At 36.1% G+C, this 144,179-nt stretch overlaps 3 protein-coding genes across 10 annotated transcripts; 1 reads left to right on the plus strand and 2 right to left on the minus strand.

The window, feature by feature from the left end:
* Window positions 1-1,230: 1,230 nt before the first annotated feature.
* Window positions 1,231-53,185, minus strand: PRXL2A (peroxiredoxin like 2A). 2 transcript variants are annotated; one of them, XM_031956366.1, is made up of 7 exons: window positions 53,095-53,185; window positions 34,528-34,587; window positions 24,424-24,600; window positions 24,120-24,214; window positions 14,813-14,953; window positions 13,133-13,297; window positions 1,231-3,651 (listed from the first exon to the last, which is right to left on the minus strand). In XM_031956366.1, the coding sequence occupies exons 3-7, from the start codon at window positions 24,596-24,598 to the stop codon at window positions 3,538-3,540; spliced, it is 690 nt and encodes a 229-aa protein (XP_031812226.1). In that variant the 5' UTR covers window positions 24,599-24,600; window positions 34,528-34,587; window positions 53,095-53,185; the 3' UTR covers window positions 1,231-3,537. The 2 variants fall into 2 exon arrangements, with proteins under 2 accessions (XP_031812226.1, XP_031812227.1); XM_031956367.1 differs by lacking the exons at window positions 34,528-34,587; window positions 53,095-53,185 and adding an exon at window positions 30,494-30,594.
* Window positions 53,186-86,517: 33,332 nt separating this feature from the next.
* DYDC1 (DPY30 domain containing 1) lies at window positions 86,518-132,210 on the plus strand. 7 transcript variants are annotated; one of them, XM_012540737.2, is made up of 8 exons: window positions 86,518-86,672; window positions 120,855-121,020; window positions 121,108-121,209; window positions 123,844-123,903; window positions 126,375-126,434; window positions 130,341-130,400; window positions 131,225-131,320; window positions 132,114-132,210. In XM_012540737.2, the coding sequence occupies exons 2-8, from the start codon at window positions 120,874-120,876 to the stop codon at window positions 132,144-132,146; spliced, it is 558 nt and encodes a 185-aa protein (XP_012396191.1). In that variant the 5' UTR covers window positions 86,518-86,672; window positions 120,855-120,873; the 3' UTR covers window positions 132,147-132,210. The 7 variants fall into 7 exon arrangements, with proteins under 7 accessions (XP_012396191.1, XP_003758935.1, XP_012396194.1 ...); XM_003758887.3 differs by having other exon boundaries at window positions 130,347-130,400; XM_023495448.2 differs by having other exon boundaries at window positions 86,524-86,672; window positions 120,858-121,020.
* On the minus strand, window positions 94,321-108,603 carry DYDC2 (DPY30 domain containing 2). Its single transcript, XM_031956369.1, has 6 exons — window positions 108,533-108,603; window positions 107,909-108,064; window positions 107,316-107,438; window positions 101,999-102,112; window positions 99,499-99,605; window positions 94,321-94,520 (listed from the first exon to the last, which is right to left on the minus strand). Exons 2-5 carry the CDS (start codon window positions 108,053-108,055, stop codon window positions 99,531-99,533), a joined length of 459 nt encoding a protein of 152 aa, XP_031812229.1. The 5' UTR covers window positions 108,056-108,064; window positions 108,533-108,603; the 3' UTR covers window positions 94,321-94,520; window positions 99,499-99,530.
* Window positions 132,211-144,179: the final 11,969 nt, after the last annotated feature.

The raw sequence follows: 144,179 nt of genomic DNA on the forward strand, positions 1-144,179 counted from the left end.
AAACCATGGATCCATTTGGTCCCAATAAATCTCTCCCTTTCAAATAAAATATTAAAACCTCTCTAATCTCTATCTTGCCTCAGTTTCTCTGGCATTACACTTTTAAGCATTACTAACTGCATTCAGTCTTGAATACTATATTTTAGTTGAGCAGTCAGGCAGCACAATTCCTGGAGTCAAGAAAACTTAAATTTGCCCTAAAATATTTACAGGCTGTGTGATACTGGACAAGTCATTCATTACCATTTACCTCAGTTTCCTTATATGTAAAATGAGCTGGAGAAGGAAATGACAAACCATTCCAGCATCTCTACCAAGAAAACCCCAAATGGGATCACAAAAAGTAACCACATTTTAGATGGGGAATCGTCAAACTGGATCATGGCTTAAAGAAGGGTAGTCAGAATGGAGAAGGGACTTACAATCATTCCATATGAAGAACTGAGATGATTATCCTGGGGAAGAAAAAATTGAGTGAAGCTATTATCACTGTCTTCAAACAACAGATCATACTTAAGAAGAGGGCCTAACTTTGTTTTAAGAAGTTCCAGAATGAAAAACTAGACCTAATAGGTGGACATTATAGGGAAAGAGTTTTTAGTTTTATGTAGGTCTTTCTAACCATTAGAAAGGTCCAAAAATGGAATGGGATGCTTTAGGAAGTAAGGAATTCCCTGTCATTAGGAATCTCGAAGTAAAAGCTGGACAATGACTTGTTGGGGAAGGTATAGAAATGCTCCATTCATTAGGCATTGATTAGGTCACACAAAGTCCCTTCCCATTCTGAGGCTTCTTAATTCTAGACATGCCTTCTCTTCCATTAAGCCTTTTCAGAACCCAGCAGCCTGGGACAGTAGAATGAGAATTGCACTTAAGAGGACCTACATTAATTCTTGTCTTTTTCATTAATTACCTGCGGTCCTCTGACTCTCAATTTCTTTATCAGACAAATGACAGGGATGTACTTGATTGCCTCTGAGGTCCCTTGCAGCTCTCAATCTATAATCCTAAAATTTCTTTCCTCTTAACCACTGGGAGATTTTGTAATTCTTATCACACATCCTTATTTCATAGTTAGCTGAATACTTCTCTTAATCTCTGCCCAAATGATAACCACCTTGAGGATAAAGGCTATTTTAATCACCTTGACACAAGCCTACTGCAGGCAACATAGAACTGATGCTTAACAAGTATTTGTTCAGTTATATAGAATTAAGAATAAAGGGAAGGTCAAATCAAGAAGCATTTATTAAATACCACCTATATGCTAGGCATTGTGTCAAGCAGTGCTCTTATTTACCACCCTATTTGGCAGATAAGGTATAAGCGCAAGGAGTTTAACAAATTACCACACACAAGATGACCCAAGTGAAGACTTCCAATTTCTCCAGTGGAGTACTGGAGAATCCGATTAACACATTATTATTTTCATTTTTAATCTTTTTGATAGTTACTTCTTAGAGAGATAACACACTATTTTTTCCTATTGTTAATGTGTTATGAGGAAGTTTCTTACTTTTCCAATTTTATACACAAAAATCTACTGTTTTCCTAAGCATGATTTTATTATAGTCAGATGATAAAACAATTTCCAGTAGGACAAGCTTCTAATGACATATTAAAAATCAATGAGGTTGGAAAATTTAGTTGGAAAATACAGCTTTGCTGGTACACATCTGTTCCATAAAACAAGGGCTATCTATTTGTATAGTCATAACAACGCACTCATACACAAAGATTCATTATTTCATCAGTGCAACTGCGTCTTCTCTATAACTTCTCTGCAACTCAGCAGGCTTTTTCATGAGCTGCCTTAGCTAGGAAAAGAAAATGGCCAACACTCAGGTGGTAAGCCCCTCCAAACCTGATTAGGCTGGTCTTTGTATGGATAAATGATACAGAATCCATCCCTGGGGAGCCCATAATACTCTACACACAAGTAAAAACCCAGGCTCTCCAACCTTATGGTGAAATGCTCCCAACTCTCAGCTCATAGGAAACAGTTAAAACAAAAACAAAAAACCAGAAGAAGTCTTCTACATGAATTATATTAAAGAATATCATTCCAAAACTTATATGTCACAGAGGCAACATGGCATAGTGGAAAGAGCCCTGGATTTGGTATCAAAGGCCCTGGGTTCAAGCCCCAGTTCCAATGAACAGTAATTCACATTTATATAGAGCTTGAAGGTTTACAAGGCAACAAATCTGTGGAATGCATAATGAGAACAGCTGATGTTCATACAGTGCTTTATAGTTTCCAGAACACCTCATATGTATTTTCTCCTTTGAAGTTGTTATTAGAGGGTTTGGGTGTTTTTTTAAAGTCAGATTCCTGATTTTATCAGAATATGGAGCTCCAGATGAGGAGCCATCTCCCAAATGAACATTTACCTATTCTCAACAATATAATAATTACTATTTAAATAGTTGCTTTAGGGCACCAAAAAGTTGTGACTTGCTTAGGACCTTGTAGCATACTAGGAGCAGTTCTGGAACCCATATGTTTCTGATGCTACTCCCCACAGACCCCCAAAACGGTCATCCGACCTACTGTTATAACCAGGGAACTCCCCAATCTTGCCATCCAACCCTCAGCTTCAATCTTAAGCCCTCTAGGCCCACTTTCTTAGGTATGTTTATCTCCTGAAGAGCTAGGACTGTCTTACTTTTGCTCTTTGTATTTCCTCTACTTAGAATAGTGCCACATAGTAAGCTCTAAATAAATTCATTTATTCAACTATCCATTTCTCCATTCCTGACACTGAGGTCATTTCTCTATCCATAATGTTATGCTGTCTGTCACTAGAGGTGCTATTACCTCTTCTTAATAGATGTAGAAACTGAGACTCAGAGGGGCTGTAACCTACACACTGTCACACAGATAGTCTAAGAGACAAGATTTGAACACTGCTCTTTGTTAACAATACTTTACTCTCTATTTATTATGCCATATTGATTATTAAGCTCACTAAACATCACAAACAAATGAGGAAACTAAGTTTTATAGAGATTAAGGAACTTGCCAAAGACTCCTAAGGCTGAATTCAGGGCTCTTTTAATTCTATCCTGATTTGGGGGAGAGGTTATTGGGTCAGGGCAAATCATTTAATCTCCCCATCTGTCTCCTCCTATGATTTATACTGCTTGCTTCATAGGGACCTGAAAAGGAAGCACTTTGCAAATCTCCAAGGTAAGTGAGGTGAGCTCTGAAGGAGAGAACACTTTTCTCTCACTCTTTAGTGAAAAAGCACTGAATAACATGCTTGGGGTGGGGAGAAAGAAAGAAAGGAAGGAAAGAAGGAAAGAAAGAGAAAAGAAATGAAAAAGAAAAAAAATTGATCTTGTTTTCAATTCTAATTGTTTAACTAAAAGAAAAATCCCAGAATGCAAAAAATGAGACCAGAAGGGGTTTAACTTCTAGGAGAAATATGTAATGCATGTGTAGATAGGGAAGCCTTCGATGGGACTTGTAAAGCCAATGTCAATCACAGTCTCATCTTCCTAGTTTTTCCCGAGGTCAGTTGTTAAATTTGATCATTTTCCCTCTGAGGTTGAAGAGTGTGGCTTTATCTTTTTGGCAGCTTCCAGAACAGAGGCAGGGTCGACTTTATCTCCAAACTCTTTTTCTCGGTGCTCTAGGAGAATGCCCTGAAAAAAAAATAGGAGAGTGTGAATTCATCTTTCTTATAGATGAATTGGGGAAAGGGAAGTGGAAGAGCAGAGGCAAGAAGGGGCTAGACTCTTTGACTCAGATGTGGCACTACTAAGCATATATCCCAAAGGAGGTCAAAGGCAGAAAGAAAGGCCTCAGACACAACAAAAATATTCATAGCAGCACTTTTCATGGTAGTAAAAACTGACAACAAAGCGTAAGTCTATTGAACAAATTTTGAAATATGAATGGAATGGGGAAGGAAAAAAACTTGATTTTGTTTTGAGTTCTAACTGTTAAGTCAAAATAAAAATCCAGAATCCAAGAAAGAGGCCAGAAGGGACTTAATCCTTAGAAGAAATATGTAATATAGACCCATAGAAGGAAATTCTCAATAGAATTTCTGTTCTAAGAAATGATGGCTATGGGTCATTCAGAGAAATAGGGGAAACCTTGTATGAACAGATTTAAAGTCAAACAGAATAAATATAATATATACAATCACTACAATAGAGGAAAGCAATCCTTAAATGAAACCAAACTAATATGATGTCAAATCTTAATCTCAGGTACTATGCAGAGTGTTAAGGATATGATTACAATAAAACAAAAAAGAAATAATCCCTTTTTATTTTTAAAAATTCAATTCAATTTTAATTTCCATTCCAAATTCCTTTCCCCTTCCTTTTTCTACTCATCAAAAAGGAAAAAAAAAAAAAAAACAACTTATTACAAGTAAGTATCGAGATGCAAAGCAAATTTCCACTCAGGGTATGTTCTGAGAAAAAAAAAGGCAGCAAATAGGAGAAAATATGCTTCAATTTGTATTGAGTCCATCAGCTTTCTTTCTATGAGTAGAAAGCATATTTTATCATGAGTCGTTTGGAATTGTGGAACTCTAAAGGAGTTTATAGTCTATAAGGGGAGAGACATATGTACTTATATGTATATATACATATGTGCATATATATATGTTCACATAGAATGAATGCACAATACAAGGCAGTTAAAGGGAGGGAGGCACCAGAGATTAAGAGCATCATGAAGGCCTTTGTGAAGAAGACAGTACTTGAGTTTTATCTAGAAGGAAGAGAGGTATTTTATCAGACAGAGGTGAGAAGGAAATGTGCATTTAGTATGAGGAACAACCAACGCAAGGGCATGAAGTCAGGGAGTTTATTTCTCTCTATGAAGAAGAGATAGAAAACCAATTTGAATGTAATTGGGGAAAAATAAATATTTACCATGAAGGAAAGAAAGAAAGAAGAAAAGAAAGAAAGGAAGAGAGAAAGAAACAGAACAAGAAAGGAAGAAAAGAAGAAAAGAAGGAAGGAAAAAAAGAAGGAAGGAAGGAAAGAAGGAAGAAAGGAAAGAAGGAAGGAAGGAAAGAAGGAAGGAAGGAAAGAAAAAGGGAGAGAGGAAGGAGAATAGAAAGAAAAAAACAATTCCTCTGGACTGTAGAATATGGGGACCAGACTAACATTTAATAATGTTGAAGACACAGTTAAGGCCAGTTGTGAAAGGCTATAAAAGTCAAACAGAAGAGTTTATAGTTGATCCTAGAAATGAAAGAGAGTTTATTGAGTAGAGGAGTATATACAAGGTCAGATCTGCCTTTAAAAAAAAGTCACTCAAGCAACCCCAGGGGGTGGATGGATTGGAATGGAAGAGATTTGAAGCAGGAAGACTAAGTATTATATATTTTAATGGTCTAGATAAAAGGTGATGAAAGGCTAGGAGTAATATGAGTAGAGAGATGGGGTCAGACATAAGCAATCACAGGGCTTTAGAAATGGCAAGATTGGCAACTATCCAAATAGGTGGAATGAAGGAGAATGAAGGATTGAGGTTAAAACCCTAAGAAATTGCAAGAAAGGTGCTACTTTTGACAAAAATAGGGACCTTTAAAAGAGAGGGGATTTTGGGGGGAAGTCAACAAATTCTGTTTTAGACAGGCTAAGTTTCAGGTGTTTTCGGCCATCCAGCCTGAAATGTCCAACAGGAGTAGGTGATACGGAACTGGAAAATCAGGAAAGAAACTGGGCCTGGATACATAGGAATCATCTTCACAGAGTTGATAATTAAACTTAAGGTGGTTGAGGAGTTGACTGATAGATATATTATATATCTATATACATACACACACATATATATGGACAGGGTTTTGGGCAATATCAATATTTAGGAGTCATGATAAGGATGATACAACAAAAGAAAAAGAGGGAAAAAATAGGCAGGGGGGTAGGAGGAGCACTGAGAATGAGGGTCGTCCTGAAAACCCAGAGAAAAAGAGTTTCTAGGAGAGAGTGATCAACTGTCAAAAGCAGCAGACAGGTCAAGGAGGAGGAAGACTGAGAAAAAGCCACCAAATTTGGTTTCTGGACAATGACACATTCTTCCCTTTTTTATAGCACTGACTATCTAGTAGGCAAGTAATACATTCTTGTTGAATGACTATCTAAATAGCAATAAAACTTAATATCAAAAATTAAGTCACAATTGTACATACTGATTTTGTTAATTTTTCTTCGTTACAATGGAGGATATCGGAAAATTACTTTAATGTAAAACCCCAAAGTGTCACTAAAACTTAAAAAAAAAAAAAAAAAAAGAAGGGGGCATCTAGGTGGCTGAGTATAGATAGAGTACCAGCCCTGAAGTCAGGAGGACCTGAGTTCAGATCTGGTCTCAGACACTTAACACTTCCTAGCTATGTGACCCTGGGCAAGTTACTTAACCTCAAGGCTTCAGGGAAAAAAAAAAAGAAGGAAGAAGGGGAAAGAGTATAGACTTTGGGCCTGTTGTTGGGTCCCAAGGCAAAATGATTTTTTAAAATTAAAAAAAAACTCCTTTTATTTATTGAAAGACATTTGATTAAAATATGTTATTAAGTTGTCCAGGATACTGAAAGAAAGGAAAATTAATAAGCAAATAAGACACGAAAAGCAGGCTATAAAAAAACCACAAAATGTTTGCTGTATAAGAAGAAGATTGAGGAGATATATTTAGATTCCAAAATCATCCTAGAAACTGAATTTTGAATTTTTTTTTTTTACCTTGGCAGCAACTGAAAAACTTTCCATTTTCTCAAATTAAAATACTTTAAAGGAAGAGACACAAAAACAAAACAAGATGGAGCTACCTTTGCCTTAATTTTCTTAAGAGACAACTGCCTGTCTGATCATGACTTTGATGATTAAGAAACTAACTTTCTCAATGAAAGCCACCTCCTCTCCTGAAAGGACCTCTTGAAAAAGAGAACAAAAGCCAGAGCAGAAAGCACACTCAATTTCTTTGTCCTTCAAGAAAGTGAGTTGCTCAAAGGACATTAAAAAAGAGTGATAAAATACATTCATATATCAAAGTCAAGGGAAAGGACAGAAAATGGATTGTCAATAAACACTTATTGAATGGGTGTAAGACTTTCTAAATACCATTAGCAGCAAAACTGAAACAATTAGGGGTTTCATAGTATGTGGGGTGCTGGATTTAGAGTACAGAAGACCTGAGTTCAAATCCAGTTTCAGATATTTACTTAGCTTGCCTCAGTTTCCCTATGTGTAAAAATGAGTAAAAAAAAAAAAGGTAAAAAAATTACTTCCTAGGATATTATAAGGGTAAAATGACATTTTTGTAGAGTATATTGTAAACCTTAAATTCTATATAAATACTAGAAGTAGCAGTTGTGATAGTGTTAGCAGTAAAAGTAATAGTATAATAATAGGTGATAGTGGTAGAAGTAGCAATAGTAGTAATAGTGGTGGTAGAAGTAGTGATAGTGACGATTGAAAAAAGCGTAGTGAAAGGAATTACTATTTGTGTGATGGTAGAAGTTCGACCATTTCCCCAAGCTTGTTTCTTCATCTTTAGGATGGGGACAATAATGACAATATCATGGTTATTGGAAAGAAAGTACTTTGTAAATTTAAAGGGCTTTAAAAAGACCATAATTATTGCTAAGGAATTTGAAGGCAGCTTTTGGTTTTCTGCCAGCAGAGCCACTCCATATCAAACCTCCATCTCTAAGGATACAGGGTGGGGATCTCTATAACTACAGAATCAAACAAATTCTTAGCAATATGACTTGTGGGAGAGGGAGAGAAAACAGCAGCTTCTGCTGTGAATAACACATCCTCCAGGGATGAAGGCGGGTGTGCCAGCCAGGCTTTTTGGGAGCCAAACCTTCTGTATAGGAATGAGTATCCAGGGAGTCATCAGGAGACAAAATCTAGCATGTTGGCCAAACCTTGGCCCAAGGGGCTGCCACTAAGGGGTGAGGAAAATTGCATCTTAGAACGTTTGAATAGTAAGGAACCTTAGAAATCTCCTTAGGCCATCATTCGCAGGCAGAGTTAATTAAGAGAGCAAGTTAGTAAACAGAATGAATACACAGATCAGCCTCCTTGCTAGATTTTGAAGCAGGTAGGGGGGTACAGTAAGAGTATTACACCTGTAGTGAGGAAAACTTTGATATCTAGACAAGTCTCTGAACTTCTCCCAGTCACAGTTTCCTCATCTGTAAAAGGGGAATAATAGTTCCTTCCTCCCACAGTTGTTCTGAATATAAAATGAGATAATAGATTAAAATGCTATATAAATCTTGGCTATTATTATTATCAATAACTCTTCTCAAGAGGGATGCCTCATTTATTTTTTATTATCAATGAAAAAAATTAGCAAGTGATTTTCTCTTCAGTCTCATCTATTTAAAACATTGGAGAGGACAATTAAAAGTAAGAATGTGTACAGGATGTTGTTTTCAGAGCAATTATTTCAGATTATTTTCACAAAAACCAAGTAAAGTAATGAAGATAGTATTATCTCACTAGACAAATTAGAGAAATTACCTATACAGAGGCTCAGTGATTTGTACAAAAGTTTATAATTAATTAGTTGGGAAGACTAGGATTGAAATCAAATTCTCCAAAGGTCTAACAGGCTATATGGCCAAAGACTTACTAGTGCTCAGTGAGATCAATTAACTGGAGAATGAAGCTGCCAAATTGATATTTCTAGAATACAGATATGGTCAGCACTCCCATTCAGAAGCTTCCAATAGTTCCCTATTGCCTTCAGGATGATGCATTGGGAAAAAAAGTTACCAGTCTGGCTTTCAAATGTCCCTACTCTTGGTCCCCCACCCACTTTTCTAGTCTTATTTCAAGATATTCCTCTTCACACACTCATCATTCCAGACAAATAGGACTGTTTCCTCTCAGAGCTTTTGAACAGGTGGTTCTCCTGTGCCTGGAATGGCCTCCCTCTTCACCTGTGCCTTAGAAAATCTCTAGCTTCCTTTATTTATTTATTGCTTGTTTTTTTTTTCCTTTTTTAAAAATTTTAATAGCTTTTTACTTACAAGTTATATGCATGGGTAATTTTAGAGTATTGACAATTGCCAAACCATTTGTTCCAATTTTTCCCCTCCTTCTCCCCACCCCCTCCCCTAGATGGCAGGATGACCAATACATGTTGAATATATTAGAGTATAAATTAAATACAAAACAAGTATACATAATCCAAACCATTATTTTGTCTAGTTTCCTTTAAAACCATGTTCAAGTACTACGGCCTACACAAAGCCTTTCCTGTTCCCCTGTGATTAGGGCTCTCTCCTTAAGATCACTTTGTCTAAATTTTCTATTTACTTGTCAGAGTACACTTTATGTCCCCTGGTGGAATTAAGTCCCTTCAAAGGTAGGGATAATTTCATTCTAGCTCTTTGCATTTTCATCTCCTAGCAAAGCACCTTCCACATAATAAGTGTTTAATGAAGCTTTGCCATGCTGGATTGAAGACTAAGGAGACTCTGAGGGAGTCAAGTAAGAAAAACAACAACAGTAAAGGTTAAAATTAAGTTAGCACCTTCAGCGGGAAGGCTTTGGGTTCCTATTTAATTATCAATCGTGGAATTTCTGATTGAGAGTGATACTAATTTAGAGGAAGGATGGCTACTCCTTGGGCAAAAAACTGCACTAGCTATGGAAATAAAAGTCAAAACTGAATTTGAAAGATCTGAGAAAAGCAAGATAATCAGGAAGAGAAGGTTTAATTCATGGAATCTTAAGTCTTGATTTCGACAGGGGACTTTAGGGAAAGATAATGCCAGAAATTGGAGTGTGGGGGACAGAATATAAATGAACATGAGAAGGTCCATCAAGTATGGACTTTGGGGATCTTAGATGTTTAATATAGCTTTAAAATAAGTCACAAAATAACTGACAAGCAGCATAGTGTAATGCTAATAAATTTATAAATGCTTTATCATTTATTCATCAATTTGTTTGCTACCATTGTGACTGGTCTACAGGCTTTTCTTCTAAAAAATAAGGGAGGGGGCAGAGAAACCAGACTTGCATGCCTATGATCTCTGTTCCTAGGGAGACAGATGCTGGTAGAATCTAGAATTTAGTAGTTCTGAATTGCAATAGGGTTAAAGCCAATGGGATGTCTGAGCCCCCAGGAGTGGGGGAACATAGCGGGGTGGGAAATGCCAAGCTGTCTAAAGAGAGGCGAATTAGCACAGATTGGAAATGAAGTTCCAAGCTTTCCTACCAGTCTATTGGTACTTCCAGCCTAGGTGAGACAGGGAAACAGCCTCCAACCAACCAACCAACCAAATAAACAGGTTGGATTAGACTGTTTTCTCAGCCTGTAAAATCCATACATATCTCTGTTTCCTTTTTGTAAAATGGAGATGATATTTTTAATACCTATCAGAAAAGACAATTATGAGAAAATCACTTTGTAAATTTTAAAACATGTACATTATTACTACTAGTGTTTCCTCTTCTTCCTCCTCCTCTTCCTCTTCTTCTTCTTCTTCTACTACAATTTACAATTACTCCTGCTGTTGCAGCTACTACTACTACCACCACCACTACTATTTTTGCTCTTGTTTTTCAGTCCTGTTTGTCTCTTTGTGGCCCCATATGGGGTTTTCTTGGCAAAGACACTGCAGTGTTTTGCAATCATTTTACAGAGAAAACTGGGACAGAGTAAAATGACTTGCCCAGGGTCATAAAACTACTAAGCATCTGAAGATCAGGAAGATGAGCCTTCCTGCCTCCAGGGCAAGTACTCCAACCACCAAGCCTATAAGCAAACAAGTCTTGAAAACATGTACATTCAAGTAATTGCTACTGCTGGTGTTACAACTACTAACTACTGCCACTGCTACTACTACTGACTACTGCTGCTATTAACTACTGGTACTGCTACTAGTGACTGCCACTGCTACTACTAATTACTGCTGCTAGTGCTGCAACTACTAACTAATACTACTACTGCTATTACTACTATAAACTATTGCTGGTGCTATTAACTACTATTACTACCACTGTTACTACTACTACTAACTACTGCTGCTACTACTACTAATTAGTGACACAATTATGTCACTGCTACTACTAACTATTGTTGCTACGACTAATTATTGTCACTACTACTAATTACTGCTGCTGCTACTACTAACTACTGCTGCTGCTACTAATTATTGTCACTACTACTAATTACTGCTGCTGCTACTACTAACTACTGCTGCTACTACTACTAATTACTGTCACTGCTACTACTAACTACTGTCACTACTGCTAACTACTGCTGCTGCTACTACTATCACTATAATTAATGTAGAGATAATCAGACCTTAAAACTACCTCAGAAGAAATAAAAGAAAGTTAGGAACAAACTTGATCTTTTCTAAGACCACTCTTTAAGGGAGATAAAGGCATCATCTAGCCCAAGAGAAATTTATTGCTTTGTTTCTAGAGTTCAAGACTTTCAGTGGCTGAAGAAGCTTCTTTCACAGGGGATATGGAGTGGGTGAAATAGAATGTAAAGTCCTGGGTTCAAGTTTCATGTTTGCTGCTTCTGTTCTCTGTGATCATATTAGTCACATTTCCTCACCTGTAAGGGGGGACAGCTAGGTGGCACAGGGAATAGAGCACTAGGCTTGAAATCAAGATTCTTTTCCTGAATTCAAATTCAGCCTTAGACATTGTCTAGTTGTGTGACCCGAGGCAAGTCACTTAATCCCGTTTTGCCTCAGTTTCCCTGTCTGTAAAATGAGCTGGAGAAGGAAATGGTAAACCACCCCAGTGTCTTGGACAAGAAAATCCCAAATAGGGTCACAAAGAATTGGACACAACAGAAATGACTGAATATATACATGTTAATATTTATCCTACCAATCTCTCAGCATTGTTGGGAAGCTTAAAAAAGGATGCATTTAGAGCAAGTGCCCCTGTGGGGTCTTCCTCTCCCCCCACAACATAAGCAGTTGCCATTCTGGTTAGGGGACCAACTCATCCATATATCATTTATTACTGGGTTGAGTCCCCTTATTGGCTATTGAGTTAGAACTATATGATTATACTAAATGAGTCTCTGCCCTTCACTTTCTCTCTTCCTTCCGCCTTCAGAACATAATATCTAGGCTGTCTGCAGAATCCCTTCCTCCACCTCCCAACCTAGACATAAGCCAGAAGTGAGCTGGTGCTTCAAATGGGGAATATTTCCCTTTTTGTGTCTTAATTTTGGTTCAGGGCCTTATAAGAACCCAAAAAGGTCTGTGATGGCAGGGAAAGTGCCTCCTCCCAACAAGATGACAGCCCTGGCATCCCCTGGAACTGCCGTGGCTGATGACAGGGGGAGATGCTTGCTCTGGGCAGACTGACCGCTGCTAGGAGTGACAGAAGTAGGCAGGTGCCAGGAGAAGAGCTGGCACTTGAGAGAAGCCAAAAGAAAGATCAAGGCTGGCTATCTGAATGGACAATGCCCGGGGCAGAAATGAAATGTGAAATGGCAAATTAGCAGAACTGCCAAACTGTATTAAGTCTTATTGAGACTTATTATCAGTCTCCAACCTGGCTGTAAGTTGAACTTGAAAATCCTGTGTTATTGCTGAATTGATGTATTCATGCTGTGATCCTCTTAAGCTTAGAATTCATTGCTCTGTGGAGGAAGGAGCTAACCTGTCCTCTACTTGATTCATATTTGTTCAACGCATACCTCTTAAAATGATTCATCTTTTGAAGAAAATCCTAGATTAAACTAGGACCCAAAATAGAATTGCTCCTGCAGTAACTGGGGAGGGGATGATGAGCTAATTAACATGAGACTGGGGAGCCCACTCTCCTTCAGAGAAGTCTGGTTCTCCATTAGAACCTAAACAGAGATGGCAGGTGAAGGACAGGGTCTCTATCCTGTGGCCTTTATCCTAATAGTACCTTTATTCTCTATGGAAGATATGTCAAGCTCTTTGTGAACCTTTGAGTATTCTGTGAATAATGAGGAGGCTGGATAGAAGAAGAGCATTCCTGGCTTGTTTCTCCCAAATAATGAGGTGGTAGATGTGACTTCTAAACTTAGGGGAAATGGGGAAATAGGACAAAAGGGAGCAGTCAGGGGCGTTCTCAAGGAAAATGAACACAACAACATGTAAACACAGATACACACAAACACATAATATTATACCTGCTTTCCTGGCCCAATCACATAAACACCTCCGAGGATGAACCCTTCTCCTTCCAGGTTACCAGAGAAGCCCTTATTCCTGGCCCGAAAAAAGTTTTGCCAAACACCCAGACGAACGAATCCCATAAACATCATCTTCCGCTTCTGGGGACCATAAAATTTTTTCTGCAGAAAAGAGACAGATGCCAAATTATTGATGTTTATATCTTTGTTCCTTTCACTCTAGTCTGCCCTCACCTCCTTAGAGGATGAAAGCTGTCGGAAGAAGTATTTAGTTCCTACAGGGGAAAACATCATATTTATTTGCTGGCACATGGGAAAGTTCTGTGTGTAATAACACCCCAAACTAATACAAAATCCCAAGAATTAAGCTGAGTTCTCTCATTAAAATAATTGGGTCTATAAATAAAGGCCTAATGAGAATGTTTCACATATCTCTGAGCCCACATCCTAACTAAATTTGTATATTTGGAAGTTTTAAATTTGTGTGATACTGTGTGTTTGAGAGAGAGAATAAGTTGGGATACCTCCATGGACTGGACTCACAACCTCTCTACAACTTGATAAACTATTTTTGAGAGATTCTATGGTTGAAAAAGTACAATAGAAAGATCACTGGTTTGCAGAGTTAAAACTACACTTACACTTATTAGCTGTGGGGCTCTGGAAAAAATCACTCACCCTCTGTCTGCCTTAGTTTCCTCAAAATGGGGATAATAATGGTACCTACCCTCAAGAGTTACTATGATGATCAAATGGGATAATAATTATAATGCATTTAGCACAGTGCCTGGCATCTGGTAACCATTATATAAATGTTATTTTTTATGATTATGAATATTATTATGTCTATACAATGAATAACTACAGGAATTTAGTGAAGGGAAAAACATCAATAGCCTAAAATATTCTTGTTCCTAACTGGGTAGTAGCAACCTTCTAGTTTTTGCTGTAATCATTTGGGTATAATAAGAGGTGGGGAAAAATTGCTTCATCTGTAAATTGGGGATAATAGCAGCACCTACCTCCCAGGGTGTTGAGAGAATCAATGAGATAATATTTATAAAGCACTGAGCACAATGTCTGATACCTCGAAAATGCTATATGAATGTTAGGTACCATCATCATCACCATTCTCCTTATCATTTATCATCATTAACGTGGCCATGAACAGGTTATCATATGTGATTAAAAAAAATAAGGAGAATGGGCCACTTCCACATTATCCCTAAGTCCACTTCCTTGTGAACATTTGTTGAATTCCAGCATAGCATGAATTAGCCCTACTTGGCTTTAGCAATACATCAGACTCACAGAGCTCCACTTCAAGAAGCATTTAAACAATAAGCAAAAAGAAAGCTCCTATAATCCCTTAATTATGTTATACAAGGTGCATGAAAAAGATAATTGTGTAAGAATAAAGCAAGCAGGAAGCCAATAGGGCTTTCAAAGGAACTCAATACAAAATAGAGAGAAATCCAGAGTTGACTTTAACTAACTGAAGTATATTGTTGTTCAAGTAATTTATTTCCATAAGGCCGACTTCAGGCCAAGTCCGTCAAACCTTGGCAGTTCAGTGTTCAAATTACCCCCAGAAATTCAACCAAGCAAAAAGCCAACTCTAATTTGGCACTGTGAAAAAAACCCTAGCATTGGAATTAAGTTTTGCAACAGATGTACCCTTTCATCCAGAAAGATCTTTCCTTTGAAATATGGCTGGAAATCCTCCACTTCTGACCCGACCTTCTCTTTCACCACAGCATAGAGGGGGATGCCCAACTGATCTAGCTGTGGTTTAAGAGTAGAGAGTTCGGCTGCCTCCTAAAAGAAAGAGACAGATTAATAGTCACACATGCACATACACAATCTTCTTCCTCATGGAGAAAAGGGTTCACTATATCATCTTAATTTTTCAAAGAAAGCATAAAAAACACCCTGCTCCATCCCAACATCTGTCATCTCCTGAGGGAGACCAGGGCTGAAAGTGCCAAATGTCACTGGGACTGAAAGAAGGACAAAAACAGTTTGTCTTTTTTTTTTAATTGCCAAACAACAGCTCATTTATATTTTATAACATTATTCAGTTAACAATGACCAACAAACAAAAAACTTGTTTTTGCCTGGTGACCCTGTCTGATTTAGATGCTTCAAGACAGCACATAGAATCTTGTGTTACACTAACAGGCAAAGGCCTTTGTGGTACAAAGGGGAAAGGGATACTTACAGTATTGCAGGAGATTTCACCATTGACAAAGGTATTTCATTATAAACAAAGACCCTATAACCAAAGGCCTTCCCTAATAATTGGGCTCCAATTTATGTCTTCACCTAACTAGGAAGGCAACGTTGTGTTTTGGATAGAGTCTTGATTTTGGAGTAAGGATTTAAACTTAGTTTAAATCCAATCCAGGATGCTTATTAACTATGTGTTCTTGGATAAGTCACTTAACCTTTGAGAGAATGATTCATTCATTCATTCATCAGGCATCAAGCACTCATGAAGTACCAGGCACTATGCTAAGTTCTTGAGAAACAAACACAAAAATGAAAGATGTTCTATTAGGAGAAGCTTCCATTATCTTGTCTGAAAAATATTCTCTGATGAGAATTGTGAAGTTCAAATAAGATAGAGCAAACTTTGACATCCCATATAAAAGTGAGTTGCTATAATTTTCATTCCCATGTTATATTCAATGAAATTCCAATAGAAACAGTCCAGGTTCACATCCTACTGCCATTCTTTTGTCTTTTAAAATTTGGTAGATTATTGGACAGGTGGAAGTAATAATTGCTTTTTATAACTTTTATATTATTTTATACAGAGCCAATGTCTCACTTTAAAGGCAATTCTACCGCCACCAGGTCACACTACCTTTGATATATACTGGCTGTGAGGTCCTGACCAAGTCACTTAACTAACTCTTCAGTATCAGAGGCAACTCTTTAAATTTTAAGTTCTAGTGAGAATCCTGAGTTGCATTGGTAGAAGAAACCTTCTCATCTTGTAAGTTTCCCAAATCATTGAAATGACACATCCATACTTCCATTGTCATTATCATCCTCATCCTTTTTTCTTCTTCTTCATCATCTCTAGTAAGAACACACTCCAGCCAGATCAGTCCCTAACTGTTTTTTAAATGTCCCTTGCAAAAAGTCCCACCACGTTGCTTCTTCCCCTCACATGGAATGCCTTTCCCCTCTTCCTTTTTTTTCAACCTTAACCCTTGCTATTTTTCAGCACCCAGCAAAACTTCCTACTTCTACACTCAGTCTTCTCTGATAATTCTGTCCACAGGGGTTGAATTCAATACAACAAACATTTACCAGGTCCAGATCTCTCTGACCTTTGAGATCATTGTGGAAAACACTCATTTGACAATTTATGCCTTGTGATATCTCCAATTTTATAATGTTATTTATTATGCTATTTTAAAACTTTATACAAGTATATGTCTTATCTTCTTAGCTAGCTGTTGAGCAATGTAAGAGCAGTAAGGTAGCACTGGGCTCATTTTCCTGAATTCAAATCTAATCTCAGACACTAGTTGTGTGGCCCAAGCTAGCTCACCCTGCTTGCCTCAGTCTCCTTATCTGTAAAAGGAGTTGGAGAAGTAAATAAATAGCAAACCACTCTAGTATCTTTGCAAAGAAACTTGGAAAGGGCCATGAAGAGTTGGATACAACTGAAACAACGAAATAAAGGCAGGGACCTGTGTCAGCTGCTTATCAATCAATCAGTCTACACAAAGGTAAGAGGGGATAGTAAATATAGATGATAGTCAGGATCCAAAAACATCTAGATAGCCTAGAACTTTGAAATGAGTTAAATAGATGGACTGCCTTTGTAGGTAATGAGTTCCCCATTATTGGAAGTCTTCAAGGAAAGGCTGGATGATCACTTAATAGAGGGAATTCTTGTGGGACTAATCAATCAGAGAAGATTAGAATACCTCTAGATCCTTTCTAATTCAGGCTTGGTGACTCTCTAGATATCTTTTTTACAGCCTTCTAGTATATTGCAGAACTATGTACACAGTAAGAATTCAGTAATTATTTGCTGAATGAATGAATTTCTATTAAAATAGGAGAGAAGAAGTTTCATACTTGGAAAGAGGGGGGCTCATCTATTATAAGTCATGACATATGCAAATACATGTCATGCAAATACAAATCTGTTAGGCAAGTGCAATGCTAAATCTTCTCCTCTAGAAAGAAAAATTGCCAAGTATTGGTCCACCGGCCAGTTTATGATCAAGGCTTGTGCCACAAAGCTTGGACAGCTCAGCAGGAACATCCTTTTCTCTTGATAGAGAAGCAATGAATGAGGTGTGAAATAAGGCATATGCTATCAATATGCCCATTTGTTGTGCTTAACTGTATTTCCTTGTTTACAGGGAGAATTCTGTTGCTGTGGGGGCAGGATTGGGGAAATGATAACAATATGCATAAAGTTACTATAATGAAGACAGAGTGAGTTTGACAGGAGTGTTTTAATGTATCTACTCTACTTCAGTAGGAGTTATGTTTGTTCATTTTTTTTTAACTTACTTTCTAAATCAAATACAAAAAGAAAACTTAAATGGGAATACCATTTCCTTGAACACATTTATCAATAACTTGATTAAACACCAGATAAAAAGGACACACACATAGCTACAAAGGTCTCACAGTGCTTGGTACATAATGGCCTTTATCAATTCATTATTTCCTCCCTTCCTAGAAAGTAAGCTCAAAGATTTCTCTCATTTAAAGAAATCTCTCTTACTATATACTATATGAAGTAATATTACATAAATTTTTCCTATGATTTGAGGGTGAAGAGCTTCCCCAGAATCTCCATTTATGGAAGGTTCCCTGGGCAGCCATCTCTTCATTTTTCACAGAATTCCATCATGTCCTCCTTTTTTTTCCAACTTATTTTTATATAGTCTTCCCTATTAGACTGTAAGCACCTCAAGGACAGGAACTGCTTTTCTTCTTGAGTACATTTATAGTTATCCTTTTCACATGTGGGATAGGAAGAGATTAGGGTTACTATCCCACTCCCAGCCCCTTCTTGTGATCTTGAAAATCCACATACAATTTTTTGGCCATCTCTTCAAACCACAGAAGAAGTCTGAATTTCTTTTTTCTTTTATAGGGTAAAGTATCTTACAGTATCTTATTGCAAAATCTGGGTTAAGTATTGGTCATAGGTTCTGTGTTGTTTGCTGCTCTTTGCAGGACATCTGTGGCTTCCACAAAGCTCCCCCCAAATTTTCATTTAATTTTTTTCTGCTGACCCATAATACATCAAAACTATAATGAAGAAACTTGTGATGTGGAAAGGATAATTATATATTCCTATTGCTTAGCACCATTCCTGACACATAGTAAATGCTTAACAAATGTTTGTTGACTTGCTTATTACTCTGGGTTCCTTTATTAATTAATTTAACTAAATAAAACTTTTATCTATACAAACACATATCCTCTTCACTCAAACTTCTGGAAAACAAAAGTTTACATAACATATCACCATTTAATTACTGTTGGAAGCTCTTTTCCTACTTTTTAGGTCACTGTACTTAGACAATGGAAGAAATTAAGTCAGCAAAAGCTTCCAAAATGCCATTGCTATTGAAAGGCAACACCCAACAAATGTAAATGAAAGTTCCTCCCCTGGTATAATCAGAGGTTCCCTGTGTCTTGCCAAGAGAGCCCAGCCCAGCCTACTTAGGATGGGTAGGGAGGGGACTCAAGCAAGACTGAAAAAGCCATGAAGGCAATCCCTTTAGGTTAGGGAGTGGGCAAACAAAAATATGAATGCTTTTTTTACTATTACTAATTAGGACAAAAAATGTGCCAAACTGGAAATGACTCAAGATTGCTAATAATTAGAGCTACCCAAAGGGGTATGGGCTGCCTTGTATGATAGTGAGTTCCCAATCACTAGATACTCAAATAAAGTCTTGTTTGAGTATGCTTTAGAGGAGATGTTTGGAGCATATGGCCTTTGACTTCCTTTCCAACTCTTATATAAATTAATCAATAAGCATACACATACATACACAAACACACACATATACATATATATGTATATATATTTATATATTTTTACTATGTGTATAGTATACACATAGGTGTATAGTATACACAGGTGTATACATATGTATACACATGTATAGTATACAGATATGTGTATAGTATACACAGGTATGGGCTCTGTATTAAGTGCTATGGATCCAAATTCAATAAGTGAAACAATCCTTGCTCATAAGGAATTTGAGTTCTAATAGGAAAATGTTAAAACCATGTAGAATTAAACACAAAATAAATGTAGAGAATAAATACAAAGTAGTCAAATATAAGATAGTTTGGGAGGAAGGACATTAAGCAGCTGAGGGGATGAGAAAGAGAATTCATATGTAATGTGAATTGAACTTAGTCCTGAAGGAACAAAAGCATTCTGTAAGGTAGAAATGAGAAGAAAAAATGCATTTCAGGCTCAAGAGCAGTCAGTATAAAGCACAAAGACTAAAAACAGAGTGTGAGGGAAAAGAAAGAAGACTAGTTTGATTGGATACAAAGCACTGGACAGGCAGTAATACACATTGAGGTTAGATAGGTGGGAAGATGGGGGCAGAATCAAGATGGCAAAATGAGAACTAATTTTGCTTACCTCCATAATTACCTACAATTTTGATAGACCAAATTTTAAGGAAGCCAAGAAGTCACAATGAATTATTTTTTCTATCTGAGACAGCTCAGGAAGACAGACCTAGAAAGGTTTATAATGGAGCAGGGACTGACCAGGGATGGGTGCAATTCCAGAAAAGGGAACATTTTAGTATCCAAGGATGGAATAACCGGAGCAGAAGAACAAAACCAAAGGAGAGCCAGTAGTTCAGTGGTCCTGAATCTGTAAAATTTCCCAGAGGATTGTGCCTGACTCCAGTAACAGTCTACTGAAACTTAACCACACACAAATCCACAAATCCACACCAGGGCCAGATGCTTGCAGAACTCAGGCCAGGAAGGCAGTGAAACACCTTTCCCTGTATCACACTTCTTGGGGAGCACTGAAAACTTCCAGGCCCTCAGACTGAGATGGAATAGCAACAGAAGGACACAAGAGTATAGAAATTAGGTCATAATCACTCCCAGAAGTGTGTGGAGCACAGCACTAACATAAAATCTAAAGCAAGAAGTAGGCTGGACAAATGAAGAATGAAGAACCTAATGACAGGTAGTTACTCTGGTGACAGGGAAGCTCAAGATGCAAACACAGAAGAAAATAAAGTTTTAAAAATATTTACAAGTAAAGTTTCAAGTTAAAATGAAGAATGGAAACAAGCTCAATAAAAATTTCTACAGTTTAAAAAAAAGAGTTTACAATCCAAATAAGAGTGATAGTGGGAAAATGAGAAAAGAAATAAGAGCTATACAAGAAACTGATGAAAAAAAGATTTAACAGCTTGGTTTAAAAAAAAAAAAAAAAAAAAGCACAAAATCTCCTGAAGAAAGTAACTCCTTGAAAATAAGAACTGGCCAAAAGAGAAGCAAATGACTTCATAAGGTATAAAGAAATAAGAAAAACAAATCATAAGATGGAAAAATAGAAAGAAATGTGAAATATCTCATAAAAAGATAGGTTGGAGCTAGGTTAAGAAATGACTTTAAAAGCTAAAGATAGCTATTTGTATTTGATTCTAAAGTATTTGTATTGATTCTAGAGACCAGTGGAGTTTATTAAGAAGAGGATGATGTGGTTAGATGTCTGCTTAAGGAAAATTACTTTGGTAACACTGTGGAGGATAGACTAAATTAGAGAGAGACTTGAGGAGAGTTTAACTGGATTTTGTGACAGGGATTGGGAGACAATTGAGTTTAAGGTATTTATCCAGGATCACACAGCTAGTAAGGTTCTGAGGATATATTTGAGCTTGGGTTCTCCTGAATTCAGGACCAGTGCTTCTATCCATTGTACTCTGAATTTTGTGCTTTTGATTCAGGATGACTCAGGTGTGAGACTTCCCCGGTAGACTCTATAAGAATAGTAGTACTTCTCTCCTCCCCGCTCCCCAAATCAGTCTCCACTTCACAGGTTACAGATTTAAGAACCCAAGAGGCCATCAAGCCCCACCCTCTCATTTTAGAGTTGAGCAAAGCCTCAGTGATTTAAATCTCCAAGGAACTTCCTGCTCTTCCCTTAATGACTGGGCTCATTTCAGATGGCACCTTGTACCTCATGGATATTTAGCCAGTATTTGCTGAATCTGGCCAGGCTTACAGTGTTAGGAGAGTGGACCTGTGAGAACCCTGGAGAAAACGAGTATATTTTTGCACAGAAAATTTCCCTCATAGTTCAAATCAGAGAGATGGCTAAAAGGGGAGGAGATGACCATGGCTCTAGGGACATCAACACAGTAAGAAATGCTCACATATGCAGCAAGGTGGGGTGGCTGTGCAGCCCGCCCAGTCCAGAGGTCAGCTGAGTAGAAGAATCAGTGGTTGGGGCAAGTTGTGCACATCAGTGAACGCATATATTTTGCATTTATTCATATGCATACAGGTTGATTCTGTTAGCTAAGTGATACAGTGCATTCCATGTCAGCCCTAGAGTCCGAAAGACTCATCCTCCTGGGTTCAAATCTGGCCTCAGACACTTCCTAGCTGTGTGACAGGGCAAATCACTTAATCCTGTATGACTCAGTTAACTCATTTGTAAAATGAGTTTTTTTTAATTGCCATGAAAACCCCAAATGGGGTCACAGAAAGTTAAACATAACTAAAAGGACATAACAAGTTGTCTTTGTACTTTTAACATAGCCTATCCATTCAATAGTTTAGAAGCTCATAGGATCATAAATTTAGATCTGGAAGGAAATTTAGAGACCATTGAGTCTAACCCCTTTTACATAGATAAGGAAACTAAGTCATATAAAATTTAAATGACATACCCAACGTCACAAAGTTAGTAAATTTCTGAGATAGAATTTGAACTAGGTCTTTGAGGATCCAGATTCTCTATCCTTATTCATTATATTGAACTTTTCTTATAAAGTTTAGAGTTGAATTGATTAATGGAATGGCAATTAAGGAGGGAATTGTGATTAGTTTTCATTTTTTTTTATAAATAGTATTTTTTTTACAATTATGTCTATTTTTTATAAAATTCAGAGTTCCAAAATTTTTTTCCTCCTCCCTCCCCAAAATGGCAAGCAATCTGATAGCCCTGTTAAGTCAAGGAATTCCAAAGGGCTGTTCCTTTCATGTTCTTATAAAGCACTGCAGAGATAGATTCCTATTTGCAAAAATAAAATGAACAGTAATCTATTGACCCTGACTATCTTGTTCAGGATTACGCTCTTTTATGACATAGGGTTCTGAACATCAACTCCTCCTTGTTCCTAAGAAACTGCACTGACCACTTACTAAATTCCAGTTCTCAACAAATGTGGGGAAAATATTATAGGAACATCATTGATGATGATGCTGTGAGGAAGGAATTCAGAGTCACCACACTCATAAAACCAATTAACAAGTATTGATCATTGCTCGTCACTGCACTGATAGTCAGTCTGTAGAAGAGAAATAAAGCAGATTAATTGTCCAAGAATGTGAAGACCGCGTATTTTAAAATCAGCCAGAGTCAGGAACTCAGGTTAGGGGAAAATCGTCAGTCTTTATTCTCAGTGAAGAAAGATCGGAGGTGCAATAGCAATGTATGTAGCTGAGTCAAGAAGCTAGCTAGACCAGCAGCCACACGACCAGCAGCTAGGAGTATGGAACCCAGGCTCAATCTCTCCCAGCTTCTCTTCCTGTCTCTCTCTCTGCCTCCACCCACCAAAATCGTCATTTCTTATACAACACATCAGGACTTGCACAGAGAGTGGGCGGGGGCCATTCTTTATCCAATCATGTATATTAATAGAGTATAGTCCAATTACCATTTAGCCTCATGTACTTGGGACCTTAGTGCATCAACTCAAACCTTAGCCCATTACACAAGAAGATTATGAGAATCCTGAGAGCCATGACCACAATTACTAACTGTGCAACTCTGGACAAATCACTTAATTCCTGTATGCCTCAGTTTCCTCAGTAATAAAATAGACATAATGGCACGTCTATGTCACAGGGTTATTGTGAAGATCAAATATCCCAAGGCATACAAAGTGTTTTACAAATCATGTAGTATTCTATACCTGTGATTATTATCAAAGGTATTCAAATATATAAATGAGTCTAGTTTGGAAAGATAAGACATTTGCTTTAAATAACTAATGAATAGTGTGAAAATAGGATAAAATGCAAAAATCCAGTGCTATAATATTATAGCTAGGTGGCTCGGGGCATAGAGAGCCAGGTCTGGAGCCATAAAGACCTGAGTTCAAATCTAAATTTAGACATTTACTAGATGTGTGATCTTGGGCAGCCACTTACCCCTGTTTGTCTCAGTTTCCTCTCCTATATCTTTGCCAAAAAATCCCAAATGAGGCCATGAAGAGTCAGACATGACTGAAATGATTTAATAACAACAATACAACTATAATGATGATCAAGTGAAAGACTTGGCTATTCTGATCAATACAATAATCTGAGATAATTCCAAAGGACTAGTGATGAAAAAATGCCATTCACTTCCAGACAGAGCTGATGAACTTTCAGTGCAAACTGAAGTATAATTTTCTATTTCCTTAACTTTTTTTGTTTTTTTTTTTTAAATATGGGTAACACGAAAATATTTTTGCATAATTTCATATTTACAATTGATGATATATTGCTTGCCTTGTCACTGGGTGGAGGAAAAGTGAGAGAGCGGGAGAAAATCTGGAACTTAAAATATAAAAAAGTGCCACAAACAAACAAATAAATAAATGGAGGGGAAAAATGAAACAAAACAAACCACCACAGTGCTACAAACAACAGTTGAGGTGTAAACGTCTCTCACATATCATGACTTTTCCCCCTAAATAAAAGCCCCAAATGCAAAACTACATACCTCTCGACACAAAAAACAGCCTGGTCTTCGTACTGCCATGATCACTGCCCCATTGTCTGCCCATAGTTCTCGGGCTTTGAAAGTCTTTGGGGATTCTGGAAGGGAAAGAAAGGTTTTCAGTGTTTTTCAACTAATATTTCGCCCCTCAGTTTTGAGGCTTCAAAAGGTACCCCTCACCAAAAAAAAAAAAAAAAGGCCCTAAAGCTATCAGAGAAGCACACAAAACCAAGAACAGTAGGTTCCTGGCCAGAATGTTCTGAATTATCAGGAATAGTTAGTTCTGAGCTCCAAGCTCAGTACTCACCATTATCCAGCGTTTTCAGCTCTATCTCTTCCAGAAATTCTAGGGTAGCTGCTATTGATTTGGTGAGAAACAGGTCAGTGTTGGCCAGGATCAAGCTTAAAGCAGCTGCGCCCAGGGCTCCGGCTCCGAGAGACCACATCCCCAAGGAGAAGAAATTCAGGTCCAAGAAAGACATTTCTGAAAATCAAAAGCAAGTTTGTTACTCTGCCACTCTAACTGGAGCCAGAGGCTCTGGCAAATATCCATAAGGAAGCTAATGTCAAGAGTCCTCAGGTGTTTACTAAATGCTTATCTTGGGAATTACTCTGAGGGAACCAACAGTGATAAAAGCCAATCTAAGGCAGCTCAGCAGATCCTAGGTCTCAGGTCAGCTCACAAAATAGGCCTGAATCACCAAGGAAGCTCATGTCAGTATTTGGGCTTAGTTCTTACCATCCTCTAGAGCTTGCAGCTCTCTCTCTTTTTTTAATTAAAACTTTTTATTTTCAAAATGTGTACATAAGAAAAATAAAAAACAAAAAATACACTGAATAATTTTCAACATTCACTCTTAAAAAACCTTGTTTAGGTTTTTTTTCCTCCTTTCCCCCATTTCCTCCCTTATATGGCAAGTGATCCAATATATGTTAAACATATGCAATTCTTCTATTCTTATTTCCACAATCATCATGCTGCACAAGAAAAATCAGATCAAAAAGAAAAAAAATGAGAAATAAAACAAAATATAACAGCTTTCTTTTCAAATAATAGCAAACTTTGTTTCAAATCTGCAAAAGACTGTTTCTAAAATAATCCTTTGGGCAGCTAGTTGCACCCTGAAGTCAGGAGGACCTGAGTTCAAATCTGGCTCAGACACTTAACACTTCCTGGCTGTGTGACCCTGGGCAAGTCACTTAACCCCAATTGTCTCAGCAAAAATAATAATCCTTCGAGATAGGTAAGGTAACCTTTATTAGATCATACAGCCTCACAACAACTTAGAAGGGTGGGCTTCAGACTTGACACACAGTAGGTGCTTAATAAATGTGTATTGATTTGTGTTATCATTGGTATGGAAAACTCTCCGTTTCACCCTTTTCCTCCAAATTCAGCATTCTAACATGCCTTCTTGAGGCATCTAAGTGGGTGGGGAGTCAGGAAGGCCTGATTTCAATTCTGTCCTTGAATATTTAATAGTTGTACAGCCATGGACAGGTCATTTAACTTCTGTCTGCCTCAGTTTTTTCAACTGTAAAAAAGTTTTTAAAATACCACCCAGGTTTGTTATGAGGAGGAAATGAAAAAATAAATATAAAGTGGTTAGAATAGTGCTCTGCAAATAGTTAGAGCTTAATATATGTTTATTTCCTACTTTTCTTCCCTCCAGGTTCACATAGCTAATAAATATCATAGGTAGGATTCAGGTCCACATTTCTTCAAGTCTAGCACTCTTTTTATTATATACTACATTGATCCAGGGTGGCGAAAAGGGGAAAAACTCAAGGGTTACTTAGAGGGCAGAACCAAGAGGATTTAATGATTGGCTGGATGTGATGTTGTGAAGGAGCTGAAGATTGCCAAACTATAGTTTCTGAGTCAATACTGGATAATATTCAGCTGAGGCTGTTCCAGTCAGCAACACTACAACAATGGTCCAAGGGCTTGCACTACTACCTTAAAAATCAAACTCCAGCCAAAATCACAATGGTAGTTCTGGCTAAATTGGCCATGCCATCCTTGATTGCCCATACCACAAGGCCCGGAGTTTTCTTCCTTACACTTAGACAATTCCTCTAATTTCCTGATATGAATGTATGGCTCAGATGAAAATACTGTTTAATTGTTGGGTTAAATTCCAACCTTAATGTTTTCCTCAAATCCTCCCCAGAGAGATTTGAGGCATGATAGTTTCCAAGTCTGTCTGCGAAGGTTAATTTAGTCTGACCCTGCAAGAGATTCTTATAAAAATAAAAGAAAAATTAACCTCTATAGTAGACCTTAGTTTCCTCATCTATAGAACAAAGAACATAGAGATTAGACTAGCTAAGTGGCATCCAACTTAATCAGAAACAGAGGCCATTAAAATGCACAGAAGGGTCCCAGTGGGCTGCCTGCTGACAATTTTAAAGTATGTTTATTTATTTGGTCAAATGTCTTTCAATTACATTTTAATCGGGTTTGGGCCACACTTGGGGGTGTTGTAGGCCACAAGTGGCTCATGACACTTTATGTTGCCTTGGAAAAGGTCTCCAAACTTAGTGTTCCCATGATTCTTTTTTGATTCACCTTTCACCTCTCACTCACTCCTTTCCAGTCTAGTCTTTCTTCATTGGATCTTATGGCTATTAACTATGGAAGGCCCCTAGAGCTCTGTTCTGGACCTTTTTCTTTTTCTTTTTTTTTCCTTCTATATTCAGTAACTCGGAGAACTCAACTCAAAAAGTTCAATTAGCATCTCTATGATATGATTCTCAGTTACATATATATATATATATATATATATATATATATATGTATGTATACATTCACAGAGAGAGAGAGAGAGAGAGAGAGAGAGCAAGAGAGAGAGAGAGTCACCCCTCATTCTTCTACTAGTCCCACATTACTGTCTATTGGACATTCTGTTCTGCATATTTTGTAGCCATTTCAAATTCAGTATATCCCAAGTGACACTCATTATTTTCCCTCACTCTCAGCCCAACCCTACTCAAAAAAAATTCTCTACTTTACCATTTTGCTGTTAAGGACACAATCAATTACTTGGTTTATCAAGTCCAGTGTCATCCACCATTCCTCACTCTCACTGACAGCACAGATCCAATCAGTTACCAAATTTCTTAATTTCTTTGTTTTCAAATGTTTCTCAAATATGTCTCCTCTCCATTTAAACAATCACCGCTTTTGTTCAGGCCTTGATCACTTCTCATCTGAATTATTGCACTGGCCTTCTAATTTGTTTCCCTGCCTCAACTTGTTCCTCACTCCAATCTTTCTTCCAAAAAACTGTCACAAAGATAATTTCCTAAAACATGGGTCTGTCCATACCACTCCTCTACTTAATAAGCTACATAAACTCCTTTGCTTGGCATTTAAAGCTCATTACACTCTGATCCTGGCTTATTTTTCTGCCCGTTTAACATAGATTTACATCCATGTGGTCTAGAGTTCAGTCCATACTGGCCTATTTGTCAGCCTCCCACACAGCCCTTCATCTCCATTGAACTGGCTAGCTCCCACATTCTCTCCTCAGTTCTACCTTTCAGATCTATGGCTTCCTTCAAAATTCAACTCAAGACATTTTCTACAGACAACTTTCAATGGCTCTACCTGCTGCTAGTCTTTCACCCTCAAGTCAGCTTCTGCTTAATTTTTATGTAACTCATACATACCTATTTGTGTTTTTATAATCTCTCCAATTAGAATGTAAGCTCCCCTCCATTGGAGAATGGCTGAATAATTATGGTATATGAAGATACTGAAGTATTTTTGTTCTATAAGAAATGATAAGCAGGCTGATTTCAGAAAAGTCTGAAAAGACTTACATGAATTGATGCTGAGTGAAATGAGCAGAACCAAGAGAATCTTGTGCAAAATAAGATTATGTGATGGACTTGGCTCTTTCCAACAATTAGGTGATTCAAGGCAATTCTTAGGATGGAAAGTACCATCCACATCCAAAGAGAGAATTATGGGGACTGAATGTGGATCAAAGCATTAGTATTTTCACTTCTGTATTATTGTTTGTTTGTTTACTTGGTTTTTTCCTCCTTTTAATCTGATTTTTCTTGCACAGCATGATGAACATGGAAATATCTTTAGAAGAACTGCACATAATTAACCACCATCAAATTGCTTGCTATCTGAAGTGAGTGGGGGAAGAAGGGAAAAATTTGGAACACAGAGTTTTGTAGTGGTGAATGCTGAAAACTATCTGCACATATTTGGAAAAATAAAAAAAACTATTTTAAAAAAAGAATGTAAATTTTTTGTAGGCAAGGACTGTGTTTTTTTCTTTGTATTTCCAGACTTTAGCATAGTGTCTGGTACATTGTAAATATATGATAAATGCTTCTTATATTAATTGATTGCTTGTCCAGGGAAAGGGGACAAAGATATTTTCATGATTCTGATAACAATAACAACAATAAGAATTTATATAGTGCCTACTATGTATCAGGCATTGTACTAAATGCTTTAAAAATACTATCTCATTTGATTAACAATTTGAAGTGCTATTATTATCCCGCTTTGACAGTTGCAGTAACTGAATTAAACAGAGATTATGTGATGTTTCCAGGATCATTTAGGTAGTGGATTTGAGCCTGGATTTGACCCCAGATCTTCCTTATTCCAGGTCCAGCACTCTATCCACTAAATGATTGTCAACAAACATTTCTTCATCCTTCACCACATTTCTAGGCACTGTACTAAGTTCTAGAAGAAAATATTTCTAAAGATATTCATTTATATTTTGTAAATACCTTAAAATTGTTTTTATGACTTATCAGAACTCCACTGTCCCTGACTCTCCTCACCCTATTCCCTACCAGCCAGCTTTTTAAGTGATGATGATGGTTTTTGTTCCATTTCATTGATCAAGAATTAGAAAACAGGATAGTCTATTCCCTTAGCCCCCCAAGTCTTAACAATTCTCATCTTTGAAACATCTGTGATAGCCACACGTTTATAATGAATAAGAATAATTATGAAGTTGAGTCCAATCCTGGGATGAATCTGAAGTAGGGTTTGGGAAATATAGTTAGACTAAATAGAATTATGCATTTTGGGTTTTTATGTATTAATATTTATGATATACTACATACATATCTACTTATAATGAATAATACACAAACCACACAGACATACTCATTTGCAATGAGAGCTGATATTCACATATATTCTTTTATTTAAGGCTCACAAAAGTCTTGGAAGGTTAGTCTAGAAGCACTTTTAAATGAGGAAACAGATTCAGAGAGATTAAGTTATTTGTCCACAGTCACATAAGTATTAGAGGTAATATATCTGAGTCCAGTTCTTCCTGCCTCTAATTGTAGCATTCTATCCATTCTGCCAGGTTTCCTGCTACATTTAAGGATATAAGAATACATGTGTTCATCACTTCTATGCAATCATTAGACTGTGCAGTTCTCCATTAAATTATAAGCTTCTCGAGATCAGGAACTGTCTTTTACTTTTCTTATAATCTTGATCACTTAGCACCGTGCCTAGCAAGTAGTATATGCTTAATAAATACTTCTTGACTCACTTTATTGATTTGATTAGCAGGGTCCCGGGTCCAGAAATCAAACTAGCATGTATAACCAGTGTGTGTTTTCCCAGAAGAATACAATGTCCCTGAATGGGTCAAGTAGCAAATCCCCTAGTTCCTGCTTTTGGTTGGTCAGATATGGAGATGTTCTTTAGAAACACAGCTGTGGATATCAAACACTTGCTATTTCAAATCCATCTCATGATCCAAACAAGCCAATGCACTTCACATGCAATTTGAACCATAGCAGTGACTCTTTAACCAGTGGGAAACACCACAAAACCAAACCAAAACAAAGAGGATGATAGACCTTATCTGTTTTTACAGTGAGATAATTGCCAAGATAATTGTTGGTTACTAAACTATAACTAAAACAAAAACAGCAAGTGGCAAACATCCAAATCTAAACAAAGGATAATTTCTCAGACGGCTAGGCAGATTACAAGTTAGATTAAAAAAAATCAATCGACAGATCTTTAGAAGCAGGGAAGACACTGTTCCTCGTGCCGGCAATTTATGAGACACAGCCTAATTTTTGATGGAAAGACTAGATTTAACATCAAAGCCATGAGACAAGTTGGTTCATCAAGAAAAATGAGATCCATCATGGGAATATGCTAAATATAAAAACTGTGTGATGAAAGAACAATCTGCTTTGTCTGCCCACTCCCACTGAAAGACTGATTCCCTTGCCATTTTGCTCTGTATCAGCCACATGCTCCTGGGTAGCATCTCTTTCTAGGCCAGTTAGGAAAATTTCAGAGCACCTGACTGTAATTATCCTGGTTGGACTCTGAGAGAATTCTGAGTAAGGGGACTCACCTCCAAGATTCAGGTCCCGAGCCCACTTCCTCTATCCTAGGTCTCTTGCTCTTGCTTTCAGCCTGAACCCCAGGGAGAGGCAAGGGGTGAGTGCTGAATGTGCATTTTCCAATGGAGCTGGTCCTTATAAACCCTTCTGATCTATCCCCGAAGCTGCACGCTCTGGGCGGGACTGGGCACAAGACCAGCAAAAGCCTACAGCAGACGGCCAATCACACTGGAGCATCCATCCTGGGAGGCCAGGTGCCAGATTCCCCAGGGGCCCATCCAAGGGTTGAGAGAAACATTTTGAGTCATTAGCCATCCTGCAGGTTATGACATTTGGCAAGTGCCAACTGTTCCTACTCCTTCCCCACTGCCCCTGGGCCCAACTACCCACATGGTGTTTCCACAGGAAGGCCTCCGAATCCAAGCTGCCTCCACCACTTAAAGGAAGACCACTTTCTATCACACATTTTTGTTTTCTCTGCCTTTTCATAGAACCTTGTTGTGTAAAGTGCTTTAAGAATATTCTTTTCCCCACCCAAATTCCTCACTGCACACCCAGGAAGTATGACTGGCATTGTGGCCCTTGTCCTGATGTTAAGAAATCTGTGGAACACTTGGCCTTACAATGTAGAATAAGATGTGGATTTAATCCCCCTGCCCCTCTAAATATAATAGTATTTTATTTTTTTTCCAATTACATGTAAAGATAGTTTTCAACATTTACTTTTATAAGACTTTGAGTTCTAATTCTTTTTCTCCCTCTCACCCTTTCCTCTCTTCTCCCCAAAATAGCAAGCAATATAATAATATAGGTTATACATATACAGTTATATTAAAAAAAACTGGCTTTAAATCCTTCCTAAGACATCTAATGGGTGTATAATTGTATTTAACTTCTCTGGGCCTCAATTATCTCAATCTGTAAAATGTAAGATTTGGGCTCCACAATCTCTAACATTCCTTCCAGTTCTAAATTTATCATCTAGGAGAATACAAGATCCCACAGCGATTAGCTGGTTAATTATTAAGAAAAAATCAAAGCACTTGATTTGCTAGAACCTTAAAAACTCACTTCTAACAAGGTATCCTTCATGTATATTCTGGAAAGATCAATAATAACTCAGGTAACCTTGTTCAAAGATCATTTGAGAGGGGAAAGTTTTCACTACCATCATGAAGACCTAGCAGAGTCTAATTGAAGAGGTAATCTCTCTCCATCCTGATGCTCCTATCTGTGAATGATATTCTGCATATTGAGTCAAGTGTAGGAGGTAGCAAGGCCCAAGGAAGAGAGGATTAACTTTGGGTCAGAGTACTTGGATTCAAATTCCACCTTCGGTGTTTATTAACCATGTAACCTTCTTCAGTTTGAGGTTTCCTCATTTTCCTCATCAGTAAAATCAAAAGACTGGACAGATGTTTCTCCCAGTTCTAGGTCTATAGTTCTATGAACACTACAAAGCTCCTAAATAAAATCCATGATCCCTCAAACAATATGGGCTTAATCATCCACACAGAAAAAACTAAGTGGATGAAAAATCCTTATTGTTCCAGTTATGTTATTAGGCAGGCTGAACAACTCATAAAGCTCATTTATCAGTGTTTGTGTGCACGTGCATGTGTGTGTGCAAAAGTATGTATAGACACATGTACTTTTTTATATCATGGAAGATATTTTAAATGGACAATGAGCTGGGCTTAGAATTGAATGGGAGGAGAGTGAGATGGAATATTTTAGAGAAATTGCAAAATCCTTTTAATGATCTCCCTTCTCCTTAAACTTCCCCCGGAACAAAAGCCTATCTTTTCAACACTAATATTCTTCTGGTGATATTACATGTCTGTGAGTCATGGAACACTATAGCTTTTGAATAAGTGAGACTTTTAGGATCACGGCTACACTATTTACAAATGAGAAATTACATTGGAGTCATGATATCAATGATGTTATCAAAAAACGTATGATCAAAAAAGATGGGCCAGTCACACAGGGCAAAAATGAGGTAAAAATTGAAAAATAAGTCACATGCTTCCCTGATACTCTTAGAATGTCTAAAGAATGTCAGGAAGGCCACATCCTGGATGGATCCCCCTTCTTCCCTTTGGTGAGCTCATGAGAGGACAAAAATAAGAACTACATATAATGGACAGGCAAGGATGGAGTGAAATTCACATTATTCAAGGTAAACCCAAACCAAACACATACATCTGTTAGAGTAGTATGGTTTTCTTAAAGTACCTTTCTTACTAAGTCAAAAGGCAAATATATGTGCAACTAGTTTGTTTGTTTTTTTAAACCAGTAGGTAAAAAAAAAATCAGTTCCAGGTCACACCTTTGTATGAATGGCTGCCTACAATGTCTACAATGAAGGAGCCCTGGTCAGCCCATATGTAGAATATGACTCAGAAATGGTCACATTTCTGAGTATCGTGCTTTAAGGAATACACTGATAAACTGGAAAGCTTCCAAAAAGAGGGCAACCAAGATGATGAAAGCTTTGAGATCTTGTTCCATGAGGATGGATGTTCAAGGAAAGGGTAACCATTTATTAGAGAAGGCATTCTTCATCAGTTATTTGATGGATTAGTTAGTCTCTGGTGACTCTTCCAATGATGTGATTCTATTATTAAGTGCTAGATACAGAGGGAGTACAAGGATAAATAAAAATATTTATGGTCCCTGTCCTAGAAAAAGTCTAAAAAGGACTCACTCGTGCAAAAATGTTTGTGGCAGCCCTGTTTGTAGTGGCTAGAAACTGGAAAATGAATGGATGCCCATTGGTTGGAGAATGATTGAATAAGTAAGTTATGGTATATGGATGTTATGGAATATTATTGTTTGTAAGAAACGATGAGCAGGATGATTTTAGAGAGATTTATATGAACCGATGCTGAATTAAGTGAGCAGAACCAGGAGATCAATATACACGACAACAGCAAGATTATACAATGATTAATTCTGATGGACGTGGCTCTTTCCAACAATTAGATGATTCAAAGCAGTTCCACTTGTTCAGTGATGAAGAGAGCCATCTATACCCAGAGAGAGGACTATGGGAACTGAGTATGGACCACAACATAGCATTTTCACTCTTTCTGTTATTGTTTGCTCGCATTTTTTTTTCCCTTTTCAGGTTTTTTTTTTTCTTTCTAGATCCGATTTTTCTTGTGCAGCAAGATAACTGTATAAAAATGTATACATATGTTGGATTTAACATATATTTTAACATATTTAACATGTATTGGATTACATGGCATCTAGGGGAGAGGGTGGGAGGAAGGAGGGGAAAATTTGGAACAGAAGGTTTTGCAAGGGTAAATGTTGAAAAATTGCCCATGCATATGTTTTGTAAATAAAAAAAAACTATAATAATAATAAAAAGAAATTAATTTAAAAAAAAAAAAAGAAAAAGTCCAAGACTTTAGACTAAGTGATAGCCATGAATACTACTAGCTGGACCAAAACACCTAACTGTGCTAACTTCTCCCATATTTGTATTTTATTTAAAGAAAAAAGGGAGATTAATGCTATTTTTGTCAATTCACTAAAGAAATTACTTCAGGAATTCAAGGATCTATGATTTCATCAGTATTGGTACTCCCTTGTAAGCTTGAGGGCAGTCAGTGTGTTTTGTTTTTGTTTTTGCAGCCTCAATGCTTCACACTTAAATAGACATTTTATAAATGCTTCCCATTTTGAAATGAACCTTTTGTGGGTCTGAAAACAACTTCAATGAACTGCTTCAGTCCAAACAACTGATTATCTTATAATAAACCCTCAGCCAATATGTCCAACCCTGGTGGACTGACCTCAGAGGACAAGGGGACAGTCCACCAATGGGCCTGAATCTGGAGGCCTTCCCTCTTGGTAGGAGCTGCTAGAACTTGTACTCTGCTGAGAACCCAGGCTACCCCATACCATGATGAGACATCACAGGGTGGAGTGGGGGATAAAGGAAGATATACACAATAATGGAAAGTATCATAAGTAAATGATTAACTTCTGCCAGAAACAAGTATAGACACTGTCATATAAGAAAGCTTACCTGTGCACAAGACCAATCTGGGTGCCACCTGTAGAACTGTACCTCCAAGAAGATATTGGCCTAAGGCATAGGGAGGGAAGCAGGAAAAAAAATGGGAGAGGAAGAAAGGAGGTGGGAGAAGGTAGGAGTGACAATGGAAAGAAAAAGAAAATTATGCTTTTAATGAGATCCAATAGGAAGGAAGCCAAACAAAATGACTTCAGGTACCCTTCCTCCTCCTCTGAAATGGCCTGGGCCAAAGTCAGTCTTCTTATATTAATATCTTTCTACTTTCAGCTGGTAGAGGATTATTTTCTACTTTTCCCTCGCCTCACAGAAATGCTATGATGCTTCCAGAAACCTGTTTCCAATGCTATTTATTTCATCCATTAATTCAGTACCTACCATATTCAGTATATTATGCTTGGTCCTGGGGAAATTCAATTGTTAAATAAAACATAGCCTCCGCTCCTCAAGCAATTTATAATCTAGTTTCAAGACTATTTTCCAGAAGTCAGACAATTAAAACTAATCTTATTCCTACCTCCACATACAGTTAACCTAGGGAAAAGACCATTTATCAATAATAATAATATGATAGCTAACATTTATATAGAACTTATGTGTCAGGCATGATGCTAAGTGGTTTATAATTTGCTCTTTTGTTCCTCACAACAACCCTATGAGGTTATTATTATCCTCATTTTACGGATGAGGAAACTGTGGCAGACAGCAGTTGTCATTTGCACAATGTCACAAGGTAAGTGCCTGTGGTTGGATTTGAACTTAAGGCCCCGTGCGCCATTATATTACCTCGCTGCCCATTATCAAAAGACTTGTTAAAAGTCCTTTCCCAAAGTCTTCCAAAAACTTGAGTGAAAGACAGCCCCATCCAGAGGTAAAAAGCCAACAGGAAATTTAAATTCCCAGTGTAAAAGAATAAAATCCCTTTTATGTAATTTGGCTTAGACAAAGCAATGGTTTTGAAAACTGACTTCTTCTTGTCCAAGATTACTGAGGAGAACTGATGTTCTCTCTTTCTAAGCAGAACAGCCAGACAGTCCAATGGATAAAGTGCCAGACCTGATGTCAGGACTATCTGAGTTCAAATCTGTCCTCAGACCCTTATAAGCTATGACCCTGAGTAAGAAACTTAATCCCATTTGCCTCAGTTTCCCCATCTGCAAAATGAGCTGGAGAAGGAAATGGCAAATCACTCCAATATCTTTGCCGAAAAAATCCCAAATGGGATTACAGAAAAGGACATAACTAACATAGTGTATGTAATGGTACTTGAGCTATCTGCCCCAATGAGCTTTTATTAAATGCCTATTATGTGCAAGACATACATTACTCTTGCTAGGTTCTGTGAATATAAAGATGAAATGGAAAAATAGCTTCTACCCTCAAGTGTCTTATGGTTTATGATGGGGAAGGGGAGATACACTATACCTAAAAAAAAGTTAGTATATACATGCTAATTTGAAGAAGGCCAAGACATTAACATTTAGATGAATCTTGAAGAGTTTCCTGTGGGAGGTAGCCCATGAATTGAATCCTGAAGAAGTTAAGGGTTTTTACAGATGAAGGTGATATTAGTTTTCACAAAGCAAAATCCTTCCAAATACACACTTTAAAGTGAGGGAGAAAGCAATGATTAATTAAGAGAATACCAGGTCTGGTGACATTCAGTGGGGACGTTGTATTCCAGGAGACTGAAGTTGTGGGACCTTGGAAGGAACTCTGAAATAATAGCAAACTGGGTGCTTCGGATATTGGGTATTGATAATTGGATTATCAATTGGATCAACAAATCAGAAAGACCAATACCTCACCTGGTGATAATTCATACAAGTAATTGGTACTTATTGATCATGGGAGTGAAATGGATTGACAATATGCGTCATACATCTGTACTACACAGCACTAAACTGGAAATGTATCTTACTACAACTCTAAGCACAAGCTTCATGCTTGCTGCTTTTTGACAATGATTTAGGCCCAAAAACATATTGTAGATCAATTAGGATAATCATGAAAAATGACTTCATCCTGAATCCCAAAGTAGACGAAATCAAAGTTGAAATGAGTTACCAAAATCTAAAAAAAAGAAAATTTGAAAAACCTAAGGCCAATATACATTTTAATGCAAATTCCAGATATTCTATATAATAACCACATGGATAACCAAAAATAACATCATTAACTGACATGGTTTGGAAGAGAAGACCTAAATTTAAAGAGTTCTTTTTTTTTTTTTTTTTAATTTTGACTCCAGTATAATGAAAATGCTAAAATTATTTATTTGAATTTCTAATAACTTATTTCTTTCCTAATCACATGCAAAAACAATTTTAGCATTTTTTAAAAATTTTTGAGTTCCAAATTCTAAAATGATTTATTTGATGCACACATGTTTAATGTAAAAAACAATTGATATAAAATGTAGCATCTTTCAGGAAAACAGTTTTAGCCCTTTATGGTTCTGCTTAACCCTGGACCCATTATCATTATTCTTACACAGAAGTGAGTATGGCTTTCAAATTAAAGAGGAAGTCATTCTAAAACATCTTATAAATCACTTAATGTGCATAGCTGACATCAACATATGTCTCTTCTGAAAAACACATTAAATATCTTTTCCATCTTGTGGAATTTCTCTCCAATAATATCAAGATATCATTTAGACTTGTTAAGCATAAAATTCTTCATCAACGCAAAGAAAAGATAGAAACCCAAGACTTTGAGCTTGAATCTACAAGTCAAATTAAATCAGTGGATGAAAGTGATAGTTTCCAATACCTTGATTTCCATTAGGGTTAGCATAAAGCTATTAAAGAGAAGAGCCTTACTAGGGGGATTAACACATTTTAAGGAAATAACACCTATTCAACACCATTCCTGATATATATTTGGAACTAGAAAATAGATAACAAGCATTTTAAAAATTACATAATATTAGGAAAATATAATGCTTGTAACCCCAAAACATTGTTGTTTGTTTGTTTCAGTCCTGTCTAACTCTTTGAGGCTTGATTTGGGGTTTTCTTGGCCAAAAATACTAAAATGGTTTGCCATTTCCTTCTCTAGCTCATTTTACAGATGAGAAAATTGAGGCTTTCAGGGTTAAGAGATTTGTCCCGGGTTGCAGAACTAATAAGTGTCTGAGGCAGGATTTGAATTTAGGAAGATGAGTCTTCTTGACTTCAAGCCAAGCATTCTATCTACTGCACTACCTAGCTAATTTAATTGAAAGATAAATATTGGAAATGTGAATAATTCTTGGCGTATGTAATAAACAAGTTAAATACTTATAGAAATACTCTTTAAACAAGCATACACCATTTGTTGAGCAATAATAAAGGCTGACAATAGGAACACAGCTTTGACTTGTTGAACACAACTAAAAGGGTAATCAAGTGTGAAATCAAAAACCTTCTGGGTGACATACACATAAATTCAACCAATAATAAGTCAACAAAGTAATGTCAAACAAATGGTTGAGTCATGTAGATTTATATAGGATGGAGAGTTAATATGATGACAATTCAGAAGTAGGTCACTGATGCCAGAAATTATAGAAGAGTTATTCTCAAAGAACTGACTTGCATGCATTCCAAGAAATGGCAGAAACTGTGCAATACAACACACTGGATTATGAAAATTTAGTATTTACTGAATAACTAGCAAAACAAAAACCTTTTGGCTAAAATTACACATCAAAAGACATCCTTCAAAGACAAGTAGATGACATGTCCATGTCCCCCCAAAAATTCAAAATATTCCTGAGAATTCAACAAATAAAGTATACTAGTCCTGAGGCATTATCACAAAGTTGTTGTCTACAATCTTGCAGATATATTGATCTATAAAGTATAAGAATAATGTTTTTAATAGATATGGCCACAGCAAATACTCAATCTCCAAGCTATGAAGAATGAAAAATTTTCAATATATAGACACAGCAGAAAAATATCAAAATCAGGAGGGAACAAGTATTTCTCAACCCCTGCTGTCTTATCTGCTACTAGACTTGTCCTGAAAAAGCTTTCTGCGAATCTAGAGAAGCTTTTACCCTAATACTTTTATTCCATAACAAAGAGCAGATATTTTATCTACCTACAATAGTCCACAGAGTATTAGCTCTAAAAGGGTAACAGCAGGATAATGATCATTTTAGGACTATTTTTTTTCTGAAGTACATTGAAAAAGATAAGAAGAATGAAGTGAATAACATATAATTCTGAATTTTGCAAAGCACTATATACATATCTACCTACATAATATACATACATTTATAAATACATTGAGCTACAATACAAAATAACATGACATGTGCATTAGAGAAGTACAAAACAAAGTGCCATATGAGATCCAAGGAAGAAAAGATCACTACTGGAAAGGGAAATCAAGGAAGACAGAATGAAAGACATATCATTTTAGCCAGTCACTGAAGATTAGGTCTAAAATTGGTAGAGAGTGAAAGAGAGGAAAGGGTATTTTAAGCAGGTAGATCAATTTTTTAAAAAATTTCTTTTAATACACATTGGTTTATGAATTATGTCAGGAGAGAAAAATCATAACAAAGAGGGAAAATCATGGAAGAGGAAAAAAAACAGAAAAAAGAAGTGAACATAGTATGCAGATTTACATTCAATCTCAGTCCTTTTTCTGGATGCAGATGGAATTTTTTGTCCAAAGTCTATTGGGATTGCTTTGGATCACTGAACCACTTAGAAGAACCAAGTCTTTCATAGTTGATCATCGCATATGCTTGCTGTTATTGTGTATAATGTATTCCTGGTTCCTTGTTTATTATTTTTATATAACAATAATATTATTTTCATATATCACAGCTTATTCAGTTATTCCCAATTGATGGGCATCAGGTAGATCAATTTGAACAAAGACCCGGAAGCAGGAAAGTTCAGGAAATGTTTAAAGGACAGAGAATAGTCTTGTTTGGCTAGACCATTGAGTAACTAGTAGGGGCTGGTTTGATATAAGCTGGAAAGTTTATGGAGTGATGAAAGGTTTTGAATTTTCACTTGATAGACAATAGGGAATCACTGAAGATTTCTGAGTAGAAGAGTACCATAAGCACATCTAGTCATAAAATATAGAGTGCAACAGGATTGATCCAGCATGTTATGCCTGTATCAAAAGGGCTGTGTTCTACAAGCAAATCTGAATTGTAGTAGCTTTATCAAAAGAAAAGCAAGACACTCCAATTTAGACATCTTCACTCCAAATGTTCATATGGACTATTTTTATGCCAACCTGGGATATAGTCTTCTGAGCTTGTATTTGACTGATCTGCCACAGTTAGACATACTGTACCTTGATCCTACATAATGATATCATTTTGGTCTTCGTTGAGCATAATGGACAACAACCCAACCAGTCCAGAAATGTTATGAAGGACATAATGGAGGGGTAAGGGAAAAGAAAACCTTTTAATAAACTTTTATACAGTCATCAAAAATGATGATGAGTGTCTGGGATGGTATTAATGGAAACAGACTGAAAAAGTTTGTATAAGGAGAATTTACAGGACTTTGTAATTACTTAATGAGGGAGGTAAAGGAAAGCAAAGTATTTAAGATAATAAGGTTTCAAATATGAGACTGGTGATGTGACAAACAGAAAAAGGTCAGAAATCAGAACAGTTTTAGGAAAGAAGATAGTAACCTCGGTTGGTTTTGAAGAGGATGCATTTGAAAAACATGACATCTCAAAAAGTAAACAGGGTTTCTGAGCCACAGCCCCAATTGACCAAAAAAGAAAAATACAGAACAGTCATACTTAAATTCCTTTTGGAGAACTTCCCAAATCCCTAGAGAAAGGTCTCCACTTGCTATGAATAACTAGAGCTCTAAGCTAAGGAAATGAATGCAGATCTAGGGAGATTTTTGTCTCAATTCCCGTTGGCTGTTCTCTCCATCTGGAAAAGAGTTGTTAGTAAGACTCAATTAAGAAAAACTTTCTTAAAAGTACAGATTTTAGAGGAAAGAAGAGATAGCTCAACTTGGAAAGAACTCCTCCCTATTACCATTCTCCCTCCTTCCTCAAATCTGAGATTCTCAAAATGACTTTTCTTTTTTTCCCCTTTTTCTTCGTTTTAGTATTTAAACATTTTTATTTAAAGTTTTAAAATTCAAATTCTATCCTTCTCTTCCTCCCTCAGAGAAACAGTAAGCAATCAGATAAAGATTATACATGTGCTGTTATGTAATTCATGTTAGTTATTTTGTACAAGACAAAAAAATGAAAGAAAATGAAGAATAACATTTTTTAGTATATGTTCAATCAATATCACTTCTTTCTTTTAAGATGGATAGCATGTTTCATCATTAGTCCTTTGGGATTGCTTTGGATCACTGTATTGCCTAGAATAACTAAATCATTCACAATTCATTGAACAATATTACTGTTACTGTGTACAACACAAAATGACTTTTCAAACCTAAATCATACTGTAAACTATCCATTTCTGTTAAATGCTAATTGTCTGGATCTACAATTCCTCAGTTTCTACTTATAAGATCCTTATGTGATTATAATTCCATGAAAAATATTGGTTGATTGTATTACTATTTTGCATTTATATAGCATCTTTTCTCTGAGAAGCTCAAGAGACTAACAGAGACCCTGTTCCTTAAATTTCCCATTACAGCAAGTATAAAACACATTTCAATAACCCTTCTCCACATCCTCCCTATTCCCCAAGCTTTATTCGGATGTCTAGGTTGGGAAGGTGTTTCCTTCAAAGACTGGCTTAAATACTTTCTAATAAATTAAGCCTTTTCCAAATACCTTTCTCTTTACCTTCTCACCTTGTATCTATTTTGTATGTATCTGAGATATGTCTATATTGAATCGTCCTAATTAGATTGTAAACTCCTCTTGAGCAAAAGTGCTGAAATTCTTTTGAGCGGGTATAGATCTCATTTAGGAGTCATTGCAATATGATTGGACTCCATGCAATGGGTAGGAGGGAATGCAAGCAAAAACACCTAGGAGACATTCTTCATGACAGTAGCAAATGGCTTCAGTGAATATGCTTCCCTGCTTTGCTTCATTTTAAAGGGATCAAACAAAATTATTGCTATTACCTTTTTCAAAGAATCTCGAGTGGCTTTTGACATATGGATGAAAGTCACTTTGTTGAATCAGATAAAAATCATGACTCATATTCCTGTGACCCATCCTGTTCCCCAATCCTCCTTCTCCTAGGTATTCTAAGGGATAAGGGAGAAGAGGGAATGGATTCTACATATGGAGAGCACAGCGTAGGGGGATAGTATTATTTGAGAAAAACAACAACAAGGCCAGATTGGACCATCAAATCTGGTATAGATAATAATAAACCTGGAAAGAGAGGTCAGAACCAGGTTATAAAATACTTTAAAGGAAAAACTTGTACTTGCCTCTAAAGGAAAAACTTGTACTTGATCTTAGATGTAATAGAGACATATATAGTTAGATTTATCCTTAATTGAGGAAAAATCACTTTGGCACTTGTGTGAAGGAAGGATTTAGGAGATTTAAGGGAGAGAGATCACTTAGGAAGCTATTACCATTATTCAGGTAAGAAATGATGAGAGCCTGAACCACAGGTGGTTAGTGTTTATAGGGGAACAGATAGAAGAGATATCATAGAGGTAGAATTGAGAAGGCTTGCCATTAGGTTGCTTTTTGTAAGGTGAGGGACAGTGAGGAATAAGAAGTATGCTTGACAAAAAAGAGGTGTTGTCCTTGGCAGAAATAGGCAATTTCAGAAGAGGGGCAAGTTTAGGAGGAAAGAATGTGAGTTCTATTTTGGACATGATGAATTTGAGAAGTCTACAAATCAATTGAACAAATATTCAATTGGCAATTGATGATTTGAGTTGGAAACTCAGTAGAGTAATTAGGATTGAATCAATAGACATTGGAATTATCATAAGGCCAATAATAAAACCCACGGGACTTTGTGGGGATGCCAAACGAAAGAGTATGTAGAAAAAAGAGAAGTTGGTGTATTTGAGGTATCCCTACAGTTATTGTATCACATATGAATGGTACAGTAGCAAAGGAGATTGAGAAGGAATAAGCAGGTAAGAAGAACCAAGAAAAATAGCAATTGCGTACAAACCCATAGAAAAGAGTTAACAGTGTCAAATGCTATAGAGAAGTCATGAAGGATAAGGAGCCACCATGTTGATGATTAAGATTTTATACATACATACACACATATTTTATATATAATTGATAACTTTGGAAAGATCAATTTCAATTGCATATTAATTAAGTTGAGAAGTCTGAATATAAAGGGAAGATAAGTGGAAGGGTAATGAGAATCTTGCATTTTCTAAGAATTTAGCTAGGAAAGAGAATGTTTCTTGTAGAAAGAGGAGATACTAGGATCAAGAAACTTTGTTTTAAAGCATGGGGAAACCTGGAGTAGATCCCCAACTGGTGATTTATGACAGACAAGAAAACACATGGCTTGATTTATAATGTGCACCAGTGAAGAGAGTAGTTATATCAAAGAGACCCAAATTTTTTGTAGCATCAAAACAATAATCTTTCAGGGAAACCAAAAGAATTCCTATAGAGAAGGTCCTTGAGAAAAAGGACTCCTGCTTCCTTAATCCCTGATGAGACTCCAGAGCATTCCAACAGGCCTAAGGCATATGACCAGGGCAGGCATTGTGTGGAACCAGTCATTGGATCCAACAATTGGTCTTGGTCACTAACCAGCAAATTTGTGATTACAAAATCAATGAACCACATATCTGGGCATGGGAATTTGCTGGCTCTGGCTCTAGATGTTTTGTTAAGAAGAGAAAATAAATAAAGGAGTGGTAAATAGGGGTGTGTGTGTGTGTGTGTGTGTGTGTGTGTGTGTGTATGCATAAATAATTATGTGTGTATGTATGTGCATTATATTTATATATGTACTCACACAAATACAAAAACATGTATGTACATTCATATATAAATACTGGCTTTTTAATTGCCATCTTAAAAAATGTTAATATTTTACAAGAACAAAGGATTAGAAAATCAAGGATATCTCTAAGAATAAGACCCTTTGATTTACTGAGGGGAAGTAGAAGATGTTCATTTCTCTCTGAAAAGAAAAATGAACGAGTTCTCTTCCTAAAAAAGAGAAAATATGCACATATTTTGGGTTTGGTGCCATTTGGGAAGCCAATTCATGCCACCTGGGCTGCACTAGGCAGCCTCCTATCTTGGGTAAGCAATCTTTCTTCTACCTCACTGTGTTCTCTGCTCTTCCAGTTATAGTTTTGGGATTTTTTTTAAGTCATTTCCCAGCTTCCTAACTGGAAGGAAGTAAATGGGTCTCATCAAAATAAGCATGCATATTTAGCAAACAATTACTGATCTTATAGTCAAATGTTTTCAGGGAAGTTTTGAAGAAAGGAAGGAAAGGAAAAGGTAGAATACTGGATTTGGACTCAGGAGTTCTGAGTCTTAACCTAGTTGCCTACTGGACAAATGACTTAATCTTGGGAGGAAGAACTGCAGAATTTGAAGTTAGAAGATCTGAGTTCCAATTCTAGCTTTGCCACTTATTTATTACTTCTGTGACCCTGGGCAATATATTTAATTATTCTGGATTAAAAAATAAAATAAAATAAAATTGGCCTACAAAATTTCTCTACCCCTATTCCTATTCCACAGTTCTAAATCTAGGATCTTAGTGTTGTAGCCATCTCTAACAATGGAGATAATAATACTTGTATGACTTCTCTTATATATCTGAAGCTTGAGTAAATAATAATAATAATAATAATAATAATAATAGCTACCTTCTGCTTTACAAAAATGCTTTATCTATGTTATTCCATTTACTTCTTACTGGGAGTCATAATGTGAGTGAAATTATTATTCCCATCAAACAGATGAAAAAATGGAAACTGAGCGAAGTTTACTGACTTGCTTAGGGTTACAAAATGAGTATCTGTATCTAGTTTTGAACTCAGTCATCCTGTTTCTAAATCTAGCACTCTATCTCTGTGCCAGCTAGCTGCCTAATGACATAGTATGTTATAAAACATTTATAAACTTTAATATGCTATTGACACCTGTTAGTTATAAAATTGTAAGAGAAATTAAAACACTCAATAGTGAGAAAGGGTCTCTTTTAGACTAGCCATTCTACCTCTGTCTCCTGGAAAGAGAGACTGTGCAAGGGAGTTTAACCTTCAGGGTATTTTGATACCTTTAATTTAATTTTATTTAGGTTTTTGTTTTACTTGTGATTTTATCAGGGCAGTAATTGTCCCTTTGTCAAAAGAGAATGGCAACCCACTGTTCTAAGAGATATAATATTATAAAGTTTCCCAGAGGGCAATGAGAAGTTAAAGAATTTTTACATATCAAGTCTGTATCACTGGCAAGACTTGAATGCTGAGGTCTTCCTGACTCCAAAGCTGGTCTGCTGCCTCTCAAAAACCCTACTCAGCATCCTAGCAAATGAGCATCTAATGATTTTTATTTTGAGGGGAAACAGTGGGGTTAAGTGACTTGCCCAGGATCACATAACTATTAAGTATCAAGTATCTGAGGCTGGATTTCAATTCAGGTTCTCCTGACTCCAGGGCTGGTGTTCTATCCATTGTCCTACCTAGCTGCCCCCGCCTATCTACTTCTTGCGTTCAATGCAGAAGGCTGGTTGCCCTTGGTATAAGAATGGCCTTAACTTAACCTCAAGGTAGCCGCAAGAAGCTTCATTCATTCCTTAAAATAATCTGTCCCCTCTTGGGAGGAACCAAACAGAACCACACAAGCTTGCAAACGTAAAAATTAACAGAATAAACATCAGTTCTATCTAGCTCCAGAGGGCACATGGAAGAAAACTAGTCCAAATCATAGTTGGCTTTGAATAAACCTTACAAACAGGTATCCCACAGCAGGTATCTGCAAGGATGTTAAAGCAGCAATGATAGACTCCTCTCCTGATTTGCTGGGACAGGTCCACTTTTACCTTGAGGCAACTCTGGTTATAATGAGTGGCTAGGAGTAAAAAAAAAGGCTAGAGTTTGAAGAAACTTGTGTTCCCCAGAAGAGAGAGACATATCCTGAATACCACCTAATTGACATGCTTCCGGATCCCCTGTGACAATCGGATTACATAGGGACAGACTCAGATTCAGGTTCCTCTAACAAAAGGCATTATTTGCCTTAAGGTTTAGTAAAACATTATCTTTATAATCCCCCTGTGAGGTAGGTATTGTCTGTATTGTACAAAGGAATAAAATGAAGGAGAGCAGGATGAAGGATGTGCTGGTAAATTTCAGTGATGGAACTAGAGCTTATTTCTAGAACTACTCACTTCCTAGAGATGGAAGATCTTGGACCAATTATTGTGAAACTCATTTTGCAGAAAAGAAAGCAAAGACCTTGAGAGAACATAAGATCCCTGAGTTCAGGAATATCTTTATTTTGTTTACCACAAGTGTAGATGTTGATTTGAATTTGCCTTGTCCAAGATCACACAGGTAGTAACCCAATTCATTCCTCTCCTCCTCTCTATCACTCTGTCTCCAAGAATTCATCTAAGACAACAAAGGGCAGCTGGCAAGTATAAATAGTATAAATCTCATTGGGACAGTTATATAAATGCTTATTCCCTTCTGTCATTTTTTTCTCTCTTTTTTTGAGGCAATCAGATTTAAATGACTTGCCCAGGGCCACACAACTATTAAAAATCAATCATCTGAGGCTGGTTTCCATCCACTTTGCCACCTAGCTACCCCATCTCACTTCTTCCTTTGAAAGATACCTCAAAGGCCATCTGGTACAGTTTATACCCCCAAATTCACTTTACAATATTCTCAAAAAGTGGCCACCCAGCCTCTATGTGAAATGTGCTAATAAAGGGAATCTATGACCTCCTTGATCAGCTCATTTATCACTTTGGGATTGCTCTCTGCCATCAAGTAGAACAAATCAACTCTTTCTTCTACATGAAAGACAATTATCATTTATTCTATTAAGTCTTTTCACTAGGATAGATATCCCCACTTTCCTTAATGGATGGCCATAATAGCATGAACTCAATGTTCTCTATCACCCTGTTATTTGTCCTCTTCTGGATATGTTACAGTTATCAACCCCAGTCCTTTTAAAAATGTACTGGCCATCCACTATATTGTTATTCTATAGTTCATTCATCCATTCCTCAGTTGATGAACATGCATTCCAATTCTTTGCTACTACAAAAAGAGCTGCTATAAATATCTTTGTACATATAGCTCCTTTTCACCTTTCTTTATTCCTTGTGGTAATAGAATATTAATAATAATAAATAAATTATATTATTATTTTATTAATAATAATATTAATAAGAATTAACAACTTAATAATAATAAAATATTGTTAAGCCTTAAGAAATGATAAAGGGAATCTTATTTTAAAAGACTTGTATGAACTGATACAAAGTGAGCAGAACCAGGAGAACAATCTATATAACAATAATACTTTTAAGACAAATAACCTTGTAAAACTTTAGAACTTTGATTAATGTAACAATCAACTACCATTCCAAAAGATAAGGGATAAAGCCTGCTACCAATCTCCTGATAGAATAATGATGGATTCAAGATTTAGAATGAGACAAATCATGTTTTTGGACATAGCCAATGTGGAGAATTGTTTTCATTGACTATTCATTCCTATTTGTTATAAGGGTTTTTTGTTTTTTAATCTTTTAATGGGGGTGGGGAAGAGAGGGAGAAATGAGAGAGAAAATAAATGTTTGTTAATGGAAAAAAATAAACTTTAAAACCCCGGAATATCTACCATATTCCAGATTCAGTCTGACTTCCACATGGGACTCCCTAGATGTGGATATTATAGATGAAAGCCAGATGTTAATGCCAAGTCATGACACAAAACTTGGAACTGTCTGACTTTGTACCCAGTAGCAAATGCCCAGCTGGAAACACATTTGTCCTTTGCCCTAGTAGGAGAAGTACTTTAAGAAGGCCAGCATTGTTCCTCTGATAAAAGATTTGGTTCTTATATTCTATTTTCAGCCAACTTCAGCTGAAGAGACTCACTCAGATCTTCCTTCACCTTCAAGTATATAATAGGAGTAACAGGAAAGTAATGAATTATTAAAAATTGAGAACTACAGATCAAAAAAATGTTAATATGATCTCTTTTTCTTTCAGAAGCAATGAAGTACATTAAAACTTCAATTTAGAGGAAAGCTCTGTAAAGGAAGAGTTCTCATTTAGAGAATTTTCTGGCTAACAGTGTTACATCTAAATTTTATTATGTAAACATCTATTTAAAAAAAAATCTTCCTAAAACATTTAACTTTTCTTTTAGGTTTAAGTAAGCAGAACACAATAACAAAATAGAATCTTTCTTTTCTGTCTGAAGGTTTTATAGGCCATCAGGGCTTTAATCTTTTAATTTCTTAAAGCCCATGACTGGAATACAAAAGGTGGAGACACAGATTTTAAGTAGTATAAATAATAGCACACATTTATCTAGTGCTCAAAGGTTTGCTAAGTATTTTACATCCTCATTTTATTTGATCTTCATAAATACTCTATGAAGCAGGGATTGTTATTATTCTCATTTTACAGATGAGGGAACTGAGGCTGAAAAGAATTAAATGATTTTGTCAGGATCACAAGATCACAAAGTGAAAGTGAAAACAGATACAAAAAAAGATACAAATTCTGGTCTTTCTGATTTCAAGTCCAATGCGCTCATACTTATCCTTGCATGAATTTAAGGTCATTCAAAAAAACAGCAAATATCCTTTTCTTGTTTGAATCTTAGAAAGTTAAAGCCTGCAAAGGACTCTAAATATTATCTAGCCCGAGCACTCATTGTTCTAGCATAGATACATAGTATATTCCAGCACCTTCTGTCATTTCCAGAATTAAATTAAAATATTCCAGCTTTTAACACCCTTTATAATATGGCTCTCTCCTATCTTTCCAACCTTCTTAGACCTCTCCCAAGTTCCCCACGTGCTCTATGATCACTGTGGCCGGTATCACAGGACTCTGCAAACAAGACACTTCATCTCTTTACTCTGTCCAATTTCTCTGACTGTTCCCCCATGCCTGGAACTCTCTCTCCTCGTTGGCTTTTGGTTTCCTTCCCTTCCTTCAATTTCTAAGTATAAGCCCCCTTTCCAGAAGAAGCCTTTTCTTAGATATCACTGCCTTCTCTTTAAGATTATAACCAATTAATCCTGCAAATATCTTGTTTGTACAGAGTTGTTTACCTGGTGTTTCCCCCACTAGACTATGAGCTTCTTGAGAGAAGGGACTATCTTTTCTTTTTCTTCGTATCTCCAGCATTTAATCCAGTGCCTAGAATGTGGTAGGTGCTTCATAAATGCTTCTTAACTTGAAGAAACTCAAGCTGAGAGACTCACAGGACCAGAATCCTGGTTCCCAGACTTTCAGACTAAGGATGCTTTTATTACACCTGCTTTCTCTAATAGGGATACAGTGACAATTCAGAATACAACAAAAGTCAGGGAGTTTTTTTGTTTGTTGCTAGAATCAACAACAGTAACAAAGAAACTTACAAAATGTATGGAACATATATTTTAAAAATATTCCATATTTTAATTTTTGATGCATGCACATACATATGTATATATGAACATACATATATGTGTATATGTATACACATGTGTGGATATGATAAACTCAGAAGCAGGGGCTAGGAGGATGAAATGGAATGACTATTTACTATACTTGTCTTTTTATCTTCTATTCATTTTCAATCTAGGAAGATGTTGGAAGGGAGGGAAGGAGGCATTGTGGTCTCAGCTTCCATACAGACTTATAGATTTTTTTTTTTCTTGGCAGAATTCCTAGACCTTAAGGACATATGATTCCCATCAGGGGTTAAACTGGAATTATGAAGAATTTTCTACGTTTACATCAGATAGTTGTCTGCACCACAGATTTAAAATCAGGACCTGAAATAAGAATAAATAAACTTAGCCTGGAGGTACTGTGTCAGGCTTTTGTAGGTTACCTAAGTGTAAAGATAAAAGTGGTGATGCATAGACTTAAGGACCAAGTATATGAGTTGCCAGCCCATCCTTGTCAGGGAGAGGTTTTCTAATCATTGCACCTTAGCAAATGGCAGCAGAGTACAAAAATAAAAACAGAGAGTGATTCAGCAACTAAGACACCATAAGAGACTCTCCATAGAGAGCAGAGACATGAAAACCTGAGGTAATTTATATAACTACAAGGATAATGACCTCACCAAAAGATATCAGCAACTCTTCAGCACTAGAGTATGAATGGCCAGGTCCCAGGGGCTCTAGAAATGTTGTCTCTTAATATTATTCCCTCTGTGCATGTCCTCCTCTCCTAGGTGATGTATAAGCTTGTAAAAGAGTATGTTCAAGTGAGCATGGAGAGAGCTTTTCTTTTCTTTCTTTCTTTTCTTTTTTTTTAATCTGCTGTGCAGTTATCTGATGCAAGATTTGAACTCAGGAAGATATATTCCTTTGACTTCTGTCCCTGCACTCTATCCACTGCAATCTTTAGCTAGCCTTATACCACTCACCTCCGAGGTTTGTAGTGAGGAACATACCATATATAAACTCAAACTTTTTTTTTTATCTTAAAAGAAGAAAAGGGGAGGAAATTCTGAACTTGAATAGGCAAGACAGAAGAGTCACTAACACACAAATACAGAGCTTTAAAACTGCAGTAAACGACAATCTCCAAAATGAGAAAGAACAGAACTTCCCTAAATATCCTATTGTATAGTATAGGGATCCCTTTATGGGTGCTCTCTCATGGTTGACCAAGGTTTACTTTCAGTACCTATTTCCTCTTCTGTCTGTCTGCACACACAGATTGACTAGTCCCCCTAGAATTTTCTTTATTATTTCTCTCTCCCAACAAATATAAAACCCAACACATTCTTTCAGGGTATGGCATGTATTCTATAGCAGTTAATATCATATACAATCTTTGTTAATATTATGAATCCTTTAAAAAATCAATTGCATTGTATCTTTTATTTGTAATCATCTCCATTTCTGAATATATTCAATCCCTCAATCCTACTCACTGAGTCATCCTTTGTAACACAATATAAAGGATGGAGGATGAAGAGACAGTTCAGCCAAACTAACATAGCAACTTAGTCTGACAATAGACATAAGTCTATATCTGTAGTCTCCCACCTTTCTAACGAAGCGAGGTCCATTATGAGTATTAATGGAAATTCAATTAGAGTTATGAAAATACCTAAAAACACTCTGCTTCCCAAGGCTTAGTTACTTACAGCCTTTCCCCCCTAATTAGTTTTTAGCTTTTATTCCTTTGATTCTCTCAGAGACACTCTTGGGAATGTTTTCATCCCATTTTAGTTGAGCTTCTCATCTCTGGGCTTACTTTTTATTTACATTTTGAGTCACTTGAGTGTTAAGAAGAATAAATTATTCTGCAATAACAATTTTTTTTCCAGTCTCTCCTCTCCACCGAATATAACTGACCAGAACTGTACTGGAGTCTACCTACAAATATACCTATCCCCAGGATCCCAATAATGTTTTCCTTCTTGTAGTGCAAATACAACACAGTTGGTGAAAATTTATATATATATATATATATATGTATATAAAATATCTGGTGTTTTGTATTTCAGGAGATTTCCAGCCTTACAACACAACTTCTTGGGAGTGCTTATCTTCTGAGTTAGAAGCAGTGATCCTATTTGAAGCGACTGTGGTTTCTGTGAAGCCAGAGAAACTAAAGGATGAGGCCTAAGGCAGCAATTTGCCAAATAAAATTTCTGCTATTCTGCTTCAATCTGTGTCCTGATAACTCAGCAATTACTGTCCTCATTCCTCAAAGAGAGCCTCCTATTTATAAATAAGCTTATTTGAAGTTTATTTTTAAATTGATTTAGAGGAATTTATGATGCAAAAATTGTTTATTAAAGCATGAGAGTTCTGGTAGATGGAATAGAGACAATCCAGCCTTGTGAATCATGTTCCACCGGGGAATCAGGGAGACTTAGACTCCCCCCCATTCACCCACACACACACACATCAGCTGTATGATAATAGGCAAATCAATTATTTTTTTCAGGCTGTTTCCTTATCTTAAAATCAGAGGCAAAACCTGTTACACCTACCTCACAAGCTGTGAGATTCAAAGTGGATAATTTACATGGGGTCCTTTGCAAATTTAAAGTTCTATAAAGGCCAGTTATTAAAATTGATTGTCAGATAAGCTGACAGGCATGGGTACTCAGCTGTAACCATAGTCAGTGCTCCTCCTATCCGTCCTATTGCTCCTACTAGACAATAAACGCTTAAAGGACAAGGGCCCAGTCTTATTGATGGCCACTCTCAGTGTCTAATTATTATATACTAGTGGTGCCTCAGTGCAGCAGGACCTCAATCAATGTGTGTGGAATGAATTATCAAACGGATGAATGAAGTCTTATTGCTGGCTCTTGGGAACAGCCTTGGTCCAAGGGAGGCATGGATTCCAAGGGCAGGTTCATTCTAGAAGGGAGAAAAGGAAAGTTTCCTGACAAGTTCTTCCCAGAAGGCTCTCAGCCTAAGGTCAAGGCTGAGACAGAATCGGACACCATCATCCACCTCATCACACGGAGTCATGGAGAGAAAAACTACCCCCTACTCTTTGCAGGGGGTGGGAGCAACAATTGCTTTTTGCCCGTGACTACCGGGCAGTCCAGAAAGAGCCACACTATTATTTTCCTTCTCATTGCTATAACTTCTCTGAAAGCTTTGAAATCAATCCTACAAGGTCCCCTACCAGAAGCTCGGAATATGGCTGGAAGTTGGTTGTTCTGGGAGGTAATGGAGTCAGTTCCAGGGAAGGAGACACCTGACTCCAAGAGCCTCCCTCTGCTCTCCCAGTCCTGGTGCGTTCTCCCTGCAGTAGAAAGGGACGGGTGGGACAGGCAGGACGGGGCTACAGAGAGCGCGTAGGGGGCGCGGATGCCGGGGGGCGCGGAGCTCCGTCCTGCCGCCCACCTGACAGCAGCAGATTACAGCTTCGTCCCGCCGCCTGGCCTCCGATAAACGGAGCCAAGTCCGCGCCACGCAGGCTTTATCAGGTCGCAGCACCCGTGCGGGGTCGGGGCGCCCAGGGCCGTGGTACTCCCGGTAAATAAGAACTGCTCATAAACAGCGGCTTGGCGGGATGCACGCGCCCTCCGCACGCACCTGTCCTGGCTCCCCTGGGCCGGGGCTGGCTCCCCTGGGCCGGGGCTGGCTCCCGCTGACCTCCGCGGGACCGGCAAGTCCTGAGAGCCCGGGCTGGCCGCGGCCGCCCCTCCGTGGGACACAACTGCACGCTGAGGCCCACGGCGGGGAGGGGAGCAGCCCCAGGGAGCTGTCTGTCCTCCTGCCCCTGCTGACCTCCTCATCACCTCTGCAAAGCCCCGGGAAGGGGCAGGATCCCCGGGATGAGGGAGCGCTGCAGCCTAAGCCCGGGGTCCCAGCCTCCATTTCCCGGGCAGTTCCAAGCACCAGGAGCAAGCCCCCTCCCTTCGCCCCCTCTCCCTCCCCCTCGTGCAGCTGCTACTCACACTGCTCCTCCTCCTCTTCCTCCTCCTCCTCCTCCTCCTCCTTCTCCAGGCTCCCAAATCCTCTAGCTGCCCCTCCCCGCTCTGGATCTAGAGCTGGGGGAGGAGCCCGGGCCTCTGGGGGTGGGGCTCGAGGGTCTCCTGCCCCTAATCCCGCCCCTCTCCTCCCCTCACCCGAGCTCCTGGGGGCGGGAAGAGAGCGCAGCGGGAGTGAGCGGAGTCAGCTGCAGTTCCCTCCCACCCTCCCCTCCCCAGGCTCCGGGATAGGAAAACCCGGACTGTGGCTTCTCCCTTCCAGGTGCTATCTCAAAGACCGGAGAGGTTTTAAAAGGCAGGCCAAAATAAAGCCCTTTCAAGCTCTAGGGCAGTGGTTCTCAAACCTTTGTTCTCAGTATCTTCATGTTGCTAAAAAACTATCGAGGATCTGATGTTCCGAGAGTTTTTGTTCCCATGGGTTATATTTATAGCTATTTACTGTATTAGAAACAAAAAATGATTTTGAATTTGTAGACGCTCTGGAAGGGTTTCAGAGACCCCAACCATTCTTTGGGCTACCCTTTGAGGACCGCCGCTCTAGGGTCTCTAGCAGAAGCTAGAAAGCGTGTTTCTTTAAAAATCTATCTCCCAGGAGAAGGTCTAATTTCCCCACCTCAGCCCGGGCAAGAGTCTGGGTGAACCACGAAATCTGAAAACTGGTCGGTTTCCAGCAGCTGCTCATCTTGCAGACAGCTTGGGGGCATTGTGAGCAGCATCCCAACGTACGCCCCCCCCGCCAAAGTTTTAGGGGTGCGTTCCCGACATCAAATAGCAGCAGTCCGGAATGATTTTCTATTCTGAACTTCCATATATATATATGCATATTGGGCGGTCGAATTTCTTTCAGAATTTCAGAACTGGGCTGTTAGGACCAGTCCTCCGAAAATGTTGAAGATGGAAAAAAACCAAAGCAAAAAGACTGACCTTTAGTCCTTGTTTTATGATTATTTGGAGAATATTAGCACTAGAGTACTTTTGAAAGGCTTCAAGGAGGAGATGCAATGTCAATCAATCAACAAGCTTATTTTAAGTGTAATTATTCTATGTACCTGGTACTATGCAGGACATGAGGAAGACCTTGATAGAGAGATAGAGAGATAGATAGAGCTTTGTTCCAGGATGTGATCTAGACCTTGAAATATGGATAGATAGGTAAATAGATAAATGATAGATTAAAGATAGATGTATAGATAAATGATAGATAAAAGACAGATATATAAAATAATAGGACAGATTATACAATAGATAGATAGATGGAACATTATTCCTGAATGTAATCTAGAACTTGAAAGATGGTCAAATAGGTAGATAATAATATTAGCTGGTGCTGTGTTCAAGTTTTGTAAAACATCTGTCGATTTCATTTATCTTCACAATACCCATGTGAGGTAGATCTTATTATCCCCATTTTTCACATGAGGAAATTGAGGCAGACAGCAGTTATGTAACTTGCCTGGAATCACACAGCTGGTCAGTGTCCAAGACAAGATTGCAAACTGAGGGCTTCCTGAGTCCAAGGCCAGTTTTCTATGCAATGAGCCACCTAGCCGTCTAGACAGGTAGAGAATGCATTTATTAAGTGTTTATTATGTGACAGGCATAGGCTAAGAATTGTCCCTATACTTTCAAGCAAACAAGACAATCCTTGTCCTTAAAGACTTTAATTATAATGGAGAAGACAACCCTGTAAGGAGAAAGAAATAACTGGCCAACAGTATGGTGTGGAGGTGGCCTGGGGGGGTCTGGTAAAATAAGGCTTCCCTATCATAGGTATCAGAGAATGGGTATGTTTGATATGATATGGCTAGAACCATAACACGATTTCACCTCACAAGGACTTTTACACTCTTTCTCCACATCTGAACTACTTGAAAAAGTGGCGAAAAAGTAGCTGTAGGAAAGGGATGGCAAAAGTCATCCCCTGTCCATCCTAAAGGAGATTCAACAAAGAGTAAGGGTTTGGAGGACAGAAGCAAAGCAGGAAATAACATCTCAACATCTCGGATCCTGAATATTTCCCAAGGATATTAATTAATTAGCGAGTCTTTCATGTATCTGGGGAAGCAGAATTAGTTTGCTCCTACAGGAAGGTTGCTTATGGTTTTTCCTAGCAACTACAACAGGTCTGGCAGTAATGTAATTACTTATCAAACCATGATTACACTTCCTTAACATTCCTGCTTTCTGAACTTCAAAAGCTTGAATAGATTTGACAATTCATTAACAGCAAGCTTTACTGAGTTTCTTCTTCTTCTTCTTCTTCTTTTTTTTTTAAAGTATAAGAGACCTAAAAGTTGGGCTCATTAAAAAGCAGCAACTAGACCCAAGGGATGAGATATCAGCAAGTAGGCACATGAAAAGTCTAGTTACTTTCTTGGGAAGAGAGAGAGAAGGAGAGAGAGAGAGGCAGAGACAGAGAGAGAAGGAGGAGAAAGCGAAGAAAGAAAATACATAAAAGCATAAATTAAAAACATTTTTGTAATTATTATGACAGAAATAATCTGGTGTCCTAGAGTCCTTACAAATTTATATGAATTATAAAAACATGTGAGCTTGGATCATTTATAAACATTCTTCTAACTGAAAAACCTAAATATTAACTTCTGCTTAACTCTTAAAAAATAAATTCATTTACTTTCAAGCAGTATTTTTACAGTTGTTTTTTTTTTTTTTTTCTTCTTTTAAATAGCTCTAATCGGCATAAGGACTGATTCTGTAATTTTATATTTACTGAGAACTCCCAAGTGAGGAATATGCTTACCAAGGCAGACCAGCAATATTCTAACCTAGTGTCTAGGAGAGTTTTCTAGAGCAGAAGTGTCAAATCAGCCACAGACATTCCCCAGTGTGCTGCCAGAACCATGTTAAAATGTCATTGTGGAAGATTTTTTAAAATAAATAAAACTACAATAAAACAAAAATGCTGTGACCAAGTAGATTTCTAAGTCAATGTGTGGCTGCAGGGATCTTTATATTCTATTTGAGTTTGACTACTGGCCTAAAGCACTGAGAGAGCATAAGACTTTCCCAGGTTCTCACAGTCACTTGTGTGTCCAAGGTGGAATATGAAGCAAGGTCATCTTGGTTTCAAACCTATATCTTTATCCCACTATTGATGAATGGAGAACAATACTAGTTAAAAAATATATATGTATATATTTTCACCAATAATTTCAACAATATATTGAACATATTGTTCAACAAACAATAAGTCATCTAGAGCAAAGCTTCTTAAATTGTAGGTCACTGCCCTATGTGGGGATCATGTAATTGAATGTGAGGGTTGAAAAATGAGGATTTATTATCGGTAAATGCTTGATTTGTACACTATTTTATATACCCATATTATCTGGGGCCATATAAAAATTTCTCAAGTCAAAAGGGGTTGTGAATGGAAAGGTTTTAAGAAGCCCTGTCCTAGAGAAATCTTTGTAGTTTGAAGTTGAAGGTAAAAGCTGTTTTCATTTTTGGTTTTTGTAGCCACAGAATTAAGTATGGTGTCTGGCATAGAATAGGCCCTTAATAAATGCTTATTGATTTGAATTTTTTAGATCGTTGTAAGAAGCAAAATATCTTACCAAAAACTTTACTGATTCCTTGAAGAATGCAGGAAAGATTTTATTTTACATTCTTGCAAGAATGGGTGCTTAGGTGAGTCTAAACACCTGGCAGCACTTATTTCCTATTCTGAAGTACAACTCCTTCCCATGATTTCTCCTTAAGTGGAAGTTAGAGGAATGACATGATATGAATCTCTATCCCTCATTACAGAGCTAGTACCTGTCCTGAAGGAATTTCCATTCTGATAGGGGGAAGATAAGTGAAGGGAACAAAGGGCAAAGAATCAAAGATTCTTTTTAAATCTCAAACCACTACTCCTGAATACAAAAGTCAGTCCTTGCCCCCAAGGAGTTTACTTCTTTTGGGGGGAATATAATCTCCACCTTTGATTATTGTTTGATGTCCTTGTGGGTTTCAGTTTTCTAATTTAAATTTCATTTCTCCAATTTAATTTTCTTAACTGTGGGAACCAAATAAATGCCCATCCATTTCTTACAATCATCACTCCATTGGACAGATAAGAAAATTGAGAGAAATAGTTAATAAATGCTTGTTGACTGACAAAATCTGGGAGTTCTAATCATTTATACAATTAAAAAGCTTGAGCCCAGACCTTCAGACTTCCAAATCAGGACTATTTCTACCATCATAATGTTGTTTCCCATTAGTGGGATGATAGGAGACATGGGGCTACCCCTTAGTTCTTTGGATTATCCCAGATTGTTATCAAATAATATTTAGAAAGCATTCATAATACAAATTCAAATTTGACCTCAGATACTTATTAGCTATATGACTCTGGAAAAGTCACTTAAGCCTGTTTGCTTCAGTTTTTCATCCATAAAATGATCTAGGAAAGCAAATGGCACATCACTCCAGTAGCTTTGGCAAGAAAACCCCAAAAGGGTCATAGAGAGTTGGATATGAATAAAAGGACTCGGCATAGAACACGTTCTGACCCACTGTACCACCATCACTTCCAAATTTTATACTCCATTAAGCTTTCCATGAGATCTCTCTGCTTCAGATTGAAAGCCATTGGTCCGACTATGTTTAGTGTATTTTGAATAGCTTTATTTTATAGAAATTCATCATGACAAGGACTATGTTCTCTTTCTATGCATAGGAGCAGCTAGGTAGTGAAGTGGGTAGAACACTGGGCTTGGAATCAAGAAGACATATCTTCCCAAATTCAAATTCAGCTTCAGGCACTTATTAACTGGGTAAATCATTTAACTCTATTTGCCTCAGTTTTCTTATCTACAAAAAGATCTGGAAAATGAAATGATAAATCCTTCCAGTATCTTTGACAAAGAATCTCAAAATGGAATCATGGAAACTTGGGCATGACTAAAACAATGAAACAACAACAAAATACTATATAAAGGTTATTACCTTTAGTATTGTTGACTAGGATTATTATTGAACAATCCAATTCAACAAATGTAACGTGTTTATTATGTGTCAGACATATAGATGATAAATACCATCCTTTTCTTAAAGGAGCTAGTAGGGTAAAATCATAAAGAAATAACTATAATATGAGTTAGAGTATGATTTAGCACATAGGAAAGCTTTAAAAATGTAGCATGAGAGATTCCAGAGTGGAGAAATTTTTTGCTAGGGGCAGATCAGGAAAAAAAAAAATTAATGAATAGGATAGTACCTGAAATGGGCCTTGAAAGAAGAAAATTTGTTAAGCATTGTTTATGTGCTATTTTCTTTATAGCATATTAAAGATATAACCTTGCCCAAAGAACCTCCTTATGGTCAAATTTAACATAGAGGAAGTTCATTTTGCAATTCATCTGAAAATTGGTGATGCTTTTTTTATCTGTGACATCCTCATTCCTATTATAAATCTTCTTAAATGTTACTTAATGTTTTTTTCTAACATCCCTTAAATGTCCTCCTACAAATAAAGAAACAGGTTCAGAAAAGTGAAGTTACCAATCTCCGGCTTATTTTTCACTCAGTATACTATGTACTACACAAATGATAACCTTTCTGAATCAGAGTTACAGGGAAATGTGACTATATAGTAAAGTATTTCCGGTCTGTAACTAGTAGTTTGAAGATTGTGACCTGGAACACTCCCTGAGCTTTTGTTATTTTCCATCTAGCCTACATAAACATACTATTGACCTCAATGAGATGGAAAAGAAGTAAGCTAATGGACATGTCACTTCTGATTCAAGAGCAAGGAAAATTTTCTTAATCCCAATAACTTCGAGATGGGACTAAACAGCTTGCATTAAGGTCAGCATAGTTAAACCCAAGATTATGCCTGGGACCCGAACAATTATAGTTCCCATACTTAGGCATTGTACAAAGATTGTACAAAATACAAAGTAAGTACAAAGTACAGGAAGAGGGGAACCCCACAATTATTTGGGCTCCAGAGGAAATATCTAGTATTTTCTAATTTTAGGGGAGACCCTGTGATTCTAAGCAACAGCAAAGGCAAGAGTGAAGCATCTGGAGACAAAGTAGTTCCAATGCAATGGGTTAGGAATCCCCTATTTCACAAGAAGCTATGAATGATCCAGAAGGAAAAGAAAACAGTTTTCTCTTCCTTCCTTCCTTCCTTCCTTCCTTCCTTCCTTCCTTCCTTCCTTCCTTCCTTCCTTCCTTCCTTCCTTCCTTCCTTCCTTCCTTCCTTCCTTCTTTTCTTCCTTCCTCCCTTCCTTCTCTCTCTCTCTCTCTCTCTCTCCCCCCCTTCTCCCTTTCTCCCTTCCTTTCTTCCTTTCTTTCTTTTTCTTTCTCTCTCTTTTTGAAGCATCACTGAAATTTTTTAATAGTTTGCAAAACATACAGTTATTAAAATTATCTAATTATCACTTAAATTATAAAACTAATATAGATGATTCTATAAAATAATGAACATGTTACATATCATCAACCCCTATAATACAGTAATGGCCCCCAAAGCCCAATAGTATGAATTATAGTCCAACACATTTTAAGGAGACATAATTTAGACATTTAAATCAAAGAAACTAAGACAAGACAAAGTACATTCATTCAAGTACAATAAATTTAACTTTTCAGTTTTATAATCATTAGTTAATAACAAAACTTTAGATGCGATTTCACATGTTCTCATATAATTTCGAGTCCAGTTTCAGAGTAATAAAATGTCTTTGTACACTCCATTTTCTTTTTATAAGCAGGTGCAATATACATTGGAAAAGTTTATTTCAATCATCACCTGCCTTGCTTAATCAGGGACAATCAACCAGACCAGATGATTAGTTCCCAGTTTTCCTGCTGCTGATTTTTACAGATATTATGGGAGATAACATCAGTTGTTAGTAACTCATTATATCCCTATAGCTATGGCTCATTTTCTGTTTTTTTGCCTATGTGACCCTTTATTGCACTGTAAGATCTGTCATTGATATATCAATCGAGTAAAAAACTGATCAGAACTTGTTCCAAAATTCATCAGTTTGCTGATACAGATTTCCCTGACATGAAAGAGACTTCTAGGGATGAAAAGTAGGAGAAAATCCATTTTGAATGTCACATAATAGGAGGACAGGGGGTGGTGTCTAGAGTAATAGGTCTGATCCAAAAATATTGCCTTCTTTAGGTTTCAGATCTTACAAGATGGTCAGAATGGATAAGATTGTGATCCTGGGCCAGCCACTTAACCCTAACTGCCTCAAACCAAAATAACAAACAAAGAATGGGAGGAGATTGCCAGAAACTATTGGGAGATGACTAGTATAATGGTGAGGTTTGAAATGCTGGGGCTGCTGGATGCTGTATTTTTCTCTGCCTACCAAAGGGAGTTAGCTCCAAGTCCCCTCATTTTTAGTGAAACAATAAGACCTTTGCTATTAAGCTTGTTCATTTGGATAAGGACAAACAAGGATCCATTCCTCTCAGGCCTTTAGACAAAAGTGGTCAAAGATCAAGTCCTTTGCATTCTGAGTGTATCCATTTGCCCTTTTATAGCTAGCAATGGATTAATCAATAGGAAATACAACAGCCATTTAAACCTTTATTTTTGTGATTAATGTCAGCAGTGGATAGAGACTTGGGAAGAGATTTTCTTCTTTCAAGAGATGAGGAGACAATATTCCTAGGGGGAGGAAGAGAAGAAGTTGACAAGAAACCCACTTGAATTTCCTATAAGCAGGGGAGTCAGACTTTGCCCTTGTCCCAGGTGCCAGGGCTTTTGCTTCTGGCTTAGACTGTGGTAACTTGGCTGGTTTTTATAGTAGTTATTACAGCTGAATAACCAGGTGTATTCTCTCCTCATCTATATTGTTCTACCTATTGTCTGTTCTATTACTGAATTCATGGTTTTCTCTATTGTTAGAGAAATTCATTGTTATTCTCTGTCATTGTTTCAGCCCGCATATGAAATGGCAAACAGTGATTCATTTGGATTCAGGGAACCTGGGTTCAGGTCTCACTGTTTTGCTCACTCCTTGTGTGACCCTGAACAAGCCCCTCACCTTTTTGGGGTCTTTGTTTCTCCACCTGTATAATGAGAGAGTTGGGGGGGACAATCTCTCTGATTCCTTCCAGTTCTAAATCTATGATTATGGGAATCTTGGGTCTTTGACCCAACCTCTTCATTTTTACAAATGAGCAAATTGAGGTTCAGAGAAATGAAATCTGTTACACAGTAGTTTAGAAACAAAGCTGGAATTAGAATCCAAGTCTTTTGAATCAGTGTTTCTTCTTTTATAACACAAAGAATTAAATGGACAACGAGGCAGCCAGAAGTATGCCGATAGAGCTTCGTATCTGATGTCAGGAAGACCTAAGTTCAAATCTGACCTCAGACACTTATTAGCTATGTGACCCTGAGCAAGTCACTTAACCCTGTGTGCCTTAAATCTCCTGGAGAAAGAAATGGCAAACCACTCCAGTATCTTTGCTAAGAAAACCTCATGGATAGTATGGTCCACAGAATTACAAAGAGTTAGACATGCTTGAGCAACAACAAAATGGCGTTGGAGGGAGAAAGTTAAATGGACCCACCTGATTTTTTTTCCCAAACAATTGACTCTAAAGAGGTATGCCTCCATGATTAATGACTTAGTTTAGTTTCCCTGCACATTGACAGAGGATGCTCCCATAGGAAGAAATTAATAATATAATAAATCATCCTCCATGTGGAGCTGTGTACTGAATGGACAGAGTCCCCATATGGAAGATTATAATACTAAGCTCAGTCTTTTCTGAGGCCTTTTAAATTCCTTATTAAAGAGGGGAAACCAAATCTTAGTTCTGAAGGCGATTCTATAGATTTTTAATTTTTCTCCCCAGAGGCATCCCATGCTTGACTTGGTTTGAAGGATGTTTTTTGGAACACCTGGCATGTAATCTCCGATCTTTTCTGACAAGCTGCTGCATGGCCCATCCAGCAAATCCTTTTCATTAATAGAATAGATGTTCATGATCTCTCTGGGGAGGGCTTCACAGCTAATGCGGTGATGGAAGGTTATGATTAGTTTCAAGGATTCCTGGGCTTCTCTATGTATTGTCCTAATGAATGTGTCTATTGCTGCTCCCTTTCAAGGTATATCTATTAGTATAGTAAATAGAAGCAATTTATTTTATTTGCTGCAAAGAATGTGGCTGCAAGAAGTAAAAACTTTCCCCTTTCTTTCCTTCCCATGCTTAACATAAACAGGTACAGAATATTGGATAGTATGTGCATTGAGTTTGGAAATCAGGAAGAGTTGCCTTTGACATTTGCTAGCTGTGGGATCATGGCACCATTAGCTCTATATGAACTTTGGCTTCCTCATTTGAAAAATGGGGATGTAATATCTTTTTGTGAGGTTTAAATGAAACCATATATGCAAAGGACTTTGCAAACTTTTTAGTACTATAGACTTGTCAGCTGCTATTAATTAACAAAGTACTCTGAACTTAGAAGGCACAGTGTTTGAATGTTAACTGAATGCTGGATCACCTTATCAAAATTTTTTGCTGGTTTGGAGTTTAGATTTGCCTATCCACAAAATGAGGATGGTATTTTTTACTTCTGGAGAGTGTGATGTTGTTCAGAAAAAGCTGGAGCTAAAAATGGCTTTGGAGGTCACCGAGCCTACCTTCTTAATTTTATAGATGAAGAAACTGTAACTCAGAAAGGGATCATAGATACAGAAATGTAAGGGTCCTTAGAAATCACCTTGTTTCAGCCTTTCTTTGTATAGATAAGGATATGAGGACTTGAGAGGGAACTTTGGCTTTTGAAAAATCGGTGACAGAATTACAACTAAAATCCTAAATGGGATGGCTTTGGGACATTAATAAGGAAAACAGTTAATTTTTTCCTTTTGGAAAGCCCCCTTTCTCTTGCAGTGAACTAGGACTCATCCCGGCACTTTGTCTCCACCTTACATTCTGGGGCACCTTCCCTGAAATCAGTCTTGTTGGGTGGAAAGTCAGACAATCCCCTTCCCAAAACAACAGCATTTGGACCATTTTCTGCACTTCATGTGTTCTGCCCACTATCCCCACAAATTTTGTGTGCCAAGAGAAAAAGCTCCTTACTTATATCTCTAAATAAGAATCAGTTTCCTCACTCCTAATCTAGAATTCTTTCTTCTATAGCAGGCTGCTGCAGATTAATACTGTCTGGGTAGAAAATATAAAGGTCCTATGGAACTCCTAAATGCTTTGAAAAGTGATTTTAGAGGCAATCAATTGAAGGGTGATTTTCTCATAAATCTTCTTTCTATTCTTTTCCAGACTCTAATCATACAATTGGGTTTCCTCTAGATAGTTGCTGACCTTGAATTGGAGACAAATATAAAAGGACCACAGAAATTGGAGGAGCTTCACACTGGTGTCAAGGAGATAATAGCAACAAATGACTCTGAGTGGTCCCCCAGTGAGAATAGGCAGTCTTTTCTTACACTCCATAACCCATCAGTGTTCAATACTTTCTAAATCTGTGACTTGCTGACTTTCCTTCTCCCCTCCTCCCTCCCGATTTGGCTGAGGGGTTGATTCTTCCAGAAGCTTTCTTTCTTTCCCAGACCTAAATAGTGATGGTGATGCTAATTCTGGGAAACACTTCAGTTAGAGAGTATCACAAAATCCTGTTTCCTCAGCCTCTCTTCCGTGGTTGGTTTGGGGTAGTGGGTTGAGATGCATTCTACTTGTCTCTAAAGGGCAGAACTAAACCCAATGAGGAAGGTGCAGAGATTAATGTAGGCTTACTGTTAAAAAACAAACAAACAAATAAATGAAAATAAACCCAAAATTTTGCCCAATTATTGCTATCCCTGAAATGGAACAGCCTGCCTCTGGTAGTGGGTTCCCTTCCTTTAGAAGTATTCAAGCAAAGACTGGGTGACTTCTCAGGTATATTTTACAGCTGTTAGCTGTTTTTGCAATTATGTCTGACTCTTTGTGACACTACTTTGCAGTTTTCTTGGCAAAAAAAAAAAAAAAAAGGTGGTTTGTCATTTACTTTTCCAGATCATTTTATAGATGATGAAAAAGGCAAACAAGGTTAAGTAACTTGTCCAGACATATAATTAATTGTCTGAGACCAGATTTGAACTCACAAAGTTGAATCTTCCTTACTCCAGGCCTGACACTCAATCTACTGTAGCACCACCTGGCCTTTGATTATGTAATGGAAGAAATATTTTTGTTGTTTGTTTTTTTGCTTTGTTTTGTTTTGTTTTTAGCAATGACTTGGGCTTAATGATCCTGATTCTCTCTACCTAGAGACATAGAAGTCATTGATATCTATAGCTAGAGAGGTCCTTTCAATTTCCTTCCATTATGATCCGTTTACTTCAGGGATCCTTTTTTTTTTTTTTTTTTTTTTTTTTTTTAACTCTTTCCTTTTAGAGAAATAAATGAAAAAAAAATTGATTTCTAGGAAGATTAGTAGCTTTGTCCAAGTCTTCTGAGTCCTAGATCATTACTCATTCCACTTCACCAAGCTTTTATTAATAGTTTGCTATAGATAATTCAGAGGCAAGAAGGACTAGATCTTTCCTCAGACATTACTGACTCACACAAAAATGTCATTAGATGTACTAGTGGTCTTCCACAAAACAGGCTTACCCTGACAAAAGCGGCCATTCTCTTTATGAGATCCGATAGATTTCCTTCCTAAAGCAAAAAGATGATATACAAACAAAACATGAAATCTCCATTTGTAGAGTCCAGCTCTAGTTTCCAACCTGCTCTCTGTACCCAGTAAAGTTTAATCTGTCTCCTACCACACTCTCTTGAGAGTTCTTCACGTTGCACACTCTACTTAGCTTCTGGACTCAGTTAACCAATAACCAATATGAGTTAACCAATTCATAATTGCTTTCTGTGGCCTGAGAGTGTAAGAAATTCAGGGCTGGGGTCAGGAAGATGTTGGGGATCAGGGACAAACTATAGTATAGTGTAGAAAATCCTTAGAAAGGCCTGAGACAGCTATGGATTAGGCTCATTTACGAATACTTTAGTATTAAAGTTCTCATTCATCTCCATTCTGATTGTTTCCACAGCCTAATGCATTCTTCAGAAGTTCTATTTGTTTGTATAAGTATTGTGTGTATGTGTGTGTGTGTGTGTGTGTGTGTGTGTGTGTGTGTATCCATCCAAAGTATTTCTATTTGGAAAGATTTTTCTATTGTGACTATGTCTTGTCAAGGGCAACTAGTTAGCACAATGGACTTGGAATCAGCAAGACTCATCTTTATGAGTTTGAATCTGGCCTCAGTCACTAACTCTCTGACAAGGTCAAGAAGTCACTTAACCCTGTTTGCCCCAGTTTCCTAATCTGTAAAATGAGCTGGAGAAGGAAATGACAAACCACGCTAGTATCTTGGCAAAATGGAGTAACGTAGAGTCAGACATGACAACTGAACAATTTCTCCTCACGTATGACCTCTCATCCTGTGTGACTCTTGTTTATGATTTCCCATAAGCTCCTGTAAGAGAACCTACACAATTCATTGGATGTCTTCCTTTTGTTCTGTTTTCTTCTCCTAGAGATGCCAGAATAACAACTCACTCAGGCTGCTCAGCTTGTGTTATATTCTTACACCATGATTAACCTGTTTCTGGTACTTGCAAAAGTTTATGGGGTTTTTGTTTTTGTTGTTGTTGTTGGGTCATTTTCAGCCCTGTCAGACTTTTTGTAGCCTCATTTGGGTTTTCCAGGCAGAGATATTAGAATGGTTTGCTATTTCCTTCTCTAGCTCATTTTACAGATGAGGAGACTAAGACAAACAGAATTAAGAGACTTGCCTAAGATCACATACCTATTAAGTGCCTGGAATCATATTTGAATCCAGGAAAATGAGTCTTTCTGAATCAAGGCGATAGCCTGGTTCTAAAAGTCCTTTGTCCTGGATATAGTTTAGCTGTGCATTTAGAATTGCATAATTTTAGAGCTAGGTGAGAATTTAGAAATTGGAAGGTTTTCACAACTTGGCTTCAAACTACTTTTTCAGGCTTATTTTACCTTACTCCTCTTCCCAGTTGACATTCTACATTCTAACTCAAATGAACTATCATTTGTTCCTGCAAAATTCCTTCCTTCTTTCCTTTCTTCCCTCCTTCCTTCCTTCCCCTTTTTAAAAAATAGTATTTTCCCCCAATTACATATAAAAATTTTAAACATTCAGTTTTTAAAATTTTAAGTTCCAATTTTTTCCCCTATATTTTTCATCTCCCTTTTCCCTGATAAGCAGTTTGATATAGCTTATATATGGACAATCATGTAAAAACATATTTCCATATCAGCCTTGTTGTAAAAGAAGAAACAGACAAAAAAAAAAAAAAAACCATGAAAAAAATAAAATTTCAAATAGTATGCTTTGATCTGCATTCAGACTCTATCACTTTTTTTTTTTGGTAAGTGAATAGCATTTTTCATCATGAGACCTTTGGGATTGTCTTGGATCATTGTATTGAGAACAGTTAAGTAAATCACATTGATCATTATCAATATTATTATTACAGTATATGATGTCCTTCTGGTTCTGTTCACTTTGGAACATTTGATGTAAGTTTTTTTCCAGATTTTTTCTGAAATCTTCATGCTTGTCATTTTTTATAGCATAATAGTATTCTATTACTATCACATACCACAACTTGTTTAGCATTCGGCAGTTGATGAGCTTGGAGAGGAGAATTTTTGAAGCCCCGTGTATAGAACCTTAGAGTTTACAGCCTTGCTCTTGATATTATTCCAAACCTGTATTAGGATTCTGATCTTTGCAAACTAGCTCCTAACACTAGAGTTAGGGCACCTCAGACACCATCTAGTCTAACTCCTTCATTTTCCAGATGGGGAAACTGAAACTGAGGGAGCTTATATGACTTGCCTAAGGTCACACAGAGAGCATGCATCAGAGGTAACATTTGAACCCTAGGCTCTGAATACAGAGGCAGGATTCTTTCTATCGTACCAAAGTCAATGAGTCAGAAGTTCAGTGGTAGAAGGCAAGTATAACCCACTCCTAACCAAGAAACCCTCTATGGGGGACAAATCGTTGTCCTTGCCATTTTGGGATAGTTTTAGTGGTTAGGAAGTTTTCCTTTTTCTCAAACCTCTCTCTGCTTTCTGCAGTTTTTACACATGGTTTGGAGGATTACAAAGATATGGAAACATTGTCCATGCCAACAAAATACTCATTATAATGGGAAAGATAATATGCAAACAATTATATACATACAAAATATTTGCATAATATATAGAAAGGAGAAAGCACTAACAGAGGTGATTGATGGGATGAATAAGGTCCCAGCAAAAGATTGCATCCTTGCTAATAACTTATTCAGGTGGGCCACAGAGAGGGGATTGACAATATTATTTTTTCCCCACTGTTACTATATACAACCAGGAGGCCAAGCTATAGATGTCAATCCTACAGGTTATTTTCTGATCCTACAGGTATATCTTTCTGAGGTAAGCAACTAGTCTAGTTAGCATACCTTGTTTGGGGTTCTTTCCTACAAAAGGTTCCTTTTTTTCTCCTTGTTAACTTAAGTTCATTAGGAACTTTGCCTGCCTTATGGCATCTTAATAAAGCTTTTTGCTCCTTAACTGGAAGATGCCCTGAGCCTGTGAATTCTTTCTGGATGACTTCCCACCTTCTAGACTTCTTGAACCACATCAGGAGGATGAAGAGGAAAAGGAAGAACCTGGAAAGAACTCTTGCAGAAGGAGAGATCTGAATTTTTTTTTAATAATAGCTTTTTAGTTTCAAAATATATGCGAAGATAGTTTTCAACATTTCACTTTTGCAAAACCTTGTATTCCAAATATTTTCTCCCTCCCTTACCTTCACTCCCTCCCCTAGACAGCAAGTAATCCAATTTATATTGAACATGTGCAAATCTTCTAATATATATTTCCACAATTATCATGCTGAATAAGAAAAAATCCTTTCAAAAAGGAAAAAAAATGAGGAAGAAAATAAAAAACAAACAAACAACAACAAAAAAGGTAAAAATACTATGTTGTGATCCACACTCAGTCCCCATGTTCTCTCTCTGGTGCAGAATGCTCTCTCCATCACAAATCTATTGGAATTGATCTGAATCACCTCATTGTTGAAGAGTCACTTCTATCAAATTTGATCATCTCATAATCTTGTTGTTGCTGTGTACAATGTTTTCTTGATTTTCCTCACTTCACTTAGCATCAGTTCATGTAAGTCTCTCCAGGCCTTTCTGAAATCATCTTCCTGATTATTTCTTTTAGAGCAATAATGTTCCATAACGTTCATACATCATAACTTATTCAGCCATTCTCCAACTGATGGGCATCTCTCAGTCTAAACTGTCTTGAAGAAAGCCACGGAAACCAGAACCTTCATTTATGTCCTTCTGCCTAATTCACTTGAGTAGGTATTCTACTTATCTGTTAAAATGTACCCTATGGCCTTCTGCTGACTCTACCTAAGGCCAAGTGCCTGTTTAGACATTCTATTGTTGTTTCATGTTCCTTATGATTCAACTTGCTTAGTGGCTGGTCCTGCCTTATTTTATCTATCTATTTTCTGGGTTCATCTAGTTCCCATCTGGCCAATTCCAACTCCAACTAAGAGAAAAGTAGTCTTTCATTTTCTTCAGGGAGAAACTGAGTAAAGTTTGAATATCAAATGCATCCTCTGGAAATGTCATTATTTATATTAGTTTACAAACAGCTATGGCAAATGACCCTCAGAAATTACGTTTAAAAATCAATTAGCTTTGATAGCTACTCATCTGATTCTATTCAACCAAAAGGGCCTGAATCTGGGGGAATCCCAAACTCACCAACAATTAGTACCTCTTTGGGCAGAAGTTCAGAGCAAATGCTGAACTCTTGATATTTCTCAGAAAGTCAGTCTCAGCTCTACTTCTTTTTGAGAGGGACCAACTCATTGTCAAGAAACAGATGAACTCAAATGGAAACAAGAGATTGGAGGCTCCATCCAGTGACAAATCCAGTCTCTTTGTACCTGCCATCAAGGGTCTCCCATTCTAATGGGGAAGATAACATGCAGACAAGATATTAGATGGAAGGCGTTCTGAGAGCCAGAAGTCATGTAGACTTAGCATTTTTAGAATTAGTGAGTGCTCTCCAAAAGGAAACCAAAATGCTTGGATGTCATTGATCATTACTCCTAGCATAAAATCAATAAGCAAGTTTAGTGGATAGAGTATGGGATGTGGAAATCAGAGAGAAGGAAGGTTAGAATCCCACTTCTGACACTTATTAGCTACTGATGGATTTCTTAACCTTTGTAAACTTCAATTTCTGATTATGTAAAATGTGGTCTCTTCCACACAAATCATTCCAATAAAATAGTACACAATAGACAAAAAAGAAAATGCACAATGAGTATGTGACAAATGGCTGTGAGACTTCTACTCTCTTAACCTAGTAAGTACTTTTCCCATATTCAAAAGTACAGAAACTGCTTAGAAATGCACAGTTTAGTTCTCCTTTGAGTGTCCCCCTTGCTGAGCTAGACAACATTATCTGCCCGCCACAGATGTCTCTCACATTTCCTGTGCCTGTTCCTAGATAGGGCCTCCCATGTTCTCTGAAGCAGGAGAGGGGAGGAGACAGATTGGTCAAGGAAGGCTTTACCTACAAATCATTAATTAAGCTACAAACGATTATTGGGTATATGTGTTTGTAAATTGGTAGAAAGAGCATTGGATTTGGAGCTTTATGCCCTGGGCTTATATCATGGCTCTACTATTTGTCACATCTGTGCACAGGTTATTTAAACTCCTTAGGTTTCAATTTCTATAAAATGGGCAGAATTGAAATAGATGGTCTCTGAAATCCTTTCTAGTGGCTAACTTTTTTGGTTCTAAGTAGGAGCAAATGCTCAGGACTTTGAGAGAAGAAAAGTTCACTACCAAGGAGAAATGAAATCCAGAGCAAAAGGGTCAACCTTTCAGCTTATGGCTTACAAAATTTGTGAGGATAGCAGGAATCACGCTAAAATATAATTGGGAAATATTTGACAGAATAAATAAAAATATAATACAACTTAGATAATGCTAATTTTTGAGTTTCTAAGTCAATATGTGATCAGAAAAGGCTCTTATACAGTTCAGTAATCTCCATTTCTACTTAAATTTGACCCCACTGGTTCTTATAAACAGTTCGGTAATCTCCATTTCTACTTGAGTTTGACCCCACTGATGGAACATTTGCGTAGGAAGGTTATATCACACTGATGACCTTTTAACAAGTTTACAGAAGCACCAGCTGGAGGATTGAGAGTCAGGAAAGGGTGAAGGGAAGTTCCCCAAAATATTTGTCAGCAATTTACCAAAAAAAAGTTGATAAGTTCAGAACCAGGCATCTATAATTTCAAAAACTTTCCTTGAATGTTCCTTTCTATGGTGGCTTCCAAGGTTTACTTTAAAAAAAATTATTCTGGTAATTGAAAAGAAGACAATTTTTAAAAGTAAGCTTATTTTAATAGGGAAAATTTGGGGCTAGCTAGTAGCAGAGTAGATGGAACATTGGGTCTGGATTAAGAAAGACAAATTTAAATCCAAACCTTAGACTAGCTGTGTGATCCAAGGCAAATCACCATCCTCTTTCTTTCTCAGTTGCATCCAGGGCCATCTCTACTCCTTCAGATCTATATCTTGCCACTAGTCCCAGATGGCTCTGGAGGAGAAAGTGAGGCTGATAATTTTACACAGTCTTCTGTCACTTAAATCTAATTCACTTGCAAGTCATGGCTTCACTTCCCTGGTATCATGCTCTTCAAGAATAACAATTGTAAAATGGGAATAATAATATCACCTGTCTCACAGGGTTGTCATGAGGATCAAATGAGATAGCATTTGTCAAAGAGCTTTGTACAGTGTCTGGGCACATAGTAGGTGCTATAGAAATGTAGATCAATAAACAGCTGCATTTTGCAGAAAGGCTTGTGTTCAGAGAGTGACTTATCCAAAATTCCCCTCTTCTGATCAGTGGTCAGAGATCTAGAATCTAAGTTTCCTGAGCCCCAATTTGAATCTAGAGTCTTTTTGCAAAACCATTGCATTTCTCTTTTAAAAACAATTTATGTCTTGAGTTTTAGCAAGCATTTCTTTTGGGAAGGATGGGTTTAGAAGACCACAACATTAAATCTCTCCAAAGGCTAGCAATGCTCCAGCCTGCTCCTGCCTCCTCCTCTTGTGCTTTATTTATTTCTAAATGGCCTAAGGTGTCATTTCTTTGACTTCTCTCATGTAATCCAGTCCAAAAAAGAGAAAAAAAAAAACCAAACAAACAGAAAGTCAGCTGCTTGAAAGTAGAAAGGGATCTCAGAAGTCATCTAACTCAACTCGTTCATTTTTTATGGATGAGGAAACTGAGGTCCAGTGAGCTTCATTGAATAACTCTGCACAGGCCATAAAGAGCGGAGCCAGAATTCCACCCCCAGGCTTCTGAACCTGGTCCAGTGCTCTCACCTGATACATCCCCTTATCCCTACTAAGGCACTTTACATACTGAAAAGTATGTAGTGAAGCCATTTGTAGTGAACCAAGACCCAGCACTGCTAATATGTCTGCCTTCCATATGGATCCTACCTTTTTATAGGTATATAGGGGTCCTCAAACTACGGCCCCCGGGCCAGATGCGGCAGCTGAGGACGATTCTTCCCCTCACCCAGGACTAAGAAGTTTCTTTATTTAAAGGCCCACAAAACAAAGTTTTTGTTTTTACTATAGCCCGGCCCTCTAACAGTCTGAGGGACAGTGAACTGGCCCCCTATTTAAAAAGTTTGAGGACCCCTAGACCCTACACACACACACACACACACACACACACACACACACTGGCTCTAATGTTTCCTATCACAAGGCAACCCCGTGCAAATGACTGACCTTTAGTTCAGACCTAGCAGAATTGCACAAACAAGGACAAAGGTTGAAATGATTCTTTGAAAACAATTCAGTTAAGTTGGGAGCTGGGAAAGTACCTCATCTGCTAATAGTTAATGGATCACTGGTGACACCTTCTGGCCAGGAAAATTAAAACCAAAGTCTTATTTTGTTTAGGAAGGTGGAACAAAGGAAGAAAGAAGACAACAGAGAAGACTGGAGTCATATAGAACGCTAAATTTCAGAAATCATCTTGCCCGACCTTCTGATTCTACAGATAAGGAAACTGAGGCCCAGGGAGACAGCTAGTGGATCTGGGACCGGAATTCAAGTATCCTGACTTCTGGACCAGTGTTGTCTTTCAAATAAAAATCAATATTATTCACTGCATAATTCAGGAGAGCTGGAAACTTAAAACAAGTGCAAGCTGAAAATGAATTAAAATTGAGCATTTCCTCCTTTGTAACTCTTAATGCAAGACCGTCTCTTCTGCTAATACAAGGGCAAGAAATTTGCCCCTTTAGAAATTGGGTTTAAAATGTAAGTTAATTATATACATACATTTCTGTTACTTGATTATTTCACTCACACTTTTATAAAAGGATTTGAATGATTAAAGCCCAGCAGCTGGGGATTTGGGAAGGTTAAAATAATTACTAATGTGAAATACACTTGGAATTTTAAAATCTTTGTAAGAACAGCCAGCACATTTTTTTTTTTTTAAAGTAAACTCCTGATATTAACACAATGAATAAGGTTTTTTTCATGGATCATGTATCATATTAGTTGAAATATATACTGCATTCTTCCCCAAAATTTAGTTTGTTGATGAAGTCTTAATGTAAGTGTTAGAAGGCCTAGAAGGGACTTGGGAGTTAAGAACATCGAGTCCCGCTTCAGACATTTACTGGTTGTGTGTTATTGTTGTTTTTCAGTCTTGTCCAACTCTTCATGACCCCATTTGGGGTTTTCTTGGCAAAGATTTGCTATTTCCTTCTTCAGCTCATTTTACAGATGAGGAAACTAAGGCAAACATAATTAAGTGACTTATTCAGGGTAACTTATTAAGTAACTTATTCAGGTGTCTGAGGCCAGATTTGAATGTAGGAAGATCAGTCTTTCTGACTTCAGGTCTGCACTCCATCCATTACACCATTTGTGTGACCCCTGACAAATAACTTAATCTTTTCTTTGGCCTCAGTTTTTATTTCTGTAAAATGGAGGTAATGATAGCATCTACTTTCCCAGGTTTTTATAAGGAGTTAACCCCCTTTTCAATAACTATTGGTGTGAACTCTGCCCAATCCTAAGAAAATAAAACAAAACAAATTTTTTACTAAGCTGAACAACAGGAGAAAAATCCTTCCCATTTAGGATTATTTTGTGGCCAAACTTGGAGCTGAATAAAATGCAGCAATTGTTATTCAGCCTTATTTTTCTAGATTCTTCAGTATACAATGGAAAAAGAGTTGGATGATGTCATCGATCATAGCACTGGGAATCAGGAGGAGACTTAGATTCTGAATGAAGTATAGAACTAAGTGCTAGGGAAACAAAGGAAAAAAAAAGTAATCCCTGACCTCAAGAAGTTTCCATCCTACTTTCAGGGACAAGGGGGAGAAATAACATGCATGTAAAATAAATATTATCTACCATTATGTATCACTCTGGGCCTAACCCTGCTTCTGGTGACATGGAATTTTTAAGTATAGAAATGTTTTAATATTTCCCACATTTTGATAGTTTGTAAATATATTCAAAGGGAAAAAAAATCACATAGCTGTGTGAATGATAAAAGGAACTGAGAGGCTATAATTCTCTGTTCTATTTTTTTCTAGATCAGCTGTATCCTTCTTATATTGTTGGGCTGCTTATTAAAAACTTGGGTTCTCTACTGCCTATCAGATTAAATACAAAATCCTGCCTGCCTCTTAAGACCTTACATAATCTTGGTCACTATCCAACTCTGCCTCACTACTCTATTATACTGGGCTAGAACCAAATTGGGACACTTCAAATTATTCTCCTGATTTGACTATGCTCAGGGGTCCAGATGGAAGTTCTTTCCTTACTTCCTGCCTTCTATTTAAAAGAAGAAAAAAAAGCAACCCTTAATTATTTTTGAAACAACTTTAGTATAAGATTCTTGCAAATTCTACTACTATAAATACTTTATTCGGATTGTAAAGTTCTATCTGCCTCTAGTATGGGAGGATTATGGGAAAGTCCATGGTGCTGACTGAATTCTTACCTGATTGAAGGATGACTAATTGGTTCAGTGGGTAAAGTGCTCAGTTTGGAGTCTAGAAGTCCTAAATTCAAATGTGGTCTCATATACTTCCTAGCTATATGATCCTGGGCAAATCACTTAACCCTATTTGCCTCAGTTTCCTCATCTGTAAAATGAGCTGGAGAAGGAAAATCAAACCACTCCAGTATTTTTGCCAAGAAAACCCCAACTGGGATCATGGAAAGCCAGACATGACTTAAAAAAATGTCTACATAACAACTGATTAAATTAGGAGATAAAAAGAATAGTAGAGTAATTTTGGTAGAAATCAAGGTGAAGAACATGATGAACCAAGTCAATAGTAGGAAGTAGATTGATAGATCCCAGGTAAAATGCTACTTTCTGCTAGGAAGTTTTTCCCAATTCTTCTAAAACCAAAGCTTTCCCTCTTTTGGATATCTCTAATTTAGCTTGTAGCTACTTTTATATGCACAAATGTCTGCATGCTGTCTTCTCAATTTGATGGTAAGCTCCTTAAGAGCAAGAAGTAGATTTTGATTTTCTTTTTATCTTAAATATTTAGCACAGCGCCTGGCATATATCAAGCACTTAAATGCTTATTAGAGACTTTTGACTGAAGTCTTTGAGTGGGAAAGCAACAGAAGTTGGAGGTAATATTGGAGAGAGAAACAGGATAAAAACTAGAAATTCATCACAAGGCCTGAGAATGAATTTTTCAGGAAACAAGGTCTGGATTTCTAGCTTCAAGGATTTCTGTGAAGGCTATGGTAAAAGAAGATAAATTGAAAAAGAGTAGGTTCAATTTGTGGAATTCAAAGACTCCAGGAGGGTTTACAATCTATACAATTGAGTTTCTTCATTTGTAAAATGAGCTGGAGAAAGAAATGGCAAACCAGTATATTTTCTGAGAAAATCCCTAATGGGATCACCCTTTAAATTCTTCCTAAATCCTTTCAGCTACAGGTCTTTCTGTGTAAACTGATGCTGGTAGGAAAATCCACCAAACCTAAGAGGCTCTAATCTCATATACTGGATATCATATAAAAATATGGATATAAAAAGAGATTATTTTCATATCTAGCATCTATATATCACTTTAAAGCTTGCAAAGTGCTCTACATAAATTTCTCCTTGAATCCTTACAACAACCCTGGGAAGTATATGGTATTAACATTTTCAGATGAGGAAACTGAAGCTAAGGGGGATTACCAGACTTGCTCTTTATACAGCTGCTGTCTGTGGTTAGATTTGAACAGATCTTACCAATACCAAGTCCAGTGTTTTATCCACTATGCCATCTTGATAGAGAAATAGTACCTAGCCTTGTGAGGAGTAGGCATTGAATCAACATAAATGTAATGAATGAGTGAGTGATCTACTAGCTTGCATTATTTCTCTACTTATTTCATACAAATTAATCATGTAATCAAGAATGTAAGCTAGCTCTTAATGGACTGGGACTACCTGATATTTATTTTGTATTTCTACAGCATTTGTCATTATGCTGGACACATTGTAGATAATAGAATAAAAGTTACTAGGAGGACCAGCAAGATCATAGCTGACAAACATTTTGAGATGCTTAACAAAATATGTAAAACATGACTACAAACATAAAATAGGAAGAAAAATTAGTAACCAGCTACTGCAGTGTAGTGCTGGACCTGAAATCAGGAAACTGTGTGACCCTGTGCAAATTATTAAACTGTCTTTCTCAGTTTCTCATCTATAAAATGGGGATAATAATACCACCACCTATTTCTCAGGGTACTTGTGAAAATAAATGAGATAATATTTTTAAAGTGCTTTTATTTTAGAAATTCTATTTATTTCAAAGTGCTAGTTATTGTTATTGTTATTTTGGACTATTTAATTCATTAGAAGGAATAGTCTAGTCAGTTTTCTAATTCATCAAAAAGCCTAATCAAAATACCCTGATAACATCTTATCATGTCTCATATTCAGAATGTGACTCCTGGGAAGTCTTGACTAACCTTATTTGTGGATTTTCTGATACTGGAGGGAATATTCTTGAGAAATTCTCTCCTGAATAAAGTTAGCCATTGAAAAGTGATCATTCATAATTTAAAAATTCTAACACATAATTTATGACCTTATTCTATTTATGGATTACTTGTGTAGTTAAAAATTGTATATGAATATCCATTTATCTATCAGCCCATAAAAGAAGGTTTTCTGATTTGAACTGCAAATTCTTTTTCGTTGTTCAGTTGTATCTAATTCTTTGTGACCCCAGTCGAGATTTTCTTGGCAAAGATACGTTTGCCATGTCCTTCTGTGACAGATGAGGAAATTGAGGCAAACAGTTAAATAATTTATACTTGGCCACATGGCTAGTATTCATGATAACCTATCTTTCCGCAGATTTTTAGTGAATCTTTTAAACCTTTGGACAATATCCAAACAATGTCACATGTTTGTACTTGCTAAATATTTTGGGAATAATAAATATGAACATAACTTAAATGCTATGAACAGAGAGTAAAATGTTCACACAAAGTAGAATTTTCTTCAAGGTCTTCCACAATTTTTATGAGTTAGCCTTGATGATCTCTGAAATATTTTCTGATTCTGACATATAGCTTCTAGTATTATCTTTCTTGCTTTTTTATTGTAGTCATTTCTATAAAGGGCTAAAATGAATATTTTACAAAACCATCACAATTAGCACTTGCACAAAATAATAGTCATTTTGGCTCCCATTTTAAAAATATGCAATAAAAAATGCTTTGAGCAACTGCTCTTATAGATGTGTTGTCTAGTGATAATTTAACTTTCCTATAACTGAATCACTAGACAACACATCTATAAGAGCAGTTGCTTCAAAACTTCAAAAATAATACTATTAAATACTTTTAAAAAGATGTTGATATCATTTTTGGTCTCTGTGACTGGTCCTATCAAAATAATAATTTAGTTTACTAGAGAAAAAAAACACATGAAAATCCACTGGGACCTTGCTATAATAATGTCCTTAGGGTATAGGCCATAGAAACAAATATTGGTGAGACAACCTTATAACAAGGTCTTTTCAGTATTTCTTTAATGAAATCTCTTTGGATGGAGTCCAAGATGCATCTGTCTCATCCTGTACTTGATTCTATAGAAAATAAAATTCTAGCAATGTCAGCAACATACTTCCAGTTGCGGATAAGATTTATGGAAGAGTTAGTTACTCCTCTTTTCTGTACTCCTCACTTCCCTCATTCCCTCTTCCTTAGTTTCTCTGGTCAGGAATGACTTTTCCCCTGGTCAGTGTTTTTAGCTTCATTCCTAGGGTGGTTTACTTTTCAAGCATACTCTAGAAAGAAAGGAATAGAATATGTTGGAGACAACTGCCTCAAAAGACTACTCCAATGCATTTATAAACCCCTTCCCTACTTTCTCAGTCTAACTGGACTATGAATTAGTTGGGATTTATATGTTCTTTCTGCTTTTTAGAAACTATAAGAATATGTATCAATAAAAATCTCTTTTGTTTTTCCAATTCTATGTTAAAGAATGACTCCCAGCCATCATAGAATCTATTAATCTTTCTCCCTGCCAGCCAGCAACTGTGCTCTTGTCTCAGTGTATTTCCCCCTAGTGTCCACCCTAAGGAATACTCTGATGGATGACCTCACAGCTTTAGAGAAATCAGTTTCTTTTAAAGCATTAACTAAACATAAAGCAAACAACTCGAAGAGAATAAAATTGGGGAAAGATTCATCTTTCTTTTGAGAGAACCAAAAGAGTACAAGGGAAATGAGTGGCTAGGTTCACCAATTCCATCTTAGTTTCCAGTTACATCTCACATCATTTCTGTATTGTTTCTTACCTTCTTCTCCTTTCTCCAAAGGCCAGTGCCTCTCTCAGGCTGCGGCAGTCAGAGCATCCTGTCCTGACTGTCAGTCAGACAGCAGCTCAAGCTCATTGTGGCCGTGGTAACATGACAGTTTTCTTCTGTGGTGATCACTTCCTTCTTATTTGGTAGCAATAGATCTACTGGTAGGGCAGCCTACTTTCTCTTCTGAATATACTCTTCCTATGCTATGTAATGAAGTCATTCCTTGTGAAGCTTTTGTTCTCTTCCTCCCCCTCTTAGAAATGGGAAGAACTAGGTTTTGAATTACAGTATCATAGATCTACAGAAGTACAAGTAGATAATCACTGGGGAGTTGATGTTTGTCATTGGACACCAGTCTCTAATGTGCTGCTACACTATTATATTACATGGAGATCCTAGTGTACTTTCCTATAATACAAATGGAAAGAACCAAACTATTGACTCTCAAAGTACAAAGGGTGTAGAGAAGCTTTCAGCATAATACATTTTTTTTTTGAAATACATAAAGACTCCTTAAAAACTAGTTTAATGGCTCAAAAGTCAGCAAATAGGTGATCCAAATCTCTCTATTCTATTTTCTCCTTTGGAAACTAACTTAAATTAATTATCTAAAATCAATCATGTCTACAATCAAATAAAGTTTAGGTTGCTAAATTTCTTGATAATTTTTCATTCAATCAATCATTTAATGACTTCCTCTCAATTTTTTCACAATACATTGCCTATAATTTTTCTATGAATTTATCACATTCTCATTTGTATTCTACTTATCAGAATTCTTGTCTGTATTTGTCAATTATATTATTTTATGAACTTCAGAGTTAGAAGACTCCTCAGAGGTCATCAGGGCAACCTTTGCTTGAACAGGAAATCTCTTATATGACATTCTAGGAGACTTCCAGTGAAAGGAAAGCCATTGTCTCCTGGGACTCCAAATTGACTTCAGCATAGCTCTGATTATTAAAAAGGTTCTCAGGCCCAAATTTATGGTTTTGTATCTTCTTCCCCTTGCTCTGCCCTTCAAAGTCAAGCAGAATAAGCTTGATCCAGCTTCCAGCTAATAATCTTTTGCTTAGATGAAGACAGCTATCAAACTCCCTTTTCACTTTAAGGCCTGACATACAAATTGTCCAAGGATTAGGTACTGCTGCCAATCAAAACTATCAATGCATGGACACATTTTTAAAAATTAGTGCTGAGAGCAGAGACCCGTAGTATAACACAAGATAAAACCCAAAAAACCAAAAACAATCCCCAAACCCCAAAACAAAACAAGAACAAATCCCCGAAACAGTGAGTCCTTGAGCATCAGTTTCTACCATGTTCCATAGGTTTTAGTTTCATAGGAAGGATGAATACAATAGAATTATACAGAGAATGGAGGGGAATATAAAAATTTATACATCAAAGAACAGATAGTAGATGGAGAAGGTCCATGGTAGGTAAAATAATAAAGTGGCCAGTAAACACTAGGGATATACCTGGAATTTGCAGATTCATAATTAACATCAGAGTTATACCTAGTTAGTTGACACATTCAGCTTAAATAAACAGAGGTAAAAAGACTGGGTCAGAAATTCTCTTGTCACTTCCTTATCAGTTAATCACTAGAGCCAGAGTTTGGTGTCTCAGGTAAATTCTGCATGCTTCAGTAGTGATATGACTTGTCATTACAAGCAAATGATAGACTGTTCATCTCTGATTAAGATTTTTGGCCTTCTCAGGGTCTTCTCTGACTCTAGAGTCTAGAATGAGACTTGTAAATTCTGTGAGAGCTGCTTCTATTTTACTGTTTTGTTTTGTTTATCTTTCCAGCTTCTAACAATGGATTGCTCATACTAAACACTTAATAACTGTTAGATTGAATAATGCATCATTGGCAGTTGAACAAGTATTGGAAACACAGAAATTAGATTGTGTTCTTTCCTATAAATTTCTGAAGAGCAAAACTACAACTTGTGACTAAGATGTAGCAAACCTTAGTGAAAGATGAATGATGAATTGTTCTACCTGCTTCCTCCTTGCTCTTATTTTCTTTTCCATCTCCTAGAGCTTTTCATCTATAAATCTATTTTGAATCTCTCCCATTCCATTAGCTTCTTCTTAACTACCCACATAAATGGTTAGGGATTCCTAAGCCTTTGAAAGGCTCTGTTCTTGGAATTCCCCAGTATTTGTTCTAAAAAAGAAATCTGGCAAATGGAGGATGTTGACTGATTTAAGAAAGGTAAATGAATAGATGGAAACTATGGGAACTCTTCAGCCTGGGCTTCCATCTCCTACTCAGTTGCCTAGAGAATGGCCTCTTTGTATTACAGACGTTAAGGATTGTTTCTATTCTATCCCTCTAGATAAGGAGGATATGAAAAGATTTGCCTTTTCAGTGCCCAGTGTTAACTTAGCTGAGCCCTATAAAAGATATGAATGGACAGTTTTGCCACAGAGAATGAAAAACAGTCCTACTATATGTCAAATGTATGTTGTTGCTGCTCTTACTCCAGTAAAAAAAGCATTTCCAAAAGTAATGTTATTACATTACATGGATGATATATTGGGCTGTGCTCCTGAGGAACAAATGTTAGAAGCATGTCTACAAAAGACCATAGAAACACTAAGAAATTACAAATTGCACATAGCTCCAGAAAAAATTCAAAGACATGCTCCTTTTCAATATTTAGGATATGAAGTATACCCTAAGGTGCTTATAATACAAAAACTTTCCTTAAGAACAGAGAAGCTAAACACCTTAAATGACTTTCAGAAACTGATAGGAGATATCCAATGGATGCAACCAGTGTTAGGCTTGACTACCTATCAATCACAACCATTATATGACATTTTAAGGGGAGATAGTGCTTTAAACTTAACACATCAGCTTACAAAAGAAGCTTAAGAGGCTTTGAGAGAAGTTGAACTGGCTTTATCCAATATGGTTGAAAGAGTCACTCAAAAACCCTTGAAAATATCAGTTTTTGCTACACAAGAGGCACCCACAACAGTCCTCCATCAAGGAAACAGTGTGATAGAGTGGGTGAACCTCTCAGAACAACCAGAACAAAGCCTTACTCCTTTTTTTTTTTTTAATTTAATAGCCTTTTATTTACAGCATATATACATGGGTAACTTTACAGCATTAACAATTGCCAAATCTCTTGTTCCAATTTTTCACCTCTTACCCCCCCACCCCCTCCCCTAGATAAAGCCTTACTCTTTACCCAGTGCTTGTGGCTAGAATTTTATTAAAGGCCATTAAGTGAGCAGTACAATTATCTGGGATGAGACCTGGCAAGATATACACACCTTTTATACTAAGGCACAAATTAATGTGTGCTGAGAAACCATTCCAGAGTGGCAAATTTTATTAGCCATGGCTCCAAATTTTACACATGGGTCTCTATTAAAGATAACCAGACTATTCCATAATTGGTGAAGGATTTTTGAAGAAAAGTTCCTCTTAAAGGACCAACTATCTTTTTTTTTTTTTTTTTTTTTTTTTTTTTTGCTTAAAATACTAGAACTTTATTAAAGCATGTTTTAATTCATACGTGGGAAAGCTTGGTATGAAGAAAAGCCTGAAAACCAGGAGGAAATGAGAAAGATACCATTGGCTCCACTTTAAGAGGAGGAAAAGAAAGGGAAATGACAATTATTAACTACTATATATGTGTATGTGTGTGTGTATGTGTATATATATATATATATATATATATATATATATATATATGTGTGTGTGTGTGTGTGTGTGTGATTTATATCATCCCAAGGTTCTGGCTTTGAGGACCAACTATCTTTATAGATGCATCCAAACATAATATTTGTGCTGTATACTCTCATGACTTAAGTATAAAGAGAATAGTCAGTACTCCTTTTCAATCCACTCAGCAGAATGAATTGTATGCAATCATTCTAGCTCTTTCTTATTATCCAGGAGATATAAATATAATATCTGATTCAGCCTATTCAGTAGGTGTGTACAAAGAATTGCCACAGCCCAAATAAAATTTGTAGCCTCTAATATATATCAGCTCTTTAAGGAACTTCAAGAGCAAGTGAGAAAGCATCCAAGTAATATTTATATCTTGCATGTCCACTCTCATAGTGGACTTCCAGGTCCTATTTTTGATGGTAATTCAAAGGCAGATAGCTTTCTAACTATGTTGGCCAATACAATATTTCAAGAAGCCCAAGAATCTCATTTTAAATATCATCAGGCTGCTTGAGCTTTATGTTTATAATTTGGAATAACCAGAGAGGAAGCAAGGAGCATAGTAAAAGCCTGTATGGCTTGCCTTCTTTTCCATGCACCTACACTGCCTCCAGGGAAAAACCCTCGTGGTCTGACACCCAATGAAATTTGGCAAATGGATGTGACCCATTATAAATCTTTTGATCGCCTGTCTTTTATCCATGTTGTGGTAGACACCTTTTCAGGATTCACTTTTGCAATACCAGCAGCAAAAGAGACAGCTTGAGTGGTCACTGAATTCCTTATCTAAGCGTTTGCAATTACGGGTGTGCCACAAACAATAAAACATATAATGGACCTGCATATACTTCTAAACATTTTGCATACTTTTGTGCACAGTATAAGATTTTACACACCACTGGCATACCCTTTAATCCTCAAGGACAGGCAATAGTAGAGAGAAAAAACAAAGACAGTAAGATGCTCCTCCAAAAACAAAAGAAAGGGGGAGCCACAGGTAACCCTAGAGAACTTCTAAATCTAGCTCTTTATACTATTAACTTCTTGATTTTTGACAAAGATGCACTGGCTCCAGCAGACAGGTTTTATAACCTACCAGAAGGGCAGTGTCCAGTGTGAGAAGCTCCACTATCTTTAGATAATCACCAGATGATGTGGAGAGACCCAGAAAGTGGTGAATGGAAGGGACCAGATAAGTTACTGCTTGGGGGAGAGGTTTGCTTGAATCTCTACAAATGGAGAAGGAATCAGATGGGAGCCAATGAGCCGTTTTGCCTTGTCCATCGCAGAGAGATGGAGCAGACCCTTGAAATGAAGGAGAAGACCCAAGAAATATCAGGTGGTTCCATTGGTGACTGTGCCCACCACTGAAAGAGCATGGCAGTTATGGTATTTGACTCATGGACATCAAAAATTGTTGGACTTCAAAACCCTCAGGAATCATTGGAATCCCAGAGACATGAAAAGATTGTTGTAGGACTTCAAAATCTGCAAGAATCATTGGATTCTCTGACATGTGAAGCAATGGACAATAGAGTGGTTTTAGACTATCTCTTGGCTGCTAAAGAAGGTATATGTGTGACTGTTGTTTACATACCCTCCTTCTAGGACTTCTGGAAATCTTTTACAACACTATGTTGATTCATATTGCTTGTTATATCATTACTTTCATGTATAATTCATGTTTGTTACACCACATTGAGCCTGCACTGGCTGTGGGCAGAGTCATCACTAATAGCCTCTGCTTTATTGCTATGTGCTTGTGTAATACCTCCCATGCTGATGGGTTTGTGCATAATAAGACCCTTCACTCTAGAAATCCGCAAGCAACCCCCATTTCCCTTTGGTGCTTTTCATTTCCCTTCCTGAGAAGTTGGGGGGACATGTTCACCTCCCTTTTGGTATTTTCACCTCCTTTCCTGTTAAGTCAGGGAGGGCATGATCACCTCCCCTTGTGGGCTCTCACTTCCTTGAGAGGTCAGGGATGGTGTGACCACCAAAAGAAATCGGGAGATGTAAATTGAATAGCAGGCCTGGAATTAGGAAGCTCTGAATTCAAATTTGGCTTCAATGTATTCAAAATTAAATTATATTTCATAACAAATTTGGTAATTAACATTCTTCCATACATTCAAATATATTTTCAAATATTCAAATAATAAAATTTTAACTCAAGTATTAGTACTGAGTTCTAATAAGCAAATTATCTGTCACTGGGCAAATCATTTAACCTCTATTTGCTTCAGTTTTCTCATCTGTAAAATGAGGATAATATATAGCATCTATCTCCAAGGGTTGTTGTACTAAATGAGTTAAATGTAAAGTACTTGGCACAGTGACTAACATTTAATAAGTGCTATATCAAAATCAGCTATTATCATTATAAATCACTTTTGGGGAGCCCCCACACTTTTGGGGGGGTTCTCAGAACGTTTTCTATCAATTAATCTGTTCTGAGTTAGAAATCAATTTGAATTGTCTTGACAATGGCATGGATCGATTGAGAAAAGATTCAAGTGACCTTTGGAATAGGGATCCAGAGGAAATTTACCTGTATCAACAAAGGGATTGCCTATGGAACAAGGACCCCTGCAGAAATTTTGGCATATTCTATGAAGAAAGATTTTTTTCTGGACCCCAGTTGGATGACTTAGCACACAGAAGAATCATGGAAGAGTTTTCACTGAAGAAAATTTGTTTTCTCACTTAAAGGCCAAGGACTGACTTAAGAAAAGCTTCATATGTTCTGAGATTTCTTAGGGACCAAGCTTTCCTTTGAAAGTAGGAAGTTTTACTTCTTTTTTTTTTTTTTTTTTTTTTGGTAAGTTAGTCTTGATCAAACTTGGACTTTATGGAGGGTCCATAATAGAAAGGCTTAGTGGGAAAAGGAGAGAATAAGTGATCTGGTGCTCGCTGAACTCAGTGCTATTCTTGTTGAATCATTTAGTACCCATCTGTGTAGCAAGGTCCCTTGGTGGGGGAAGAAAGAACAAGGACCCTAGACCCATAGACTCATGGACCTGTCCTGCTATATGAGCACCAAGGCAAACTAGTTTGGTTTTTCATTTGAAGGGTGAGGGAGTGACTTCCAATTAATCTTATGTCCCTAAAAGCATTTTTCCCCCTTCATGCTCAGAGAACACTGGAAGGGAGTCATTTCCTCTTCTATTTCCTTTTTTTCCTTTTAATTATTTGGAATGAACCTCTTTATAAGCACCAATTTAGATGATTTGCCTATTAGAATTTGGTAAATTATATTTGTCTGCTAAACTTGTATTGGTTTATATTTGGAAATATGGAAGAATATTAACCATTAATTTTATTATGAACTATCATATAGACTTTTCTTGAGGGCTAGTACAAAGCAGTGGAGAAAGGGTTAAAAAAATCTAAGGCAGAACCTCCCCAAGTCACTAAAGCGCTATCTAAGATTCAGGTGGAACTTTGGACTTTGCCAAATCATACTCCATTAGATTTGCTGAAGGAAATAAATAATAAAACTCGAGGAGGGGGAGTATAAGAGTAGAGATGAATTGAATCAATCAATCACACCTCACATATATTTGATAAAATAATCAGGTGAGACTATACCTTTATTGAATCTATCAGAAGTATGAACAAAGCCTAGATTTTCCTCCCCGAATCAATCATAGGTATTTTAATTAGGTTTAACAAGTCATCTAAGTTGGTTGAGGGACTTGGTCCTGCTCTGAGGGGTTTGCACTTCAGCAGGCTAGTTTGGAAAAGGGAACTTGGAAGAATAATGATACAGAAGAGAGAAGTTCTAGGTCATTTTCTAAGAATGAATCATTTATGAGGGAAGGAGGAAAGTTTTGATTTTATCCCTGTTCTCAGGCTTGGTTTCCACCTCCTTGACAATGAAGGATTGGGAGTCACAGAATACAGACTTTTTCATCAATATTCAAATTCTAGCAGTACATATGGGAGAACTGTCAGCATCTATATAGGAGCAAAGAACAAACTAGATAAGGAGAGGAAACCTCAAAATTTTGTAAGGAGGCCAGGAGAAAATCTACTCCATGTTTCCTAAGAAAGGGAAAAAGGGATTTTCAGCATCTAGGAGCTCTTGAGGTATCCCTCAACCACATGTGCTCCATCCTCTTAATCCCACTTTCCACTGGATTCTGTATATAGTGATGGGAGAGTATATCATAGACTTTGGGGGGGGGATATTTGATACTAAATGTTGTTACTATTTACTACCTAAGTAAGTTTAGCTGGCTAACTGATTTCAATTGATGATTATGGAAAGGGGAGGAGCATCTAGAGGAATTTATGGGCAATAACATTAGAAAACTACCTGAACTTCTTAGAGCCACCTTTAGTATGCTGTGAGGTGTTACAGCTGATGTAGCAACTATACTCTGTGGACCCAGGATCTGAATGAATGGGAATTGGAAGATTTTACATCTAAACCTGTACTATACACACACACACACACACACACACACACACACACACACCCCTTCTTTATTTTTTAGTCAATTTATTACTATCCAATTTCTCTTTCCCATTTTACTAACAAAGCTCTTTTCAAGTTGGCTATAAATCCAGTTGTCCTTTCCTTCACCAGTCACTTGCAATTTGCCTTTTGTACTGCTCTCTTAAAAGATGTTCAGTGACCTCATAATCCCTTTCAAACAATGGCTTTTAAAAAATGCTATCATCCTCACTTACTTGTCTACCACACTTGGACACAGTTGACTCCCTTTCTTGTGGAGAATTTTTGTTCACTTGGCTTCGGGGACAGCATTCTTTTTGTTCTGTTCCCACCTTTCAAACAATCCATCAATCATCTTGAACTCTTCCCGGATCCTCTCCTTAAGGTTAGTGTTTCTATCTTTGATTTTTTACACTTTCCCCCTGATTGTCTCATTCATTCCCATAACTTCAACTATTGCCAGGATGCAGATGACTTCTAAATATATATTTCTATCCCTGATCTCTTCTTGATCTTTACCTAAAAATACTTAGACATCTCCATATGAATGTTCCCAGAGAATTTAAATGACAAGAGTTACCAAGTGTTTGAGTCACAAGGTTTAAAGGTCATTAGAAATCAAGAAATCTTAGAAATCATCTAGTTTCCACTCCCCCATTTTACAGGAATGCTCCCTCCTGAGCATTCTCTCAGGAGCCACTTTCTGAAATCACACTCATATTAGTGAAGTACATCTCTAGATTGTAGTTACTATACTATTTGAGGGAGCAAGATTTTTAAAGAATAATGGTTTTCTTGTATTAACATTCATAAGCCTGCCCACTGATGCCTTCCCCATTGATGTAACTGGCTTTGAGAAAGGGCATTTTTTTAAGCCAGTATATAAAGACTTGTTATAGAAACAGTGTCCCAAATAGAGGTACACTCTCCCCTTTTACACAAAAGGTCTTTGGAGAGATCAGACTCAAACTTAGAAAATACAAAAGGCTAAATGGTAAATTAATAGCCTCTAGTTACTGAAAGTCCTTTGAAGTACCTATTATGTATATCTCTGCTGAACTTTTAGAATCATTAGCCACCACCTATCAAAAGATACTGCTACTGATGTGGTTGGGAATTTTGGATCTTTTAACTTTTGGAAGTTCATAAAATCATCACCTATTCAAGGAGAGAAACCCTAACCTTCCTCACTGCCCCAAACCCAAGACAATTTCATCAGAGTTCTTCCCCATTGGATTGAATTAGTGCTCAACTCATGGCTAGAATACTTATTATTGAATTGGCTTGTTGTATCATACATAGACTAAAAGACTTCTCTTACTCTTCTAACTAATCACAACTATATGTGTTTATGTCTTCAATTATCTTTATTCAGTGATCAGAACATTTCTTCCAGATTGAACATCTTAAAATTCTTTACCTGTTTAATTTCTTCTAATTCCTAGGGTTTTTATGATTATATCAATTGAGGGTAGAAAAGTCCTAGATTTACAATGAAACTGTTGCCCAAAGAGGTAAAACAATTTGTTCAATGTCATACAAATATTCTTTTATAAAATATTTAGATGGTAATATTATGGTGAGCCTAAAACATTAAATTCCTATATATAAATTGGTGTATTTTTTCAAAATGTTTAGGGAGCTAAAATTTTAAACTTTTTCTTATGGACAAGAGATATTAATAGCAACGTGTAGACACTTTAAGAGGGTTAAAGAAATGGGATCTTGATACATCCAACAATAGAAAAAATCTTTATCACAAACAGGAGAAATAACCAAAGCTGAAAGATAATATTTAGATAACATTGTCACAGGTCTGCTATTTTTTTAAATACCTCAAATGTTGACTAGTATTGAATTAAACTCAACTTGAATCTTTTCATTTAAATTTCTTTGGAATCTCTGTACATTTCCATTACAGCTGCATCTTCTTTAACAATCTCTCTTATGAGAAAGATCCAAAACATACCAGAAAATTAACAAACTGCTTCAGAAAGCAGGTAGTATAGCTATGTATGGAATGCTACACAAGTGGCTTTTGATTGATAGTGGAAGTTCCTCAAAAATATGACTTCAGTGAATAGAGCTTTGGATTGCTAGGATTTAGGAAGACCTAAATTCATATCCAGCCTCAGACACTTCTTAGCCATGTAACTTTAAGCAAGTCACTTAGTCTGTTAACCTCAAAAATTTAGCTCCCTGTTGAGTAACTCCTCAACTGTAAAAAAAGGAATAATAATATTATCTATTTCTCACAGTTGTTGTGAGGATCAAATGAGATATTTGTAAAACACTTAACACTGTGCCTAGCACATGGTAGCAATTTAATAAATGCATGTTCTTTCCCCTTCACCTTATACCTCTACCCTAAACCACATCCCAGTTTCAGGGATCTTGGGGGAAAACTGGAAACTCAAGGGGATTTCCACCAATTGGACAAATACATTATGGTATATGAATGTAATGGAATACTATTGTGATGTAAATAATGATGATGAGAAACTTGGGAAGACAAAATGAGCCGAAAAACAATTTATATCCTAACAATACAATTGTGAAAATAATATTGAATGACTTAAGAATTCTAATCAATGCAATCATCAATCATGTTTCTGGATGATAGATGAAGAATGCCATCCATTTCTTCTTGAAGGAGAGGTGTTAGAATATATAGAATAAGACACATTTTTAGACAGTCATTGTGGGAATTTGTTTTATTTTTCACAAACTTGTGTATCGCCCTTCTGTGTTACAAGTTTATTTTTTCATTGAATAAGGATGGAAATCAGAGAGGGGAAATAACAAATACTTGATAATTGAATTTTTAAAAAAAGGATCTTTGAGAGCAATTTCAGATGGTCATTGTCTTGGGTGTGTGTTTGGTGGATGTTTGGGCATTTTGGTAAACTCCTAATTCCAGAATTATAATTATAATGTAATATACGTGGGAAAGTGAGTGAGGATGGTAAATAATTCCAGGACTTTTCCGAGCACCATAATTCACTGTGTACAATCCTGACATCATGTGTATAATTATAGACTTTCTTCAATTAAACTTTGCCGGCGCTGGCAAAGCCAAGGTGCCAGGTACTTTATTGGGGCCTGTTGGGATTAGGGTTAGGGTTAGAAAACCAGAGTGTTTCCCACAGCGAGAAAGGGACAAAAGCAAGCGATGAGCCATTAAGGCACGGGCACAGCAACACACGAGCAGAAGCTGGAGACAAACTCTTTTCGGCTTTGGTCCCGCTCCGTAGCCATAGCCACTGGACAAAACATTAATCTTCAAAGAGCGCAAGCGCAATCGCAGTCACCGTTACTTAGCAACGAAACACGCTATTCCAGCGGGGAGCTCAGGTTCCTTAGTCACGATTTACCTGCGTAGTGCGAAGATAATAGGTTGGATTGATTGCAGGAGGAAATCGGGGAGGAATTCGCTGCTGCTGAGGGTGAGTGCAGATTTGAGGATGGAATGACTCCATTTCTGCACAGCCGGGCCGTGGACCAGTTAGCTTCCCAAAAGCCAGCTTCGTTTTCAATACTTAATGATAATACTTTGGGATAAAAAAGAAAATTGTCCTAGACTAACATAAGGCACGCCAGGAGGTGACTGTCCATCTGTACAAATGGATTAATAGGATGTGTTTTGTTGTTCCTTTTCTCTCCTTCAAGTCTTCTTGTCAAAGCAAATATCCTTGTTACCAAATTATTTTTTCCTTTCCCATTTTTTCTCTAATCTCTTCCTTTCAAATTGCGTCTTCCCCGATGTATTATTGACTAGTGGCCTTTATGTCTCTCCATAAAGTCTACATCTTGTGTAAGATGATTTTCACAGTTTGTCTACTACATTAAGCTTCACTTTTGAGAAAAAAAAAAATAGCCAGTGAAGGCCCCAGCATCAAAACCTATTTGATCTTGAACCAGTTGCAAAATCTAACTTAGCACTGGCCTAAGAGAACAATGTAGTGCAATAAACTATAAGGTCATATATTTGGAACTGGAAGTCCCTTTCGAGGTCATTTAGCTTAACCATTCCAATTTTTTTGATAAGATAAACAAGGCCCATGGAGGCATGTAATCTAACTAGAGTCACAGAGGTAGTAACTTTTTAGATATGGCCACTTGCATTTGCAGACCAGGTCCACAGCGAGTGGCTGCTGCTTCTGTTCTGGATTCTAGTTATATCCCTGATAGTCACTGGTATTTCTAGTACAGTTACTGATGACCTCATATAATGTTCTTATTATTGAACAATAGAAGCTTTTAGTAAAGGGATTTACTGAGAAGATATGGCAAGAGCAGTTGTTATAAATCCCCTACCACCCCCCAAAATGAGAACCTCCTCTTGCACATATACAAGGTCTCTCGGGGACATAATCTTAGAAAAGGTAACAGGAGTATAAGTAAAGAACAATACATGTGACCAGGGGATAACTCTCAAATCTTTGGTTTGAGGGAATTCAGTTTTTTTTAATATGTATCTTTAGAATAAAAGCTCCTTAAGGACAGAGACTGTTTCCTTTTCCCACTGCTTAGAATAGTACTTGGCATATAGTAAATGCTAGTTGACTGATTTACTGAGGATATTCCCCTCCCCATGAATATCTAATATAATTATATAGATTCTAGCATTAACAATAAAACATGCAAAATAAATTAATGGCATAAGATAGGCAAAGAAGAGACAAAACCATCTTTACTTGCTTTTAAAATGATTTATTTAGAAAATCCTAAAGAATAAGCAAAGAAACAGAGAATGAGTAGTTTCTGTAAATTTGCAGACTATAAAAATCAATACTTCTAAATCCAAGAAGCAAAGATAAAAAAGGAAATCCCATTCAAAATATCTATAAAATATATAAAACATTTAGGGATGAATCTACCAAAATTTACTTATTATTTATATAGATTCAATTACAAAATGATCCCTAAGGAAATCAAAAGGGACTTAAATAGTTGGAGTGTTATTCTATACTCAGGGGCTGGGCTGTACCAGTATAATAAAAATCACAATAGTACCAGAATTAATGTATAGATTTAATGTAGTCAATTAATCATTAAGTATTTATTAAGCACTTACTGTATGCCAAGTATTGTAGTATGATTAAAGAGATAAAAATAAAATGACTAAACAATACCTAAGGAAGCTCACTAAGGAAGTTTTAGTGATTCAACTTCTTGATAAATAATGATCGTGATTATTTTTATGACTGAGCCAAGACTTGATAAGGTGATATGACTTGTAAAAAAGGCTCAAGTTTATCTTGACTCCTTAAATAATTTGGAATGTTAAAGCAAAAGTGGTAGCTATATTTACAACAGTAGTGACTACTCTTATACTAAACTTCAGTGTCTCATTTGGTTTAATAAAGCCAAGCTTTTTTTAGAAGGCAAGAAACTTGCCTTATTTTATTTTCTTAAGTTAATGCAGTGAATAGAGCGCTAGGCCTGGACTCAGGAAGACTATCTTCCGGAGTCCAAATCCAGCCTCAGACCACTTATTAGATGTGTGGGTGGCAAGTCATTTAACCCTGTTTACTTAGTTTCCTTATCTGTAAAATGATCTGAAGAAGAAAATCTCAAACCACTCTAATATCTTTGACAAGAAAACTCCAATAGGGATTACAAGAGATTGGACAGGATTAAAAAATGACTGAACAACAACAAACTGTGTATAAAAACTCACTAGGTGTTTGATCATCATGGCAGTCTGATTCTTAATCTGCAAAATGAAAATCAATATTTCTTCAAATAGAAGGCACTGTGGTAAGTAGAGAAGAGCTCCGTGTTGAAATTCATGACATTTGGGTTCTACTGCTTGCTGTGACACTAACTGTGCAATCTAACACAAGGCATTTATTTTCTCTGGACCTCAGCTTCCTAATCTAGAAAATGAAGGTCTTGTATTAGAATGATTTCTACAACCCCTTCTACTTCTACTATTTAGAGATTTCTAAATCAGAATACTTAGGAAAAAAACAAACAAACTTGGTAGCCAACAATGTTTATCTTAACTTTCTTTTGACATTCATCAAAATTTGGTTTGGCTAGAGAAGACACAATTTTTGATTACAATTTCATTATATCCTTTGCATCCTTAATTAGAACCTGGCTTGGTGAGGCTAAAATACATTCTCTGGAGTTGAAATGTAGGAATTTTGGTTTCTTTAAGCAGAATTCAAGTGGTTCAGAAAACTCTATTTAACTGGGTGCACATTTGATTGAGAAAGTTGATGAAATGGGAAAACAATTAAATCTAATGCTATGTAGTAATGATATTTAGTTTCTTCAACTGTAAAATGGGAATGATAATAGAATCTATTTCCCAGGGTTGTAAGGATCAAACCAAATTGCACATCTCAAAGTGCTTTATAAATACTAGCTATTATTATTATTAAAGATAAGTACTGGGCTGAGAGGGACTAACTACTAGCCTGAAGTCATAAGCTAGTAAGCAGTTTTCTTTTCTTTTTTTTTTTTTTTAATTGAGTGGGAATTACTTCATCTCAATGCCAAGGATCAAACCAAGCACAGAGTAGGGCCATGATACTTATTGTGTCTGATTAACTGAAAAAAATAGATTGAACCATGGTTGCAGCTTAAGTGCTAAAATTAGATTGGGAGCTTGTATTTTGTTTTCTCCATATTCAATTTAGAATCACCATATACTAAGACCACAAACTACACTGGGCCATTTAAGGGATCCAGTTGAAAATTATTTCCTATTTAGTAGGTGACAAGGGAAATAATAATGGGCTAGTATACACTTTTAGTCCTATCTGCCCAAAGTAGCAATACACTTTGCATTGCGTTCTGATACCTTCTCTACTTGTTGTGTCACTGGAAGGCACTGGGAGGAAGAAGATCTATCTTGTAGTTTGCTGGCTTACTAATCTGCTTGTGTATTAATGGCTGAGCAGTTTTAGGCTAATCTGTGAATCTGTGATGATGAGACTAGTGCTCATTAGTTGACATGATTCCTATTGACAGCCAGTGACAATGACATATTCCATGATTATTTCTAGCATCCCTTGAGTATAAAATTCCTGGATCATGTATGAACTACATTAATAATAATGTTAGCAATAAAACCAATAATAGAATATTCAGAGAGCTTCATTAAAGATGCAAAAGTTGAGCTGGGTCTTGAAGATTAGATAAGATCTGGATAGACAGAAGGGAGAAGAGAGGATATTGCAGACGGGTAAGCACCACAAGAGAAAGCAAAAAACAGGCATAAACATGCACTTGGCCAACATTGAAGAACAGTGTTGGAGAATGTGAGAAGTAACATTGCATAGGCAGTCTTGAATACTGGGCAGAGATTTAAAATAGCGGGTATAAGAGCAGTGGAAAATTTTTGAACAAGGAAGGGATATCATGAAAAATGTTTAAAGATTAATAAGTCAGGAGACCTAAAGCAGGGATTCTTTTTTGTATGTTTTATAGAAGCTTATAGACTGTCTCAGAAATAATACTTAAAAATCATAACTGAAGGAAATACCAACTTTCAGTTGACTCTGACTCTCCATGATCCCATTTGGGATTTTATTGGGAAAGATACTAAAGTGGGCTGTCATTTCCTTTTCCAGTTTACTTTACAGATGAGGATCTGAGGCAAACAGGATTAAGTGACTTGCAGAGAGTCACACAGATAGTAAGTATCTATGGTTAGATTTGAACTCAGGGAGATGTCTTTCTGACTCCAAGCCCTGTATCTTATTTACTGGATCATCTAACAGCCCTGTATTTGATATAATACACTAATAATAAGTGGTAAAACTAGAACTGGGTTCAGATTATCTGAGAGCCTAAGGACCCATTGCTTCCCCCCAAAAATATACTATGATGTTGCCCATGGCCTCTAAAGGGCTTTGGGATGGAAAAGAAACTTTCTCCCCTTTCTTTCCCTATCTCTCCCTTCATCTTCCCATGATCCCCATTATCCATCTCCCCCACCAACCTGCTTCTTTCTTAGCATGATGTCTCTCTGTTCCTGGGATCTCATCATGTGGAAGGTGGATTCATGGTAAGGTATCTACATGATTAAATCAGAAGCCAGAATTTCCAACGCAATACTTAGTTTTTTTTAATTTTAGTTTTCTAAAAATAACATTATACTACTGACCAGGAGGATATAAAGTTGATATTTGTTTCTCCAGTGAGGACACTGGATTCATGGAGAAATTCCAGCTTTTGAACTGGATAGCTGATCCTCAGGTAAGATTCACTCCATCTGTAAGTCAAGCATTAAGACATGATAATTATTTATGCTTATATGGACCAAAAATATAACATGCCTTTTAAATATTGGAAATATTGTAAAAGGCTGCAAGATAATATGGGAAATATGTCATGAAGTCTATCTATTTCTGTCCTTTTCTTTCTTTTCCTGCTGCTAGCTTGGCATTCAGCATCTTCCAATCTGGTTCCACTCTACCTATCCAACCGGTTCTTCTACATCAATGATAGGGTTCAATCTGACTGGTCTACCCTTCAATCCATAACATGCCCTCCTGCCTTAATTCACATTGTTCTCCTTGACAGTGTTCTCTGTCCTTCTTTTTGAACATCTAAGACAGTAGTTAAACTCAAATAAAAACCTTATTATCCCCGATTGCCACATTTTGCCTTAGAAAACCACAAATCAGCATCATCTATGTTGTCTTGTATTTTTATTTATTAAACATTTCTGAGTAATCATGTTTCTCTCTTCAGTACCTCTAATCTAAGTCGTCCTACCTTTCTTTTGACTTACGTCAGTTCCATTCCCTCCACCAAGGAAACCACAGTATCATTCAAATGTCATTCATAATACTGTATTACCATTTAAAAATGTTTATGGCTCCCTAATCATATTTTAAGAACAGTAAGGTCTAGACTGGTCTAGGCTTTTATCTTAGTGTTTTATTCCTTCCACCATATAGTATATTATTAGTGCTAAAGAAATGTTCTATAATGTTTATTTTCCTCCTCCCCATCTTCCCCCCTTCTACCCTTTCTTTAGTTGTCTTCACTAAATAAAATCAAATTGGTTTTTTTTTGACAATTTTGTGCTAAATGCAAAATTGTGTTAAATTACAATAGAATGTGCATACATTATGTGTATTTATAGTAACTTAAAACTGTTTTTAATACTTATACATTCAGATATATAGACAAGTATTTTTATATAATTGTTAGTATATTTATGTGTGTGTATATATAGAACACATGAAATATCACTAATTTAGCTTGTTTCACTTTGCATCATTCCACAGAATTATCTATTTCTATTTTGCCATTGTGTTTTGTCATTCCTTATGATGATGATTTATTTCTTTCATTGAGATATACTAATATATTACCTTGTTTGGCCATTTTATTAATACAAGGAATTTAAACTGTTTCCTGTTTTTCACTGATCTGTGTAGTTTTATTAAACTAAGTAATTTTCCATGGCATATATTTCCAATAGCAAGACTTCCAGATTGATTGTTTATATACTATTAGTATGTCACCACTTTGACTATTTTTCTACTATCTTGTATCAGTTCCTTGTATATTTAGTGAGATATTATATCATCTATTCTATTGTTTTATATCTCCTTATAATTTACAAATCACTTTCTTCACAAAAATCATGGAAGGCAGATAGCAAATATGTGTTTTTATTCAGTTTTACAAATGAAGAAAGTGAGGCTCAGAGAGGTGCCTAATTGCCCATGATCAGATGACAAGAAAGTGTTAAAAGAAAGATTTGAACCCAGATCTGGTTCTGAGTCCACCAAAATGTCTTTCTCTGATTTATTTAAATTATGTATGGTTTTTTAGAAGTATAATCTTATGTCTTTTTTTAAAAATAGGAATTTGTTGAGATGACATGTAGTTTAAATAGTTCTGTACATTTTCTGTACATTGAGTTCTGTCCTCTAAGTCAGGGAGACCCGAGTTTTATTCCTTTCTTCAACTCACCTGACAGGGTGATCTTAGGAATGTCACTTAACTTTTCAGTACCCCCAAGATAAGTCTGTTAAGATTGTAAGTTGCAGAACAGTGAAAGTAAGAAAATTCCCCATACTGATAAAATCACAAGTTTAGCTCCCCAGATTTCTAATTTGTTAAATCTTCAGAATAATTTTGTGATATGTGATATCTATTTTTAAATTTAAAACAAATGATTGAAAGATTTTTTTCAATTAAAAAACCCAAAACATTACAAAAAAAAAAGATGTTTTTCAACTATGTGATTTTTGGTTGATTGCTTTTCTTGTGATTCAGTGGCTTCTCCTAACAAAAAGATTTCTCAGCTGTGTATTGTACCCTTCCTTCATAACTAATAGTACAATTGTAGGGAATGATTGACAGGGTTTCCATTTCCCTTCATGTCTGACCATATCAAATATGTCTCAGTCAAATCTATTTGTGTCAGGATTTTTCCTAAGATCACTTAGATAATTGATTTCAAAATTTTAATGGTTAAATTTTGAGTTTTTTCTTGCTATTTTACATTGGTTGGGACAAAGTACAATGAACACTAGATTTAGATTCAAGAGAGATTCAGATTCTCCCTCCCACACTGTAGATTTTTAGCAAGTCACTCAATTTCTCAGAGCATCAATTTCCTTATTTGTGCAATGCAAATAATACTTTTAGTACTTGACTCACAGGGATATAGATATTAAGATGATCAAATGAGGTAATTCATCTAGAACTCACTCTAAATCTAAATCTCTAAACCTAAACATATTCTCTTATCTCCCTACTTCTGGTCACATTATTCCCTATGTTAGAAATGTTTTTTCTTCCCTTCAACTGTCGAGAGGTTCTGCTTATATTTGAAAATCTAAGTCAAATGCTACTTCTTCCTCTTTCCCTGAAATAGGGAATGATAATCTTTCCCACTTTCTCACCTCAGAATCTACATAGTATTATTTGATATATCTTTACAATACTTAACATATTCTATTAATATATCATAGTCATTTTAAATGTATATGATCTTGATTTAAGACAGTCAAGCATGGATCATAAACTCTACTCAAACTTGCTTTTCACCAAGTGCCTAGCACTCTGCTCTTATACCCCAGCTTCTTAAAATGTGGTTCATGACCCAAATGGAGTCTTGTAACTGAATGTGGGGGTTATTAAATGATGATTATCAGTAAATGCTTGATTTGTACACCTCTATATCTGGAGACAAGTAAAATTTCCCCGGGTTAAGAGGGTTTGCAAATAGAAAAAGTTTAAGAAGCCCTGTTCTTTACTAAAAGTGCTTAAAATATGCATTGAAGGGAATGTCAACATAGTGTATATTATTTGAAGACAAGAAACTAACACATTTTGATGAATCCTCAGGTACTGTTTCAGTCACTACATAATTGATAGTCTATTGACAAGCCAAGATTGGGCAACAAGGAATTTAACAATGAGAACAGGGTTAAAGTAAAAAAGAGAATTTCTTAATCTTTTGCATCATTAGCCATATGACAATATACTTTGTCCACTCCGGGCCTCAATTTCCTCACTTGAAAAATGAAGGAGTTAGACGTGTATGTTCTGATTTGAGGGACTCTATATCTATAATTTTTGCTGGTGTGGGGAGCTCTTAGTGGGGAAACTTCCGCCAATGTAGTTCTACAAATATTTTGCAAATTATAGTTTTAATAACTTAGACACCTGGAGAGGTGGGGAATTAATTTGTCTAAGATTACACATCATATATGTTGAGTCAGTAGATGAACCAAAGTCATAGTAACTCAGAGGCCAGATCTCTACCCACTGGGCTGTCCTGTTTCATATATAGATTTTTCTTTATCTGTATATATATATATATATATATATATATATACACATATATATGTGTATATTTATACATATATGTATATTCTGCAGGTACTTAGTACCTCAAACAACTTTCTAAAACTATTAAATTACAGAACAGTTGGTAGTAGTTTCTTCACTAGTTGTTCCTTATAAAAATGAAGTCCCAGACCTCCATCCCTGAAAAAACAAAAACAACAGTAACAAGACACACATACCAAAAAACAATACACCCAAATCTGAATAGTTTGAAGGAAAGGACTGAAACCATATAATATTTTAGGTACTAGTCTTATTTTGGTTATGTTATTCTTGTGTGACCTGACTTTTGACATTTTTTTTTTAGATTTTTTTGTGGGGGGTGGGATTATAAAATCAGAATGGACACAAAATATTTAAAAGATAGAATACTAGAAGGGTTCATGAATGACTACTCATTAGGATTGTTGTAGAGGAGATTCCTATATGGAGTTAAATGATTTTTAAAGAGTTTATGATTTTAATGAACAAAAGCATAAACTTACAAAGAGTATTAAGAGTTCATTAGAAGATATATAGTTCTAAGCTTTGGCTAATGGCCTTAGTGATCATATGAAATTCTCTGACTAATTCATTATTCAGGGTGGGCTATTTCTCTTCCCATCTCCCCCAAGCTAGTCATCTTTTGTTCTATAGAATAAAAAAAAAAAATTCTACTTCTTTTCTATCTAACAATAGCACAAGGTCAAGTTAAGAAATCTTTAAAGAGCCTCTTGGTCAGTGCCAGATTTTTAAAAAAATTTCATACCAATATTTCCCATCTTGGATTTCAGGGATAGGTTCTGAGTGATTCTTCAAGAAAGCTTTTCCCTCTTCTAGTTAAACTAGAAAAGATTGCTAGAAGCCTCCTCTTTACTATTTATTACAATAAAATTATTAATGACCAATTTCCAAGCAATTTTGTGTTCTAAAATTTCATTTACAAATTGATTGTTAGAAAATGTGTTAGAAAAAAATGTTATAGAAACAGATGAAGTGAATTCTGGCCAGGACTTCTGCTGGATATTTGATGTCACCTTTTTATAAAACCTAGGGCAGTGTCTGACTCAATCCTCATCTTTAGGCAAGACTTCAACTGATTGACCTGTTTCTTAGTTGGCTACTTTAAGAAAAGCATCATTAGAATGATCTATTTCCTGATTTAGATGTTAAAGGAAAATTTAATCCAGGAGATATTTCTTCACTTCATTTTGAGCAGTGACTTTATGCTGGACATTTTCCCTAGTGAGAGAAAAACTTTGGTGAATTTTGATAGAGTCAGACTCTGAGTGGCCTTCATAGGGAAAAAAAAAAACAAAAAAAACTTGCTTAGGAATTACCAACCTTTCTCCCCTACCTACTTTTCTCCCATACTATTTTAGGCCATGAATTACCTGGATCAGTTTTTTTTTTTTTTTTTTTGAGATTATTCAGTCTTGGTAACATTATCAGATGCAGATAAATTTTCTTCATTGCCGTCTGTTTTGGATGAATTTTCTTTCTAAACATGACAGAGAAAAAAGTTTTTTTTTTTCATAAAACTTATACCACTTTTACGAACTACCCCCATATTTGTATATGTTATAGAAAATTTGAGGACTTCACCATTACCTATTTTAAAAAATTTTGTTTAAAAGAGAAGCTAAGAAGTTTTCCCGTCTCCTTTTCCCTACCCAAATCCTACTTATCCTTCCAAGTCCAGTTCAAGCTTCACCTGCTTCTTGAAGTCTTCTCTGCTCATCTCAATCTATAATCTTTCTCACAAACCAATTTTTATACAACTTTTCACATATCGTCTTTTATTGCTATTTACTATTTCACACTTATTGATCTTATTTGCCCAACAAGACCATAAACTCAAGATTAAGGATTCTATTTTATACATGCAACTATGAATATCTAGCACAGCAGGTAATGTTTGTTGAAAGAAAGAAGAAATTAATGACTCCTGGATTTCTCTTTTTTTATCCTCTTCCACTAGTCATCAAGTTCTATTCTTCCTCTGAAATAAGTCATATTTTCCCTTTGTGTTTTAGTTATATTGCCATTCCATTCATGCTTAACATTATAATATGCCTACATGACAGCAACCTCAGTGTGTTTTCTCTTAATTCTCCTGTGTCTCCCCTTTGATGTATTGTGTATTCCTGCTAGGTTAATCTTAAAAAAACAAAAACAAAAACAAAAACAAAACCCACTACTTTCATCATGCTATTCATTACCTAGCAAATACATAAATATCTGGAACTGGAACTGAGATTTTATCAGCAAAGGAAATTCCAGGTGTTGGAATTCTTTGTATCCTTACAGATCAGAACATTATTACTGGGTAGATCATTTTACAGAGATGACTGAGCCATATAAAAGTCAACTGCCTTAACCAGGGTCATAAGCTATTAAATGGTAAGAATGGGATTTGAAACTTGTTTTTCCTGACTTCAAGGCTACCCACTTTGGTGCTGATTCTATGGACCACTATTATCAAATCTAAAGTCATCTTTTGAAAACTGAACTTGAGTCATACTTTCCATATTTCCCAGTTTTCTTCAACAAGAATCTTGTCTTTGAAAGCTAATATAACTTCATTTTAAGCTTGAGGAATCTAGACCCAAGTGAGATTAAATCACGCAAGGCAGTAACTGGGAGTCAAATTTAGGTTCTTTGACTCTAACTAAATCAAGGGTCATTTCCATTACATCACACTATCACTATTCTGTTTAGCTAATCATACTGTTCCTTTCCCCACAATTATAATGTTTGCTTCAGTGTCTTCCTTCCTATTTCATGTCTTCCTTCCTCTCCTCCCAAAAAATCTTATAGTCCCATAATATGGCCAAATATGTTTAACTACTCACTGATTTCCTAGTACACAATTGTTGCATGTATTTCAATTCCCCAATTAAGTTGTAAGATACTTGAAGTCAGACACTAAGCCATATATCTTTTTTTCTCTCATGGCACCTAGCTCAGATTTGATCACATAATGAATACTAAGTATAATTTCTTCTGTTATTTCTCTTATCATTAGAAAAGAAAAATTCTTTGAAAATAATTATTTTACCCATAATATTATTTGATGTTGTTTTTATTCACACCAAAGTTTTCTTGATGTAGATTTTTTTATACTTAATAGTATTTGATTTTTCCATCCCAGGGTTATTAGAATTGTCTTGAATCACTAGATACCTGAGAAGAGCTAAATCGAGAATAGTTGATCATCACATAATCTTGCTGTTACTATGTACAATGTTCTCCTGGTTCTGCTTACTTCACTTAGTATCAGTTAATGTCTTTCCAGACCTTTCTGAAATCAGCTTGCTTGATATAGACTTTATTTTTTAGAAAATCCATTTAACTTTTTTTAATACCCAATGCCATATATGTAAACTCCTATAACATTGACTCTTTCCATCTTGTCATTTTTTGTCAATTGTTTGGTATGAAGTGAAACCTCAGAATAGTTCTGATTTACATTTCTCTCAATAGAGATGCTTACTTTGGAATGATAATAATATGACTATCCTGCCCCTATTGCATTCATTTCTGTGGAACTGAGGGAAAATTTTTTTATTAAATAGGGCAGGATTAGGTCTTTGCTCTTTTCATGTAATTTATACAATACCTTCCTATTTTATCTTATATTTTTTCATCTCAAAATAGGCTCAAGAAAGAAGATTATGTGGAGGTCTGAGTTATGGTTTGGTGATATCCCTAACCAATGAAACATTTTTAAAATAGAAAACTCACTTATCTTAAGACTCTACACTAGCAAAAGGTTATCCTAATATATGCATAAATTTTTGATGTTAACAGATAAATATTCAAGAAGAAAAGCTGATTATTAAAATATGGAGGAAAGGTTCCATTTTCACTAGTATTTAAAAAAATATTCACATTAATGCTTAATAAAGACTCATCTATTTCTTCAAGAGGGGGCAATGTCAGGACTCCAAACTTGTCCTGCCACACGCGAGGTTTCTGTTCTGGATAAGTTTCCAAAATTGTTTTCTAGAAAGAAGAAAAAATCAGTAAGTGGTTTAATATCTATCTTTTGATTTTTCTAAGATACTTATATATATAAGCTTCTGAATTGTAAAACTTGGATTCCTTATTAAATATATAGATTAGGATTCAAAGTATGGATATAGATAGTAGCCTATGTCTTTAAAATAGCAAGAATTTCCATTCAATAAAAAAAGGCAATAGAGAGAAAATTTGAGTAGGAATCATTAAACCTGAGTTTTATCCCTAAATGTCATCTTAATAGATGTAACTGTAAGACAAAAGTTTTTATCTCTCTGAATTTTCATTATACTTATTTTTAAAAGATTATTATTTTATATTTAAAATACTTATTTAAAGACAGGGATTGGAGTAGTATAATTAATTCCTTCATGTTCCTTATCTTATAGGATTGGGGAAGAAATGATCAAATAAAAAATAGTGATTTTAAACTGTAAAACACTATACAAATGTTAGGTATTATTCAAGTAGTCTGAAGTGTAGCACCTTTGTACATAGTAGTAGTTCCTCAGTAAATGTGGGTTGACTGACTGAGAATAAGGTCACTCCTCTTAGGTAGATTTGGCATTGGGATTTTGAACTTATCAAGATGATAGCAAGATGATAAAATATATTTTTAAAATACAATTTGAAATCCCACAGCTAAGGAATTTTTAGACCATACTTTAAATAACCATATGATGTGACAGTTGGAAAGGATTTTAGTGGCAACTGAGTCCAAAACTTAACTTGAAAAAGAACTTTTGTTCTAAGACCTGATAAAGGTCATTCACCTTCTTTCTGAATTACTCAAATAAAAGGTATCTTTATTCTTTAGGAAGTCCAACATACTTTGAAACAAATTTGCCTAATTTTGGGTCTTTGAACTTTCATCTATTACTCATTGTTTTCCCTTTTACAGCTAAACTAAATGCACTGCAAACTAGATCCATTAAATAAATTAAACCAATGATCCCTAGACTTGTGTAACATCAGAAAAAAATTTGGAGCATGTACCCCCAATATTGTGTATCTTAGCTTATTTATAAAAAATAGATTTACTATAGAATTATGTACTAATAATTATATACATTGTAGAACTTATATAAAAATAGAAGTATAAATGACAAGATGAATGTTAAAATAATATTTGATTCTAGAATCAAGAGAACTACTGGGGTTTATTAAGTAACAGAATAAGATGGTCAGACTTTTGCTTTAGGAAAATTACTTTGAAAACTGGATAGAGGATGGAACTAATTGGGAAAAGATGATGCAAGAAAACCAGTTAGGAAGCTGTGGTAGTAGCCTAGTTGAGAGAAGAGTAGGGCTTAAATGAGAGTGGTGGTGGCTATGGAAATAGGAGCCAGGGAACAGATGTGAGAGATATGAAAAAGCACTAAGATATGGTAGCTAGATGTTTATATGAATGTAGGATGAGGGTAAATGAGAAGTCGAATGGAATAGAAACCTGGCAATTGGAAAATTGGAATGGTGGTGGGGCCCTTGATAGTGAGAGAGAAATTTGGAATATGAAAAGATTGGGGTGGGGCAGGGAAAGAAAGTCAATGTAATAAAATGTGCCATTGACTACCACAATCTATCTATGCCTGTGTTGTTCTAGATAATTCACTTCTGTCCTATTCAGAAAGAGACTAGGTAGAGTTCTTACCAGTCACTTTCCTCAAATACAGAGAATACTCCCCAGGAAGCACCTGCTGTAGTAAAAGTTTATCTAGACAGAGGGAGTGGAGGAAGAATTGTCTCAGTGGAAACTATGCAGGTCCTAAGGGTAGCAGTTAGTTCAGTTCACAGCTGCTCTGAGGATCACAGCTGCTCTGAGGGACTGATACCTGCTAAAGATGGGGCAATGTAAGACATCTGCACAGCAAGAAAGGTACCCAGTAAGGAAGTGGTAGGGAATAAGAGGAATTTGGTTATGTTGGCTGTGCTTATGTTGGCTTCTTACTCTCTGGCTGATCTTACAGTCAGTGGAGATAGGATGAGTTTACCTTGATCCCCAACTCTATGCTATGGCCTTTTGTTTAATGAACACCGTTCTAAACAGTGAAAATCAAAATAAACAATGAATAAAGAAGAAGGGGCAAGAGAGAGAAACTTGCTAAGAACCTCCTCAAACAAAGAGGGGGATTCCTATTGGTTGGTCAGTGTGGCTTGTGGGAAAATAGGAATCTGTAAATTCATCCCATATTTGGGGAAAGTAGAAAGTACAGTAATAATGATGAAAGGAAAAAAAATGTTAATGTGTGATAAGCAATATAAATGGATGCTACAATTTTATGGAGGCATGCAGCCTATCCCAAAACAAGTCATCTTCTCCATCTTTTCCTACCATGAGTTATTTTTACTCTGTCTCTGGAAATTATTGGCACTCTGAGAAAAAGCAACAACTTATCTTTGGTTGAATTTTAGTATTTTTTGGTAATTAGGATATAAAAGAAAAAGGAAATGTATCTGGCTCTTTAAAAACTCTGTGTTCTTTTATTTGGAGTCATAATCAGAAGAATACTAATAGATCAGTGTATATTTTCTAGACTGCATGGGCAAGAAAAGAGGTAGGGAGGAAATCTGCATCTGAGTAAAAAAAGTATTAGAGAGAATAATTGATCTTTTATATACTATAGACAAATTCAGGCAAAGGGATCATTAATGATGGGATTATCTGTATCATCTAATGATCGTGTTAATATCAACCAAAATGAAAAATTCAAATGGGCTTTTTCAGTATATCACAGACATTTCCTTGATATTTGGAAACTTTGCTCTATTTTGGCATTTCCTACTAACCCATTTAGACTTAAAAAAAAAATCTAGTCCTATGACTTCATCAATGAATGAAGAAAACTTCATCCCTGATGAAGACTGGAAGCTTCTAAAATATATAGTCTGAAAGATTTGCTTGAGGGCACTGAGATTTTAAATGATTTGTGTCCAGGGTTATAACAGCCACAATGAATCAGAGTTGTTTACCTAACTAGAAGCCTGGTCTACTCTCCTCTCTGTCTCTAGATAACTAGTCATAATCAATACTTTCTAATTTATTCATAAAAAAATAATAAATACTCTGAAGTAAAGAGTTTTTAATGGGATACTTTTACAGCTCAGTTCTATATCCCTAGCAGTGTGTGGCTACTGACCTGTGCTCTCAATATTTGGCACCTTTGGTCAGATATCAGTGTCTGAGGCCTGAGGTAAAGCAACAGTCTTAAAGTCAAAGAACAGCTTTTATAAGAATTGACTTTCCTGATATGCAGATTAGATTTTTTAAGTGCTTTGTACATAGTTGTTGCTCAACAAATATTTGATAAATAAATATTTAGCTTTTTAAAAAATCCTCCTCATTAGACTAAATTCCTTGAATTTCCTTGCCATATTTGCTAGAAAATTCAGTAAACCTAGAAAACAAAACCAGTGATAACTACATATAAATAATAATGATTATGATAATAGCTAGTATTTCTATAGCACCTTCTGTATGCCAATCACTGTGCTAAGCTCTTTACAATTATCTCATTTGATATCCTCTTAACAATCCTAAAATGAAATAAGTGAATTTAACTGACTTGCCCAAGGGGACATAATTAGTAAGTGTCTGAAATTAGATTGGAACTCAGGTCTTTTTATCAGCATGCCCAGAGCTCTACTGTACTACTTAACTGTTTTTAACATTGAGCTGCTAAAATATTTCTTAAAAATGAAATTTGCCACCTTGATAAATTTATATGCTGAAAAAAGCCATCAAACAATTGAACAAATGTTCAGACTGTGTGACATAATGATGCAATAAACCCATGAGATGTTATAAACAAAGACTCATAGAATTGGGAACAAACATTCTATTTAAATTTAATCCAGACCAAGGCAAGGCAAGTAAATGGAAAATAAAAACAATCGCCATCAATAATTTCTGGGAGAAGAAACAAAATTTAAAGTGATTAGTACTTTTACTATTGCAAAAAAAATTATCACTTATCTATTTTTAAATTTCAGTAGAATTCTGGTGTCAGTCTTAATTTATAGATATAAGAATATATAGATATAAGTATAGCACATGACCAAAGAAAGGAATCCAATATTTCCATTTTGCCTCACTTCCAAAATAAATAGTATTATTCAGGGAAAGAACAATAAGGTATGAGGAAAAGCACAAAATCATCATATTTCTAGAAATTCAAGGAGCCAGCATAATCTAGTGTTCAGACTCTGGAGTGGAGAAATCCTGGGTTCAAGTACTGCTGATGATACATATTGACTCTGTAAACATGGACAAGTTCTCTAGGAAACTTTTTAAGATTAGAGTTCCAGATGAATGGAAGATCTGCATTAGTGGAAAGAGTTTACATGATGAAACCTCCCTAGAATGATGAAATCAAAAGTCAAGACTGAAACAAAAACAACAAAAACTGCAATAGTAAAAACCAGTTTGTTTCCTCTGATATCAGTATACTGAGGAGTCCAATAAAAAGACTATTTTCTTCACTGCAGATAATTTTGAGCTCCGAGAAGCTGAGATAACACATGCTTAAAATGTAAAGATATGAAAGAAATAAACCAGAGTAAAACAAGTAACTTTTCCATCTGAAAGCTGATAATCAACAGAAAAGCATCTTGATTTTTATTAGATGCTACAAAAATTCTATGAAGATGTAAAGTCAAGGAAACACCAACTATTTTCAATGAAGTGTTTAGAAAAGATTAATTATTGAGAGTACTTTGTAAACTAAAAAGTCACCAAATACACTGGAAACAATGTGGTTTTAGATTACAATTCTTTTACTTTGTGATCTTGGGAAAATCAGTTTATGCATTTGGCCTTTACTGTTCTCATTTGTAAAATCTGAGAATTGGACCAGATGACTGCCAAGGTTTCAGTCAACCTCTAATTTTATGAAACAGAAGTTATCATTATAGAAAGTATTATAACTTTTGTTTTTACTTTTCCTAGATGAGGCTCCAATACCATTATTCTTAAAATAAGTTCTATATTGTTGCAAAATGTTGTAAAATAAAAGGGGATTAAATGGTAACATTTGTAAATTAAAAAGGGAAAAAAGGATGTTGAATACTTCAAAAAAACAAAAAAAACAAAAAACCTTGATTCTTTAAATACATACAATCATTATATGCAATAAGAACTGAGTTTGGTGTTGGGCCATAAAGTTTAATGAAACTAGTGGAGGTGACTCACTTTTTGATATTCTTCATGTTTTTTCTGGAACTGAATTTCCTCTGCTTTCAGTTTTTGTGCTATTTCCAGTTCCAAAAGGCTTTCCATTTTCTCCTCACTCAGTTGAAACTTCTCTAGCATTTTCTATTGTTATAAAAATCCAAAAGAAGAACTGAAAGAATTAGATTACCTGTTAATAAAAGTGTCTGGCCTACATGGACGGGGTAAGTGGAGGGGAGGAAGACGAGGGAGGGGGAGTTATAGTCCAATAAAGAACTTTGAGATTATGACTAAGCTTTTTGCTATCCTGAAGGTGGTTGACAAGTCACTAACCATAAGGTTTCTGAAACCAGATGTTAGTCTCTAAATTTATATTGCAAATTCTTGACTTCAGGAGTTTCTGCAACCAAAGTACCTTTGAGAGTTGAGTTGGGACTAAGAAATCAACTCTATCCTGAAGTTGCCCTGCTGATTCTCTTTCTGAGATTGAGTCCAGGTGTCCCTGAAATGCAGTATAGAGAGGAAATCTGGACATCCCTAGGACTTTTCTACAGATGCAGTTACTCCAGGGAATCCTGAAAATCAATAGTAAAACAGACCCCATGTACACACACCTGATGACGAACATCAATTTTTCTCCTGTATTCATAAATCCAAAATGCCAGGTACTCTATTGGATCTGATGGTCGATGCTCAACCACCTTAGCAAGACCCTGAACTAAGCATGCTCCCAAGCACTTCTTCAAGTATTCAGACTCCATAGGGATTTCCTGTAAAAGCATCAGTATTGAGGCATATTGTTTCAATCACAGACCAGATTTTTAAATGGAAACATTCTAAGCACCCACAGATTTATGACAGAGTACTTGCTAACACCAAACCACTTTAGATTTTTAATCTCATTCCTATTTCTATTTTTTTTTAAATGCATAGGTGTTGGCAGCAATGAGTATACACAAATATTCTGAATATTTTTCTTGAAGCACCCATAGATTTACCACGGAATACTTGCTAACACCAACCTTAGATTCTTAATTTCATTCCTAGTCCATTTTTTAAAATTGCATAAATTTTGGCAGCAACAAGTACACTCAAATATTCTGAATATATCTCCCCACCCCCAAGTTTGAGTGATCTGAAGCTGGATTAACAGAACTTTGATAAAGTCGTCAAGGCTGACAAAGTTCTGTTTATTCAGTGTAAGAAGACAGTTTGGACTTTCAGCAGAACCACCTTACCAACAGCCTTTCACCCTTAGGTGGGGAGAATATCTCCAAGCAAGCAGACTGTTTCCAATAAGGGTTCTGTCCTCATCCTATTAGTTATGCTATTGTGATGTAGATGCCTACTACTTCATGTCATAAAGACTTTACTCATTGGAAAGAATCTCAAATTGTTATACAAATGTAATGATGGAAGGCCAGTTAACTGTAATATCTTTAAGCTAATGTTTACCTCCTTCCTCTGCCCACCTTCCAGGAAGATAAAGGAGCCTGAGGAGTTGGGAATCTGAAGATCTTATTCAAAAAGTCTGTTATCAGTTATGACTTGTATGACACTGAGTATTTGAGTTATCATCTCCAGAGCCTGGTTTCCTTCTCTGTAGAAGGAAGGGCTTGGATTTTGAGGTCCCTTATGGCTCCCTATTTAAATATAAATAATTGTGGCTTGATATAATACTAAATACTCGTGGCTTAATAAATGGTTGACTGTTTTCTCTCAGAGATATTTGGATTCAGAGGCAAACCAATAAAAATAATATCCATTCACTGAACCCTCCCATTTCATGGTACATTTCAGGAATTTGGGAGCCCCCAGTGTATTCCCCTGATGTGTTTATTCCCTGTGCTTCATATGTCCTTCGATCTTCCCCATGGCTAGCCATGGTTTACAGCAGAGCAGGGCTTAAACATTTTTTACTTAAGACCTCCTTTCCACAGAAATTTTTACATGACCCCAGGCATATAGGTATTTAAAATATTTATACAACTCAAACATCTACTAATCATAACTTCATGAACCCCACATTAGACCCTATCTGGGATCCCAAATCACACTTTAAGAAGCTGGGCAATAGAGTATTGGATCTAGCAAGAGATTTAAATCCTAGTTCTATCTTTCAGTTCCATTCAATAAACATTATGTTTATTATTATGCTTGAGTGATCGAAGCTGGATTAACATATTCTATGTTCCAAGAATTGTGCTAAGCTCTGTGACTTTAGGCAGTCATTTTTTTCCCTAGTTTTTCATTTTTTCATTTATAACATAAACATTTATAAATGTTAAAATTGGACATTGGATTGGACTAATCTCTCTGTAAGAGTCAGCTATAAATCCTTTGATTTCTGTGAGCTCAGGCCTATTAAAAAACCAGTTCCATGTTCTTTTGTTTCTTGTTTCCCAATTTTCACAGAGTGTAAAAAAACAAACAAAAAAACCATCGTGAGACCTGGAAGCATTCAGTAAGTCAAAAAACATTTAAGTGTTTACTCTGTGAAAGTTTCTGAGTTATGCTTTGGGGTTACAAAAAAAAAAAAAAAAAAAAAAAAAAAAAGGCAAAGATGAAGACCCTCACTGAAGGAATTGGGATGTAATGTACCACTAATTGGAAGAGCACAGTGAATGGGCATGACTTTTATTGGTTTGTATCCAATTGAATCCAAATGTACCTGACTGCAATGGGATAAAAATACAAAACCTAATCAAATATAAGATACGTGTGCTGCCCATGTAAGATATGTATGTCTACGTGGTTTGTCTAATTGCATTTAGACAACTCATGTAGCCACACAGCTCTACTGCACACACAATCTTTCAGTAACCATGTGTCTTTTAGTAAATCTATTCTAAACTTCATCACTGTGAGTCTCCAGCACCAAAATGTCCCTTTAAATATTCCAAGCACTTTTGGAGAGAGATCTGCTTTCTCGGCCCTCAGGGTTTCTTTAATAGTTTACCCTCCTTTAATAGGTGTCTCCTTCCGGGATGCAAAGAAGAGCCCCACTCTACCGCAAAGTCAATTCTCACGATCCAGGGCAATCCTGGAAAAGCAAGGCTCAAATAGAGTGGGGCGGGGGTGGCTGGGGAGCCTTTAACAGCTGCAGCATCTCCATGGTCTCTTAGCATCTTCCTTCCCCTCCTCCCTCTATTTGTCCAGGATGCAGGTAGGCGACCCTCATGTGTCACTCATCCTGACACCCCAGAGAACCTCAAGTTCACTGCAGCTCCCCTTTTCCATTGTCCCTCCCTCCTCTGTCCCATTCCTGCCTTAGAGCGCATGCGCCAGGCTCCGTTACCTAGCAAAGGAAGAGACGCGAACGCGGCCGTAGTAAATGCGTGTTGGGGTCGCTGTGGTCTCTGTGACCTCTGTGGCCAGTAGAGAGGAGCGGGCTTTCGGGGTGTTGCGGCGATTGTCGGTCTCTGGGTAGTCCTAATCGTCGGAGGACGAGGAGAGGTAGTTGTTGGCGGTGGTGGTGGGGCCGGCAATTGCGCCCTCGCATCAGGACGCTTCTGGGGAAGGGGGGGCGTACACCTTGTGCAAGGTATGAGAGGGTCTCTTTCCAATCCCAGTCTGCACAAGCTAGGGCAAGACTCTTTAATGATTAACTCCCGGCTTCTGTAAAATGAGGGAGTTGAACTCTGTGCCTCAGTTTCCCCATTTCTGAAGAGAGAGTTGAACTATGGGACCTACTCTTTGACCTTTTATATTTAGGTTACTCCTTCCTCCTTTACTACTGATCATCTGCTCTTCTCCCTTCTCCATCTTCACCACTTTCCGTCTTCTCTTCTCTCTTTCCCTCTCTCCTCGTTCCTGTCTTCTCCTTCGTCCTTTATAATATCTTCTTTCTCCTTCTTTCCTTCATTCTTCGTTTTTCCTCTCTCACTTTTCTTCCTTCTCCTCTTCTCTTCTTCCTCACTTCCAGTCTCTTCCTTCTTACTCCCTCCTCCCAACTCTACACATAACCTTCCTGTTTCCTCCCTCTTCAGCTCCCTCCTTTCTCCACTGATCCTTCTTTCTCCCCCACCTCTTTTTTTTTCTCCTCCCCATTCATTTCCTCACACCTCCCTTCCTCCTTTTTTTTCATTCCTCCCTCCTTCCCCTGCTCCTTTTTCCTTCCTTTCCCCTCTGCTTCATTCTTTCCCTTCTTCCCTCCACCTTCCTCTTCCTCCATTTCTGAATCCTAACTTTCTTCTCTCTGTGACCAAATTTAAATTAGTGAGTCAGAAAGATTCTCCCCTTTTTATTCAATTTCCTAGAGCTAGAAAGAAACTCAAGAGGTAATTACACCCAGACTCTTCTCTCCCCATCCCAATTGGATTTTAATGACTACAAAACTGAGACATATATAAGAGTTCAATTTGGCAAACAATTATTGATCCCTCCTACAAGAAGAGACTATTTTAGGTATATAGATTTAAGGATAAAAAAAGGGGTATTGGCATAGGATTACTACAACTTGTAAGGAACCACAGATCTCTAAACTAGAATCTTTATTTTACATCTGAAGAGTTGAAAGGGGGCATGGAGATGATCTTAGTCACACAAGTCATAAGACAAGGATTTGAATCTTTTTCTCTTTTCTCTAACCCTTAATCTTTTTTTCCATCTTTTCTCATCAGCCTTCAGGAAATATCTTCCACTAGAAGAGATGAGATTGTGGCATGGAGAAAGGAGGCTGAGCCCTCTACCGTAATAGACAGGGATTCTTCTAGGTAGAATAGTATTCTTTTAGGTAGAATATCAAGTATTCTACTTAGATTCTATCTAGCATTCTTTCCTAGTTGGTCTGGAAGCTATAGTCTATAAGAGGAATTCCTGTTCTTGCAAATTTTTCTCTTTGACCTGGGGGTTTCAAAATTTGGCATAACATTTTTTTTTGTACATGTTTTTCACAAAGGATTTCATGGAGGTTGAGATATGTGGATTTTTTCTATTTCTACTTTTCCCTCATTTTTAATTATTCCAGGATAATTTTCTTGGATTATTTCTTGAATTATTGTGTCAAGGTTTCTTTTTTGGTCACAACTTTCAGGCAGTCAAATTCTCATATTTTCTCTTCTTGATCTGTTCTTCACATCTGTTGTTTTTCTTATGTTTTACATTCTGTTCTATTTTTAAAAATTTTTAATAACCTGTTTTGTTTTGTTTTTTCTTATAACTTCACGGGCTTCCTCTTGCCCAATTCCAGTTTTCAATGAGTTATTTTCATCTTTGAAACTCTACTTTTTTAGTTGGTTAACCAACTTCTTGTTTTTCTTGGATGGTTTTTATTTTTATTTTTTTAAATTTTTCTTCAGTGTATCTCATTTGATTTTTAAATTCTTTTTTGCGTTCTTGTATAAATTCTCTCAGGGCAGGGAGCCATGTCATGTTATTCTTTGGGGCAGAAGATACTCTTTTTTACTTTAGTGTCTTCTTTTAAAAATGAACCCTCTGTCTTCCCTATTCCCATAGTAAATTTCTATGGTGGGGCTCTTTCATCTTTTTCGGTTAATTTTAAATAAAAATATGAGGTATTAGTGGAAGAATCTCTAATCCTGCAATGGGGGATGGTGTCTCTGGCTTTATTTCTGCTCCCTCTTCTTACTAGGAACCCAAAACCTAGAGCTCTCCCCTCCAGCAAGTGCCTTCAGTCAGCAGCATCTGTGCCCCACTGCCTCTATTCTCCCAGTGCCTGGTTGGCCTGGTATTCTTCATCAGCTCAGGTTCTTTGTCTTCCCAGACTTCTTCTGTATACACTGTCCGGGAGGTGAAAGTTTCTGTGGCTCCTACTGAGGTTCCAACCACATTCAGCTTTCCCCAATGTTCCCCACTTGGTGTTTCTGCAGAGTTAGCCTGGAGGTGTTTGCACTTTACATGGGTTAATTCTGAGCCCAAGGTCTTTCTTCATATGTTCTTGATTGTACCAGGAGGACCCCTGTTCTGCCCCAAGTCTCCTTGGTTTTTCACCAGTCGGTTTGCCCTGAGGCACAAATTTGTTCTATTTGTTGTGGAAATCGGGAGAGCTGGAAATTATCAACCTATTCTGACATCTTTCTAGAATCCTCCTTATAAAAGGAGTTCTTAAGCTTTTGTGTCATAGATCCTTTGGGCACTCCAGTCAAGCTTAATGATGCCTTTCTCAGAATAATGATTTTAAATGCATAAAAGTTATATACAATTAATTATAAAGAAGTAGAAAGATGTTTTATTGAAACATTTGACACAATCTTTTCCCCATCCAAATCCTCCAAGTCCTTGAAATACCTTGAACCTTTGGGTATGGAGGAATCAACTCTAGGGAAAGAACCTCTAGTCCAAAAGGAAAAGAAAGAGTTGAACTGCTAGGAAATGTAAAGTTCATTTGAGGCATATGGGACTGGGCATGGAGGCTAGAGTACACAGGGTGAGAATAGAGATCTGTGGTCCAGTTTTGATGGAACATAATATGCTCCAAAGGGGAATGGTGTAAAATCCATTGGGAAATGGAGGTTGGAGGTGTTAGGATTTCTTCTAAGTCACATAACAAAATTCCCATTTTTTATTCTGTCTATACTATTATTGCTTCCCAGGGAATATTGATTGGAATTTGACAGTTGATTGGAAATTGACAGTTGATGTTTTCCTGAAGTGCTGGAGACAGATTTCTTGGAAATGTGCTTGCACTTATTGCGGATGTACTTGAGAAGGAAGAAGCTGAGGAGAGGACTACTTGGGTTCTAGGTTCTTTAATGCTATAGAGTGTTTATTATTATTCTTTGTGAGTTATCCTAGCCTAGGATCACCATTGTGATATTTTGACAGTAATTGTTTGAGGGTAAAACATGTGATAGTGCATTAGGATTTTCATAGGGCCTAAGATATCCTCTAGAGTCCACCTCTTCCTTAGGACAGGAAGACATATGGTTGTTAAATAAATTGGACACACCTTCTAACCTGTATCCTTCTCTTACTATTGAAGAAATAGCTGAGCTTTAGAACAATTGTATTACTATATGAGGTGTTTTTAGAGAGGTGGTCTCAGCAAGGGGGGGGACTTGAAGTATATGGAATTTCTCATTTTTCTTATAATTCTTCTGAGGGGCTCATCATATCTCAGATATCCTTTGTAGTATTTCTTTTCCTCGGAGGTGGGGTGGGGGGTAGAGTTTGCACTTTAATAAAAAAATGAAAGAAAAAACAAACAAGTAAAAAAAATAAACAGAACAAAAATCAGATAACAAAAGCCCAAATCTTTTAAAGTGTTAGTTGGAGGCTTCCTTACCTGACCATTTTTGTTCTTGTTATTCAATTGTTTTTTACTCTATATGACCCCACTTAGGATCACACAGCTAATTAGTCTCTTTAAGGCCAGGTTTGAATTCACAGAGTTGAGTCTTTTTGACTCCAGGTTCAGCCAAGTAGTTTAGTGGATAGTAGGCTTTATTGTACTCCTGTACTATATCTCTCTACTGTATTCCTTTACTACAGGTCATCTCATGGCCAGCTCCAGAGCAATAGAAACAGGCAGGTGATTAGATAATGAAATAAAGCCTATTGGAGAGAGGCAAGAGGTACTATTGTAGTTGGGAATATAAAGTAATGACCAAGGTTATTGTACATTTTTGAGTTTTTGTTCAATGAAAACAAATTTCAAATCAAAGCCAACAAAAAGACATCATGGCAAATTTCTCCAAATGATAATAAATTCAGAGCAATGATTATTTTAATTCATTATGAGCAGATAAGAACAATTTTGAGTTGGCAGGTAGTTCTGTGACCCCAGATGAATTGCTGTTATGATAGTTGTCATATCTGAGTGTGAAGCATGTGAACTTGAAGTTAGACTGTGTTTGTTTTGTTTAAATACCATAATACTTATTCTCTTCCTTAGATAGTTTAGAAACTGATCTTTTAAAAAACATTGTAACATGAATTTTAATCACTTTTGTTTTTATATCACCTTCATTTCTCAGTGTGTTCTTCCTTCTATCTTGTATATTGAAGAGAGAAGAAAAAATTCGATAAAGCTAGGTAACAAATCAGAAAAGTTTGCCATCTGTAGTCAAAGTGGGAGGGGGTATAGTCAAAAGTTACTTTTTATGCATTATTTCTAATTTGCTTTCTAGAATGGGCCATTTGCTTATTTGTGTATTATACTGCAACATATGTTAGGGAAGATTTGTAATTTTGTGAACCTATTGATGACAATATCCCAGTAAGAGAAATTTTTTTTTGGTAATTGTTATAATTTTAAATGAAAATTACATAATGTTGGAGAATTGCTTTGGACAAAATATCGAACTTAGCAGTGAATGAAATGCATGTCTCTAAGCATGAGTGGCCCCTTTGTGCAATTTGCATACATTATATGCTTCATAATTTATTAATAAATATGAGGAACAAGAGTTTTTAAAATTGTGACAAAAGTAACCTATTTTATTAAGAAAGAGAAAGAAAAAGAACCAGACCATTAAAAGAAAGACTTTTTGTAAAATTACATGACAATTTAGGTGCAAAGCCTTGAGATATGTATTTTTATATTATTGCTATATATGTTTTGTCTTTCATTTGCTGCTACCTTGTTTGAATGCCAAATGTATGCTTGCCAAAAAAACAAAACAAAACAAAAAAACCCTGTCTAATGGAGAACTCACACAGGGCAAGAGCTCACAAGATGGTCAGAAAAAAAAAACAATACAAGGACACTCTGAAGATCTCAAGAACTTTAGAATTGATTGTAAGACATGGGGGACTGGCATAGGACTGCACAGCATGTGCCCTCATGAGAGAAAGTGCTGTACTGAAAGAGCAAATCAGAATTTAATTAGCTCAGAAGAAATGCAAGATGTGCAAAGTTAGAGAAGCCACCTGAAATATTCATAGGGATGATTTGTGTCCAAACCGTGGCTCTTATTGACCTGCTCAGCCACAGTCAGACACACTAACTTGACTCTAACATAATGTCATTTTTGTCCTCTTTGAAGGACAACAGCCATAAATGTATTGTCTTTCACGTGCCAAAATGTTTTGAAAGATTATTGAATAAAAATTAAAATTTACTATTTTCTTAATGACAGTCATAAAGATGAAGTAAATTCTATATTTGCTTCTGAATTTCCTACTGAAATTGGTGTACTTTGTGCATCTTTTTGAAATAGTTTGAAAAAGATCAATGCAAGATCTACAAATTCATACTGTGGAATTTAAAATGTTTAAGAGACAGTTTCTAGGCAGTTAATCATTTTATTAACAATGCTAGCATATTATCAATTAAATCGGTCAGTGACACTCTGAAATGCCAAAAGATCTCTCCTGGAACTCACTCAATGCTTATATGCCCTTGGAAGGTATGTATACCTGAAGGTGGTAATTGACTCTTGATTGGTTAATAATTAATGAAAGAGAATAAATATTAAAATGAGAGGTGGAACGATTCCAATGAGGAGCTTGATTGTATCATTTACTTCAAATCACCCCCAGTTTGGGAAAATCCGGACAAAGGATCTGTCTATCCCCATCCAGGGCTGAATAAGAAGGCAATGGGCCAATTTCACTTTATATTAAATTCCTTATAAGATTGGGGATATGGTAGCAATATTTAGATTGAAGAAAATGTTCATCCTATCTGCCGTCCTCAGCCCTGTCCTTCAGAGGCTGAACTTTGAAATAAGGACTTTAGAAAAAAGGGAAAACTGTTTCTCCCCAAATCATCGATTATTATTTCTTTCAATACTATTGATCCAGAAGGACTTTAGAACTATGAATGTTTACAAGTATATTTGAAATGTTTCACAAGAAAGAGGAAAAAAATACCTATTCTGAAAATGAAATGAAGATTTGCTTATTAAACTCTAGACTACTATATAAAATCAACTCATTTAAAAAATCTGGCTATTTCTGAATATGAATGCATAAGGAACCCATTGACAACTATGTTGCATTTATTCTTATTTGAAGAAAAATAGTAGAAGTGTTTTGTGACTGCACAATGAAAGAAGCATAAGTCTCTGAACATCTTCTGATTTGGCTATAGGTAAATCTTTTTTTTTTTTTCATGGTATTTAACTTTTTATTTTTTATTATAATTTTTTATTATAACTTTATTTACAAAACATATGCATGGTTAATTTTTCAACACTGATCCTTGCAAAATTTTCTGTTCCAAAATTTCCCCTCCTTCCTCCTACCCTCTCCCCTAGCTGGCAGGTATTCAAATACATGTTAAAATATATGTGAAATATGTATACATATCCATACAATTATCCTGCTGCACAAGAAAAATTGGATCTAGAAAGAAAAAAAAACTGAGAAGACATACAAAAATGCAAGCAAACAACAACAGAAAGAATGAAAATGCTATATTGTCCACACTTCAGTTCCCACAGTCCTCTCTCTGGGTATAGATGGCTCTCTTCATTGCTGAACAATTGGAACTGGTCTGAATCAGTTCATTGTTGAAGAGAGCCACTTCCACCAAAATTGATCATTGTTATGGTTTTCTTGTTGCCATGTACAATGATCTCCTGGTTCTGCTTGCACTTAGCATCAGTTCACATGAGTCTCTCCAGGCCTTTCTGAAATCATCCTGTTGGTCATTTCTTACAGAATAATAATATTCCATAATATACATATACCATAATTTATTCAGCCATTCGTCAATTGATGGGCATCCATTCAGTTTCCAGTTTCTACAATGAAAAGGGCTGCCACAAAGATTTTTGCACGTGGGCCCCTTTCCTATAGGCAAATCTTTGATACAATCAAAGTGGAATATTTTACTAATGTCCATGACATCTTTTGTGAAATAGGGTTGTGTCCTGTAACTAGAGACAAAAATACTGATTTTAGTTAGTGAGTGGAAAATAATGTATCTAGAAGGATCATCAATGATATGCCACGTTTTGAGAAATGTTGCCCTGAAAAACAAATCCACTTATCATATGAGTAATATTACTAAGGCTATTGTTTTGAATCTAGCCTTATAGAATTGTCTAGAGCACTGGGAGTGTGAATGACTTCTTTGGTCTTTGAGTTCCAGTTCTTTGAGACCAGGCAAATCATTCTGACTGATGCAATCTCCCTATCTGATAGGCCCTGATGCCTCTTTTTATTTTATAAGAAATAAAGTTGCAAAGGAATTTTTCTGTCAACAAATATTGATGTTACATTATTTTATGTTTAATTTGTGTTATGTTATAAAAGGGTAATTTTTAACAATTTTGTTCAGATTAAATATAAACTAAATAAATTAATTGTAGAGTTTAAAAAATGAAATGTGGCAACTTTTTTTTTTTAAATGAGAGAGATTCATTTGCAATTGGAAACCATTGTTCCAAGGGGCTTGTTCAGAACCTCAGCAAGCTGCACTATTGTAAGACAGCTGGTAAGTTTTCCTATGATAATCTGTGGTCTGCTTATTGAAATTATTTCCACCTATTGTTTAGTCTGGTTTTTTTTGTAGCAACACAGAGTATATTTCTTTTTTCTTTTTTTTTTATTTTACAAAAGGATTCTGAAATGAAGACACAATTTTGCCTTTGCAAAACTGCCTGCTGAAATGCAAGACTACTGATTTAATTGTTTCTTTTCTTTCTCTTCCCTCCCCCTCTTCTTCTTGTTCTCCTCCCTCTCCCTCTCTTTCTCTCTCTCCCTCTATCTCTCCCTATCCCTCTGTCTCTGCTTCTGCACGCGCGCGCGCGCACACACACACACACACACACACACCATTTTGTTTTAACTTATGGTCATTATTGTCCCATGGGCTGCTTATTTCTCACTTTTTCCACCCAATCTAGTACCTAATAACGCTCATCATATGATATTTCTTTAGGATCCTGCTATAGCTAATGGTCTAAGTAAGCATCTTATGTTTGATGCATCTAGAACTGAGCTTGTTATTTTTCTCATCAAACGCTCTTTCCTAATTTCCCTAGCACTGCTTTAATACCACCATCTTCCAAGTCACTCTGGCTCACAATCTAGTGGCAGCCCTCAACTTATTGTGTCTGGTTCTTCCAGAATCAAATATAAAATCTTCTGTTAGGTTTTCAAAGTCCTTTATACTCTGTGGCCCTCTTCACTCCTTTTCAGTCTTCTTATACTTTGTATCTCTCCCTGTTCCTACTTCTCTCCCTCTTGACCCTGACTCCCCCCATCATTTCTTCCTCTCCCAACTTTCCTTTTCCATTCCTTTCCTTGAACAAGAGACTTCTTTTCCTAAATATAAATTTTCACTGGTTGTTCTCCATGGCTGGAATATACTTCTTTCTCATCTCCATTTCCTGACCTCCTTCAAGTCCTAGCTAAAACCCCACTGGTTAACAGGAAGTTGACTTTCCCTTAATTTTACTGCCTTCACTCTTGATTATTTCCAATTGATCCTTTCTTTAGCTTGTTTGTTTGTAGTTGTTTGCATGGTCCATGAGAGCAGACTATCTTTTAACTTTTTTTGTATTCCCAATGCTTAACGCAGTACCTGACACGTAGTAGGTTCATGATGGATTTTTTGTGTCTGACCTGTGGCAGAGCACTTCATATTCATATTGTCTGATCAGCTAGAGTGGAACACATTGTAACTCAACTCTAACATAGTGATGTCATTTTGGTCATCTTCAAAAACAAACTATAACAGGAGGCTTTATAAATGTTTCTTGACTAATTGACATGTAAATTTAATACAGATATGTTAATGAGATTGCAGGATTTACAGCTGGAAAGACATTTTATGAATCTTATCTCATAATTTTTAAGTTTAGGAAACTGAGATCCAGAGAGATTAATTGATTTACCCAGGATCAATCAGTTCATAGGTAGTCATTCTAGTCTCCAGTATCCATTAAATGACTCTTGTTTGATTGTTAAAGACTTCATGTGTTACTTCCTTTGGATACTGGAGAGAGAAAGAAAAGACTTGTGGAAATTTTAGATGCTATGAAAAAGCCTATAAGAAAGATATATTTTGGAGCTTTAGGGAGATAATTTTTGGGCTAAAAGTATCCATCACATAGTACTATGTAGTCTCCTGGTAATTTCACTTACTTGTAGTTGCCTGAAATTATTAGTACTCATTGGAATATTGGCTCCAGAAAGGGCCCCAAAGAAGTTCCTAGTGCATTCTATTCCTCTCAGACTTGACTGCTAGACTTTCCTTTACATTTGAAATCCTCTTGGCTGTTCTGCAAGTGTCTAGGAAGCGGTGGTCTTTAAATAGCAAGCACCTTCCTTACTGCTGAGAGATCTTTCTAAGAGCATCTTTGCTTTTCTTTAAGTCCATATAGTCCTTTATCCCGTTTTCTGTATGATCTCTCCCCATTTCTTTCTCTATTGTCTGGGTAGTATCACCTTTCTCAAATAGTTATTGTAAGGCTCAAATGAGATAAGGTGTAAAGCATTTTGCAAACCTTAAGAGTATTATATAAATGTCAGCTATTATCATATATTAACCATTCTGTGAATTATTTTGTAATATCTTCTCATTTACTCTTCATAGATATTGTATGTAACATCTTCTCATTTACTCTTCATAGATAATGTATAACATTGTTGCCTTAACTGAAACAGTCAATCCTTACTAATGCAATTTATTTATTTACACAGTAGTTTTCATTGGATACAAATGGAGTCGAGATATCTTCGAAGGTTTCTTGGTCATTGCCTTAGTCAGGCTCTTGCAGATGTGGCCAAATTTAAGCCAGTAGATCCAATAGAATATTTGGCATTCTGGCTTTACAAATACAAGAAAAACATGGCAACACAACAAATGGTGAGTAAGAAGAAAGGAAGCAACTAAGTCAGATGGTCTGATTGGTGCATTTTTCACTTATTCATACAATTTTTTAAACAACTCTAGAGGAGAATGGAACTGGCTCAGTTGCAGCAAGAGCAAGAAGCTGCTAGGATGGAGCAGGAAATGTTGAAACAACTGAAAGAAGAGGAGCTGTACTTTCAGCAGGTATGACAAAGATTAATCCTTTAGTAGTAAAATCTGACTTTTATTAATCTTGGAAATTGCTTCTGACATATTCTTGTTCACAGTGGATGCTTAGTAATTTTTGTTAAACTTGTGAAATTATGTAAATGTCTGTCCATTTCTATATCTATCTGTCTATCTATTTCAGAGTAGTGCTAGGGAATTGGCTCAGCTCAACTATCCTGGAAGAGAGAAAGGAGAGGGAAAGGAGACACTTTCCTTCTTCTCTCCTCCCTTCCCCCTCCAAACAAATAGGAGGCATTTTTAGTGTTATGAGCAGGGAGACCTCAGGAGTCTGGAACAATGCAGGATCAGTTTCCACTCTGCATTTTTGTTTGTCACTTTCTTTATGATCCTTTATCCTCTGTTTTTCTGTATGATTTCTCTCCTTTTCTTTTTCTCTCTACTGACTGGATAGTATCACCTTTTTCAAATGGTTATTGTACGGCTCAAATGAGAATAGTGTAAAGCATTTTGCAAACCTTAATAAGAGTGTTATATAAATGTCAGCTATTATTATCATTATTACTCTTGCTCTCTGATTCTTGTTCTTTTCCTTGCTTTCCTATTTTCTTTTTTTTTTCTCCCCTCTGGTAGCATATGGGGGGGAGGAACCATGGTTCCATATTGGCTATTTGATAAACACTGAATGAAAATTCTTAGGTAATAACCAGTAGACTTGAGTTCCTTCCTCCTCTACTTCATAGTAGTTTCTTTGTGAGGACAGAAACTTTCAGAAGATTAAATTGGGAGAAAGGTAGAGGGATTTCTCAAAAGTCCTTTCCAAATACTTTTGCTTTGAGAAAGCTTTTTGAGGTTAGTAAATGTTGAATGGTAAAGTTAAGATCATGAAGAAATCAGTGAAAAGAATTGCATGTACTGAGAAGGATTGTAATAATTTATTCATAATGTTGTTCTGACTGATTGAATGATACTCATTTGAATACTATCAATGCCTTATGTGAAAAAGTACAGAAGAACCATTTTGCCTAGGATGTTTCATTTTCCCCTGAAAATCAAAGGAAAGTGTACAGGAGATAAAGGGCAATGGTATGTAGCCATGTAGACTAAGGCAAGGCTAACAGGATCCTACTGCCAAAGATTGTTCTTCTAATGATTTAAAAATTATTTTTTGTTTTTTTCAGGAAGGTTAGAGTTACTCACTTGTTAGTAATTGGGCAATTAGGTGGTCCAGTGAATAGAGTTCTGGGCTGTAGAATCAGAAGATTCATCAGACACTTGATAATTGTGATACTAAGTCACTTATCCCTGTTTGCCCCATTTTCCTTTTTATAAAATGAGTGGCAGAAGGAAATGGCAAACTACTCCTTTATTTTTATCAAGAAATTTTTGATGTAGTTACAAAGAGTTAGACATAACTAAATAACAGATACTAACTTTATGATGAAGAACCTTTTTTCTTTTATGGGGCTGGGATAATCAATTGTGGAATGTAACAGAAATTAAATTAAAATAAAAATAAATTCAACAAACATGTATTAAATGCCTACTTTAGTGCAAGGTATACTAGGATGGAGTCACAATGAGACAGACACACACAGAGAGACAGACAGACTAGACACAGACACAGAGAGACACAAAGGTAATTTAAAAACTACAAAAGCTTGTTACCATATAGGGTTAACAATTCTAAGCATTTTTCAAACTTTAATGCTCTATAAATGTTAACTATTATCATCATTGTTGTTTTATTAGACTACTGAAAATATTGAGCTTTGAATGGAGTAGATACAGCACTATATGAGGCTTAATTTAGGTTGCATCTTTATGTTGCAACTGAGCCAAAGAATTCTCATCCATATTTTATACAATCTGATTAGAAACAGCAGTATGAGCTAAATCTGTTGATACTAAGTCATTTTTGTGATAAAATAAGAACATTATGGTCATTTGTGTCAGAATTAATTGAGGAAATGGTAGCTTATTTATGCTTTATTAATTACTCATTTTGATTATTAGTGACTTAAAGGAGTATACCTACGATTTTCCTTTCATTATCTTAAATCAGGAGTGGGGAAACCCTGACCCAGAATCTGTATAGGGCACTAGCAGTCATCTGCTAAGACAATCACAGGTGATGATAAGCTGAAAACTAGGTACAATAACCTCGCACTTCTTTTTGTTCTATAATTTTGTATGACTCAGGAATGATGTTATAAATATCCAAATAGCTCTTGGCAGAAAAAAAAATGGTTTCCCATTCATGTCTTAAATGGTGAAGAGTTGTCTATATGAAGGCTAATCTTTGACTACTGAGAGCTTTTGTAATTTCAATAGTTATTGAAATCTTAAATCTAGTAACTTCATGCATAAAGAAAATACTTGATTTTATTTATTATTTTATGCACTCATTCATTCATTTATTTATTTCTACCAACTGTGGATAGAGTTTACCTATGAAAGAAATTTACTTGCAATTTTTGTTAATAGTTCTTTTTAAGGATTTAAACATATTAAATAATTTTGCTTGTTTCTGAAATTTAGGTGGGTGCATAGAATTTCATTGCTCTTAGGATATTTAAGAATGGAAGAATTGATTCATAGTACTTCATATTCTGATTTATTTTGCATATTTATTTATGTTTGTATGTTTAGAAACAACTGGAGTTGGAAATGCAAGAAAAAGAGAGGAAGAGACTTGAAGAGTTAGAGAAGGTACCTTGAAGTTTGATGCTGGTTATTCTAATTGCCTTTATATTATCTTTAAACATTCCCTTTAAATTGCATACCTAAATACCTTTTTGGGTCAATAATAGGTTGTTACTAATAATGGCTGATATTAAAATCAAGAAAATAACTTGGTGGCTTCATTGCTCTTTTAATGGATCAGTGATCAAAAAAAAATTTTTTTTTTACATCCCATTGCTGAAAGAAATGTAAATTTTGATTGTCCAAACCTCTCAAGATACCTTGGGGTATACAGGTTATATTTCTTTTTTTTTTTTTTTAATTTAATAGCCTTTTATTTACAGGATATATACATGGGTAACTTTACAGCATTAACAATTGCCAAACCTCTTGTTCCAATTTTTCACCTCTTACCCCCACCCCTCCCTAGATGGCAGGATGACCAGTAGATGTTAAATATATTAAAATATAAATTAGATACACAATAAGTATACCTGACCAAAACGTTATTTTGCTGTAGAAAAAGAATCAGACTCTGAAATATTGTACAATTAGCTTGTGAAGGAAATCAAAAATGCATGTGTGCATAAATATAGGGATTGGGAATTCAATGTAATGGTTTTTAGTCATCTCCCAGAGTTCTTTTTCTGGGCATAGCTAGTTCAGTTCATTACTGCTCCATTAGAAATGATTTGGTTGATCTCGTTGCTGAGGATGGCCTGGTCCATCAGAACTGGTCATCATATAGTATTGTTGTTGAAGTATATAATGATCTCCTGGTCCTGCTCATTTCACTCAGCATCAGTTCGTGTAAGTCTCTCCAGGCCTTTCTGAAATTATCCTGTTGGTCATTTCTTACAGAACAGTAATATTCCATAATATTCATATACCACAATTTATTCAGCGATTCTCCAACTGATGGACATCCATTCTGTTTCCAGTTTTTAGCCACTACAAAAAGGGCTGCCACAAACATTCATGCACATACAGGTCCCTTTCCCTTCTTTATAATCTCTTTGGGATATAATCCCAGTAGTAACACTGCTGGATCAAAGGGTATGCACAGTTTGATAACTTTTTGAGCATAGTTCCAAACTACTCTCCAAAATGGTTGGATTCATTCACAACTCCACCAACAATGCATCAATGTCCCAGTTTTCCCGCATCCCCTCCAACAGTCATCATTATTTTTTCCTGTCATCTTAGCCAATCTGACAGGTGTGTAGTGGTATCTTAGAGTTGTCTTAATTTGCATTTCTCTGATTAATAATGACTTGGAGCATCTTTTCATATGACTAGAAATAGTTTCAATTTCTTCATCTGAGAATTGTCTGTTCATATCCTTTGATACAGGTTATATTTCTTTCTTAAGAGTCATACCTTAAATTACTTGACTCTCATTGATTAGTCGACAATAAGTCCCTGGCTAAAGCCCACTTGGTCATTATTTGGGCTCTGATTGGCTCAGAGCAAATATAAATAGCAATGATTTTTGTTTTGGTCAGAAACAGAGGGTTTTCCCCTCCCAGATGGATTTTTTTTTTAAACTGAGTAAAAGAGACCATTCTCTGCCTCATTTCTTTATCATTGAATGGAAGTTGCCTCAGTCAGACTGAGACTTATTAAAGACCTTAGCTTAAAAAAGACCAGAGTTTCCCACTATATGCTGGGTTACGTCCAGTTATGCTGTTTTATATGTTGTGACTATCACCTCCCTGATGTCATAATCCCCTTCAAGAATGAAGGACAAAACAACAACAACGGGCTAGTTCAATTTATATAAAATAGTTCTTGTTCTCAACACAGGTAAACAAGTGGCCTTTTTACTTTTACTGAAACAAATTATTATTTTTCAAAATAGCCCTTGCCCCTGAATGGCTCACTGGTAGAGAGGATAGAGTATGAGGCCTGGAGTCAGCAAAACTCAACTTGAGTTCAAATCTGGCCTCATACACTTAAGCAGTTGATCCTGTTTGCCTGAGTTTCCTCATTTGTAAAATGAGTTGAAGAAGGAAGTGCAAACCACTTCAGTATTTATGCCAAGGAAACCCCAAATGGGATCACAAAGAGTTGGACATGATTTATAACAACTGACAATACATGCCCTTAGAGATCTGAGTTGAAAGTCTTCTTCTGATACTGAAGACTTCCAGCAAGTCATTAACCTTTCAGTGCTTCAAGCAACTTTCAAAGGTTATAAACTGCAGAATTCTTGTGAGTTTGCATTGATAGGAGGAGGTTCCTTACCAGGTACTCCCTATACCAATTTGCAATTGCACTGAATTGAAGCTAAAATTGAAGGATGTGCTGACAATTGAGAAGATTTCTCAATGAAACAATCTGAAGAATGTGATGGAGAACAGGAAAATGTCAGTAGGCAGGCTTACATAGTCATATGTGAATTTTATTACCCATAATAAATTTGATAATAGAACAACTGATCTGTAGAAATTTATTTTAGTCTAATTTAATGTATGTTATTTGATATTTTTATTTAGCAACGAATTGCAGCAGAATTAGAAGACATGAAAAGATTGACCTTAGAAGAGCAAGAGAAGGTACATGTATCGTGTTTTTATGTCTATTTTCATTATATTTGAAGTCTATTCTTTTTATATGTCCTTCTATTATCTTTAACTATATATTTGATTATTCTTTTTCATTAAGAATATGCTAACAATGGTATTGTTAATAGCTAATGGGGTACCATTAAGCAATTTGAATGATTACCATGAAAATTGTTTCTAAGTTGAAAAAGAAAAATTTCCCCAAGTAAACACAGAATTAATCCATTTGAAAATAAAATTGCATGTAATGTAGGGTAAGTAGAAATAACAAATTTAGAACTTAATTTTAGAAAAAACTCAAATGGAAAAAAATTGAAAATCTTTTAAAATGACAAACTGGAGTTAGTTAGAACAAAATACTTTAACGTCAATATTAAAAACATCCTGGAATATTTTTTAAAAGCAAAGAATTTTGAGCATTGTTACCTAGCAAATTGTTCAAGAAAATTTCCAAAAATTGGAAAAAAAGAAAAGGAATGAAGCATCTTACCCAGTCACTGTTTTAAATTCTGGGGATATGAAGAAATTCAAAAGACTATCCCTGCTTTCAAGGAGCCTAATAGTCTTAATGGGTGGACAACACACAAATGAATTCATATATTATTATGAAGAAAAAAAGCCTAGTATTTATTGATTCAATATAACACTGATTAGGAAAGATTCTTTTAAGCTGCAAAGAGAAAGACAGATATGGCTCTGGAGTCAGAGGATCTAAGACCAAATCTTGGCTCTACCAATTACTATAAATATGATCTTGAGCAAGGCATTCTGTTTTCTCATTGTAAAATGACAATGTTGACCCAGAGCTCCATTCTAACTCTAGAACTGTTCTCTAGACATGCGGGGGAAGGGGGATTAAGTAGAATCACAGAAAAATTTCTTAGGAATGCCTGGAGAAATTGAAATAGACCAATAATGCTGACATTGAATACAGTACTTTAAAACTTTAAAGTGCAAAGATGTTCCATCTATTAGCTCATTAAATGTCTTGAAGTTCTGAGATATGTGCTGCAAGCATTATATCCCCATTTTATAGTTAAAGAGAGTCATAATCAGAGAATTTTAATGATTTTCAAAAGGCCACATAGTTAGAAAATTTCAATGGTGGGATTTGAATCTAGATTTTCTGATTTCAGCCCCAGTGATCTCTCAGTTCTGTCATAGATAGATCAAGTGTATCTGGTTATAGCAAAAGAAGAGGTCCCTCTTTTTTGTTTTTTAACTATCATCAGAGCAAAGTTAAATATTTCTTTAACACAGTGTAACTCTTTAATATGATGTGAATTTGCTTCGTCCTGGATCCTTTTTACCCTAGTGACAATGCATTAGGGATTCACCTTCAGTTGGCTTTTCAATAGGGATGACATTGAGTTTACCTAAAAATTGATCATGTGTTAGATAACTTCTGTCAATCAGCATTTATTAAGCACCTACTGATTTTTAGTTGTCCGGATCTGTATCTTGCTATTGGGCTCAGATGGTTTTTGAAGAAAGAATGAGGCTATTGATTTTGCATAGCCCTCTCTCACTTAGATCCTTGCAAGGCATGGCATTACCTTTCTAATATCATAGTTCTCTTCAGGGATGAAGGAGAAACAATGAATAAAGCATCCACTCAGGCTCTGTGCTAAATGCCAGAGATAAGAAAAAGACAAAAGAGACCCTCCTTGCTCTCAAATAACTTAGGGTCTAATGGGGAGACCTTGGAGAAGGTAGGACATTAGCTGAAACTTGAAGGAAGCCAGGATGTCAGAAAGTTATAGAAAAATTTGGAAGGTAGAAAATGCATATCCTATATTTGTAGATAATAATACAATGGAGCTAGATAATAGCATGATAAGACAGATGTCCTTTGACATTATGGTGGAATGTAGAGATGCTGCCTTTGGAGTCAAAATGACCTGGATTCATATCCTGCCTTTCACTAGTTGAGTGACTATGCACAGTAACAACTTCTCAGTGCCTCCAGGCAATTCTTTGGTTCGTACCTATGAGAAATGTGTGTCATTGTAGGAAGTTTGCACACCAAGCATCCCCATACAAATGAAAACACTTGATATCCCTTCTGCCACCATTAAAAAAAATAAACAGACCAAACCAAAGGAATTAGGTACTTGTGGAAACAGAAAACAAAACAAAAAACAATTATTTCCCCCAAATCAACAAGTAATTAATTAACCAAACAAGTAATTAATGACTGAGTGAAAAGGGAAATAGTCCATATTATATCACATTAAATAGAGTGACACGTCATAGGCTATGTTTCAAAATGTATTGTAAACAACCAAAGTAGTGGTCAGAATAAGCTTATGGTGTTGAATATATATATTAATGTATAGGAAAAGGGAAGTTTAGGGAGTTGAGTCTACAATTAGAAAGAAAACAAGACTAATTTACCAATAGAAAGTAGGAAAGTGGAGGTAACTGTGATCAGAGTAAAGAAAAGTGAAACAGAAAGAGGAATCTGGATTTATTAATAGCAGTTTTAAAAAGAACCATGAAAATTGATAGACAATCAGAAAATGTAATTTTAAAAAGAGGAGAAACCCTAAGTTCTGACATTAAAAATGAGAGATTATGATGAGAGTGCATGTGCACATGCGTGCGCGCGCACACACACACACACACACACACAGAGCTCTGTTAATTTTGAAAATTTAAATGGATAAATGAGGACAAAAACATAAAAGAGCTAGATTGATAAAGCATGGAATAAACAAGATTCAGAAAAAGAAATCCAGTAGATCATTAAAAAATGGCCCTATAAGAAACCAGTAGGACCAGATATACTTCAAAAAACACAACAAAAATAGTTCTCATATTAGCTGAACTCTAAACCTAGAAAAGATATAGCTTCTTTATTCCTTTTATGTGATAAATTGATAGCTAATGGTATTAGATGAGAAAATGGAAATGGGAGTAAAGATGAAGTTGGGAATGATAGGTGGACCAGACATGTATGGATAGAAGAAAGCCATTCTGGAGATGATATAATTTTGAAAACAGTGAAGGATCAGTTTTTAATTTGCCTCAAAGAGAGGGAGATACAAATGATTAGAGAACTTATGACATAATATTAATTTGGAAACTATAGGGAGAATGGTTTAGAGAAGAGCAATAATGGATCTGGGGAGATCAAATAGGAAGTTATTATAGTTCCAGGTGAGAAGTAATGAGAACCTAAAAAGACTAATGGCTTGTGAATGGAAAGGGTGGGGAAGGGATAGGTGCAAGAAATGCTGTGGAAATAGAACTGACAAAATCCAACTATTGATGGAATTAGGTAAACAGGAGGAAAGTAAAGGAAGTCAAGGATGATTCCAAATCTTGTATTGCAAATCTTGGTGACTAGGAAGGTTACTGGTATCATATATCCTCAGCTACCTGTTAGGCATCTTGAACTGGATGTCTTAGAGACATCCTAAACTCAGCATGTCCAAAATTCATATGTTACTCATTCCCAACCTTTCTTTCTTCTGAATTTCTTTCTTATTGTGGAGGTTATCACCATCCTCTTGGTGACTGAGCCTTGCAAACTAGGTGTCATGCTCACTTTCTCCCTCTCACTCCTCATTTTCAGTCACTGAGGTCTGTTGGTGTTACCTATGTAATGGCGCTTGAAAATGCTTCTGTTTCTCCTCTGATGCTGCTAGATTCTTTTTGAGTAGAGATTGATGTGAATTGCACTGAATGAGACTAGGGCATGGATGATTGTGATTTGTATATTTTGAATGAACTATTGATTAATAACTTTAATTCTACTGTGAGAAAGACTTGTTGCAATGTGCATTTGATCATTCAGTAAAACTATGTGGAAGAGTGGAAAGAAAATGAGAAGTTATACAAAGAATGTTTTTGTTCAGCTTTTTTTTAAATATTGTAATATTGTAATTGGAGTCCCAGGAGGAGCAAAATTGGGAAGAAGAAGACACTATATCAGGAACTCCAGTGGAAGGGGTAAGGAGAAAAACAGTAATTCATTCTAAAAAGCAAAAGTAAATTCTGACACATTATTTTCAAATAAATTCAACACACATTAAGTGCCTATAAATAAAGTAGAAGGCATTATACTAGGAACTTGGCTTGTAAAGACAAAATGATAAACAGTTCTTGCCCCCATAGAGTTTGCATTTTACTTCGAGAAATTAAATAATTAAACAAATAAATAAATAAAATAGAATTTGAGGAGAAAGAGAATAATGACTACTATTAGGAAAGGCTTCCCGTAGAAAAGTCTTCTTTATTAATTTTAATCTTTATTTTAATTAGGTAAGTAAGGTAATAAAGATTTAAATGAGCAGTCCTTGCCTTTCTAAATTCTAGTTATATCAAGTCCCAAATGTGCTTTCAAGCTACATCTCAAAATTAATGAAAATATTCATTTATCAATCATTTATTAACTGATTGCTAGAACACTGTACTTATAGGCACCTGGAGGAAATAAAAAGATAATTAATTTTTATAAATAACTAGAATCTTCTGAGACATTGAGAGTATGATTATAAGAAGATTAAAAGTTATATGTATTTTTAAAAGTATTTTCAAATGCCTAAGATTACTTTTGAGCATTCTGTACTTTTCTCTGGAAAATTCTCTAGTCACCAGCAGCCATTTTACCCTAACTATATCAAATGTATATAAAATACTTTGAAAATCTTAAATATGTTCTTATTTTATTCATTTTGTTCATTGCAAATGAATATAGGAATATCCTTTTAAAATGTATTACCTTTTTTCTGAAAAGGTCTCTTAAAATTGAAACTGAATTTTTTGAATTGTAGGATGCCTTAAACAAGACATTAGCTGAAATTAGTGATAGGTATGGAGCACCTAATTTAAGTCGAGTTGAAGAAGTAGATGAATCAAATGTTTTGGAAGTAAGTATTTTTAGAAAAGGGGTTTTGATAAGAACAACTTTTATTTTGGTTAGAGTATAAATATAAATGTGTTAGGCTGTGTGCTTGTTAGCTTCACAGCAGAATCTTTTCATTGACCAAATTTTGGATTCTGAATGGCAGATTGCCAATTCTGTAGATACATCATTGATCACAAGGGAGAGAGGTGGAATCCATCTCTTCTACTGGAAACAACTGAATGTGTGGGATTGATATTAGAGTAGTTTATTATAGACAAAGGGCAACACACATATGTGTTACATAATTCATGATGTTTCTTAGGCTTGTGTGATCAATTATTGATAATGGGCCCTTTATGAAGAAAACTTCAACATATTTTTATGATACTAATTATATTAATACCTTGTGGTTTGCTTTTGGTAATTACTTCTACTAAACACAAAACTCTTGAGGCAAATCTTATCCAAATGAGCAAACATTTATTGGGTGCCTATGTACAAGGTATTTTAGGTTAAATTAATAAGGTAATGAATAGTTTGTGCTTTGATATGATTTAAGTGATTTTATGTACCTTTTATATAACTGTTTTGAAAACAGTTTTTGAAACTTTTAAAATTTATTTTAAAAATTCCATTGAATTTTATTGATAATAGTCAACTAAAACTGAAACAGTACACATAGTTGAATAGAAGATAATCAGAACACATAGTTGAATAGATTATCTAAATGTTATATCTATTTACTTTGCTTTGTGACATTTTTATAGTTTGGATAATGCTAAAGAATAATATTTACTTTTTAATTTTGCTTTTAGGGGGCATTAGATTATGAAAAAGATGACATATAGCAATGAACATCAGCCATACACAGTTTTGCTTGTTACAGTTTTCAATAAAAAAAATTCAACTTGAGAATGAGTTCTATATGTTTTATTTCAAATCAGTTTCTAGTTTTCTCATAGAAATGATGGCATTAATGGTGGTTAGGTATCTAGCCTATCCTGCAGAAGAATCCCCCAGAAAGCCACTGGAATTCTGAATGAATGAAGTGAGAAAGTTAAAGAGATGACTCAGAAGTAAATGGACAAGTGTTTTTCTTAATTATGGCTTTTTATTTTTGAAATATATACATGGATATTTTTTTTGACATTCAGCCCTATAAAACCCTATATTCTAATTTTTTCCCTCCCTTCCTTCCCCCTTCCCCAGTCAGCAAGTGATCCAGTATATATATATATATATATATATATATATATATATATATATATATGTTAAATATATGCAATTCCTCTAAACGTATTTCTACAAATATGCTGCACAAGAAAAATCAAGATCCAAAAGGAAAAAAAAATTAGAAAGAAAACAAAATGCAAGCAAACAACAAAAAAATAATGAAAATGCTATGTTGTGGTCCATATTCAGTTCTCCATTGTTCTCTCTCTGGGTGTAGATGGAACCATTTGAACTGGTCTGAATCACCTCATTGTTGATAAGAGCCATGTCCATCAGAATTAACCATTGTATAATCTTGCTGTTGCTGTATATGATGATCTCCTGGTTCTTCTCATTACACTTAGCATCAATTCATGTAAGTCTCTCCAGGTCTCTGTAAAATCATCCTGTTGATCATTTCTTATAGAACATTAATATTCCACAACATTCATATACCATAACTTGTTTAGCCATTCTCCAGTTGATGGGTTTTCATTCAGTTTCCAGTTTACCAGTACAAAAAGGGCTGCCACATTTTTGCACACGTGGGTCCCTTTCTCTCCTTTATGATCTCTCTAGGATACAAGCTCAGTAAAAAACACTGCTGAATCAAAGGGTATGCACAGTTTGACAGCTCTTTGGATATAGTTCCAAATTGCTTTCCAGAATGTTTGAATCAGTTTACAACTTCATCAACAATGTATTAGTATTCCAGTTTTCCCACATCCCCTCCAACATTCATCATTAACTTTTCCTATCATCTTAGCCAATCTGAAAGGTGTGTAATGGTACCCCAAAGTTGTCTTAATTTGCATTTCTCCAGTCAATAATGATTTAGAGCATCTTTTCATATGACTAGAAATGGTATTAATTTCTTTATCTGAAAATTGCCTGTTTATCAGAACCCTTGAATGTAAATTTTTCTCTCAGTTTATTGCTTCTAATTTTGTCTACATTGGTTTTGTTTGTACAAAAACTTTTAAACTTAATATAATCAAAATTACCCATTTTGCATTCATTGATGTACTAAAGTTGTTCTTTTGCCACAAATTCCTTCCTTCTCCACAGATCTGAAAGGAAACTATCCTTTGTTCTGCTAATTTGCTTATAATACCACTATGTGTTCTAAATCATGAACCAATTTCAATCTTATCTTGGTATAAGGTGTTAGGTTGCCTAGTTAGCATTGCCTAGTTTCTGCCATACTAATTTACAATTTTCCCATCAGTTTTTGTCAAATCGTGAGTTCTTACTCCACAAGCTGAGATGTTTGGGTTTGTCAAACACTAGATTACTATATCATTGATTATTTTGTCTTGTGAACCTAACCTGTCCACTGATCAACTACTCTATTTCTTAGCTAGTACCAAATAGTTTTGATGACTGCTGCTTTATAATATAGTTTTTTGTCTGGTACAGCTAGAACCACCTCCATTTGCATTTTGTTAATTTAATTCCCCAGGAATTCTTGCCTTTTTGTTCTTCCAGGTGAATTTTGTTATTTTTTTTTTCTACCTCTGTGAAGTTATTTCTTAGAAATTTGATTGGTATGGCACTGAATAAGTAGAATAATTTATGTAGTAGTGCCATCTTTATTATATTTACTCAGTCTATCCATGAGCACTTGATATTTTCCCAAGAGATTAGATCTGACTTTGTAGAAAATGTTTTATAATTTGTGTTCATATAATTCTTGATCTTGCCCTTGACAGGTTGGAAAGTGTTAAAAAAGAGGAGGTAGATGAGGATAAAGTTGGATGTTGGCCAAAGATATATTTTTATGTGGTGTTTTAAAAAAAATAAATAATCATAATAGTATTATCTACATCATTATTACAAATGAGGAAACTGAAACAGAGAGTAACTTGCCCAAAGTCACATAGCTAATAAATGTCTGAGGCAGGATTTAGATACCAAGCATAGCATTGTATCCCCTATGCTAGTCAGCTGTCTTTAAAGTTGATTTAGGTGGCTTTTTTTGCATTGTAATGGAGGGCATGGTGTGCATACTTTCCAATTGAAAAAGGAGAACTGAGGAAGAGGGGACATACTACAGGAAAACATTTCCCTAGAGCAGTCATTAGGTGGCACTGTCAGTATAGGGCAGCTTTGTCCCTGTCCAGCGTAGACTTGGTGGTGATTCAGTATTGTCATCTAAAATAGGCCGTAAATACTGTAGAATGTCAGATCTGATAAAGCTAAGCAGCCAAAAAAACTGTTCCGGGGAGCAATTTAGAATTATGCCCAAAGCAATATGACATTGTGCATGTCTCTGATCAGCAATACTGATAGTTGGTCTATATCCCAAAGATATCCAAAAAAAGGGAAAATAAATATTTATAGAAACTTTTTTTTTTTTTTGTAGTGGATAAGAATCAAAAATTGAAGGGATTCCTATCAATGGGAAATGGCTAAACAAGTTATATGGTATATTATTGCAATGGAATATTGTTTTGCTTAAGAAATGGGAAACAGAATAATTTTAGAAAAAAATCCGGAAAGATTTACATAAATTGATGCATAGTGAAGTAAATAGAATCAGTAGAATGTTATACATAGAAATAGCATTATTGTTCGAGAGTTGTGAATTATGATTTAGCTATTCTCAATAAGGAACTGATCCAAGAAGAAATAGAACTTTGAGTTGAACCTTGAAGGATGATCAGGAGCTAAATCAGCTGTACCAATGGAAGAGGGATGAAACCCCATGCCAGGGGGAAGTGTGAGCAAAAGAATGGAGGCAGGATATCTTAGAAATAAGTTTTTTAAAGCATTTTTTTAGTTATATAAAAGACAATTTTTAGCATTCATTAAAAAAATTGAATTCTAAATCTGTTTCTTTGTATTTATTTCTCTCTCCCTCTCCTTCCCTTCCCTCTAAAATGCTAAGCACTTTGATGTAGGTTACATATATATATAATCTTGTAGGACATATTTCCATATTAGTTTTAGTTGTGAAAGAAGAAACAGACCAATAGGAAAACCATGAAAAAACAAAGTGAAAATAGTATGTGCATTCAGAGTTCATGAGTTTTTTCAGTGGATGAGAATAACATATTCCATTATGAGTTCTTTGTAAGTTCTATCACTTGGGTCATTGCATTGCTGAAAAGAGTTAAGTCATTCAGAATTGATCATCATGTAATGTCGCTGTTTACTATGTTACAATATTCTCCTGATTCTGCTCATTTCACTTTGCATCATTTCATATGTCTGTTCAGATTTTTCTGAAATCGCCCTGCTCATCATTTCTTGTTGCATGATAGTATTCTCATATGCCATAGCTTGTTCAGCCAATTCTCAGTTGATGGGCAAGTCTTTGAAAAAAAGTTAATACAAACATTTTTGTGCATGTGGCTCTTCTTCCCTTTTTTTTTATAATCTCTTTGGGATACAGACCTCCTAATGGTGCTGCTGATCAAAGGGGCAGGCACAGTTTTGTTCCAAATGTTCTTTAGAATGGTTGGGTCAGTTCACACCACCACCAAATAGTGCATTAATGTTCCAATTTTCCCACATTCTCTCCAACATTTACCATTTTTCTTTTCTTTTATATTAGCCAATCTGATGTGTGTAAAGTGACATCAGAGATGTTTTTATTTGCATTCCTCTAAAAATAGTGATTTAGAACATTTTTTAATATGACAATAGATAACTCTGCTTTCTTTATCAGAAACTGTTCTTTTACCATGTGTCCATTGGAGAATAGCTTGTTTTTTTATAAATTTGATTGTTTTATATATATAGAAATATGAGACTATCAGAGATGCTTGATATGTAAAGATTGCTCCCTAGCTTTCTGCTTTCCTTCAGTCTTAGTTGCTTAGGATTTTAATGTTTCATTTCACTATACACTGTCCCCTCCCAAAGATATCTTAGGGTTTATTGCCTAGATTTCTTTCTTAAGGACTATACTTTAAACCAAGATCAATCTAACTCTTCATTGGCCACCAACAGGTCCTAGGCCTAGCCCCATTTGGTCATTGTTTGGGTCCTGATGGACTGTTTTTGAATGTGAATAGCAGTCATTTCTTTTTTGGCCAAAAACTCTTGATGTCCCCCGCTCCCATATTTATTCATTCATTTAGTTATTTAGATTTTTTTTTTGAACTAGATGAAAGAGGAGGTCCTTGGCCCAGTTGCTACCTAGCCTTAATCATTGAATAGATATGGTCTCAGTTAAACTAAGACATATTGAAGACCTTAGCTTAAAAAGTTCTCCCACTGCATTCAGAACCATCTCCAGTCATCTTGATCTGTATTTGGTCACTGGGCTTAGATGGTTCCGGAGGGGAAATTGAGGTAGGTGACCTTTTATGACTCTCACTCACTCAAATCTAACTCACATGTATGCATGGCATCACCTTTCTGATGTCAGGATCTTCTTCCAGAACAAAGGAAAAACAATAATAATACACCTTCCCCTGCAAGAATGATACCTTAGCAAGTTAAACCAGATCTTGGACTTATCCTTCAGCTTCTTGTCATATCTCCAAAAGCCTCTGCCTAGAGGTGTAAAGTACGGACTTGTTCCCTGGAGGGCTTCAGGGTCAGCCAGAGTCAGGACAAATTAGAGTCCTTGGTCTTTATGGGGAGAAGTGAAGGAGGCAGGCAAGCTGCCATGAGGCTTGCCATAGATGTATCCTGGATTCTGGAGTCCGCAATCTCCAGCCTCTCTCCTCCTCATCCTGCCACCAAATGCCTCTGACTCTCCCTCCACCCTTCAATCCTTGCCTATGATTATCTCACCACCAAACAATTAGCAAGCACCAATGGTGAGGAGAGCCATCATCCAAATATATGCTAAGAGAGCCATTATCTCACATCAAATAGGTAGCCTTAAATGCTCTCTCTCTGATTCAGAGTTTCAGCCCTCTACATAGAGGGGTGAAGGACTTTGTTACTTTGTTATTTTACTCTAGCCATGGATATATGAATACTGGCTCCTTTCTTGCACCTCTAAGGAGTAGAGACTTGAGTGTCTTTTTTTCCCCTTTCCTCCCATGATCTTCAGACTGGAAGAGAAGGCAGTGGACAGATCATTGCCTCCTGATGACCCACTTATTAAATAAATGGTTCTTCCTGCTCAATGGGCATTAAGGAGATTGTAATATTATCTCAAAGCATAAGTCTTTCATTGAGTCACATCTATAGAAATTTCCAGGGATTCTCTGTTAATACAAGCCCAATGGCCCATTGCTACACACATTGATGGGATACAGCTTCCCTTAGAAATGAGAAAACAATTAGAAAATCAATTGATTAAAAAAAAAAAGCACAAAAGAGAAACTTTTAAAAATCAGAGCAAAAATATGCAAAGTGGAAAACCAAAACCCTACAGAACTGATGAAACTAAAAATTGATTCTTTGAAAAGATTTTTTAAATGCATAAAACTTTAGTTAACCCAAACCAAAAGAAGAAAGGAAAATTCGATTACCAAAATTAAAAATGAACAAAATGAAATCCCAACAAACAAGAAATTAAAAAAAAATGATTATCAGAATTTACTCTTCACAATTATTTGTTTACAAAACTGAGAATATACCAAAATATAAAATGCTTAAATTAACACAATATGAAATAAACTGCTTGGTCCAATCTCATAATATAATGACAGGGGTGAAAAGCTTGTATAACTGTGTTAAGAAAAATGCTTCACTAAAAATGGTTGATAAGTGTGAAAATATGTGTAAAGGAGCTGGTGACAATGATTAGGGTGCAAAACTTGGAGACGGTTTCTGCTTTAGACATTTCCTACCTGTGTGATTATGGACAAGTCTAGTAACCACTCTTCCTCCATTTCTATGCAATGGAGACAATATCAACACTTATCACACAGGGTAGATTGTGAGATCTAAGAAGTTAACCTACATAAAACACTTTGCAAATCTCAAAATGCTCTATAAATAGTAATTATTACTGTTACTGTTAGAAGATGACAAATTGATTCTGTCATTTAAGAATGGGACAATGAACATTTATAGTGATGACATATTTGAGGGTATACAGGAGCAGGAGAGAACCACTTTATTTTATTCATACTCATACTCTTTGAATTCCCAGAAAATACCAAGCAATTTGAATAGGAGAATTGTAAAATTGTAGCTCATCTACTGAGCTTAGACATTGGCAGGGATATAAGAATCATTGCAAAACAACTTTACAGTTGTTAGAAGTCAATTGGGATTGTGACAGATCTGTTGCTAAAAGCATTACTCTGAGCACCACTAGAGAGAAACTTGATTAACTAAAGGAATTAGACTGGTTTTCCATGTTCCTGGCTTTTTATAAGTCTAGTCAATGTTTTTCAGTATTATCTGTGTAATAAGTACAACATACATGTAATAAGGAGGAAAACATGTAATATATATATGTATATATTGAAATATAGATGTAGTATTGGGTATCAGTTGAAGAGAGTCTTTTACCCTTTTTTGTCTTTACTTGTAAATTGAATGGGAGATAGATCTGTAGGTGAAATAACCTGTATAATGGTAAATAATCCTCTTGCCTCCTTTGTTCTTCCATCTCCTCTGTTCTCCTCCTGTTCTATTGAATACAAAGAGATGAAGTCATTCAACCATGCCAACTTGGATCACTAAAATGAATATTATCTGATCTCTTCTGGGCTTCCACTCATGTTTTACAAATCTTTTATTTTTTTTTTAATTTTGTAAAAAATTTTTTCTTTAAAAAGCTTTATTTTCAAAAATATATACATAGATAGTTTTCAACATTTACTCTGGCAACATCTTGTGTTCCAATTTTTTTTCTCTCCATTCCTTCTTCCTATCCCCTCCCTTAGATGGCAAGTAATTCAATATATGTTAAAATGTGCAATTCTTCTATACATATTTCAACAATTATCATGCTGCACGAGAAAAATCAGATCTAAAAGGGAAAAAAAGAGAAAGAAAACAAAAAGCAAGCAAAGAACAACAACAAAATGAAAATAACTATATTGTGGTCCACACTCAGTTCCCGCAATTCTCTCTTTGGGTGCAGATAGTTCTCTCCATTACAAATCCATTAGAAGTGGCTTGAATCACCTCACTATTGAAAAGAGCCTCATTCATCAGAACTGATCATCATATAATTTTATTGTTGCTATGTACTGTGTTCTCTTGGTTCTACTCATCAGTTCATGTAAGTCTCTCCAGGCTTTTCTGAAATCATCCTGTGATTGTTTCTTATAGAACAATAATATTTCATAACATTCATTTACCATAATGTATTTAGCCATTCTCCCGCTGATGGGCATCCTACTCACTTTCTAGTTCCTTGGCACTACAAAAAAGGCTGCTAAAACATTTTTGCCCATATAGGTCCTTTTCCCTTTTTTATGATCACTTTGGGATACAGAACCAATAGGGACACTGCTGGAACAAAGGGTATGCACAGTTTGATAATCCTTTGAGCATAGTTCCATATTGCTCTCCAGAATGGTTGGATCAGCTCACAACTCCACTTCAATGTATTAGTATCCCAGTTTCCCCACATCCCTTCCATCATTCATCATTATCTTTTTCTGTTATCTAAGCCAATCTGAGAGGTGAGAAACTTTTTATTCTTTCTCAATTTTCTATTTCATTCTCATTGGCTATTTCATCCCCATTTTTTGGTTCCTAATTTCACTTCTCTAATTTCGTTTTATTCCCTACACACTTTACTGAGAAAATTATGACCATTATGGACTACTCAACTCTCTTCTGCCACAGATCTAAACCTCTGGTTATATCTTTCCTTTGAGGAAGAAATCATCCTTACCCTTATTTAGAATAATCCTTGTTTATACCTTAAATCCATAGCCTTCTTGTCTCTGCTAGGAGATTCACATATGGAGCAATCATTCCCTCCCACTCATCTTCAGTTTCTCACCATCTACATGCTTTTTCCTAGTGTCTATAAAGAAGCTTAAATCTGTCTCAAAGTCAAAAAAACTTTTGTGCAGACACTGCCAAATTGCCATTCTACAGATTAGGTATCCGAAGCACAATTTATGAGAACATGCATAACAGAAAAGTTTCCCAACCTTTTCTTTTCTCTATATCCCATTTTTCAACATATCTTCTGTTACTTTCTATTCAATGAGAAAGGAAATAATAAGCACATAAAGAAGAAAAGAGATTAATTGATTTTTCATAAAAAAACTAAGAATGAAGTATACTTTTCTTAAAGGCACAACAAAATCAATTGAAATCACTTTAAAAAAGAAATGAAAAATATTCCTCATACTTCCTTGCCAAGCTTTTCATACCTTACCGTGGAGTATACATAACCAAAGCTGAGAACTCCTGCATTAAGGTGTGAGAAGAAAATAATAGAACTTCTATTTATAGTTATTTATTTAAAAAAATAAAAAATATATTTTACTAAAATTCAACCTATAGATACACTGGTGCCCTCATTCTGTTCCTATGAGATGTAGTCAAATGTCACATAGTAATCAGCAAGAAGTATTGAGAGAAGAGTTAGACTTCCACCTGGTCTTCCACCTGGTTTGACAAGTGGTACTTCTCTTGTTTGCTTTCTGTGTATTTCAGTTTGATATGAAGACATCCCAATCAGCTAGACATTTAAAAGATAATTTTATTGCTGAAAATGACATGTCAATTAGAAATCTCTCATATCTTACATAAAAAGTAAAATTAGAATTTCCTAACTTTTTAAAGAAATCTTCCAAAGAGCTTCAGTGAATTTTAAGTAACTTTCTTATTCTGGCTCTTTGGAGTCATTCCAGAGTTTTTAAGAAGGAAGGAAACAAACTTTTATTGAAAACCTACTATGTGTTAAGTACTGGGTTAAGTGTTTTATAAATATTATCTCATTTGATCTTCACAACAACTCTGGGAGATTATCCCCTTTTTACAGTAGAGGAACCTGAGACAGAGATTAAATAACTTTTCCAGGTTCACACAGATACTTAGTGAATGAAGCTATATTTGAATTCAGTTTTTTATAACTCCAGGGTTAATACTCTTTCCACAGATCTTCCTCACTCTTTTGATAGAACTTCAGGGAAAACCTCTGAGATATATAAGGATGTAAACCATACTATAATAAAACCTGACTTCCCCATTTACCCAAGACAGTTTTCTTTAAAAGGCAATAAAGCAGTCCCTAGGACATGATTAGCCCCTGCCTCTCTTATTGTAGCTCCTGATCACTTAAGGGGCACAAAAAGGGTAAAGTCACAGCACTTCCAACTTGGTAGATATCTGAAGACCACATGAGTCACCATATTTTGCCCCACTGGCCAGGCACATTTCTGCATGTTAACAAGTAGGAGATGCAGGTTGTTGTTTGTCCTTTGTTCTTGAAGAGGATCATGACATCAGGAAGGTGATGTCATGACTTGCAAGGGAATTGTGTTATGGGCCAGAACTTGAAACAGGTGCTAAGTCAGTGGAATTGATAGAGACAATAGTTATCTAATTTAGCCTGGTGCTTAATAGTTCTCTAGTTCAGTACATATGCTTAGTACTTAATATAGTTTCACAAGATTCACACCTATAATGAGAGAGGATATAAGCTCAGACAAACTCAGCTAGGTTCATTCAGAGACAAGTGCACTAGAAGCTCTCGGAGCCTCAGCCAGGATTGAGTCGGGGAGAACTAGGGAAGACCAGAGAAGTGGTGGCAGTCCTCCTGCGTCCCCCACAGAAACCAAGATACATTAAGGAGGACCTCAAGAAGCTAGCAGAAGCAAAGACAAAGGATTGGCGGCAGGAGCTTAAACTCTCAGAACCAAGGAGAGTGATAGGCCTCTAAGAAAGCTAACTGGACCACAGGAAAGGAGACAAGATTTAGAAAGAGACAATAAAGGATTTGGACTTTAATACCTGGCTGCATTTGGGGTGATTATTGAACTGAAACTAAGGCTGCCTCCAGAGACCCCAAGGAAACCCCAACAAGAGAATATTACATTTTAGAGAAGAATATTACAGAATTGGATTTAAATTCAAATACCACTGCATCCTTCTTGGATATTCTTGCTGTGTTAGGGCAAAATAAACCTAATATTTTTTGGAAAATTCTATCTGTCCATTCTGTCCTTTGTGAGGATTTTAGATTGCTAACAGATCCCAAATAACTTTATTCAAAGTGGATTTCCATTGGTTTTTCGACCTATATATGCTCTATAATGGGAAACATTGGTGGTTGTTGAATTCTCTGAATCCTCTTAAAGCTCATGTAGCTTTTAGATTTCAGTCACAAGGGTGTGCTCAAGACTGGTTTTCTTTGAAGGGATTGATGATGTGAGTACAAATAATTCAATAGAAATTAGTTTGGCCGGAAGAGGAAACAGACTCTAGTAATCAATCATGTCTAACAAGTTTGGTTATATAATTTTGGCTTAGGTGATACTTTGGGGAGGAAAGCTGCTGGCCAATCAATTTAGATTTTCTCCACCCCACCCACTTTACTTTTAAGTGACTGGCTATTTCCATACACACCTACATTTGGCTCAATATTACTGCACATTAGTTGTTCTTCCCCCCCCCCCCCCATGTCCCTCTTAGTAGATGTGTTTATGGGAGTAAAAGGGGGAGTATTTATTTAGCAAATCATAATACTGATGAGAACACAGTATTCATACATTTATCAATGTCATTTTAATAACAATTCTTATTAGTTCAAATGATCATTTTTCTCAACAGGGATTATTATAAACTTTTATATTTAGTAAGTGTGAACAAAAATGTTTGCCTGAGCTTTTAACTGCCTTACTTAAAATATAACAGACATTGTGATATGGTGGATCAGGAACTGTCTTCAGATCTAGGAAGAACTGTATTCAATTCTCACCTACAGCATTATACTGATTGTGTGACCATGGACAAATCACATATGTTTTCAGTGTTCTACACAACTCTTAAGACAATACATTGAAGAGAAAGCATTGATTTATATTGGTGCAAGCAATTTCCATATTCAAGAGTTTCCCTGTGTGTGTGTGAAACATAAACATATTATTTTTATTTGTTTAAAAGCAATCTTTTTAAAGATTCCTCCATTCCTCCAAATAGAACTCTCATTTGCAGCAAAGACTTACAGCTAAATAAAACAAATTACTATGTTGGAAATATTTGACAAGGTATACTTCTTTCAACAACTATAATTGGGTATTTCTCTGCTGAGAAGAAAGGGAAGCACACTTCACAATCAATTCACTGAAGTCATAATTAATCATTGCATTGATTGAAGTTCTGTCTTTTTTTCCCCTTTTAAATTATTGTGGCCATTGTCATTCTATATGAGTTTATACAAATCCTTCCAAGTTTCTCTAAATTCTTCATATTTGTTCTTTTGTAGAGTGTATTATATCCCATTACATTCATATATCCCAATTTATTTACCTATTCCTCAATCAATGGATAACCATTTTATTTCAACTTCCTTGCTATGATGAAAAGTGATGCTAGGGAAAAATATACTCTCAAAATATATTGAGAGTATATCCAAAGAATTGAGGACAGGTCTGGTTAGAACAACAAATTCTTACATGGCAAATGTGCATGATCTAGGATCTACAACCCCTTAGCAGATAGATGATCTTGAATGGAGGAAAAAATTACATCTTTATTTTAACTGATTTCTTACCATGATTTATCATTTTCTAATGTGGTAATTACACTCACATTGTTTTCCCAAGCAATTGGTCTAA

Source organism: Sarcophilus harrisii, chromosome 2 (assembly GCF_902635505.1).
Source record: "Sarcophilus harrisii chromosome 2, mSarHar1.11, whole genome shotgun sequence".
NCBI classification, from domain to species: Eukaryota; Metazoa; Chordata; class Mammalia; order Dasyuromorphia; family Dasyuridae; genus Sarcophilus; species Sarcophilus harrisii.

Excerpts from the sequence above, each read along its gene's own strand:
- DYDC2 (XM_031956369.1), bottom strand. The coding sequence starts at position 108,055 with ATGGAGTCTGAATACTTGAAGAAGTGCTTGGGAGCATGCTTAGTTCAG. Across the intron at positions 107,439-107,908 it reads AAATTGATGTTCGTCATCAG|AAAATGCTAGAGAAGTTTCA; the intron begins GTGTGTGTACAT and ends TTATAACAATAG. Across the intron at positions 99,606-101,998 it reads AGTCTTTATTAAGCATTAAT|AAAGAAAATTCATCCAAAAC; the intron begins GTGAATATTTTT and ends TGTCATGTTTAG.
- PRXL2A (XM_031956366.1), bottom strand. The coding sequence starts at position 24,598 with ATGTCTTTCTTGGACCTGAATTTCTTCTCCTTGGGGATGTGGTCTCTC. Across the intron at positions 24,215-24,423 it reads GCTGAAAACGCTGGATAATG|AATCCCCAAAGACTTTCAAA; the intron begins GTGAGTACTGAG and ends TTTCCCTTCCAG. Across the intron at positions 13,298-14,812 it reads AGATCTTTCTGGATGAAAGG|AAAAAATTTTATGGTCCCCA; the intron begins GTACATCTGTTG and ends TCTTTTCTGCAG.
- DYDC1 (XM_012540737.2), top strand. The coding sequence starts at position 120,874 with ATGGAGTCGAGATATCTTCGAAGGTTTCTTGGTCATTGCCTTAGTCAG. Across the intron at positions 123,904-126,374 it reads GACTTGAAGAGTTAGAGAAG|CAACGAATTGCAGCAGAATT; the intron begins GTACCTTGAAGT and ends ATTTTTATTTAG. Across the intron at positions 130,401-131,224 it reads CAGGAACTCCAGTGGAAGGG|GATGCCTTAAACAAGACATT; the intron begins GTAAGGAGAAAA and ends TTTGAATTGTAG.